The 144,179-nt window shown below is 44.3% G+C and overlaps 3 protein-coding genes across 3 annotated transcripts in view; 1 reads left to right on the top strand and 2 right to left on the bottom strand.

Moving 5' to 3' along the window:
* Nucleotides 1-15,407, bottom strand: part of LOC311242586 (polyhomeotic-like protein 3) — a gene marked incomplete at its 5' end in the record, with an annotated part of 15,556 nt that extends 149 nt beyond the window's left edge. The window contains 4 exons of the mRNA XM_084331566.1: nucleotides 1-191; nucleotides 1,055-1,280; nucleotides 9,413-9,536; nucleotides 15,319-15,407. The exon at nucleotides 1-191 is cut by the window's left edge and continues 149 nt beyond it. Coding sequence (XP_084187692.1) covers nucleotides 37-191; nucleotides 1,055-1,280; nucleotides 9,413-9,536; nucleotides 15,319-15,407 — 594 coding nt within the window. The 3' untranslated portion in view covers nucleotides 1-36. The remainder of the gene's footprint in view (nucleotides 192-1,054; nucleotides 1,281-9,412; nucleotides 9,537-15,318) is intronic.
* Nucleotides 15,408-49,770: 34,363 nt separating this feature from the next.
* LOC311242561 (uncharacterized protein) lies at nucleotides 49,771-115,765 on the top strand (the record flags this gene model as incomplete). Its single annotated transcript, XM_084331532.1, has 11 exons — nucleotides 49,771-49,797; nucleotides 79,616-79,792; nucleotides 82,128-82,273; nucleotides 85,278-85,359; nucleotides 92,842-92,977; nucleotides 99,317-99,519; nucleotides 100,502-100,638; nucleotides 101,469-101,610; nucleotides 102,215-102,496; nucleotides 104,452-111,433; nucleotides 113,128-115,765. The coding sequence occupies 11 exons, from the start codon at nucleotides 49,771-49,773 to the stop codon at nucleotides 113,136-113,138; spliced, it is 8,325 nt and encodes a 2,774-aa protein (XP_084187658.1). The 3' UTR covers nucleotides 113,139-115,765.
* A 7,844-nt stretch (nucleotides 115,766-123,609) lies between these two features.
* The window catches only part of vegfc (vascular endothelial growth factor c), a 62,223-nt gene continuing 41,653 nt past the window's right edge, over nucleotides 123,610-144,179 (bottom strand). The window contains exons 3-8 of the mRNA XM_084318507.1: nucleotides 141,762-141,952; nucleotides 139,905-140,035; nucleotides 138,249-138,346; nucleotides 134,389-134,523; nucleotides 131,688-131,889; nucleotides 123,610-125,323 (exon numbers count right to left, since the gene is read on the bottom strand). Coding sequence (XP_084174633.1) covers nucleotides 125,212-125,323; nucleotides 131,688-131,889; nucleotides 134,389-134,523; nucleotides 138,249-138,346; nucleotides 139,905-140,035; nucleotides 141,762-141,952 — 869 coding nt within the window. The 3' untranslated portion in view covers nucleotides 123,610-125,211. The remainder of the gene's footprint in view (nucleotides 125,324-131,687; nucleotides 131,890-134,388; nucleotides 134,524-138,248; nucleotides 138,347-139,904; nucleotides 140,036-141,761; nucleotides 141,953-144,179) is intronic.

Raw genomic sequence — 144,179 nt, 5'->3', positions numbered from 1 at the left:
GGCACAACGCACAGTCCAGTAGGAATGTAGAACAGCCTATGACTCCTTCAGAGAGTTGATGTAGGCGCAGAGTTTGAGGGCGGGCCCCAGTTTGAGGCTCATGGTGCTGACAAGGTGGTCCTCTGTGAGTAAGAGCAAAGCCTGTCCATCGATCTCCTGGGAGCGGAACTCCTCCGCTACCTGCTCACACCCTGGAGAGAGAGAGAGAGAGAGAGAGAGAGAGAGAGAGAGAGAGAGAGAGAGAGAGAGAGAGAGAGAGAGAGAGAGAGAGAGAGAGAGAGAGAGAGAGAGAGAGAGAGAGAATACTTTTTCAGTTATTTGTCAAATTAAAGTGAACTTTTTTCATATGGATGCCTCACACTCATACCAACCAAATTCTTCTCATTTTGAACAGTACAAAGTTAATAATTTACAATAATTTCTGTTATCTGGCTAAATTTGTAATTCTGGGTCTAGAAGTTGATCCAGGGTCCCTTATGTCTGTGCACTGTAGCAATGCATTTATGAAAGAAAGCTTATTACTGTATTCTGATGTATGTTGTCACAACTTCATCTCACCATATTGTATTTACTTAAAGGGATAGGTCTGCATTTTTTTTTTAACCATAGCCATGTTTCTTATTTACCGATGTTGATTGATATAGAGTAATTTCTCCTCATACAGTTGGCTAGTTAGCCACAAGCCAATGCAAAGTCTGTACATGCTGACTGAAATCTCCTTTGTGTGCACTCTGGAGCTCAACTCCATTGACCTTGCATTGGTTTGACCAAAAAAAAACACTAACCTTCTTACCGTCTTATACTATCATGCACTCTTCCTATTTTACTAAATATGTCTCTACTCTCTACTACTATGCACTCAACACTGCAGGATAAAAAGCATCAGCTAAATGACAAAATGTCATTTGTTTGTGGCTAACTAGCCACAGCTAGTATGAAGAACAGCATGGATTGTGCTGAGGAAGGATTCGACCGAACATCATTGGTAAGTAAGGAATAGCAATAGGGTTTCCAACCTAATGTGGTCATTTGTCTGTTGTTTCAGTGGCATTACCTCGTAGAGAGTTGATGTAGGAGTAGACTTGCTCCACGCTCCACTGCGATGGATTGGGGAGGTCTCCCTTCTCCCCGTCAGAGCTGCTGTGTGTTTCAGTCACCCTCTGCTCCTCCTCCTCGCCCTCCCTCTCTCGCCTCCGGAGCCGTGTGATCATGGGGACATGGGGTTCGTCGTCCTCCTCCAACTCCTCCCCGCCCCTCAGTGAGCCTCTCTGGTTCTCCTCCTGGACCAATGAAGAAAAAGAACACGTCTGGTATCATGTGTAAATGAGGGCTTGTTTACCTTGTGATCGACTGAAGCCTAACGGACTCGCATCGCTCCTTGTCTGAATGGTTCAGTTAAGATTCAAAGTAGTACAGTGCAGCCCGGTAAGTTGTTGGACAAAGTTTTTTTTTTTGGGTCACTTGAAATTTTTTTTTTTTTTTTAAAGAAAGTTGTTTTTTTCCCAATGAAGGTAACATTAAATTAATCAGAAATACACTCTATACATTGTTAATGTGGTAAATGACTATTCTAACTGCAAACGTCTGGTTTTTAATGTAATATCTACATGGGTGTATAGAGGCCCATTTCCAGCAACCATCACTCCAGTGTTGGTACATTGTGTTTGCTAATCGTGTTAGAAAGCTAATGGATGATTATAAAAACCTTGAAAACCCTTGTGCAATTACGTTAGCACAGCTGAAAACGGGTTTGCTGGTCTATAAAACTGCCCTTCCTTTGAGCTAGTTGAGTATCTGGAGCATCACATTTGTGAGTTCGATTATACTCTCAAAATGGCCAGAAAAAGAGGACTTTCATATGAAACTCGACAGTCTATTCTTGTTATTAGAAATGAAGGCTATCCCATGTGAGAAATTGCCAAGAAACTGAACATTTCCTACAACGGTGTACTGTGTACTACTCCCTTCAGAGAACAGCACAAACGGGCTCTAATCAGTAGAAAGAGAAGTGGGAGGCCCCAGTGCACAACTAAGCAAGAAGACAAATACATAGTTTTTAGTTTGAGAAATAGACTCCTCACAGGTCCTGAACTGGCAGCTTCATTAACCTCTAATGCCCGTGCAGTCCGGGGCCGGACCGCAAATGACATCGCGTCATAAATCAAGCTCTGCAGACTGTCTTGACATAATTATCGTTCTTTCCCCCCAAACGTATTCAAGAATAAACATAACCATGTCAGAACAGCAGTTATAATGTATATTTTCATCAATACGTTTGTTTACCATACCAATAGGTTAACGTGTTATTAGTGAGATTTTAGTTGAATGATGGAAAATGTAGTAATTTTGAGAACGAGGACATCCAGAGCTTTCAATTTTTCAAAACGACACTTCCCAAAGGCCTCTAGCTATCGGCAAGCAAATTACTTCCTGATAATTTATTTTTTATTTTTTTATTATTATTATGTTGTGGAAAATGTGTATACGAGGGTGGAGGTAGGAAAGGGGTTAGTTTTGACTAGTTTAATATAGGTCAACTAGCAGGGCTCAAAGACACTAGGGCGACAGTCTGGCTGATGTTCTTAAAACAGCCTCAAGATAGCAGATGGACATTTCAGTACATCATATCGTGTGCTCTAATCTTGTGTCTTTTCTCTCTTTCATACATACACAGCACACACACACAGACACAGCACACACACACAGACACACAGACACACACATACACAGCACACACACACAGACACAGCACACACACACAGACACACAGACACACACAGTCACACAGACACACACACACACACACACAGACACACACAGTCGCACAGACATACACACCGACACACACACACACACACACATTCCCTGTGTCACAATACACACATACAATACACACACGTCTGTACACAGACACACACACACACAGACACATACACACAATACACACATACAATACACACACGTCTGTACACAGACGCACACACACACAGACACACACACACATACACACACACACACACACAAACACACACACACACACATCTCACTCTCTCTTCGATGTTCTTAATGTTTTACATCATATCGTGTGTGTACATCATATCTTGTTTATCTCTCTTCGATGTTCTTAATGTTTTTATCTAAATCTATGTTCTTCTTAATGTCTTTATCTCTCTTCATGTTCTTAATGTTTTTATCTCTCTCCGATGTTAAATCTACGTATCATCTTAATGTACGTCATGTCAGATCTGACATGATATGATACGTCATCATATCTGTCATGGGGGGGCAGGACTGAGAGGGGATTTAGGGGACAAGCAGAGGGATTGAGAGTGAGAGTGTTTTTTGTTCAAGCTGTGGTGATCCTCTGCTCGATCCATAGCTTTTGCTGTTAAGAACTTCTTTTCCTAAATAAATTACCTACTTGTTACAATTGGAAATATCGTCTCCTGCTGTGTTAAACAACCATCAGCCACAACAATTACTCTGGATTATATACCACAAAACTGAACTTCATTGGCATATATTTGAGTGCAGTTAGTTTGTCTACCCCATTTTGATCATTTAGCAACCATACGATTTGAAATCGGTTTCAAAATGGCGGAGCTCTGGCAAGAATAAGAAACCTACTTACATACAGTAGATTTCATTCTGTTCTTATGCACGCCTGGTGATACTAAATCCAAATTGAACTCGGCCATTTGAAAGATAAGATTTGGCCCAATCCATAAATGTGCGAATTGGCTATAATAAAGTAATTTATAGGCTTGCTTGCTATTCTATAATATTATTTCAAATAGCATTGGTCCGGATGGGAGAATTCAGTACTGTATCTACAAAACCTTCTGTTTAATCATCTTCCCTTTATTCATTTCCTTAGATGTCTTGTACACGTGATCTCAAGAAGGTACTGAACGAGTTCATTGGCAGTTTTTCATGTCTGGTCATTTTTAGCATGGTGTTATTCACTGTCAAAGATGCAAAGAAAAATCATTCATATTCTCCTTTGTTTCATCACAATTTAAGCAAGCCTAGTAATAGACACAATATTTCTGACACTGGGAATACATTCACTGAGGTCCATAGATGTCCCTAGATACCAAGAACATGCAAATGGACCTTGTAGAAGTGGAGCAATATTCCATTTACATATGTATTTTAGGTGGATTTTCTGAAAATAGGGCTCCGGGCTTAACACATTGGGTGCCAGCAACGAGAAATCTCGTTGTTGGCCGCTATGCGTTGAGTGCCAATGATGAGAAATCGTTATTTAATCGTTATTTCTTTTATTAGCGATATCCATAACATTTTCATCCATCCAGCCTCACGTTATCATTGGGACTGTCTGAGCTCGAAAATGGCAAATACCGCCCCCTATCGTCTCCCGGATGGTATTGCACCCATTGGAATGGACTCAATGGAAATGCATGGGGGGAAAAAACTCTGTATTCCACATTTTACTACTCAGGCATGTAACCTGAGACTATTGCATTCATTGAGGGGACTGGAAACAGCGTGGATTATGTGTTTCTGTATTAGACATAGTTCGCAAATATCCCCGTCCTCTCATTGACTAAAGCGCTGGCACTCAAGCGATAAATAGCGCACCCCCTGCTGGCAATCAAAGTGTTAAGAGGTTAAATTGTACCCGCAAAACGCCAGTGTCAACGTCTACAGTGAAGAGGCGACTGGGATGCTGGCCTTCTAGGCAGAGTGGCAAAGAAAAAGCCATATCTGAGACTGGCCAATAAAAGGAAAAGATTAATATGGGCAAAAGAACAGACATTGGACAGAGGAAGATTGGAAAAAAGTCTTATGGACAGACAAATCGAAGTTTGAGGTGTTTGGATCACAAGAACATTTGTGAGATGCAGAACAAGTGAAAAGATGCTGGAAGAGTGCCTGACGCCATCTGTCAAGCATGGTGGATGTAATGTGATGGTCTGGGGCTGCTTTGGTGCTGGTAAAGTGGGAGATTTGTACAAGATAAAAGGGATTTTGAATAAGGAAGGTATCACTCAATTTTGCAACACCATGCCTGTGGACAGTGCTTGGTTGGAGCCAATTTCCTCCTACAACAGGACAATGACCCAAAGCACACCTCCAAATTATGCAAGAACTATTTAGGGAAGAAGCAGGCAGCTGGTGTTCTGTCTGTAATGGAGTGGCCAGCGCAGTCACCAGATCTCAACCCCATTGAGCTGTTGTGGGAGCAGCTTGACCGTATGGTATGCAAGAAGTTCCCATCAAGCCAATCCAATTTGTGGGAGGTGCTTCAGGAAGCGTGGGGTGAAATCTCTTCAGATTCCCTCAACAAATGAACAGCTAGAATGCCAAAGGTCTGCAATGCTGTAATTGCTGCAAAGGGAGCATTCTTTAACGAAAGCAAAGTTTGAAGGAAAAAACCTTTTCTAACCTTGTCAATGTCTTTTCCAAACAAATTTGATAAATAAGTGAGTTTTCATGGAAACACGAAATTGTCTGACCCCAAACTTTTGAACAGTAGTGTATATATTTGTTAATCCTCAATTAATTCTACAAAGAGCCAAAAGCAGTAGACTTGTACACCATGTACAATACACAGTACTCTCCTAGTGTACCTGATGCAACTCTTCACATTCAAAATAAAAATGTCCCTTTTGTATCAGTTATTGTATATCGGTTATTGTAGATACAATTCTAATAAAAGGTAAAACATGGGGGGGAAAGATCTACATGTTTTCTTAAATTCATAGTTGGATTAAGGAAAATGTACATAAAAACGAAGATTTTGTATCTGCACACACAAGCTATAAGATTAAAGGCTATCGTGGACTTGCCAGTTGTGATTGGAGGATCAAGACTAAAGAGGGCGGGGTTTGAGATGGGGCCATTATGTACTGCAAACAAAGCCTTTTTCTGATTTAAGATTCTATTTCATAGGCATAAAATATGTAATTTTCCCTATTTCCTTTTCTTAAATTGTAAACTAAATGCTGCATTATAGTAACATGTTGTAACCTAATCATCAAATGAAACGATGTTTAGCTGAGACACTCAGGGTAGTTTTATTTTATTAAACTTATCTGAGGAGCCTCGTATTGTGAGTTTCTTAAGTTGAGATGCTGCATCACATCTCTCAGCCAGAGTTCAGCTCGGTGGGGGAGGAGATTTCCAGTGAAGCAGCTTAAAAAAATACTAGGGCTTTCAGTTTATCGCGTTAATTAGATTAATTAATTACACAGCAGATTATCGCGTTATGAAAATTAACTCAAAATGAATTACAAAAAATTCAAATCTTTTTTAATTTTTTTTTTTTTATCTCATTCAAGAACGTAGAATACACATTTACAGACTTTTTTTTTTATATGGTCCATTTGCATGTTCTTGGTATCTGATTCTCGGGACATCTATGGATCTCAGGGAATGTATTCCCAGTGTCAGAAATACTGTGTCTGTTACTAGGCTTGAGTAAATTGTAATGAACCAAATGAGAATATCAATTACATTTCTTTTCTTTGACTGAATAACACTATGCTCAAATTGACCAGACCTGAAAAATCTAAGCAAATTAATAGATGGAAGATGATTAAACAGACGTTTTTGTAGATACAGTACTGAATTCTGCCATCTGGACACATGCAATTTGAAATATGATTATAGAATATCGGGCATAAAATGGTTATGCGATTAATTAATTACAAATCCTGTAATTAAAAAAAATCGCCTGACAGCACTAACAAATACACATGAGAAATATAGAAATGAGTAATGCGGATAAACAAAGTTAGGTTATATTGTGTTATGCAGTGTTGTATTGTATTTACTGCCGTCAAGCGACTCAGGGTTTTTCTTTTTGTACTAAGTAAAAGTACATTATATAAAGTATAATTATACTAAATGATGTTATATCAAGTCAAATTAATGGAAGAACAAATGTAAATGTAAGGGGGTAGGGATCAATTGGCTTAGCTTCCATCTACATGTCAACTAACTTAAGTACATTGCTCTTGACTTTTTGTTTATAATTTCTTTTTCATTATGATTGTTCTGTTTTACGGAGCTTGATATTGTGATTGGAGGAATGTGGAGAATACATGTTACAAAATAAACGTTTTCATTCATTCCACCGTTATTAATCTGCTCTTCACCATTTTGTTCCACTCACTAGCTTGGCAGTTATTTGCCCTTATTGTTCCCTGGTTTATTTGTTTCTGGCTGGAATCTGTTTGGTCCACGTCTATTCTTTTACCAACGGATTTCCAGTTCCGGGTTCGCGTTCTGCGATCTGATTGGCCACTGACGTACGCTAGTTCTGCCCCCCGGTAAGTTATCTACGCCAGTGCCAACTCTGCGGTAAACAGCTATGACTTTAAATTAGGGATGCTCGATATTGGCTTTTTTACCTATACCGATATTGTCCAACTCTTAATTTCCGATACTGATATATGCAGGGTTCCAACCCCCCCCCCCCCCCCCCCCCCCCCAAAAATTGAATAATTTCAGGTAATTAACATTACATATCTCTTGTTCTGGAATTAACAACATTATGCATACTTTTGACAATCAATAAAATCAGAATTTGTTCTTACTTGCTTGTCTGGGTAAATAAAGGTTATAGAAATGTAAAAAAAAAAAAAAATCATTTTAATGCCTATCGGCCGATAATATCGGTAGGCCGATAATATCGGACATCCCTACTTTAAATGCTTTGTCTAATAAACTAGATTAAATATAGCCTATAGCACAGATTTTTACAGCCTAATCTAAAACAGATTTTTTTACACATTGGTTCAAACATGATCACGGAAGCGTGACAACCCTAACATGTCATGTTGTGTCACAACAGAATGAGTAGGTGAGTGTTAGGCCTACAGAAAGTGTAATCTATTGATTGACTTGCATGACTTAGTCAATTCGGTAGAAGAGTCTGGTGGGCGAGATTATGCATGACCAGCCTGTGATCTAAAGAGCATATTACCTACATAGTTTTTAGGCTATTCTTATGCCATGCTCACTCCGGCGTTAGAAGGTAGCCTAATAACTGGCATGTTTCAACACCTGTCGTCTGATGTGGCTGCCGTTCGCGCAATAATGAGGTCGTGTTTTGAACATTTGAGCAGGCTGTTAGTAGAGTTGTGTGGAATCACGTTAATAGAGAGATGAAAACAATACGTTATTTTGATTGATATGAATTGGATAATGCAGGCGTGAGCAGGTGAACCCGGAACTGGAAATCCGTTGGTAAAAGAACAAGACGCGTTTGGTCCCTGCCACCTTAATGCCTTTCACAGCTTCACTCCATTTATTAATTGGCCTAAGCCCTAAGGGTTCAATAAATCAAGAGGAGAGGGGAAATTGGGCAGCCCCGTCTTGGTCCTCTCTTCAAAACAAAACATCCAGAAAGTTCCTCGTCACTTTCACACCTCTTTGGTCCGCTTTAAAATAGGGATGTTCGATATTGGCTTTTTTTTTTACCGATATCCGATATACCGATATTGTCCAACTCTTAATTTCCGATACCGATATCAACCGATACCGATATGCGGGGTTTCCCCCCCCAAAAAACGGAATAATTTTAGGTAATTACCATTACATATCTCTTGTCATGGAATTAACACAACATTATGCATACTTGACAATAAATAAAATAAGATGTTCTTGCTTGCCTGGGTAAATAAAGGTTAAAAAGATTTTTTTTAAACAGATACCGATAATTTCCGACATTACATTTTAATGCCAATATCGGTAGGCCGATAATATCAGACATCCCTACTTTAAAATCTATAACAAACTGATTAAACAAACACCTTGCATGCATGATTCAGGTCACAGTAGTCTAGACAGTGCCGCATAATTAAATACGGACAGTGAATTGGAAAACCTATTGTATTTCATAACATTTGTGCACATTCTTTTGTACATTTTATTTCAAACCTTTATCTATACTCTAAAGGCAACTGAGGTTTCCCTAATTTACAGTCACGTCGGGTGTACATACAGAAAATATATAATCTCTTATCTTGTGATGCAGCTGGATTCGGGAGATCATAAGATTATGTATAACAAACCACCTGGCACATCAGATTATATTATCTCCCGTTTACCAAAACGTTTTTGATTAAGTTGTAGTGACATGAATGAAATCGGGCTTTGTATGTGTTGCCAGATTAAATTGAGAGTCTTATACACTACATTTAATAATTCCTGCACATCCTGGGTTGTAAACGTACATCTACAAAAATGAAAGAAATATTCCTGAAAAATGTAAGCCCCTTTTTCACAGCCCACTAATGTCGGCAGGTATGGGATGGGATTCAAAACGATGTCCAATAAAAGGCTGACCCGTGCGATCACATGGCTTTGTTTAGAAGGTTTGGTGTGCGGCTCGACAATGTGCAGTGTGAATGCCAACTGTGGGGTGGTGCAGTCTGACCTGTCTGAGGAGGAGTTTTCTGGACGGTGGTCGACCCCTCCTGCCCACGGGTCTGTGGGCCCCGCGACCCTGTGCTCTGTCTGCCCGCAACATGCTGAGACGCTTGGTGCAGCTCACATTGAACCTGATCAGAGGGGAGGGGGGAGATTTGTTCTTCACATTTGACCCACTCACTCACATTCACACACCGACAGCAGAGGCAACCATTCAAGCTGCCAGTTAGGGGTAACAGCACGCGTCTTGCTCAAGGACACTTCGACACGCTGCCCGGGAGGAGAGGGAATCGAACCCGGGAACCTCTGGATTACCAGACGACTGCTCTCCCTCCTGATCCACTGTCGCCCCACTGATCTTGGAGCGGCAGGGTAGCTTGGTGGTTGGAGAGACTGACCGGGAAGGTGACACGTTCGATCCCCCCGTGACACCCAATGTACCCATGATCCCGACTGGAAGTGTCCTTGAGAAATGCTCCCTTCCTGCTCCAGGGGTGCCGTAAAATGGCAGACTCTGTGCTTCTGACCCATCAGGTGAAATAGATGCATAATTCTCGGGGGGGGGGGGGGGGGGGGGTGTCCTTGCCCCCCAAGGGGATTATAAAAGCACTACAAATAAAAACCTTCATCAAACCACAATAAAAACCTTTGATTTGATTTGAAATCTTTATTTGGAACATGTAAATGAATAAACAAAATAAATAACTAAACAAAATCAAAACATAACTCAAACAAAATAACAAAAAAAAAGCAAAACATAACTCAATTTACATGTTTGAAAAGGAGTAGGAAGACGTATACACTTATTTAATCCTACCCCTTTTCCACTACTCAAATGAGTACTATTTTAAAACATTAAAAAAAAAAATTATACTATACTATACTATGCAAAACAAAAAAACAAACTATATATGTAAAACATGAAAGAAATCAAATAAAAATGTAAACACCCGTGAATATCAAGTCCCTTCCTCATCCCTGTACCTCGTGAACATCATTTCCTTATACATCAGTTTGAATTGTCTCATGTTTGGACATATATGAATATGTTTGTGTGATAACCTGCAATGTGAACTATCCTTATGGCCCTTTTTTGGAGTATAAAAAGTGGTTGTGAATGAATGAATGAATGAAAACTTTATTAACAGATTGCAGAATGGGTACAGTGCAGTACAGCTCAATACATACAATTGTTAAGGGGATGCAGACCAGAGAAAGACTTTCGACTTGTTTACACCAGGGTCCCCCATTTCCAATTCATCGTAACATATATGACATACAGATAGACAGTACTGCTACATCTATACATTTATGACATACCAGATTTGCAATTACAGTACTGTTTGTGATACAAAAAGAGTCCAGAAAGAAAAGAGTATATACATTAGGCGTAGAAACTGTACATTGGATTGGGTAGGTGGGGGTGGGACTGTACATTGGAGGTGGTTGGGGGGGGGGGGGGGGGGGTATAATTCTATAATTATAGAATTATAAGTGTTTCCCCAGACTTCAGCACAGTAATTTAGTTCAAGTTTCAAGTTTCTTTAATAGTTGTCATACACAGTGGTGCAGTGGCAAATTGACAGTAGGTCAAACGCTCCACGCGCGTGCATGCACAGTTTTTTTTGGCTGCTCTCGTCCTGCAGCTGGATACTATTGCCTCACAGCGCGGCCGTCAGCGCGCGGCCCAGAGAGCGCCGCTGGCTCTGCGGCTCTGCAGCTGCATGCTTCTCCGGGAGTCCGGTTGGATAATGCCATGTAAAAAGCGATTGCGCGTACTTCAGCCTCAGTGACCGAGGTATAACGCCGTTATACCGAGTTATACCAGCACTGCACCACTGGTCATACAGAAGTACAGAATACTTTTATACAAAATGCTTCTTACTGTTACGCTCCAGAGACTGTGCAAGACAAGATAAGTATGAAATAAAATAACATAGTATAGCATGTAAATTAGAGTAAAAAAAAATGAGGTCACAGTGTTCAGTATAGACATATGTACAATGTTCGATGCAGAATAGACGTAACTGAGTTACCATATAATATACAATACTGTGTAGTGTACTAATATACAATACTATATAGTGCAAGGCAGAAATAGGATGAGGTGCAATTTAGGTACGATTTACAGTAGGTGTACGAGTTGTAGTGCAAATCCTTTATCAATAAATATAAAGTGTGTTTGTGTGATCTAAAGTGTGGAGAGTGGGTGCTGCAGTGTGTTGTTTGTTTAAGTGAGTGTGTGGGTGTGTGTGCTGTGTGCATTTGATGGTTGTTGCATAGTGTTTATTGTTCGTTTAGCAGCCTGATGGCCTGGGGATAGAAGCTTCTTCTGAGTCTTTCTGTGCTCGCCTTAAGACTCCGGTATCGCTTGCCTGACCGCAGCAGTTCAAAGAGGCAGTTGTTCGGGTGGCTCGAGTCCTTAATAATTCTCTTAGCCTTCCCCTTGCACCGCTTGTTGTAAATGTTCTGGAGGGTGGGAAGCCCCCCTCCAATTGTGCGTTCGGCTGAACGTGTCACTCTTTGTACTTTGTAGTCTGCTACGGTCTTGTGCAGTGCTATTCCCAAACCAGGAGGTGATGTTGCCAGTCAGGATGCTCTCTATTGTACATGAGTAGAAGTTCCTAAGGATCTTCTGACTGACTTGGAACTTCCTTAGGCGCCTGAGGAAGTAGAGGCGTTGTCGTGCCTTCTTCACAACACTGTCAATGTGTGTGGTCCATGTCAAATCCTCGGATATGTGGGCTCCGAGGTACTTGAAACTGTTCACTCTCTCTCTTAAATATGGTAAAACTAGTGAACAGTAGAGAATGTAGAGTGATTTTCTATCCAGAATGTGCTTTACTTTACTCATGACTGAAAGGCTTCTTGACAGTTGTCTTATGTCCTATCGTGATTGTTGATCATGACATTGACCAATAAATTATGCGAGTGTAATCTAGAAATGTGATACCAATCATCCAGTCCTGAATGAGGACAGTTGGCAGAGTATTTGCCAGTGGAGCAGTCCACTGATAGACAACATCTGGAGCTCCAAAGCCCCCATGCCTTTGATGGCATCGTGGGCAGAGGAAGGGCACCTGGGAGTGATTAGACATGTAAAGGTTCTCTTAGCGACACAAGTGACTATGGGATCCAGATGTTGTGTTCCAGGAAAAACACTCTTATTGTGCATGAAGATAAATAAATACATAAAATAAACATAAGTGTGTGTTTTGTAACAAGCAATGGAACTATAAAGCATTGCATGTAATTCAAGGGAAGGGTCAGGGGTCAAACTTGGACAGTCAATGAAAATGATGATCCACCACTATTGAATTTTTTTTTCTTTTCTTTTTTCTCAAAGATTAACTGCACAGGTCAAAGTAAAGATTTTACTCATTGGTGTAAATTATTGCAGTGCCTGTTTGGAATGTGTGCCTGTTCATAAAGGGCTGATTGCTTGGCTACCAGTATTGCCGCTTGCAGCGTTGTCAGGCATGCCCGTTTGGAGTGTGTGGCCATTTGGAATGGATTGATTGGCCCTCGGAAGTGCTTCTTGCAGCGTTGTGGAGACCTGTGGTCTGACTGCTTGCAGCGTTGTGGAGACCCGTGGTATGACTGCTTGCAGCATTGTGGAGACCCGTGGTATGACTGCTTGCAGCGTTGTGGAGACCCGTGGTATGACTGCTTGCAGCATTGTGGAGACCCGTGGTATGACTGCTTGCAGCGTTGTGGAGACCCGTGGTATGACTGCTTGCAGCGTTGTGGAGACCCGTGGTATGACTGCTTGCAGCGTTGTGGAGACCTGTGGTATGACTGCTTGCAGCGTTGTGGAGACCCGTGGTATGGCTGCTTGACCTGTGGTATGGCTGCTTGACCTGTGGTATGGCTGCTTGACCTGTGGTATGGCTGCTTGACCTGTGGTATGGCTGCTTGACCTGTGGTATGGCTGCTTGACCTGTGGTATGGCTGCTTGACCCGTGGTATGGCTGCTTGACCCGTGGTATGGCTGCTTGACCTGTGGGATGGCTGCTTGACCTGTGGTATGGCTGCTTGACCCGTGGAATGGCTGCTTGACCCGTGGTATGGCTGCTTGACCCGTGGAATGGCTGCTTGACCTGTGGTATGGCTGCTTGACCCGTGGAATGGCTGCTTGACCTGTGGTATGGCTGCTCGTAGTGTTCAAGAACACTGCACTCCCCTGGGTCCTCAGCAATACAACCACCAAGTGTGAAGTTCGAGATATGTGTAAAAGTTGTTGTAGTGTCACCGTCAACACTACCCCATATCATCCTCAGACTGATGTTTTCAGAGGTTAAACCAAACCATCATCAAACGGCTGAGCCACAGAGTGTCATTGCCTATGTTCTCCATGTGGGGGAGAAACTGGAGAAAATGGCTGCACTGGCTCAGCAGAATGTGATGGAGGAACCAAAAGTTTTTCCCTACTCAGTTGTAGTGGAGTGAGGGGGCAGCATGCTTTCAAGGACCTCTAGGATGCGCCGAGTAAGAACTCTGTTCTGTGTAGTCCTGACTTGACTATCCTAAGACTAAAGACTTCCTGTTGCCGTCCAACCTCACTGTAGTGGGAAAATAGGGACGTAAATCGATGATGATGATGTTGCAAACTGGTGCCTCAGAGCGAGGTTTGAGAGCTGTGCTTTTGCAGGGAGAGTCCAAGGATCGTCACACCAGTGGCTTACATCAGCAGGAAGTTGTTCCCAGGGGAGACTCGTTATTCCACTGTGGAGGGAGAATGCCTGGCAGCGGAATGGGCCCTGGACACCCTCGGGTATTCCCTTCTAGGAAGAGAGTTCATCCTGGAAACCGACGGAAGGGATGAAAGATGCTGACGGCCGCATCACCTGCTGGTAGGTACCCGGCGGTGCAGCCGTATCACCTCACCGTCCAGCACATTCCAGGAAGAGGCAACGCCACAGACGACTTTTTAATCACACTCTCACGGTGTGATACCAGAAGGAGGAGGAGAGTGTGTGGCGGTTGCAACTACCAGCCAACCAGGTATCAAGAAGGTGATATTTTCCCACTTCCTTTGTTAACACCAAGGAAACTATAAAAGAAGGAAGGGTTATCACGTCACCGTGTAGAGCGTGAACACACATTGGTTTCAAGTGTGGAAACTTTCAGTTTTTACGCCATTTGCTATTTCTACAACAGGCTTCAATAGAACTGGCACCAAAGTCCGACACCAAGCAGAGCATAGAGCGTGTTCTGACGCGATGACCCATCCTTCTTTTATAGTGTCCTTGGTTAACACCAGGATACAAGACGACAAACACTTTTCTAGGCCCACTTTATTTTTCTGGATTGGGTGAAAAACAATCGAGTTAGATTCAGTCAGATGTTAATATGAAGTGCTATATAAACAACTTCCCTGTCAGTGTCTTGTAGCCAAACATCCTCCTGGCAAACTGGCAAAGACTTGAGCTGCTGCATCACACCAGCCTAAGTAGATGGGGCCGGGTGATCGGACTGTGCCATTCTGCTACAGCCAGAGGGGTGTTCTCAGGAGCTGCTTCATCTACGCCACACCTTTTTAAAAAGGGGAGGAATGTCTTCTCTCCCCTGCCATTTACTATGGATTGGCCAGCATAGAAGAGATAGAGGAAGTGTCTCTTGGTCAGAGGAGCTCACGGTTACTTTAACCATGTTTTGTTCCGTTTAGTTTATCTATATTTAGACGCTAGTGCAGTTCTCCAGAATTTATATGCAGTTATACTTTCCCCCCCACTTTTGCTAGATTTTATTACCCATCTTAAATTGTGTAAATACTTGGGTGAATAAAACACTTTTCCACCTTCACCTGCTCTCCCAGTTGTATTCTTACCCTGGTCCTTCACACAAGTGTAGACTACCATCATCGATAGCCACGTGTGCTGTATACTGGGATGTAGCTGGTGAGCTTCTTACCTTCTGACGGAGGTCATAGAGCAGAAGCGTTTGGAGCCGAGGAAGGTGTGAGCGTAACCCATCTTCCCACAGAACTCACACTCCAGCATGTCTGCAACATTAGAGGCCCAGCTGTTATACACGCACAAACACAGACATTCGGCATTCGTGACACGCACAAACACACACACACACACACACACACACACACACACACACACACACACACACACACACACACACACACACACACACACACACACACACACACACACACACACACACACACACACACACACACACACACAGACACGTTGTGATCGCTATGAAAAAACATCTGATTAACCCAATACTGGTAAAATAGAGTCCTTACCTCACATCAGATGTTCTGCAAAAAGATGAATCCACTTCCTGATCGCCATTCCAAATATTGATCGCGTTTATTGATCCAACGTTATAGTCCGAAACACAGAATCGACGCTGCTCTGAGGGTCCTCAGTCAATCTGGTAACACGATACTGCTGGCCAGAGATGGAAAAACCCCGGACCGGACTTTTTTTCTGATGCACATGGCCACCCAATCCAATCCAATGATGCATTACCATCCGGGAGACGATAGGCGGCGGTATTTGCCCTTTTCAAGCTCAGACCCATTCACAATGATAACGTCAGGCTGGATGGATGAAAAATGTATGGATATCGCTAATAAAAGAAATAACGATTAAAAGACGAGAAAACTCGTCATTGGCACTCAACGCATGGCGAGTTAGCACGACTAATCTCGTCGTTGGCACTCAAAGTGTTAATGATAAAGTAAAATCAAACTCAAAAACTTTGAAATGACAACCAGTTCTTTCCCAACCCTGTGGTGTCCCTCCTGTGAGAATAATGCAGATATTGTTGCTGCCCAAACACACACACACCCAAGCACACACTGTACATACATTTGATGCCATGTTACATGGTGTGCCACAGCATGGTTGTTGTTTGTTTGGACCACCATGTTTTTTGGCTAACTTGCTGGTATCGTCAAGTACTAGTCCCCTCCTTCCCACTGGTTCTCCTGAGCCAGCCTTCGAGAAACTTCTTGTTTTGAGGTTAAATATGAAAGAACTTTGCTCAAATTGTTCTGGAGAGTCCACACACTCTCTATCTCTCTCTTTCAAAGAGACCACAGGAATAACATTTGTGGGGGACAAAGGAAATGGAATTTCCATAAACAGAGGGTTTCATTCCCCACAGGTTGTTAAAATGGCCAACAACCCATAATGGACCTGCAACAAGATGAAAACAACCAACTCTCCCTCTCCACTCTCTCTCTCTCGCACGCTCTCGCACGCTCTCTCTCTCTCTCTCGCTCGCTCGCTCGCTCGCTCGCTCGCTCGCACGCACGCACGCACGCACGCACGCACGCACGCACGCACGCACGCACACACGCACACACACACACACACACACACACACACACACACACACACACACACACACACACACACACACACACACACACACTCAGTTAAAATGTTTTCACACAATAGTCCTCTTGAGTTTCCTGGAAACTCATTTGAATTCTGAAAACACATTAATACCATGACCCCGCCCGCTTCAACTGATGAAGGTTTGTACTCAAACTTCACAGCTGCATACTTGAGTGGCAAACAAGAACATAAGGTGGTGTGTGCAAGATGCACAATCACAATTTGTGAAATTAAGAAGCATTCATCAACATATTTCGTTAGTTGGTATGCATATTAAGCATAATCTTGGACATGCCAAATTTGGCTTAGACATCCAACTTAGTTGGAGCAGTTGAACCCACTCTCCTATGCAGAGGACTGGAGAGCATTCTGTGCTCTAATAGATAGTAAACTAACCGGCACTACACATTATATACTCCTTGGGTACAAAGTTGGCCGCACTCAAAATCACCGTCCCATTTATGCTTTCTGAGATGCCCATGAGAATCACACTCACAGTTTTTTAATGATGGATTTGATGAGTGCAATCCACATGGGAGTGCTTGCGAGGGGACATCAGCCCATCTCCCTCTCTCAGTCACAGAGGACATGGAAACAAGGCTATGCCAAAATAATTATGTTACAGGTTGAAATTAGGACCTTTTCCCTTGGCAAATTTTACTAAATGACAGTAATTTCCCTTCACACAAATCCTCAGCCTAGTCATCGACTGAAGCGATGGCATTGCATCAGCCAGGAGAGATGTGGCTCTCTAAAGCCATGTTCTCATTTCCTGTTTGACCATGTCCGTATCACCCGCAAAGCAATAAGATGATGGTGAAGCAACGAGTTCTGACCTAATCCATCGGCTTGAACGCGATGCTTTCAATGTGATTTGTATGCCAGTTGCACTCACTGTACCATTTATTTGACATTGTAATGGTTTGCATTAACTCGTCATACCGGACAAATACATTAGTCATCTATGATTGTGCATTGATTGTGCTTGTGAAATGACAGTCACACATTCAAACACATAATGGAATGATGTGCCACTGAGGGAGTCAGGTGTTGTATTATGGATCGGGTGAAATATGGATCACTTTCGGATAATTTCTTTTATACAACCAGGATATGGAGAAATCACATAAAACCAAATTAAAATATATCATGATATATATATATATATATATGTTATCTCGATATAACAAAGTCCCATTTCTTGTTATAATGACTTATTATTTCATTATCTCGATATAACCAAGTCCGTTTTCTCGTGATAACGAGAAACATGGCGTTTTCACATTCGCCGAAATGCTTGCTTGTGATTGGTCAATAGCGCTCGTCAGAGGTCCGATATTACTCGATAACGGACCTCTGTGGAACAATAATGACCGCTGTGCGCAGCTGTTCGCAATCAAGCCCCACTGACACACACTGTTTCAGTGCAATTAGACACACCTGCCGGGCTGCCACCGGCGATAATAATAATCACTTTATTTGGGCTGAGAGAGCCACAGAACAACTGCGTCTGCATTTGATCTCGTCTTGTCGATTTTGTAAAATGAATTAGGTATATTGTTAGTAAGTTAGCCATGTAATAAGCGGGATAAGGTATAGCTATACTCGGTCATCATCGCAAAATAATTGACCTTCACTGACGTTTAAAACACCTGGCTGAGGCGGCTCGGTATTTTAAACTCCGCATCGGTCAATTATTTTGCGACAATGACCTCGTAGCTATACATTATCCCTTACATAACAAAGATTGTTTTCTTGTGATAACGGATTCATTTATTTCAGTAAGTTGTTTAGTACAGTACAGCAGCCAGTGGCAGCTCTTGGAGGCTCAAATCAGGACGGCGTGATCACATGAACCAGCTCGCAATCATCTCTGAGTTCTGCACATGGTTTTAGATAATTATCAAAATATAATTACAAAGGTCTTCTGTTATATCGAGATAATGAAATATATAATCTGTTATCACGAGAAAACGGACTTTGTTATATCGAGATAACTGAATAATAAGTCATTATCACGAGAAAACAAACTTTGTTATAGCGAGATAACGAAATAATAAAGTTGTTATCACGAGAAAACGGCAATAAAATAATAAATAAAGACGTGGCCGTTCTCGGCTTCCGTAGAAAGCAGATTGGATATCTGAAATGGTTTGGTTCTGTTGATATCCAGGGGGATAGAGATCAAAGGGCTTAGTCATCATCAACAAGAACAACAACAGTTCTGTTAAACCTACCTTCTGTTAAAAAATGCAATGAGATTTAATTTATTCATTTAAGTTTGCTGATTGTCAACTGTTATGTTGCTAACAGGATGTTCAACTGGAGCAACAATGATGTTACCAAGCAACTGAAAATGTAATTACTTATACAGTATTATCCACACATTGGGTTTTTATCTTTTTGGTCTTTGAGGCCAAAAGGAGACTTGTTGCTGCCACCTTTATGTCTATGATTTATGGTGATGTTATATACACATGCATGCATCTTCACAATGCCTATATGCACTGGATACTGTCTATAGAGCACTTAGGTTTATTACACATTTTAAACCCCTTACTGTTAGGGTGGTGTCTACATTAAAAAAAGAAAAAAATCGTTGGATTTACTTAAAAATGTTATGTCGCCTTTTTCCACACAACTGTGTTGAGTAAATGTAACTTATCTTTATTTCTTAATATGGACTCAATGAAATCAAATAAATTATACATGAGTGAATTGAGTAAATGTAACTGAACTTTATTTCTTAATATGGACTCAATGAAATCAAATAAATTATACATGAGTGAGCAGCTTAATTTGTCATATGAAAATGTCGGACTTAAATAAAGAATGCTAATGTTAATGAACAAAAAGGAGTCACACACTGTCTTCACAACATTAGGTGAAAGAATGATGGCTGAGGACAAGTGATTGCCATGCAATTTTTGATTTGATTTGAAGTCTTTATTTCGAACATGCAATGAATACAACAAACAATAACAAAAAAGAAAAACAACTCAATCTGCATGTTCGAAAAGGAGTAGGAAGAAGTATACACTTATTTAATCCTACCCCTTTTCCACTACTCAAATGAGTGTACTATTTTAAACATAAAAAAGAAAAAAAAAAAAAAAAAAAGAAAAATATATATATATATATATATATATATATGCAAAACAAAAAACAAAAACTATATATGTATAAAATAAAATAAAAATAGAAACAGAATAAAAATGTAAACACCCGTGAATATCAAGTCCCTTCTTCATCCCTGTACCTTGTGAACATAATTTCCTTATACATCAGTTTGAATTGTCTCATGTTTGGACATTGCTTTAGCACCACATTAAGACTGTTCCACAGTTTCACTCCACATATTGAGATGCCAGTGTTTTCTCATGGTAGTGCGTACGTTTAGCACCTTTAAATTGTGATCTCCCCTCAGATTATAACCCCTCTCCCTATCAAAGAACAATTCTTGAATGTTTCTTGGAAGTGCATGACTTTTTGCTTTATACATTAATTGTGCCGTTTTAAATTCCACAAGATCATTTAACTTCAATGTCTTTGACTCCAGAAACAATATGTTAGTGTGATCACGATAACCTGCAATGTGAACTATCCTTATGGCCCTTTTTTGGAGTATAAAAAGTGGTTGTAGTGTAGACTTATAATTGTTTCCCCAGACTTCAGCACAGTAATTTAAATATGGTAAAACTAGTGAACAGTAGAGAATGTAGAGTGATTTTCTATCCAGGATGTGCTTTACTTTACTCATGACTGAAATGCTTCGTGAGAGTTTAGATTGGACATGTTTTATGTGAGGTTTCCAACAGATTTTATGGTCTATTATTACACCTAGGAATTTATTTTCATAAACTCTTTCAATAATCACATCATTTATTTTAACTTGTACCTGAGTATCCAATCTACAGTTTCCAAACAACATAATTTTAGTTTTGCTCAAGTTCAATGATAATTTCATTCTATCAAACCATTCCTTCAATTTCTTCATTTCAGATGTGATGACCTCTAAAAGCTGCTGGACATTCTCACCAGAAAAAAAAAGATTAGTGTCATCCGCAAATAAAATACATTTAAATATATTGGATACTTTACATATCTCGTTAATGTACAAGATGAACAGTTTTGGACCCAACACTGACCCCTGGGGGACACCACAAGCAATGTCCAAACATTCAGATTTATAATCTCTCATTGTCACAAATTGTTGTCTTTTATTTAGATAGCTTCTTACCCAGTCCAATACTACCCCCCTGATCCCATATCTCTCCAATTTCCTGATTAATATATCATGATTAATAGTATCAAATGCTTTTTTTAGGTCAATGAATACTCCAGCTACATGTTTTTTTTGATCTATGGAATTTGTGATTTTTTCAATTAGTTCTATTAACGCTAGTGATGTTGACCGGTGTGTTCTGAATCCATACTGGCTATCGGTGAGTAAATTATGTTTATCAATGAATTTATCTAATCTGTTGTTGAAGAGTTTTTCTAATATTTTTGAAAACTGAGGAAGTAGAGAAACAGGCCTATAATTTGTGAAGTGGTGTTTATCTCCAGTCTTGAACAGAGGTATGACTTTTGCTATTTTCATTTTATTCGGAAATCGACCAGTTTTGAATGATAAATTGCAGATGTGCGTGAGTGGTTTTGAAATCCCAATAATGAAATTTTTTACTATTTTCATATCTATTTCATTACTGTCTGTAGATGTCTTGTTTTTACATTTATTAGTAGTTTCTATAATTTCATTTTCATCTACCGCTTCCAGAAACATTGAACTAGGATTTCTTTCAATGTAATTGTCTTTTATGTCTTCAGGAGTCACTGGATCTGGGATTTTTCCCGCTAATTCTGGTCCAATATTTACAAAAAATTTATTAAAGTTGTTAACCACATCATCCATATTGCTAATAGTTTGATCCTTTTCCATAAAATACTGAGGATAGTTTATTTGTCTTGATCCATTCCTGATAATACCATTTAATATCTTCCAAACACCTTTAATATTATATTTGTTGTTATCTAATATTCTACTATAATGATCCTTCTTACATCTTCTCATAATATTAGTCAACTTGTTTTTATATTTCTTATATTTATTTTCTGCCTCTTTAGTTCTATGTTTTATAAATTCTCTATATAGTGTATTTTTCTTTTTACATGCATTCTGTAATCCCCTTGTGATCCATGGGCTGTCTGAGTGTTTATGTTTACTGCTATATTCTTTTATTGGACAATGTTTGTGATATAGTAAGTTAAATATAGATAAGAATGTTTCATATGCTTTATCAGTGTCATCCTCTTTATATACTATCTCCCAATTTTGTAGTAGCAAATCATTTTTGAAAGCGTTCATTGATTCTTCAGTCCTTACTCGTTTAAATTGTAGTTTATTGTCCTGCTTGTTTTCTGTGTAGTTGTTGTCATAAACTGTAAAAACTGGTAAATGGTCGCTGATGTCATTTATTAGTAATCCACTCACTGTATTGTTTTCTATAATGTTCGTAAATATATTGTCTATCAGAGTGGCACAATGGGATGTGATTCGGCTGGGTCTTGTGATTTTTGGATAAAGGCTCAAACTATACAATGTGTTGATGAATTCCTCAGTCATTTTATGTTTGTTTGGATTTAAAAGATCAATGTTAAAATCCCCACAGATGAAAATAGCCTTTTGATTATTGTTTATATACATTTCTTCCATCCAGTCCTTGAAAACTTCAATATTCAATGAACCTGGAGGTAAATTATCTGTCTAGCAAACTAACGTTACCCGTGAACCTTGACAAAATAAATGTCAAGTATATCTAAATATTATATTTGATAAAACAATATTGTAACATAATTTTTTTTATTTATATATTTTCAATGGGAAAACTTTTTTCTTTCAATATTTGCCCCAAAAAGTTAGTGCGTCTTATATACCGGATTTAACTTATTTTTTTGGTCTGGGAAGACCAAAACATCATACACAGGAGAGAGACGGAGAGTTGGAGGCGGCAATCTGTAGTCAGAGTCGCAAGCGACTTGACGGAACATACAGTAAAACAGTAAACAGTTTAAAGGAGATGTTCGGTATATAGCATTATAAGCCCTGCTAATGGGCATGTCCAAAATCCTTCAAAAAACACCATAAACTCATTTTCAAAGACGGGAAACTCACCAAGTGGTTGATGACGTTGATGACGTTGACTCAGGGGATGAGAGTATATCTGTGTCCATAGAAGAAGGGGAGCTGGATTTCCCTGAGTCACAGAGAACTCTTAACACTTTGAGTGCCAGCGATGAGATTTATCGTTAGTGTAAGAGCCAAACCTTGAAAGTTTATATTTTGAATATACTTGTATTTTATATATTTAGAAAACGAGCAGTAGTTTAATTTGTAATGCTGTGGTATGCTATAAGCCATATTTATAGTTTAGTTGCGAATTATTTCGAAGAATTAACATTACATGTACGTTAGATGTGTTACTGCGCATGTGCGAGAGTCTTTATATGCAGTGAACTTGAAGTGCCTAGTTAGTAGTGAGCAGTGGTGCGTTATTGAAATCATCTGGGGTGACACGCACCACGTGCACGCGCGCTCCCTGCGCGTGCGCGCGCTCCCGCGAATGCGCATTTAATGTCCCCTCGCTTGGGCACAGACTAAAGACAGTGCCTAATTGCCTCTACGAATGGAATGTAACACGTCTTCACAACAAGGTTAGGTGTGAATGTGTCTGAGAACGTATTTAACACACCTGACGACCGGAGCTATTGATATGCAAATAGCGAGTGAGGTCCCACACCGTGGTACCCCGTGCCATGAACAACGCATGCCTGGTAGTGAGACAGTGCCCATGCAGTATGGAAGCACATAACTTTTTGACCGTAGTCCAAAACGTAGTCCACCGATCCTAATTCGATCTATATCCTGTTGAAGAATGATGTTGTATATTGTGTGACTGCCCAAAGAAAGTAAAGAACCTTCAAACGTAATCCTGGTTTGGGAATAGCACTGCAAAAGACCAAAGCAGACTACAAAGAGTGACACGTTCAGCCGAACGCACAATTGGAGGGGGGCTCCCCACTCTCCAGAACATTTACAACAAGCGTTGCAAGGGGAAGGCTAAGAGAATTATTAAGGACTCGAGCCACCCGAACAACTGCCTCTTTGAACTGCTGCCGTCAGGCAAGCGACACAGGAGTCTCAAGGCGAGCACAGAAAGACTCAGAAGTAGCTTCTATCCCCAGGCCATCAGGCTGCTAAACGAACAATGAATGAACACTACACAACAACAACCACCAAACACACATAGCACACACATCCACACGCACACACTCACTTTAAACAAACACACTGTAGCACCCACTACACACACTTTATAGCACACACCCACTTTAAACAAACACACTGTAGCACCCACTCCCCACACTTTATATTTATGGATGAAGGATTGCACTACAACTCGTACACCTTACTGTAAATTGTACCTAAAATTGTACCTCATCCCACTTCTGCTTTGCACTAGATAGTACTGTACATTAGTACACTGCATAGTATTGTGTATTGTATATTATATGGTAACTCAGAACATTGTACATATGTCTATACCGAACAACTGTGACCTCATTCTTCTTCTAAATTCATGCTATATTATGTTATTATGTTATTTGATACTATCTTGTCTAGCACAGTCTCTGGAGCGTAACAGTAAGAAGCATTTTGTATGAAAGTATTCTGTACTTCTGTATGACAACTATTAAAGAACTTGAACTTGAGTCCGTGAGTGTACATCATAACTGTGGATACAGATTTGTATTAGCCATTGGACACGAGTCTGAAACTTTTTTGCTGCACGCACTGAAAACGAAATGGTAAACGAAACTCCGAAGAAATTCTGCCATTACATTAGTCAAAAAGTTGTCTAACCAAGAGGAAATATTGCTATTGACATCGTTATCAAGAAAATAAACTGGCTATTGGAAGAGTTAGTTAAAGAAGCCCCTCGTTGATGACGAAAGCAGGAGCTAGCAACGATCAGCATGTGGACTCGTGACGTGACGTCAGCTTTAGAAACTAACGTTACTTTGCTGAGCTAAACTGGATGACGACGTTGCAAAAACGAAACAAATAAGAACATTGTGCATGTCAACTGAATAAAAGAAGTGTCTAGTGTCTCATGTGACACCTGAAGAACTCAAAGAGTTAAATCATTACTGTTCTCTTCTCACGTTGTATCTTCTCATCAATAACAACAAAGATGGACGGTGAAACTGCAACGAAACTCACGGAGCCTGAGCCAGAGGGTGCAGTTACACAGAATGTCCGCAAGAGGGAGCTAACACCCAAGGGATTAGAGGACAAGCTGACTGGGCTTATAAAAGCCAGAAGATGCAAGCTAGGACAATTAACTGCAAAGTCAAACGAAATAGAAAGTCTTCTGGCAAATGAAGAAGAACAAGCCCCTGATATAACTATTGTGCAAAGGGAAATAAGAATGTATGACACATTCTATCAAGAATTTACACACGTCAATCACTTGGTGCTGTTATATCTCAGTGATGAAGAAGAAAAGAATGCTGATCAAGACCTGTGGTTTCAGCCTAAAGCAGATAAATGTGAACAATTTATCACAAAGATACAAGAATGGATTCAGGCTGCAATATGTAACAATGAGGTGACAAGTAAGGTGTCTAATGCAGCCACAGGTGCTTCTACTACAAGTTCAGCACGCATTAAAGAAGAAGCAACCAGAGCTGCCCTCATGGCACAGAAGACAGCCCTGACAGAAATGCAGGCATTAGACAAAAAAGAAGCAAAGCTTAAAGCTGAACGGGAACAGTTAGAGATCAATACAGCTCTAGCAGTATCCAATGCAAAGATCAAAGTGTATCAGGAATGTGAGGAACAGCGGAGCAATGTGAGCAGGAACAAACGTGTGTCGACTACGCTGCGCCAGGTAAAATCGGAGTCTGGAGCTGGGTATGGCTGCACGAGTGGCTCCCAACCCGCCAAGCCACAAAAGAAAGAAATTTCCACGTTTCCAGTGAAAAGTACTTCCAAGCAAAAACATACTCATCTGAGACCTGATACAGAACAATGTGATGATCATCAACTACACGATGACAGTCCGCAACAAATGGACAGTGCTAGAGAAATGTATCGGCTCATGCAGCGACAGACAGACCTCGCTGAAATGCTCGCAAAGAACCAGGAGCTCTCTCGTTTGCCACAAAGAGACGTGCCAGTGTTCAGTGGAGAACCATTAGAGTTCAGATCCTTCATGAGAGCTTTCAATCATGCTATTGATGCACGAGCCGACAGCAGCGCTGACAAACTGTACTTCTTAGAGCAGTACACCAGAGGGGAACCACAGGACCTCGTGAAGAGCTGCCACCACATGACTGCAGTGCGTGGATATGCAGAGGCAGTGAGACTGCTTCATGAACGTTACGGAGACCCGCTGAAGATCGCAGACTCTTTGATCAACAAGGCTTGCAAGTGGACTGTCTCTACGCCTACTACACTGGCGCTGCGCTGATGGCTGCCTTTCTGATCGCTCCGTCGAGACTGTGCTTTCTTTTGTTAATTTTTATAGTATTAGGAGTTTTATTTGCACCAACTGTTGGTGCATTATATGTGTATGACCGTCAGTCAATCATTGACATTGGATTAAGGAAAACTTACCGTTTGGATTGCTCTCTGGATCGGATCGCTGAACAGCAGAAATGGCCCGCCGAGATCCTTTGTTATGCCGGCCATGGCCAAGACCAGGAGAAGCCGCCGCGAAGACGAGGAAAGAGAGCCGGGGTCCGAAACAGACTGAGGTCCAAACGACACAGAACCACATTGCCCAGCATATTGTTGGCCAATGTGCAATCGATAGGAAACAAACTGGACGACATCAGAGCACGGATCCAATTCCAGAGGGACATTCGGGATTGTAACGTCCTCTGTTTCACAGAAACTTGGCTGAGTCCAGATGTCCCGAATCACGCAATAGAACCGGCAGACCACTTCTTCGTTCTCCGCAAGGACCGGACGGCAGAAGAGTCACTAAAGAAGAACTCATTGCCTTCATGATAAACAAGGAGTGGTGCGATTTAGGCAACACAAAGGAACTGTCTAACCACTGCTCCCCAGACCTGGAGTTTATCACGATAAAATGTCGACCCTTCTTCCTCCCAAGAGAGTTAACGTCCATCATCCTCATCGGAGTGTACATTCCACCACACGCGAACACTGGGGTCGCACTTTCAAAACTTCACGACGAGGTAAACAAACTCCAAGCAGCTAATGTTGACGCTGCCATTTTGGTTCTGGGTGATTTCAACAGCGCGCGCCTTAAAAAGGTGTTGCCGAATTTCTATCAGCATGTGACCTGTCCCACCAGAGGCGAGAACATATTAGACCATGTATACTCGCAATTTAAGAAGGGGTACAAGTCACAGGCTCTTAGTCCATTCGGTAAAAGCGATCACGCCGCCATCTTTCTTTTGCCAAAGTACAAACAAAGTCTCAAGCGAACGCCGGTGGTCTCGCGAGAGGTTAAGCGTTGGGCCGTGACGTCAGAGGAGTCACTCCAAGCTGTACTGGAATGCACAGACTGGAGTGTATTCCGTGATAACACAGCCAATATTAACGAATACACCGAAACGGTGATTGACTATGTCTGTACTATGGTAGAAGAAACAATCCCCTCCACCAAAATTAAAATCTACCCAAATCAAAAGCCCTGGGTAGACAAATCCGTCCGTGAGGCTCTGAAAGTGCGCACATCAGCATACAACACCGGGCTGGTGACAGGCAACATGGAAGAACACAAGATGGCAAGATACAACGTCAGGAGAGCAGTAATAGAGGCAAAACGGCGTTACAGGGATAAAGTTGAACTTCAGTTTGAACAGGCTGACTCTAGAGGCATGTGGCAGGGCCTCAGAACAATGACAGACTACAAAGGCACCCCCCTCAAACTGAACAGTGACATCTCCTTAGCAAATTATCTCAATTCCTTCTATGCGAGGTTTGAGGCTGTGAATAACAACACCAGCCTACAAACCACGGCAATGGGGGGGGGGGGGGGGTCTGCTGATGGAGACTCAGTGTTCAGGGTAACAGAGCACGAGGTGAGACAGATCTTTAAAAAAGTGAATATCAGGAAGGCAGCAGGACCGGACGGCATCCCCGGCCGCGTCCTAAAAGTCTGTGCCGACCAACTGGCCCCGGTATTCACTGACATCTTCAACCTGTCCTTGGAACAGGCTGTCATCCCCACCTGCCTGAAGAAGTCCACCATCATCCCTGTACCCAAAAAATCTACGCCCGCTTGCCTCAACGACTACCGCCCTGTAGCCCTCACCTCCATAGCCATGAAGTGCTTTGAGAAGCTAGTGAAGGGCTACATCTGTTCCTCCCTCCCCATCAACCTGGACCCTCTGCAATTTGCATATCGCCCCAACAGGTCCACGGAGGATGCCATAGCCCATGTGCTGCACACAGCAGCATCACACCTGGACAAGAGGCAGGGGAACTATGTGAGAATGCTGTTCATCGACTACAGCTCAGCATTCAATACCATAGTCCCCTCCAAACTCATAGCCAAGCTCAGGGACCTGGGCTTGAACTATGACCTCTGCCAGTGGGTCTTGGACTTCCTGACGGGCAGACCCCAGGTGGTAAGAGCCGGCAACTGCACCTCCTCATCCATCACGCTCAACATAGGGGCCCCCCAGGGCTGTGTTCTGAGCCCCCTCCTCTACTCCCTGTACACACATGACTGCGTAGCACAGCGGAACAACAACACCATCATCAAATTTGCTGATGACACAGTAGTGGTGGGCCTGATCTCTGCCAACGACGAAAGGGCCTACCTGGAAGAGGTAGAGAACCTGTCACAGTGGTGTCAGGAGAACTGCCTCTCCCTGAATGTCAGCAAAACAAAAGAGATGATTGTGGACTTCAGGAGGTCGGGGGTCAAGGACTACAGCCCCCTCAGCATCGACGGGGCACCGGTTGAGAGAGTGAACAGTTTCAAGTACCTCGGAGCCCACATATCCGAGGACTTGACATGGACCACACACATTGACAGTGTTGTGAAGAAGGCACGACAACGCCTCTACTTCCTCAGGCGCCTAAGGAAGTTCCAAGTCAGTCAGAAGATCCTTAGGAACTTCTACTCATGTACAATAGAGAGCATCCTGACCGGCAACATCACCTCCTGGTTTGGGAATAGCACTGCACAAGACCGTAGCAGACTACAAAGAGTGACACGTTCAGCCGAACGCACAATTGGAGGGGGGCTTCCCACCCTCCAGAACATTTACAACAAGCGGTGCAAGGGGAAGGCTAAGAGAATTATTAAGGACTCGAGCCACCCGAACAACTGCCTCTTTGAACTGCTGCGGTCAGGCAAGCGATACCGGAGTCTTAAGGCGAGCACAGAAAGACTCAGAAGAAGCTTCTATCCCCAGGCCATCAGGCTGCTAAACGAACAATAATCGCTAAACGAACAATAATCACTATGCAACAACCATCAAATGCACACAGCACACACACCCACACGCACACACTCACTCAAACAAACAACACACTGCAGCACCCACTCTCCACACTTTAGATCACACAAACACACTTACACTTTATATTTATTGATAAAGGATTTGCACTACAACTCGTACACCTACTGTGAATTGTACCTAAATTGCACCTCGTCCCATTTCTCCATTTCTGCCTTGCACTATATAGTATTGTATATTAGTACACTGCACAGTATTGTATATTGTATGGTAACTACGTCTATTCTGCATCGAACATTGTACATATGTCTAAACTGAACACTGTGACCTCATTTTTTACTTCTAATTTTACTATGTTATTTTATTTCATACTTATCTTGTCTTGCACAGTCTCTGGAGCGCAACAGTAAGAAGCATTTTGTATAAAAGTATTCTGTACTTCTGTATGACAACTATTAAAGAAACTTGAAACTTGAAACTTGGCCGTTGATAAAGTCAGAGGATGGGAAAGCCCTCAGCGCCTTTTCAGTGTTTCTTGTGAGCTGTCGCAACGCTATGGAAGATGTCGATTACATGGAAGAGATGGACAATCCGACGACCATGAGGGCGGTTGTTGCTAAGCTGCCATTCAAGATGAGAGAGAGATGGAGAGTTCATGCATATGACCTTCAAGAACGCCGTCGGAGGCGAGCCAAGTTTACAGATCTGGTGAGCTTCGTAGATCGCCAAGCAAAGATCACATCTGACCCTCTCTTTGGAGATCTCGACTCTGCAACAGCGGACAAGAAAGATACAAAGAAACCTCAGCACGGAAAGAAAGATCAAAGAGAAGCTAAAAGGGGAAGCAGCTTCGCTACCAGTGCTGAACAAGTGGATGATGAAAAAGGTGAATCATCAAAATCAAAGGATGCTACATACTTCAACCGTGCCTTTACAAAGCCATGTGTGTTCTGTGAGAAAGGTCACACCCTGGAAGAATGTCGCAAGCTAAGAGACAAACCACATAAGGAAAGAGTGGAGTTTCTGAAGAGGAACAGCTTCTGTTTCGGCTGCCTGGTGAAAGGCCACCTTAGCAAGGAGTGTAAAAAGAAAATGACATGTGAACACTGTTCCATGAAGCATCCCAGCATGCTACATTTTGCAAGGCAAGACAAAGGTGCAAAGGAGAAGACAACAGAAGTTGCCTCAAAAGAAGATGAACCCGCCTCCCAAGCCAGTACAGAGGAAAACAAAGTGTTAAGTGCCTGCACTGGGGCCGGAGACAACTGCGTGCTCGCCATAGTGCCAGTCAGAGTAAAGAACAAGAAAAGCAACAAAGCTGTGGAGGTCTATGCATTCATGGACCCAGGCAGCTCTGCAACGTTTTGTACAGAGACACTGGCAGAGCGATTGAACATTCAAGGCAGAAAGACGGAGCTAGTGCTAAGCACCATCAATGCAAAGAAGCGAGTGGAGAGTTACATCCTCACTGACTTGGAAGTTAGTGGGTTAGAGGAGAATAACTTCATTGAACTGTCCAAGGTGTTCACACAGAGGAACATCCCTGTCTCCGTGAAGAACGTTCCACAACAAAAGGATGTTGACAAATGGCCGTACCTCAACGAAGTCAGGTTGCCACGCATCAACGCCGAAGTGGAGCTTCTCATTGGAACAAGAGAACACAAGCTGCTAGAGCCATGGAAAGTGATCCACAGCCAAGCAAACGGACCATATGCGGTCAAAACTGCTCTTGGGTGGATTCTGAATGGTCCACTGGAAGAGCCAACGGACACTACAGCACGTGACGGTGAACAATCAAGTGCTGCAGTGAACAGAATTGCTGTCGAGACTGATGATATAGAACGGCTTCTTCTCCAGCAATATAACCATGACTTTCCCGAACGAAACTGTGATGACAAGTTAGAGATGTCACAAGAGGACCATCGTTTCATGGACTTTGTGTCAGGCTCTGCACGCTATGTGGATGGACATTACTACATAAATCTTCCGCTGAAGAGAGCGAGTGTCCAAATGTCAAACAATCGAAGTGCTGCTATGCAGCGAGCACTAAACCTCAAGACCAAGCTGAAGAGGAATCCTGAGTTCCATGCAGAGTACACCAGCTTCATGTGTGACATGATTAACGCAGGATATGCAGTGAAAGTACCAACAAGACTGTTAAGTCGTCAGGATGGAAAAGTATGGTACCTTCCCCATCATGGAGTCTTCCACCCACAGAAGAAAAGGATTCGTGTGGTGTTTGACTGTGGCGCCAGCTACCAAGGAGTCTCATTGAACAGTGAGCTTCTACAAGGACCAGACCTAACGAACACCCTGGTCGGAGTGTTGACTTGCTTCAGACAGGAGCCGGTCGCCATGATGGCTGACATCGAAAAGATGTACTACCAAGTGCGCGTGCCTGATGAAGACACCGATCTCTTGCGCTTCCTGTGGTGGCCCGAGGGAGACATCACCCAGGACATCGCTGAGTACAAGATGGTTGTGCACCTCTTCGGTGCGACCTCCTCACCCAGCTGCGCCACATTTGCTCTACAGAGGACAGCACAAGAGAATAGGAGCAAGGCTCCACCTGAGGCTGTAGACACAGTTCTCAAGAACTTTTATGTAGACGACTGTCTAAAGTCAGTCTCCAACGAAACTCAAGCTATCGCCCTACGAGCAGACCTCACCGCATTGTGCGCCGACGGAGGTTTTCACCTGACCAAATGGACAAGTAACAGTCGTAGGCTGCTTGCGTCTGTCCCAGACAACGAAAGAGCAAACGAACTGAGAGACCTGGATCTGACCAACGATGCTCTCCCTGTGGAAAGGGTCTTAGGAGTGTTGTGGTGCATCGAGTCCGACTCATTCAAGTTCAGGATCAATCTTAAAGACAGACCCGTCACAAGACGAGGAATCCTTTCAGTAACCAGCTCTATCTACGACCCTCTGGGTTTCCTTGCCCCAGCAATCCTCCCTGCAAAGATGCTCATGCAGCAGCTGTGCAAAGAAAGGCTTGCATGGGACGACGAAATTCCTAAAAAGTTTGCCCAAAAATGGACAACGTGGCTGCAAGAGCTTCACCAACTGTCAGAAGTGGGTGTGACCAGATGTGTAAGACCAGTGGACTTCGGACCTGTTGCAGAAGCACAGCTTCATCACTTTTCTGACGCGTCTGAAAATGGATACAGGACAGTCTCCTACCTCAGACTGACAAGCGGCAATGGACAGGTTCACTGCGCCTTCATGATGGGACGAGCCCGTGTTGCTCCAACAAAGCAAACTACTATTCCACGAATGGAATTGACAGCAGCGGTAGTGGCCGTGAACACTGACAAGATGTTGAGACGAGAGCTCCAGATGGACCTTCATGACTCGACATTCTGGACTGACAGCACAACCGTGTTGAGATATATAGAGAATGAAACACTGCGTTTCAAGACCTTCGTTGCCAACCGTGTCGCCACCATCAGAGATGCAACGAAGGCGCACCAATGGAAGTATGTCAATACCTCAATCAACCCTTCCGACTGTGCTTCCAGGGGGCTTACACCTACCAAGTTCATGGAGAGCCCTAGCTGGTTTCATGGTCCAGCTTTCCTTCGAGAACCAGAGAGTCAATGGCCGGACAGACCTGCCGAGATGAAGGTCGAAGAGGACGACAGCGAGGTGAGACACGTACACCTTACACACGCAGTCGAAGACACAGACGCTGTGAACAAGCTGATCAACCACTATTCCAGCTGGTACAGATTGAAAAGAGCCGTCGCCTGGATTCTCCGACTGAAGGATATGCTGCTACAGCGCTGTAGGAAGAAGAAGACAGATCTACAAACAGATCCCGATCGTCAAACAAGAAATGACAACCAGAACGACAACAAGATGATGCCAGACGTGGGCACCTTGACAGTTGAATGTCTAACGAGAGCTGAGATGGAGATCATCAGATTCACTCAAACCCAGCATTTCCCTGAAGAAGTACTCATGCTGGAGAAAGGAAGCAACGTGAAGAAGAGCAGTCATCTAACAAAGCTTGACCCAGTGATCCAGGATGGAGTTCTGAGGGTCGGAGGCCGTCTCTGTGCATCTGCTATGCCGGAGCATGTGAAGCATCCGGTCATCATCCCAAAGGATTCGCACGTCACTACACTGATTCTGAGAGACACTCATGAGAAAATCGGACACTGTGGAAGAAACTATATGCTCTCACGTTTGCGTCAAAGGTATTGGATCCCCTCAGCGAACTCAATGGTGAGGAAGTTCTTGTCAAGATGTGTGGTCTGCAGAAAAGTCAAAGGCAAGACCCTCGGACAAAAGATGGCAAACTTGCCTCCAGACAGGCTGGAACCTGACAAGCCCCCTTTCACTAACGTAGGGGTGGATTACTTTGGTCCGTTTGACGTGAAGCAGGGCCGCAGCACTGTGAAGAGATATGGCGTCCTGTTTACCTGTCTCACTACGCGAGCAGTACACCTTGAAGTAGCGCACTCGCTTGACACCGACTCGTGTGTGAATGCAATCCGTCGTTTTCTGTGCAGGAGAGGACAAGTAGCAATTATGCGCTCAGACAATGGGACAAATTTCGTAGCCGCTGAGCGTGAGCTGCGAGAGTCGATTCAGCAGTGGAATCAAACAAAGATTCAAGATGCACTGATGCAAAGAGGAATCAAATGGGTTTTCAACCCACCTGCAGGCTCACATTTTGGAGGAGTCTGGGAGAGACAGATCCGATCTGTACGGAAAGTAATGAGATCTGTGCTGAAGGAACAAACAGTCAGTGATGAGTGTCTACACACATTGCTGTGTGAAGTGGAATACATACTAAATGACAGACCACTCACAACAACAACAGACGACCCTTCAGACCTCGAAGCATTGACCCCTAACCACTTACTACTGATGAAGAAGCAGCCAGTCATGCCGCCTGGACTGTTCAGCAAGGAGGATTCATACGCACGCAGAAGATGGAAGCAGATACAATATCTCGCCGACTTATTCTGGAAGCGATGGGTGCGTGAGTTCCTTCCCCAGTTGCAAGAGCGTCAGCGATGGACCCAGATCAAGAAGAATCTGTCAATTGGAGATGTCGTCATGATCTTGGATGAATCAGCGCCACGGAGCTCATGGTTGCTGGGAAGAGTCGCTCAGATCACTCCCGATGCAAACGGACTTGTGAGGCGTGTGCTGGTCAAGACGAAGACGAACACCCTTGAAAGACCTGTCGACAAGCTGTGTCTCATCTATGAGAAGGACAGTTAAACAAAAGAACTTTGATCTACGTATCCTTTGTACGTTCATTACATTCACGCTAGAATTTGATTAGCATATAGGATAATGCTTTATGTTTGGAAATTTACGTTGGCTCTAGTTTGTTTATTGAGTAATTGGCAGCCTGCTTGTCTTCCAATTAGAGGCCGGCAATGTAAGAGCCAAACCTTGAAAGTTTATATTTTGAATATACTTGTATTTTATATATTTAGAAAACGAGCAGTAGTTTAATTTGTAATGCTGTGGTATGCTATAAGCCATATTTATAGTTTAGTTGCGAATTATTTCTAAGAATTAACATTACATGTACGTTAGATGTGTTACTGCGCATGTGCGAGAGTCTTTATATGCAGTGAACTTGAAGTGCCTAGTTAGTAGTGAGACAGTGCCCATGCAGTATGGAAGCACATAACTTTTTGACCGTAGTCCAAAACGTAGTCCAAAACGTAGTCCACCGATCCTAATTCGATCTATATCCTGTTGAAGAATGATGTTGTATATTGTGTGACTGCCCAAAGAAAGTAAAGAACCTTCAAACGTAATCCTGGAGTCCGTGAGTGTACATCATAACTGTGGATACAGATTTGTATTAGCCATTGGACACGAGTCTGAAACTTTTTTGCTGCACGCACTGAAAATGAAATGGTAAACGAAACTCCGAAGAAATTCTGCCATTACAGTTAGTTCATGCCAACCGTTGAGTGCCAGCGACGATAAATCTTGCTTTTTTTTTCTTTTTTTTTTGAATTTATATTTCATCAATCTAGTCTCACGTTAGTGCTGCAAACTCTCTCTGAGCTCCATTGGGAAAATACCACCCCCTATCGTCTCTCCCTGTTGTACTGCACCCCATTGGATTAGACTGAATGAAACACATGGGGGGGGGGTCCAGCGTCCTCATTTTACTTCTCGGGCAAGCCACCCGAGAGGATCCAAGTCATTGCAGAGCCGCAAAACAGCGTGGAATACATATTTCCAGTACCCAGTGCTGGATCAATAAACGCGATCGATATTTGGAATGGCGATTTTTCACAGAGATATCAGCGTGTGCCATATGTGTGTGTGTGTGTGTGTGTGTGTGTGTGTGTGTGTGTGTGTGTGTCTGTGCGATCAGGAAATAAGAGATTTGATTTTTCAGCCCGCTTATATAGCGTGCATAAGTACACATATACTATCGATAATCTAGCGTTTATTTGAAAACGATTCATTATAGGCAGAAAAATTACAACGTTTTTTGTGTATTCCAGAATATTCCAGTAAAGCGCGTTTATCACAGAATCTTTATATTTTCCTGAAACGTTCAAAAAACGAGTTTTTCAAAATGGTATAAAACGGAAATGAACCGATTAAAAAACAATCCGTTTCTACAATGTTGACTGCAAACAAGTCATTGATAAGCGACGGCCAGATTAGACACATAGCCATAATTTAAGACATAGTTTATGTGTTTGCAAATATGAGAGCTCTATCATTGAAGTGGGTGGTGGCATTCAACGGGGGTAAGGCACTGAAAAAAAAGGCACTGAAAAAAAAGAGTTCGTTGGATTTACTTGATTTTAATGTGTACATTGGTTCCACATGATCAGAATATGTCCAACTGACATACTTTTCCTCGTTCTCCTTACTAACTTATTGCTTGTGAACCCAACATATTGCATTCACATTAAGATTACTTAAAATAAACATGTTGATTCAACATATTTGTCGTTACAGTAAACACAATTTAATTGTGTAATGTTAACATATTTTAATGATGTTCAACACTAACTCCAACTTGATTTCTTAATGTAAATCTAACATGATTTGTTCAAAACCCAACTTGATTTCTTAATGTAAATCTAACTTGATTTGTTCAAAACACAACTTGATTTCTTAATGTAAATCTAACTTGATTTGTTCAAAACACAACTTGATTTCTTAATGTAAATCTAACTTGATTTGTTCAAGTTAACACAACTTGATTTCTTAAAGTGAATCTAACTTGATTTGTTCAAGTTCATACAATCTTACATGTTTTGGCATTGAAAAAAAAGGCAAAGAGTCAGAGTTATGTACCAAAAATGTTTAACATTTTATTGACCATGAGGTAGGTGAACAACAGCAGTGGCTATATATAGTCAATATATAATAATAGATAGTCAATGTTTCTAAAACTGTTTGGGACAGTTGACTATCAAAGTTGAAATACAAAATACAACAAGTAAACCCTGCATCGACAGCATATAAATACTGCTGGGAATGTAACAGAAACTATCAAGTAGGTCCAAGCTTAAGAGTCAGAGTTATGTACCAAATTTTTTTAACATTTTATTGACCATGAGGTAGGTGAACAACAGCAGTGGCTATATATAGTCAATATATAATAATAGTTCTGTATCGTTAGTGGCTTAGCTTGGCTTCGCCTTCTGCACTATCTCGCGTACGTGCACGCGTACTGAATAAACCACAAATGTACCTCTAATACCAGTATTAGTCTGACCACACCCCTCATCAGCTTACCTTCATAAGCAGGTGTGTGGTCACCTGCTCTCCTCCTTCTCGCTTTCACCACAAGGAAGAGGTGCCTCGGTAGATCCCCACACTTGACACCATGATGGAAGAAATTGGATTAGGAACAGCTTGGGAAACAAGGATACGTTGACATCATATCTTTATTTTCTCTCTCACTATTTTCGAGAAAATACGGCGATATTGTCTTCGTACTGGAGTGTCTAGAAGATGATGATCATTCTACAAACCCTCCACCGGTTTTCGTATTGGGAGCACGCCGCTGCATGCTTCTCAACTGCAGTTCCTTGCTGTGTTTGTTGGGGTGAAACCTGTCAGGCCACAGCTGAACTGTCGGACATGCCGCTGTTGTGAGGAGCGGTGCGTTCCAGGTTGGGTGAGTAGTGTTTGCTGGCGGGCTCCACTTGTCTGTTAGTGCTATGGGGGCTACTAGACAAAGTTTATGGAAACCGGCCCCAGGCTAGGGTCCTTTGTTTAGCCGTCTAGGCGACAGAAGGCCTTGGTCTGGCGACCATTATAGTTTTAACTAGTGGGCCGCGACCATTGACACTGGTGATCCCTGTGTGTTCTGGACGAGTGGATTCTCTCTGTCACCGTGTTAAGACCCCATCTTTCATATCCAAATGAGAGTATTCCTTCACGAGGGGATATGTGCATGTAATGTGCGATAGCGGCAGATTCATGTTCAAAGTCGGCTATACAGGCCAGTTGGTACTGTGCTGATTCCGCCGGACGTGTTAATGTCACCGTTGTGAAGCGGTGTTGACGTCTTGTTTTCTCTTTTCTCTTAAAAAGTGAGGAGGGTTCAGAACGGCGGCCTGTCTGGGTGAGTGTTATGTCATTGTTTACATGTTCATAGCTTACGGTTAGCCGGTCGGTGGCCTGGCGCGGGGAAGCTTAGGCTTCTCGCGCGCCGCCGGGAGCTCGCTCCTGATCGCGTGCGTCGTAGATCGGCGTCTCGCGAGCGGAAGCGATAGCACCAGAACGGTTGGAGCAGCCGTTAGCTTGATGCTATTCTGTTGAACGTGCTTTGATTTTTAACATGTTTTACACTCTTGACCACGACGTCATCTTTGACAGGGGATGTTCGTCAACCCTGCCTGAGCCTAGACGGGGATTGCGTCAACAAAGAGGGCTGTGTTCTACGGTGGCTTATGACTGCACTTCGCTGATCTGCGTTCCGGGCAGGTACGGGGTTGGCCAGACCCTCATAACACGTCTTCTGGTTTTACCTTGCTAAATGTATTGTGAATGACGGTGTTTTTTCCCAAAACGTGTGTTGTTGCAATGCATTTGAGATACGTTGCGGGTTGTGTGTGAGCTGTTTTTGTCACTGGCAGTAGCTTCTCCGTGCAGGTCGTGATGTATTGATCTGGTTGTTGTGTGAGAAACATCATGGTGTTTATGTGTACCGTGTACTCACTACTAAGGCAACTAACCTATGAAGCTATGCTTGGTGACGAGTGAGTAAAAGAATGTTCTTTCTCAGACTGTAATGACAATGGACAGTGAGTTCACACATTAACAGGTTTTCCTGTTTTAACTGGCCGTGTTGAGGGTAAAATAGGAGGATTGTGTTTTTCCCCCCCCGGTTCCCTGGGGACTTTATCACCTCCTATCAGACATGTTGTGCATTAATTGTGTCTTTTGTGTGGTAGGGATACGATGTAACTCTCAGCTTGATTGCTGAGGTTGTGCTAAATCTGCTGGAGAAACTTATTTCCTAAAGGGAAATTGGTTTGGTTGCTGTCGTGTGCTTAGCAAGGCCTGTGGTCGATACTAATCAAGAATGATGTATTCTCTCATTGTGATGATGATGGGTTGTGTGTGTCATGTGACCTACAACTGGGTTGTACTGGCCACAGAAGCACATGTGTATGTTGGACCGGGGTTCTTAGAGCCCTCTCTATTCTGTGTTTTTCCTTAGTAAAAATCAGATAGCAGGTTAGCTCGTGTGCTGTGTGGAGCTGTGGAACGCTTCATAGAGCTGACTATGACTGTGTCATATTCTCTTTTTGTCGTTACGTCGTATCATGGGTGTGGGGTCGTAAAGGGGTGAACTGGTAACCTTTCCTCTCCCCATTGTTCTGTCGGTCAGGGGTACACCCCCTGTCCTTCAAGGTTCCCGTCACGTGGCGGTTCGGCACGTTACGGGGGGGGGAGGGAGTTCCTGGTCCCACGGCCTGGTATATTGGGCGTGTGCACCGCAGGAATTCCCCCGCCATAGAGTACGTCACCGTGCGCGTCTCTGTTGGTAGGACTTCCGTGTGCTGTTCAGGTCCATGTGATGGATCTGTTTTCAGGGGGGGTGGTCAGGGCTCCTCCTCACCAAGCGCCTACTCAGGCCTTCTGTGAGTTCGGACTCCTTCTTCCATGTGATCCATGTGAGGAAGCCTCCATCAGAGTACAGAGCCTTCCTCCTCAGATTGTCAAAGTGAGTGGACCCTCTAGAAGGGTCCTTTTCTATTGTATGTATATTCGATTCAATTCGTTTATTGAGTGTGTATGGGTTCGGTGCCTCTTCCCCGGAGGCCCTAAAACCAGTTTTTTACATGGCTCAAGGTGCAATATATTCTTTTCAATCTGTACAGCTCGCGTGGGAAGTCTCTCTGGGGATCCCCGTCTCTTTCCTATGGGAGGGTGGTGGGATGTAAAAATGTGAACATTTTTTACCCCGGCTGTGTAGACTGGGATACATACTGTTGATGCTTCCTTCTTTCTATTCCAGAAGTGTTGGAGTTAGGGAGTGTCACACCCCTCTTGTCGTTCCCCTGGGCGCCTTGGGGATTCAATGGCAGGTCTAAATAGCCTGTTCATTGATGGGGGTGTGTCCCGACGCACGTATAGTGCTAGCTCGCTGTAAACAGGCGATTGACTGGCACGCCTTAGTTGCTTGTGGTTGAAACAGCGTTTTTATAAAGCAACTGAGATGGGGGTTTTTCCTCTTCCGGCGACCACATCCCATGACCTGGGTGGGTTGTCGACGGATCCTCGTTCATGTCTGGGGGATGATGACGGGATGGATCTGAACATATGTAGTGGGGTCTCACGCCCTTGGGGTGGGCCACCAGGCGCGGTTCGTCCCGACGTCTGGGTGGCGCCTTCTTTTCATGTTAAGATCAACACGCATATCTGCCCTTTTCCTGGGGCATGTCGGCGTGGTTAGGGCACGGGACTGGTTCTGGTCACGCTGGTCCAGATCAGTTGAACCCGTTGTCCGCCGGGGATGCAGATCTGCTGTTCTGGTACCCTGAGGGACTTGGGCTTTTTTCAGGGGGAAAAATGCCAGGTCGGTCTGGGTGTCACAGGGTTAAGCGCTATGGAGACCCTGGTTGGGTATGTTTTTACTCAGCACTGTCGTCATGGCTTACAGCCATGCCATTCTGTACGCGCTCGATCTCGTCGGATCTCGGCCGCTACACAGGTTGGTCCTGGTTAGTACTTGGTTGGGAGACCGCCGGGGAATACCAGGTACGGTGTGCTTAGGGGCTGGTTCTCCATTGTTTTTCGCTCCTCTCTCACGCATGGCGAAGAGGGGCCTGTGGGGGTGGTTTTTTGACCTCCTCTGGTGACCCTGTGCTTCCCGTACCGCCAGGCCCGGTCCGAAGTGATGTTTGCGACCCGTAGGCCTGGGTTAACCCTTTTTGGAAACTGAAACACTTGTACTGCGGTATAGCCGGTGTATACCCGCAGGTGTGTTTTGGAGTTTTTTCTTGAGGGGTTATAGGAACAACCACCGCATTGGGTAACACCGAGGTGGTTGGTTCCCTGGTGTGTTGGAGCAGTGTCAACTCCCGGGTTCACCGGTTGAGGGTGCCCCTGCACGTTCATGACGTCTGCCAATCGTGTCAGCCTTCTCTGCCTCGACCCCTCTGGGTGGGGGTTGTTAAATGGAGGCTTGGTCATGCAACACCGCCAGCTTACGCTCCTTCCGCCGGGGCGGCTGTGTTCAGCTGTCCCCTCTGGCGCCTGTCTCGTCCGCAGTCTCCAGGCTAGGGTTAACAGCCTGTTGCCTGGTTTTTCCCCGGTGCGCTGCCTGCTTCCGTTGGTTAACCTTTTTTGTGTGCTTACGGCCATGCTGACTGCCTATTCTGCAGGGTCAGTGTGCCAGGCGGTGTACTATTGGGGGGACGGGGCCCGCTCGGCTTGCTGGCCTGGTTGGTTCCGCCTGGGAATACCAGGTGCAGTAACTGAGGGGCCTTTGTCCGAATACGCTGGCGATGTGGGGGGCGGGGCACTACGTGCCCACCTGGTGGGGTCTTGATGCTGGCATCATGGACTTCTCCGGGCCCCCATTCCAGGGAGTCCAGTCCTTTTGGTGGGTCTGGGTCTTCCTTCGTGCTCCGCTGCTACGGCCTTGCCACGGGGTTGGGTTTGCCCTTGACCCCGTGATTCTGGGGGCAGTAACGAGGTTGTTCCTCCGTTCGTTCCCGGGTGGCATGCGGGTTGTGCGTGTGTGTAGTCGTGGGTCAAGCCACGGTCTGCTCACCCTGTGCGTTGAGTTGCTTGAGTGCCTCTTCGCACGGTCGGGTCCGTCGCCCTCCCGTGACGTCCCTAATAGGGGGGCTACCCTCCATTAGGGGGGGTCGGGGGGGCTCGGCCCTCCCTGTTCTGATGGTTTTGGGGGGCTGTCAGCGGGGTGTATTTGTCAGCCAAGTGGCTCCGCTTGGCCTCCCTTGTGCAGAAGGCGAAGCCAAGCTAAGCCACTAACGATACAGAACGTTAGGTTATGACTATAACCAAGTTCTGTTAGTTAGGGGCGATGCTTGGCTTCGGACGGCCGCTGCAGCCCTTGACCTCACCTTGTGGTGAAAGCTTGGGAAGGAGGAGAGCAGGTGACCACACACCTGCTTATGAAGGTAAGCTGATGAGGGGTGTGGTCAGACTAATACTGGTATTAGAGGTACATTTGTGGTTTATTCAGTACGCGTGCACGTACGCGAGATAGTGCAGAAGGCGAAGCCAAGCATCGCCCCTAACTAACAGAACTTGGTTATAGTCATAACCTAACGATAGTCAATGTTTCTAAAACTGTTCGGGACAGTTGACTATCAAAGTTGAAATACAAAATACAACAAGTAAACCCTGCATCGACAGCATATAAATACTGCTGGGAATGTAACAGAAACTATCAAGTAGGTCCAAGCTTAAGAGTCAGAGTTATGTACCAAAAATGTTTAACATTTTATTGACCATGAGGTAGGTGAACAACAGCAGTGGCTATATATAGTCAATATATAATAATAGATAGTCAATGTTTCTAAAACTGTTCGGGACAGTTGACTATCAAAGTTGAAATACAAAATACAACAAGTAAACCCTGCATCGACAGCATATAAATACTGCTGGGAATGTAACAGAAACTATCAAGTAGGTCCAAGCTTTTGCATCACTACGATTAAGGCATCACAACACATTAAAACACATTTTGCTGGTTAGTGTTTGTCCTTGTATTTAAAGATATATCCATTAATTATGAATTGATAGCACTAGTACATTTCCATAATGTTTTGAATTGTTAGTGTTTTAATTCTCTTTTAATTTAGTTGTTTAAGAACTCCTGGTAAGTTAGTGTGATAGAAATGTGTTTGTATTTTGCGTGTATGTGTCTTGGTGTGATCAAAATGTGTGCGTATGTTGCATGTATGTGTCTTGGTGTTATACAAATGTGTGTGTATGTTATGTGTCTTGGTGTGTTTGAAGCTCTGCAATGTAGTTTTGGGAACAAAAACATGACCTGTAGTATAATGTTTCAGTGGTTCTCTATAAAGTGCATATGCTCACTGTAAAAGGCAAATACAAAATACTGTGAACTGTTACCACAAACAAATGAAAATAAGGGAAAAGAAACTACTGTTGATATACATCTGGTGTAAGATTAAGTAATGGATGAAGAGAAATACAAAATACAACAAGTAAACCCTGCATCGACAGCATATAGTCAATGTTTCTAAAACTGTTCGGGACAGTTGACTATCAAAGTTGAAATACAAAATACAACAACTAAACCCTGCATCGACAGCATATAAATACTGCTGGGAATGTAACAGAAACTATCAAGTAGGTCCAAGCTTTTGCATCATTACGATTAAGGCATCATAACACATTAAAACACATTTTGCTGGTTAGTGTTTGTCCTTGTATTTAAAGATATATCCATTAATTATGAATTGATAGCACTAGTACATTTCCATAATGTTTTGAATTGGTTAGTGCAGTAGATATTTCTATTATAATTATAGATCAGAGCTTTAATAATGTAACTAATGGACTTGATTTGTCACTCATGTGCTCAGTGATGCACAGTGATCAGACTATATATGCATCACTGTGCCTCACTGCATCACTGAGCACAGAGTGACGGTTACCATCTTCCTGGACTTTTACTTTTAAAACAACATTGTCAATATTACACTTATAAACTTAATGTAGATCTCTATTTTTTACTGTATTTATATTAGCATGTACATACATTACATAGGAAATGTGAATCCCGAACCGTATTTTATTTTATTCTTTATTCTTAGGCAATTTTTTGTTCTTATTTGTGATTTGCTTTGTCTACCTAAATGTTTACTGTGAACAATTTGTAGTGCCAAATTTCCCTCGGGATGATTAAAGTATTTCTATTCTATTCTATTTATCTTACAGGGTTAGGTGCTGGGAATGTAACAGAAACTATCAAGTAGGTCCAAGCTTTTGCATCACTACAGATTAAGGCATTCTTTAACAGCATAAACAGGATTTAAACGGCAAATACAAAATACTGTGAACTGTTACCACAAACAAATGAAAATAAGGAAAAAAAACTACTGTTGATACACATCTGGTGTAAGATTAAGTAATGGATGAAGAGAAATACAAAATACAACAAGTAACTTGAACTTACTTGAACAACAAGTAAACCCTGCATCGACAGCATAGGTAAATACTTCACCTACAAACATAATACTGTTCTGACAGCACAACAGTATTGGTGTAATGAAGAGATTTGCTGAAAAATAGAAAAACTTTAAGTGCGTATGTTTATAAAAAGCAATGAAATAAATTATGTAATAACAACAGACGGCGAGGTGGTGCAGGTTTGATTGAGACATTTTGATAGCAGGTGATCTTAAAGGAAAACTCAAACATTTTGGGAAATTAGCTTATTTAACATCTTCCCTCGAGTTAGACAAGAAGATATATACTTTTTTCGTCTCTCTGCATGCATTGGGCTTAGGGAACGCCTGGACCGTTAGCCTAGCTTAGCTTCATCACTGGAAGTGGGGCAGACATCTAGCCTAGTTCACTACAGTCAGGAAATATACTCCAAATACAATCAAAATACAACTCCCAAACGTTCCTGTAAACATGTTGTGACCTGTGTATTTACCACGTCTCCCAGTCACACAAGTCTCCCAGTCACACAAGTCTCCCAGTCACACAAGTCTCCCAGTCACACAAGTCTCCAAGTCACACAAGTCACACGAGTCTCCCAGTCACACAAGTCTCCAAGTCGCACAAGTCACACGAGTCTCCAAGTCACACAAGTCACACAAGTCTCCAAGTCGCACAAGTCACATGAGTCTCCAAGTCACACAAGTTTCCAAGTCACACAAGTCTCCAAGTCACACAAGTCTCCCAGTCACACAAGTCTCCAAGTCACACAAGTCACATGAGTCTCCCAGTCACACAAGTCTCCAAGTCGCACAAGTCACATGAGTCTCCAAGTCACACAAGTCTCCAAGTCACACAAGTCTCCCAGTCACACAAGTCTCCAAGTCACACAAGTCACACGAGTCTCCCAGTTACACAAGTCTCCAAGTCACACAAGTCACACGAGTCTCCAAGTCACACAAGTCACACAAGTCTCCTATTCACACAAGTCTCCAAGTCACACAAGTCTCCCAGTCACACAAGTCTCCAAGTCACACAAGTCACACGAGTCTCCTATTCACACAAGTCTCCAAGTCACACAAGTCTCCCAGTCACACGAGTCTCCAAGTCACACAAGTCACACGAGTCTCCCAGTCACACAAGTCTTCAAGTCACACAAGTCTCCCAGTCACACGAGTCTCCAAGTCACACAAGTCTCCCAGTCACACGAGTCTCCAAGTCACACAAGTCACACGAGTCTCCAAGTCACACAAGTCACACAAGTCTCCAATCACACAAGTCTCCCAGTCACACAAGTGACTGGGAGACTTGTGTGACTGGGAGACTCGTGTGACTGGGAGACGTGGTAAATACACAGGTCACAACATGTTTACAGGAACATTTGGGAGTTGTATTTGGAGTATATTTCCTGACTGTAGTGAACTAGGCTATGTCTGCCCCACTTCCAGTGATGAAGCTAAGCTAGGCTAACGGTCCAGGCGTTCTCTAAGCCCAATGCATGCAGAGAGACGAAAAAGGTATGTATCTTCTTGTCCAACTCCAGGGAAGATGTTGGAGTTTTACTTTAAGATGCCTCGGCGGCGCATAGAATAAGTGGGCCCAATGTCTATCACTGTCTGTCTGTCTCTGTTTGTTTCTCTCCGTCGGTCAACACGTTTTTAGCTAATTAACATTTTCAACATGCTTTCACTGAAAGAGCCTGTTTTTTAGAGCGAGTGCCTTGTTTGAAAGTTTACCTCCATCCAGTTCCATGAAAATCTTTTGGATTACCTCAAAGGTGTAGCGGAGCTGCGAAGGGTAGCTGAGGTTTAAGACATACATCAGTCCGAACAGCATTGCAACAGCTAATGCGCCATTATCCAGACCTTCCAATATCTTGGTGCCTTCGAGGATAATTCCTATGTTCTCTGGTTCGTCACTTGAAGCATGATCTTTAAGAACATAAATCCCCACAGTGGTGTCTTCAATGGCCTTGTTGATGACGTCTTCTTCCATGCCCTGTAGAAAACAGACAAAGGTTAAACAAAGGCAAACACCTTATATTGATTGATTGAAAACCTTTATTTATCCCTGAGGGGAGATTCAGATGTCCATTACAGCATAACAGCAATTTAAAAACAGTAAAAACAGTAAATACATAACATACACTTATTAGTATGTGTTAAAAACAAGATGGACAAATACATAGGGATAAAAAGAGCTAAAATAGGGCTAAAATAGAGCTATAAGTGGTGAAAAGAAAAATAAACAAGTCCAATCATGATGTTAAATAATTAAATTAAATTAATTGGTTACAGTCCACAACCCAGCTCCTCCAGTCCACAGCAGTTAGCCCGTGGTATGTCGGGGGGGGGGGGGGGGGGGGGGGGTAAGTCTGTGGCTAAATATGTCTCAGCCCTGACAAACAGACAGTGGCATCAATATAAACATAAAAGCTGCTGATGGAGACTCAGTGTTCAGGGTAACAGAGCATGAGGTGAGGCGGACCTTTAAAAAAGTGAATATCAGGAAGGCAGCAGGTCCGGACGGCATCCCCGGCCGCGTCCTAAAAGTCTGTGCCGACCAACTAGCCCCGGTATTCACTGACATATTTAACCTGTCCTTAGAACAGGCTGTCATCCCCACCTGCCTGAAGAAGTCCACTATTATCCCTGTACCCAAAAAATCCAAGCCTGCTTGCCTCAACGACTACCGCCCTGTAGCTCTCACCTCCATAGCCATGAAGTGCTTTGAGAAGCTAGTAAAGGGCTACATCTGCTCCTCCCTCCCCATCAACATGGACCCCCTGCAATTTGCATACCGCCCCAACAGGTCCACGGAGGACGCCATAGCCCATGTGCTGCACACAGCAGCATCACACCTGGACAAGAGGCAGGGGAACTATGTGAGAATGCTATTCATCGACTACAGCTCGGCATTCAATACCATAGTCCCCTCCATACTCATAGCCAAGCTCAGGGACCTGGGCTTGAACTATGACCTCTGCCAGTGGGTCTTGGACTTCCTGACTGGCAGACCCCAGGTGGTGAGAGCAGGCAACTGCACCTCCTCATCCATCACCCTCAACATAGGGGCCCCCCAGGGCTGTGTTCTGAGTCCCCTCCTCTACTCCCTGTACACACACGACTGTGTGGCTCAGCGGAGTAGCAATACAATCATCAAATTTGCTGACGACACAGTGGTGGTGGGCCTGATCTCTGCCAACGACGAGAGGGCCTACCTGGAAGAGGTCAAGGTCCTGGCGGGATGGTGCCAGGATAACAGCCTCTCCCTGAACGTCAGCAAAACAAAGGAGATGATTGTGGACTTCAGGAGGTCGGGGGTCAAGGACTACAGCCCCCTCAGCATCGACGGGGCACCGGTTGAGAGAGTCAACAGCTTTAAGTACCTCGGAGCCTACATATCCGAGGACTTGACATGGACCACACACATTGACAGTGTTGTGAAGAAGGCACGACAACGCCTCTACTTCCTCAGGCGCCTAAGGAAGTTCCAAGTCAGTCAGAAGATCCTTAAGAACTTCTACTCATGTACAATAGAGAGCATCTTGACTGGCAACATCACCTCCTGGTTTGGGAATAGCACTGCACAAGACCGAAGCAGACTACAAAGAGTGACACGTTCAGCCGAACGCACAATTGGAGGGGGGCTCCCCACCCTCCAGAACATTTACAACAAGCGTTGCAAGGGCAAGGCTAAGAGAATCATTAAAGACTCCAGTCACCCGAACAACTGCCTCTTTGAACTGCTGCGGTCAGGCAAGCGATACCGGAGTCTCAAGGCGAGCACAGAAAGACTCAGAAGAAGCTTCTATCCCCAGGCCATCAGACTGCTAAACGAACAATGAACACTACACAACAACAACCACCAAACGCACATAGCACACACATCCACACGCACACACTCACTTTAAACAGACACACTGTAGCACCCACTCCACACACTTTATAGCACACACCCACTTTAAACAAACACACTGTAGCACCCACTCCCCACACTTTATATTTATTGATGAAGGATTGCACTACAACTCGTACACCTTACTGTAAATTGTACCTAAATTGTACCTCATCCCATTTCTGCTTTGCACTATATAGTACTGTACATTAGTACACTGCATAGTATTGTATATTATATGGTAACTCAGAACATTGTACATATGTCTATACCGAACACTGTGACCTCATTTTCTTCTTCTAAATTACATGCTATACTATGTTATTTGATACTATCTTGTCTAGCACAGTCTCTGGAGCGTAACAGTAAGAAGCATTTCGTATGAAAGTATTCTGTACTTCTGTATGACAACTATTAAAGAAACTTGAAACTTGAAACTTGAAAGTGAAGATACTTTCTGTTACAATTAGTCATGGGTCAGACCTTACTCTGCATGGACTACAAGGCCAAATGAGAAAAGAAATAAGCACCGATTCATGTAGGCCTACATACCACATATTCTCGCACAAGGCTTTCTGGATCTTCACCCATGTAGATACACAGTCCCTTCAGGATACACTCACGTCCAGCATCCACGTCATCACACTGAAAGGAACATTTCTTGATTAGTGTCTTAATTCAGCCATTGTGCTTTATTTTAAAGTCAACTACTGGTTCAAACTGTTATATGACTACATATTTCTCTGAGAATATAACAGTAGGATTCCTACGATGGCACAAGCCTTGCTGTGAGTAGTGTTGCACGGTATACCAGTATTGAAAAATGTACTCGGGACTAGAGGTTTGAAAGCGGTACTATACCTAATTTTAGAGGAAAGGTTCAAACTGAGACAAAAAGATGCAAATAGTGAAATAGAAAAAGATGAAAAATAAAGCACTCATGGCCCCCTGTACAATTGTATTGCCCTCTTTACCAATCATTTGTGGTAACTAAATAATTCATTTCCATAGCCTTTCCTCCAATAAAAAAAATCTTAATTGCCCCAAAACAGCCATAATTCAAAACTTTGTAGGTTTTTCATAACAGTGGGACCAGTTAGCACTTACGTCAGCCATTTGTGCCATTTGCCTTTTGAGCTTTTCCCCTAGCTGTCCTCCCCTCTTTTGGAACAGCTTCGTCAGGTTGTCAGAGTGGAAATCAAGCTGAGACAGGAACTTGGACTGAAGTGGCATGGTGGTGATTCTCTTGAATTCAGCATTGATCTGAAGACAGGTAAAAAGCACAGGAATCGGAATAAAATGGTTAGAGGGTAGTTATATATACAGCCGATCAGGAAGGGGGAGATATAGCACAACGAAATATAAAATCATATTAGCAGTTTGACAATGGACCCAACACTTCCCTTGTAACGTTATCAACAGCAAATCCAAGATGAGATAAGCCATACATACCTCACTGACTTCAAAGAGAGCTGGCCACCTTGCCATGAAAGGCTCCACCATTGGTGCATCACGGACGACTTCAAGTCTTCTATGTGCGAAAGTCTTCTCCATCTTCAGTTTCACAACATCTCTGTTGTTCCTCTTCTTCACATCCAAGAGTAGATCTTTCTGCATGGCCTCCAGACTTTCCTCCGTTTCTGCTGATGGGTATGGTGGGCAGAAGTTAACCTCTGCTCTCTTGGCCTTTTTGACACCGAAGGCTGCACGCTTTCCTGTTGGTTTGTTTCTTAAAGAGTTCACCGTCACCTCTGGGCAGCCCAGATGTCTCAGCTCTCTGCGGTAGTTACCCAATTTATATTTTAAACTCATCTTCCATGCGCCATATCCAGTGCTGGACCCCTTCTCAGTTAAACATGGATGTGCCTTGATAAGACTCTTGGCTGTTTGTTCCATCTCCGTATCACTGACATCGACTTTATACAGAACAATTTCCTGCACTAAACCATCAAGGATGGCTGACTTCAACTTGGGATCAGGGGTAAGTACAGTGCCATTTTGACTATAAGCTAAATTTGCCTGCTCAAGTTTTATTTCAGCATCATAGGGGAACTTAGGCACGTGGAAAACAGCAGGCCAAGAGGACCGTGAGCTCCTAAACTCAATTGATGGCAGTACATCTGGATCCACAGATTCAGGCACTTGAGAAGAAGTAGGCCAAGAGGACGTTGTAGACCCACTCGATGACAGTATATCTGTATCCATAGATCCATCCGACGAGAGCAGAGAAGTATTTCCAGAGAAAGGATCGAGAGCTTGGGGGTTTAGGACTGGATAGAGAATAATGGGCCTTGACATATCAACAACTTTAAGAGTACCTTTGTCTTCTAGTTCTGAAATGGAGGTAAGGTTAAGGAAATCATTTCCAAACAAGGAGTCCTTAAATTGAAGTCTGAAGCTGCCCTGAAGTCCACACTGTTTCATCACTTCAATAAGAAGGCCATCAACGGATGCAGGGAATCCATGGGAGAGAGTCAATCTCTGAGAGCTGCCATCAGTCAAGATGATCTTAAGGATCACAGGAGTCGCCATCTTCAAAGTCTTTTACTCTGTAGAGACACAAAAAAAGTTATTAGACATCAGACATCCATACATTTCAGATTTCAAATTAAGTGGTAAAAGCCTACTTTTCAAGTATTGAGTACAGTAAGTTTGTGAATGGAAACCAGACCTCTCTCCACTAACGTGAGACTACCTTTTCCCCAATAACCCCCATTCCCCCCTGATAGCACACCTTTTATGACAGACAGTGAGTGACAAACAGACAGAGATAGACCGTGACAGAGAGTGAGTGACAGTGACAGAGAGTGAGTGACAGACAGACAGTGACGGTGACAGACAGACAGACCTTTTATTTCAATATGCCTTTTCAATGTCACCATGCGGGCTGATCCAATCTTGTAGTCAACCAGTGGATAAGTATCCAGGAGTTCACAGAGTGCCACAAAAGTGAATGTTCTTGTGGGTGCTGGGCTGAGTTCGAAGGCTCTATAATGCTCTCTGTACCAACCACAAAGCTCTTGGACAATGTAGAATACACTCTCTTGTAAAATGCAGATTTGATCAATTTCACTAAATTCAGGCAATCCCCCTTCTGCTCTGTGGGCCACTATCATTCCCTTCCTATAGGTTATGCCATTGGTTGTCACACACTGTGCAAGTTGAACCTCAGTCGTGTCAGGGAACTTTTGCCTGATGACTTGTGCTATTTCCTCTTTGAGTAAGTCTACTGGTAGAGTGGATACAGCTGAGACCTCTAGCTTAGGCTTGCTCAGACATGGAGAGCTCAGATGGTAAGCGATCATCATCTGATGCTTTGAGGCTAAAGAGAGGGGCACATTCTTGAAACAGCTTGTGTGTCTGATAACCTGTTTAAAAAAGCTATGCTTAGCCTCAAATCGCATTGTCCACTGTCCGACAAGTGGACCAAACAGCCTAAACATCTGGGGGTATTGCTCCAGATAATGGTGTTTTGGTAGCAGCCTGATGGCAGGGAACAACTCCTGGTATCTCTGCCTGTGCTCTAGGATTTTACTTTCTAAAAAAGCCAGCGAGTCATCACTATGTACAGGGGCAACTACAAGCTCAGTGATGTCCTTCAGATCCATAAGAACAAGCCATGCAGGCTCATCTTCAGGTACAAGTGAACCAACCAAAAAAGGTAAGAACCGGAGCAAACTCCAATTTTCATGAGCGTTTCCTCCCACTGTTTTTCAGCTGGAGAAACTTTGTGACACTACATGAGGTTTGTTTGTCCTGTCGGCCCATTTGTAGGGACACTTCAGAATGGCGCTGTTCAGATCAGCCAATGTGAAAAGCTTTCTGGATATAAGCACTCTTAAGCAATGAGCTAGCTCTGCAGGGATTATACCCTCCAAAAGGTCATGGGGCAAGATCAGGTGGATAGCCAAAGATGACGTGAAAATGAGAGACATTATTTGTGAAGACGCATTACCTTTTCACTCCACAACAAAATGTCCCTGTATCTTGGGCTTGTTTGACATGGGCCTGATGGAGCTCCTTGGTTCTCAGACTGAAAGCACCAGATGCAACGGAATGTTGCTGAATATCACTGCTCTTTCCTGTGCAAAATCTGCAGTAGTATTCCCCTGAAAAACTCTCCAAACATCCAGCGACACTGTGTGCTCCTAGGTTGTCAGCCACTACACTGAATATTGTACCTTTAACTGACTCACCCAACAGTGGGACATAAACACCCAGCTCCTCCAAAGTTTTCAGATCTTGTAGAAGCGGTTCAAAGATTTTGGCATAACCATAGATTTTAACATCATCGGTTTTGCACGAAACTGACAAGTAGATCGATGTTAACGAGGAATGAGAACCCGGAGGCAAGTTAGCCAACACCCAATAAACACCACAAAGCTTATGCTTCTTTCGCGAGGTGCCAAGGGGGTTACAGGTTTCAAAGTCATCCACATACAAATTTAGGATGATAGTTGGCTTTTCTCCAGTAAGGAAACTATTACCCTTAAATAGGGAACCATCTCTTGAGGACTTGTACTGATATGTGCCTTCCTGTCTTTGATGGCACTCAACAACGTTATCAATGATATCCCTTCGACCCAACAGTTGCTGCAGGGACTTCAATAATGGGACATATTGGAAACTGCGCTTGTTTTTACTATCTAGAATGTATTCCACTGGCTCTACAACACTGAAGTTCTCCTTGTAATACTGCTTACGCAGATGTGCTGTACTTAGGGGGCCACCTTTTTGTATGGACCTTTGCACAGGATTACCGGAATAAATTGCATTAACAGTTTCTCTAATTGTACATTCATCAACAGTGAGGTTTTTCTGATGAAAGATGTCACTCACAATGTCACAAGATAATGGAACAGGTGCAGAAGAAATCAAATGATGGAGTTCCCCTAAAAACACATCAAGAGCAGTGCTTGGTACATGGACCAAATGCTCCAACTTCAGCAAAGCAGCTGCAAATCCTTGCTCTATGACCTCCTGCAAGTCATCAGTATGAGAATGACTACTTGAAGGAATGGCAGTATCTGACTGCTCTACACACTCCTGACTATTTGCCTCCAATTCATTCAGAGATGCTATCGTAGTTACAATCACTCCAGGTTTAAAATCAACCAATGTGTGATGGCAGTGTTTTCTGTTTTTGTGTGACTTAAATGTGCCAGAAATGTTTGTTTTAAAGTCACAGCCTAAAAACATACAATCAACCGTCTCCCTTCTTTTGAGATGTGCATTTATATGACAAAAATAATCCTTCTCTGATGCTAAATCCCTGCAAGCACAAAGGCTGCAACTGAATATTGCCTTCTCTTTCCGAGTGACCCCAGTGGAATGGGTTTTATTGTGGTGGACAATAAGGGCATTCCACGTCTTAAATGTACATGGGCAGTGCAGGTACGTACATGGAAAGGGATAACTACTTCCAAATCGTGGATGCCTTAACCTGTAGTGATGCAAAAGCTTGAACCTACTTGATACAGTTTCTGTGCACCCCTTACATCTCCACATTCCCAGCACCTAACCCTGTAACATAAATCAAGGCCATCATTAGTTACATTATTAAAGCTCTGATCACTAGGCCTAATTATAATAAAAAGGTCTACTGCACTAACAATTCAAAACATTATGGAAATGTACTAATGCTATCAATTCATAAATAATGGAAATATCTTTAAATACAAGGACAAACACTAACCAGCTAAATGTGTTTTAATGTGTTATGATGCTGTTAAAGAATGCCTTAATAGTGATGCAAAAGCTTGGGACTTACTTGATAATTTCTGTTACGTTCCCAGCACCTGTAACATAAATCAAGACCATCATTAGTTACATTATTAAAGCTCTGGTCACTAGGCTTAATTATAATAAAAAGGTCTACTGCACTAACAATTCAAAACATTATGGAAATGTACTAGTGCTATCAATTCATAAATAATGGATATATCTTTAAATACAAGGACAAACACTAACCAGCTAAATGTGTTTTAATGTGTTATGATGCTGTTAAAGAATGCCTTAATAGTGATGCAAAAGCTTGGGACTTACTTGATAATTTCTGTTACATTCCCAGCACCTGTAACATAAATCAAGACCATCATTAGTTACATTATTAAAGCTCTGATCTCTAGGCCTAATTATAATAAAAAGGTCTACTGCACTAACAATTCAAAACATTATGGAAATGTACTAGTACTATCAATTCATAAATAATGGATATATCTTTAAATACAAGGACACACACTAACCAGCTAAATGTGTTTTAATGTGTTATGATGCTGTTAAAGAATGCCTTAATAGTGATGCAAAAGCTTGGGACCTACTTGATAATTTCTGTTACATTCCCAGCACCTGTAACATAAATCAAGACCATCATTAGTTACATTATTAAAGCTCTGATCTCTAGGCCTAATTATAATAAAAAGGTCTACTGCACTAACAATTCAAAACATTATGGAAATGTACTAGTGCTATCAATTCATAAATAATGGATATATCTTTAAATACAAGGACAAACACTAACCAGCTAAATGTGTTTTAATGTGTTATGATGCTGTTAAAGAATGCCTTAATAGTGATGCAAAAGCTTGGGACCTACTTGATAATTTCTGTTACATTCCCAGCACCTGTAACATAAATCAATACCATCATTAGTTACATTATTAAAGCTCTGATCTCTAGGCCTAATTATAATAAAAAGGTCTACTGCACTAACAATTCAAAACATTATGGAAATGTTCTAGTGCTATCAATTCATAAATAATGGATATAACTTTAAATACAAGGAGACAATTTGACCGTAGACACCATGAACCTGAAACAAACAATAATTTCACTGATCACTGCAGTGTTGAGCTTATTTCTATTCATCAATGGGACTTCATTTAGCTAGCTAGTAGTTAGACAATATAACACAGCTAAGTAACGTTAGGGCCCAGTCACACATTCACAAAATTATTGTGACCGGGCCCCTAATTAACCATAGCTAACGTTAGCTAGCTTAGAGCACTAACTAACATTAGCTAGCTTGTCTATAGCTAACGTTAGCTAGCTACCCAGCTATAAGCATACCTTAGGCTTAGAGGGACTAACTAACGTTAGCTAGCTTGTCTATAGCTAACGTTAGCTAGCTACCCAGCTATAAGCATACCTTAGACTTAGAGGGACTAACTAACGTTAGCTAGCTTGTCTATAGCTAACGTTAGCTAGCTACCCAGCTATAAGCATACCTTAGGCTTAGAGGGACTAACTAACGTTAGCTAGCTTGTCTATAGCTAACGTTAGCTAGCTTGTCTATTCTAGCTAACACAAGCTGTACGTTAGACAATATAACACAGTGAGCAAGTAACGTTAGGACCCCAGGTAGTCACACATTCACAAAATTATTGCGGGAAGAAATGCGCCTCCCATTCTATTTTTCGCACATGTGTGACCGGGCCCTAATTAACCATAGCTAACGTTAGCTAGCTACCCAGCTATAAGCATATAGAGGCACTAACTAACGTTAGCTAGCTTGTCTATAGCTAACGTTAGCTAGCTACCAAGCTATAATCATACCTTAGAGGTAGCTAACGTTAGCTAGCTTGTCTATAGCTAACGCGAGCTGCACATTTTATGCTGTGTAGCTAGCCAGTGGCTAACCCAACGCTTGTCTGATAGACAGACTAATAGAAGAAATGTCGCCCAGTGCCCACTTGAACACCAACATAAATCAATTTGATGAACTTACTTTCTTTTTTTTAAACTTAAATTTTTATTAACAATTTTTAGACAGACAGCACTTGCAAAAAATAAATAATAAAAAATAAAGAAACTAGCATCACAATAAAAACAAAAAGAAAAAACAGTGCACATAAATATTTGCATGGGTATCATGGTTAGTTGTCTGGTTCCCCTACTGTTGTTTTCTAGGTATTTGATACAAAGGCTGATTGTGTATCTCCCTTAAACAGGCATAAACAGGTAATTCCTACTCAAAGATGATAAATGCTGACTAAGGCTTGTATGTGTGATCTGGGTCCAGAGACCCTCCTTGAGCTTCTTTCTTCCTTTATCCTTCGTCCTTTTTTTTTTTTCCTCTTGTTTATTAACTTTCACTTTGCCTTTTGGTTCACCCATACACAAACCACATCATCCCTGAATATTTAATATCACACCGTTAAACAGACATAAATAATAAGGTATAAAAACATTCAGCAATTGTAATATCCCAAAAAACAAAATAGAAAATACTAACTAAAGCACAGGTGTGTGACATGGGTTCATAGACCCTCCTTGAACATCTTTCCTCCTTTACCCTTCGCCCTCTTGTGTTGCATTTGGTTCTTCCTCTGTGATGTCGTTCTCGTTCCTTTTATAATCCTCCCACTTTCCCCATCTTTCCCCAAATTTCTCTTCCTGTAACCTCAGCATGTGTGTTATCCTTTCCATATCCTGTATTTCTTCCACTATTCCTACCAATTTTGCTATTGTCGGTGGGTCTTCCTTGTACCACAGTCTCGTTATTGCTTTTCTGGCCGCTATCAACATTATCTTTATTAAATATTTGTCCCCCCCTTGTATTCCCTCGTGTGTCAGGTCTCCTAAGTAAAGCACCAGTCCTGTTTGTGGTAGCCCGTATCCTAATATTCTGATCATTGCTTCCCCTATCTCCTCCCAATACCCCTTCAGCTTCTGACATCCCCAGAATATGTGCGTGTGATTTGCCCCCTCCTTCCCACACATCCTCCAGCATGCTTTTTGTGTTGGTGCATATTTTCCCTTCAGCTCTGGGGTTATAAAGAATCTGATTATGTTTTTCCATCCAAATTCTTTCCATATTCTCGATCCTGTTGTTGAATGTTGTACCTCGCATATGTTCCCCCATTCCTTCCCTGTTATTCCTATCTCTAGTTCTCTCTCCCATTTCTCCCTTATATAATCGGTCGTGTGTCCCTTGCTGGTCATTATAGCCCGGTATATTGCTGATATTACTCTTCCTTGCCCCCCTTCGTATGCCCATACTATCATCTTTATTATTCCATTCTGTTCCTCGTCTTTGGCCCCCCTTATTTCTTTGTTGTAGTAGTCTCTAACCTGTAGATATCTGAAGTGGTCCCTGTTTTCTAGTCCAAATTTCTCCTTTAATTTTTGTAGTGTCTGCATTTCTCCCTTCTCTATCATTTTGCATATTGCTGTTGCCCCCCCCCCTCTCCCACCTTCTGAATCCATGGTCTAACCTCCCTGGTTTGAATCTCTTGTCATGTGCTACCCATCTCAGGACCCCTGACTGCTTCTCCAATTTGTGTGTTTTTACTACTCTGTTCCATATGGTCAAGGTGCATTTGGTGATTGGATCTAATAGTCCCTCTTTTTCTTTAAATAGTTCCCTATCCCCCACCAGAGCTTGTACCTTGTATCCCTCCCCTTCTTTTTCAATGTCTTTCCATCTTGCCTCATATCTGTCGTTACACCAGCACGTCACTGCTCTCAGTTGTGCTGCATAGTAATAATCTTGTAGGCTGGGTACTGCCATCCCTCCCTCTTCCTTTGGTAGTTGTAGTGTTTTATATCTGACCCGTGGTCTTCTCCCCACCCATATGAACCTCGATATCAGTCTGTCCCACTCCCTGAATTGATTCTGTGGTATTTGTATCGGTAGTGACTGGAATAGGTACAGTAACCTTGATAGTATGTTCATTTTAATGACCTCTATTCTTGAATTGAAGTCCAAGGGCATTACTGTCCATCTCTCTAGGTCTCTCTTTATGTTCTGATTTATCTGTGTATAATTCGCCTCAAACAGTTTCTCCACCCCTCTCGTGATGTTCACCCCTAAGTATTTAATCTTGTCCATGTCCCATCTTATCCCGTACTGTTCTCTAATTTCCGTCGTTGGAGAATAGTTCCATGCTAAGGTCTGTGTCTTTGTCACGTTTAGTTTGTATCCTGAGTAGTGGCCATATTCCTTCAGTAGATCCATCAGTGCCGGAAAGCTCTTTTCTGGTTGCCTCATGTATACTATCACGTCGTCTGCAAATAGGCCTAGTTTATATTCCGTTCCCTTTATCCTTACTCCCTTGATGTCCTCGGTCTGTCTGATCAGTTGTGCCAGTGGTTCTATGAAAACGGCGAAGAGCGTCGGTGAGAGACAACATCCCTGTCTGGTAGCCCTCTCTAATCTGATTCTATCCGTCAAGCTGCCATTCACCTTAACCCTCGCTGTCGGTTCTTGATATAGTGCCTTGATCATCTTCATCGCCCTCTCGTTCAGTCCAAACCTCATCAATGTTTTATATAAAAATGTCCAGCTCACACTGTCGAACGCTTTTTCTGCATCTAGGCTAATCAGTACCGCGCTACCCCCTTGTTTTTGTATCTCCTCTACTATGTGTAATGTCTTTCTCACGTTGTCCTGTGTCTGTCTCCCTTTAATAAATCCAGTTTGATCTTCATCTATAATGTCTGGCATAAACGTCTCAAATCTTTTTGATATTATCGATGTATACATCTTGTAATCTACGTTGAGTATGGACACAGGTCTGAAACTACTACATAATTCCCTATCCTTCCCTTCCTTCGGTATCGTGGTGATTATGGCTTCCTTCCACGAGGGGGGCATTTTCCCCTCTTCCATCGTGTGTCTGAACGCCGCCCCTAACATGGGTGCTAATTCAGTTCTAAATGTCTTGTAGAATTCCGATGGGAATCCGTCGCTCCCCGGAGACTTGTTGTTTTTAGCTCTACTAATTGCATCTTCCAGTTCTTGTTCCGTAATTATTTTATTTAATTCTTCATTCTGTTCTTTCCCTATCGATGGTAACTCTAGCTTCTCCAGATATGTTTCTATTTCCTCTTCTCCCGCTGCTTTTGGCTGTGTGTATAATTTCTCATAGTATTCTCTAAATGTCCTCTCTATTTCAGCTGGGTCCCTCAATATTTCATTAGTCTTTGTATCCCTTATTGTGTGTATCGTGTTCAACTTCTGTTGCGTTCTAATTCTCCTAGCCAACAGTCTGGTCGCTTTTGGTCCCCCTTCATAGTACGTTTGTTTCATGAACCTCGCTTTCTTTTCTATTTCCGTCAATAATTCCCTATTTATCCTGGCCTTTATTTCTTTGATTTCTCCGAGCGTTTCCTGTTCTTTTGATATCTGGTGTCTCCCCTCTAGCTTCTTCAGCTTCCCTATCAGATTGTGATATGTCACCGTTCGGGCCTTCTTCAGCATTGCTGTTTTTTCCATCAATTTCCCCCTTATCACTACCTTCAGTGTGTCCCATAGAATGTTCGGGTCTACCGCCCCGTTGTCATTTTCTTCCTTATATCTGGCTATCTCCTCCTTGATCTGACTCACCACCCCTTTGTTATTTAATATTCCTACATTTAGTCTCCAAATCGTGTTCCTCCGTCTCCCTTCTAGATCTACTGTCAGATATATGGCACTGTGATCCGATATGTCCGCTACTCCTATACTGCTCTCCCGTGCCCTGTAACTGTCCCCCGTCGTCATCAAAAAGTAGTCTATTCTCGCATATGTCACGTGTGGGTGTGAGTAATGTGTGTATTCCCTGTCCATGGCGTGCATCTCCCTCCAAACGTCTGTAATTCCCATTTCCGTCATCTGAATATTCATATATCTACTGATGGGCGCCCGTCCTTTTCTAGTACTCGTGGTGTCTAGGTCGTGATTCAGTACTACGTTAAAATCCCACGTACATATCAATATCCCTTCTAGTTCCAACACTATCATGTCAAAAATGGTCTCATATAAATCCCTCTCACTCTCTGGGGGTGCATAAACATTTACTAACGTAACCATTTGGCCCTCCATTTTCCCCTTCACCAGAACAAACCTTCCCTCCTTGTCTCTTACTTCCTTGATCAATTCAAATTTGACTGTGTTTTTGATTAACGTGATTACTCCTCTCCTCGGGTTTTGTTCAAAGGAACTATAGTATGCATTTTCATATCCAAATCTCTTCAGTTTCTCATGACCCTGTGCTACCAAATGTGTCTCCTGCAGAAAAATCACTTCCATCTCACTTTTTTTACATTTCAACATCACTTTGCCCCTTTTTATCGCATTATTCATTCCATTAACGTTTAACGACATCATTTTTATACCTTTAACCCTTGTCATCTTTCTTCTTCTTTCGTCTGTCAGTCCCCCCCATGTCACACTCATTCCCCCCTCCGGTTGGAGCCTCCGCTCTCTTCACCGAATACATATAGTGATTAACATAAATAAAAAACATAAACTTTACATAAAGTGCTCCCAAGGCGTTCGGGGGGTCCCTGTGTCCCCCCCTGTCCCCTGCTGGTGGGTGAGGGGTAATTGCCCTCCTAACGAGGGGCCCCCTCCTGATGGCTTGGGGGTTTGAAACCCTTGCCCCCAATCGCTCGTCATATTTGTCCAGCTTTCTTACTGTTTTTTTTTTGCTTTCGAGCTCCTGGTCAAAAGCGCTCTGTCCTTCCTTTTGATCAAAGACCCTCTTTTCTTGGTCCCTCTCAATGTGACTCATATGTTTCATTGTCCCTCCTTCCTCCCATATCCGTGTGCGGTGTCTCCCGTGTACCCCTTATTATTTTCTTTTCCTCTCCTCTATTTTCTATGTGATGTCCATTTATCCCCTTAATCCCTCCCAACTGTGTTACTCACAGCATGTGTCTATGTATCTGTTTCAGTATGTTCTGTGTCTCGCCTATCAAACCTAGTTATATTTCCATTTATTTCCTCCATCAGCTTGTGTATTATGTGTCCATGTATACGTTACGTTCATTTCTATATCCTGCCTCTACCTGGGAATGTGTGCTTATGCATATGTTATTTCAGTTTCTATACTTTGTCTCTATTTGAATAGTTTTTTCAATCTCTTGTGCGTGTACTCATCCGTTCGCCTCCTCCCGCCTCCTCTCCGTCTGGCCTCCTCATCCGTCTCCGTCCTCGCTCCGTCACGTTTCACCTCCGCCTTCTCCTCTCTCCTCCCTCCTGTTTCGGTCTCCCACTCTGATCCACCTGCGGGCTCCCTCCAATCTCTGATGCAGGCTCCGCGTCTGTTCCTCCCGCCTCCTTCCTTCTCCGTCCTCCGACATCCTCATCCCTCGCCGTCTCATCTCTCGCTCCGCTTCTCGTGCCGTCGCGTACATCGCCGCCCCTTCCTCCCAGTGAATCCTTAGCGAGGTCATGGGTGACTGGAATCTCATTCCGTTTTCTTTCAGGGTTTTCTTCAGTCCCGCGTAGGACCTGCGTGTTATCGCTACCGCTGTCGAGTAGTCGTGATCAAATGATAGTCTTTTCCCTTCGATTTCAATCTTCTTGGTCCACGCGGTTCTGAGTACCAATTCCTTAACCTCGAATCTCAGAAAGTTAATAATCACCGCCCTCGGAGGTCTGTCCGGTTGTGGTCTCGGAGCCAACGCCCTGTGGGCCCTCTGTATCTCCATTTTTTCCAGTCCCGTTTCCTTCATTTGTTCTTTGATAAGCTTTTCCACATATAGGGTCACCGATTCCCCTTCGACTCCTTCTTTCAGTCCCCATATTCTGATGTTATTTCTCCGTGACCTCCCCTCCATGTCCGACATCTTTGTCTCCATCTGTTCTTGTTTCTGAATCACACATGTTAATACCTCGTGTATCTCCGTGTTCCATTCCTCCGCGTGTGACGTCCTAGTCTGTAACTCGGTCACGTTTCTGTCCTGTTCCGCCATCTTCTCCTCCACCCTTTTGATTTCTGTATTCATTTCACCTCTGAAGTCCTCCTGTTCCTTCTTCAATTCCTCCCGTAGCTTCCCAATATCATTCCTTATCGTGTCCGTGTTCAGTTTTATCGCCGCTGTTATGTTCTCCAGTATCCCGGCCTGCATGATCACGGCCCCTCCTGGCATTCCCGTGTCTGCCTCAGCGGTACCTCCCCCTTCTTTCGCCTGGCTTTTCTCGGCTTCGCTTCGGGGATTCTGTTTCTTCAAATTCTCTCCTTCTCGTATGTTCTCCATTTCTATTTCCTTCACAATCGTTGTCTCTTCCTTACTTCTCGTGAGCATTTTCCTTTTTAATTACTTTTCGGGTCTTTTTTTATCCGTTTTTTCACTCATTTGACCAGGAGCTCTATCGCACGTGTGTTACCCGTCTGCTCTCATACCGGAAGTCTTGACGGTATTTATTATAAAAAAGTGAACAAGCAAAGTATTATAAAAAGTGAATAAGCAAAGTATTATAAAAAGTGAATATAGCAAGGTACAATTGAAATCTAGTTGCTACAACCGGCCGGTCGTGTATAAAAGAAAATGCAGTCAAGTCATTGTCCCGTCAGTCCAGTCCGTCCGTCCAGTCAGTGTCCAGCAGAAGTCAAAGCAGAGAAGTCCCCCCTCCTCCCTTATCCTAGTGTTTTATTAGTCCCCCAATAGTCCAGTGTGTATGTGGTCTTTGTCCTGAGTGCACGTCATGTGTCTTGTGTATTTGCCAAGCTGTATGTCTGCCGTGCATGAGTGTGTGGTACGCACATTTCCGTGCACATATGTGCGTGTGTGTGTCTCTGTGTCTCTATCGATAACGATCTGTGATTAATTGAGACTTTGGTAGGTTGACCAGTACCCGACCGGGGTCTTATAATCCCTTGGGCGGTCGTATATTAGTGATTTGTGGAATTTTTTGACAATGAGTTGAATTATTTGATCTGGCTAATCTGGTGAGATCTCTCACCAAATGACTTAAGTGGATGCAAATGGATGGATCTGGTCTGGAACTCTTGCCAGATGTAGCAGTGTCGTGGAGTCAATGTGTGTGTGTGTGTGTGTGTGTGTGTGTGTGTGTGTGTGTGTGTGTGTGTGTGTGTGTGTGTGTGTGTGTGTGTGTGTGTGTGTGTGTGTGTGTGTGTGTGTCTGTGTGTGTGTGTGTGTGTGTGTGTGTGTGTTAAGAGAGCGAGAGTGAGGGGGGGGGGTGTGCTGTGTAGAGGAATGTAGACCTATTTATGTGTCTCCTGGAGTGTTATGGAGTATTGCTGTGTCTTAATTTAGTAATTATTTAACACTTACCGTTGAAATGCCATCGCCTTTTAACATGGGGATACGTGGCTGTGTTTGCAGGCCTAAAGCTATATTATATATTATAGCCAGGGGCGGACCTAGCCCATTTGGCATTTTTGTAATTTTTATTTTTTTTTGTAATTTTTCTTCATAGTTCTCTAACGTTAGTCTTTCTTTCCTCAACGTTCAATTCTATAAACACTTGACCGATACCCATCAATGCACAGCGCTCTAGCATGTTCTGACTGTGAAAACCTAAAGCTGAGGCTCAGACCGACCGACCGTTTTAGATTTTTGGCTCATTCTCCCTTATGTTAGAATTTTTTTAATGTAAAAATAATGGTTGCAGATATAGAGGTGGGCGCCAAAACTGCACAGAATTTTTTTTTTTTTTTTTTTTTTTTTTTTTTTTTTTTTTACGCCCCCCTCTGAGTGGCGCTCTAGGCGACCGCCTATATCGCCTGTAGGAAGGTCCGCCCCTGATTATAGCTATGGATCTAATAATATAGTCGATTGTCATTGAGTTTCTTCCGGTCAAGATGCAAAAAAATAGATAATTTTCCCATCCATACATTTTCGTTTTATACCGTCGTGAATATGAGTATAGTTTCAGGGCGGTCTGGTGTAATTTCCAAAATGCTTCGTAATGGCCGACAACGTGTATTCTAGTAAAAACTTTATCTTTTCTTCCCTGGACTAGCTACTGTTCTCAAATCAAATTTAGATTATCGGTATTATGTTTCATCATGGATGCATGAAAGGGGGGGGGGGGGGGGGGGGGGGGGGGGCGCCCCTCCGTGCTTTGATCGCTACCAACGGAACACGCCACACACACGCTTCCGATCGCATGAAGGAATTTTTGGATCAACGCAATATTGATACCATTTAGCCCTTACCTTGACCAGGATCTGTCCCGAAAAGAATATTCCAATTATCTGATTGCCATTCCAAGTACTGATCGCGATCGTGTTTCCAACGTAATCCAGCATTGAACATGAACGGGGGGGGGCCGACCCTCGTCGATGCATCCGTTATAAGCGCTTGCCTTGCCCGAGTAGTTAGACCACGCCCACTGGCCACAGATCGGCCCAGACACCAAGCCACATCGTTTCAAATGGAGTGCAATAGCGGCCGCAAGGCGGCGGTATTGGACTTTTGCGATCTCAGACCCATCCTCAGTGATAACACATAAACTGCATGTTTATGAATGGAAATAGCGAATAAAAGAAATAACGATCCAATAACGAGTATACCTGTTGTTGGCAGTATTCGATTGGCGGGCTATAACGAGTATACTCGTCGTTGGCAATTAAAGAGTTAAGGGGATGCAGGGTCCCCATTTGCAATTCATCATGAACATTTATGACATACAAGACATGTCATATACACAATATACAGTACTGTTTAAGAGAAAGATCTTAAAAGAAAAATATATACATTTTATACAATATATACAAACTGTACATTGTAGGTGTGGGGGGGGGGTTTGGACATTTTACCGGGGCCAGTTTCTAATTGCAGCCACCCGTATAGGTGCTCTTTGAGAGCGGTTTTGAAGGAGGGTAGGGATTCAAAAAAAAATTGTATGGCTGTGGGAGGGCGTTCCACATTGTTAAATAGTTCTACATTCCAACAGCCATCACTGATATAGTGTCTGGTCAGTAACATGGGTCTCCCAGTCCCTCCACTCTGCAGTGAACAGAAAATACATTTTCTCATATCCCTTCCCACTTAATTCAATCAGGATAAACAGAACCGTATATCTGGATACAGTGGGAACAGGATACCAGGAAATGTATTGTCTGTTCACTGCAGAGTGGAGGGACTGGGAGACCCATGTTACTGACCAGACACTATATCAGTGTCGGAGTGTAGGGCTATTATTTTAACATGTAGACCATTTATTTTAACAAACAAAATAATACCACTTACAGCACCTTAAGGTCATGAGGAAAAGCTAGCTAATAAATCTCTGAGTTATTTAAATATGTAAATGGTGTCCCTTAGTGGCTACTTGAGTAATGATGTTGGGCTGTGTAGCCAATAATTAGAGCAGCTGTGTTTTTGAACCGGGAAGACACTGCTGATGTACAGTTTTCTAACGCTACACAGGGAGGGCGTGGTTTACCTTTGATATATTGAAAGAAATACTAGCCTAAAACCTTTTGATGCATTTTACTTTGATTTGGGCTTCATTTGCCTTTGGTACGTTTCTTTGTTTTGATGCATGAATCATAGTCTTTTGAGTTGAATTGAAGGCCATTGCACTACAGACTGCATGCACAAAAATTCATGCAAACAAGAACCTGCTTCGTGGAACCTCCAATCAACTACTGTATCAAAAGTTTCAAAACCATCGCAAAAGTGAGTACAAGGCAAAACAAATAAGTTATTTGCAAACGGAAAGCTATTACAGGTTACTTTAACAACTCAATTATTTAAGTGTCATGATGTAGTTTGCTTGACATGCAAATCTATAAAAGGCACAAGTTATGATTTGTAAGTTTTAGGGCTGTCCCCGACTAAGGATTTGGATGGTTGACTAGGATTGGCCAAAATTTGCCGTTAGTCGACTATTGGTTGACTTTAAAAAAAAAGTATAATATAATTTTTTTTTTTTTTTTATCATTCCATTTGGGCTGTGGGGGGTGCTTAATGTCTGAAGGAGTCGACTGAAGGCTTCTTGTCCTCTGCAAAAGCATGCAATTGGTCCACTGATGGATACATCTTGATATTTGTCTAGTATAGTGTGTTCATTAGATGGGTGAAATCCTCTTTCAGTGCCTCTGTGCCTGTTTTCGTAGGCAGTTAGCCTCTGGTATGCGTGCCATTAGCGTTAGCCACGCTTCTATGCCTCTTTTCTTTTGAAAAAAATGATAAAAAAAAATATTAAAAAAAAAAAGAATTAATATATATATATTTTTTTATTATATTCGACTAAGAGGTTGGCCAGTCGACTACGGCCCCTTTCGACCGATTAGTCGACTAATCGATTAATAGGGGTCAGCCCTAAAATAACCTTGACCTCCACAGAAATCTTGTAAAGCTGGCAAAGTATATTTTGGATAGGACCGAGGATAAGATATGTTGGGCCAACCTTGCATTGCATTTTACCCGTTCTCTGGACGACACCGTTCATCCACAGGCCTCCCCGGTAGATCCGAGCAGTCACAATGTTGCCAATGAATGCCGTAACTTTCCATAGAGGCAGATAACAGGATACAATGGTCCCCCACCCAGCCAATAATCCCCAAGGCCATGCCCACATACCCAGGACCCATGTCTCAACAAGTCAAGCTTGTCCATCCACAAGCGTGGCTCCAATCCTAAAAGCACAGACAGGTTATTGATTAGCTGTAAATTGAGATTGGTAAAGAAAGTAAATTATGCTAGTATTTCCTCATCGCCTTTTGAAACATGGAAGTTGCAACTTAAAATGTGATGGTTTGCAATGAAAAGTATCGTCAAACATATGCCATGATTGCATTTATCTTAATGTTGAATTAATGACATGTATTTGTTTTGCTAGTCCTCCCTGAAATGCTGGTAGTGTGTAGCATGAAAACAATTGATTTGAAAACGTGAGTATTACTATGTAAGAACGAGAGAGAACGGGTATATGTTCTAAAATTACCTGCAGCTCACACTGTTGAATTGTTACAGAAAATAAGCAACAAAGAAATAACGCAAACTCTTGCTCATTAAAGCTGTTTCTGGTCGTTGTAATTAACCGCTGTACAGCCCTACCAGCTGTCACTAATAATAGGACAGCCAACCAATCAGAATGAGCTATCAATTAAGACGGATCTATCGCGGGCTACTCTCAAGTTACTAACACAAATTCCGCCCCGATAACTTGGATCAGATGTGGATTTAACACAGCATTTTGTAGCGCAGATACATTCTGACATGGACAAATTAGCCTCGGGTTATCATAGCTCTAACAATACCATTAACTGGTAACGAGAAAATGCATATCGCTTATATCGCAGCTCAGAATCAGAAAGGTCTTTATTGCCAAGTAGTTTTCACATACCAGGAATTTCATTGATTGATTGAAAATTGTATTAACAGATTGCAGAATGGGTACAATACAGTGCCGCTCAATACATACAATTGTTAAGGGGATGCAGAACAGATAAATACTTTTGTCTTGTTTACATCAGGGTCCCCCATTTTCAATTCATAACATTTATGACATACGTGACATACAGATAGACAGTACTGTTACATCCATACATTTATGACACATTTATGATTTGGTCGTTTTTGGTGCAACATTAATAACGGATAGACGATTACAGTAGAATAAAATAAAAAGGTGGGATAAAATGGAATATAAACTCAAATTAAAAAGCACAATAAATATAATTATAACATTTAAAAATAGGCCAGCCAGGTTACCCCCGTCGGTAGTGTGATAGTAAAGGGTTAACCTTCTGTAGTGCGGCAGTGAAAGAGTTAACCTGATGTTGTGTGGCAGTGAAAGGGTTAACCTGCTGTCGTGTGGCAGTGAAAGGGTTAACCCACACGACAGCAGGTTAACCCTTTCACCGCCACACGACAGCAGGTTAACCCTTTCACTGCCACACAACAGAAGGTTAACCCTTTCACTGCCGGACTATAGAAGGTTAACCCTTCCACTGCCACACTACAGCAGGTTAACCCTTTCACTGCCGCATGACAGCAGGTTAACCCTTTCACCGCCGCACAACAGCATGTTAACCCTTTCACTGCCACACTACAGAAGGTTAACCCTTTCACTGCCACACTACATAAGGTTAACCATTTCACTGCCACAGGACAGCAGGTTAACCCTTTTACTGCCACACAGCAGCATGTTAACGTTAGGTTATGACTATAACCAAGTTCTGTTAGTTAGGGGCGATGCTTGGCATCACTACTGCACTATCTCGCGTACGTGCACGCGTACTGAATAAACCACAAATGTACCTCTAATACCAGTATTAGTCTGACCACACCCCTCATCAGCTTACCTTCATAAGCAGGTGTGTGGTCACCTGCTCTCCTCCTTCCCAAGCTTTCACCACAAGGTGAGGACAAGGGCTGCAGCGGCCGTCTGATGCCAAGCATCGCCCCTAACTAACAGAACTTGGTTATAGTCATAACCTAACGTTCTGTATCGTTAGTGGCTTAGCTTGGCATCACTACTGCACAAGGGAGGCCAAGCGGAGCCACTTGGCTGACAAATACACCCCGCTGACAGCCCCCCAAAACCATCAGAACAGGGAGGGCCGAGCCCCCCCGACCCCCCCTAATGGAGGGTAGCCCCCCTATTAGGGACGTCACGGGAGGGCGACGGACCCGACCGTGCGAAGAGGCACTCAAGCAACTCAACGCACAGGGTGAGCAGACCGTGGCTTGACCCCACGACTACACACACGCACAACCCGCATGCCACCCGGGAACGAACGGAGGAACAACCTCGTTACCGCCCCCAGAATCACGGGGTCAAGGGCAAACCCAACCCCGTGGCAAGGCCGTAGCAGCGGAGCACGAAGGAAGACCCAGACCCACCAAAAGGACTGGACTCCCTAGAATGGGGGCCCGGAGAAGTCCATGATGCCAGCATCAAGACCCCACCAGGTGGGCACGCAGTGCCCCGCCCCCCACATCGCCAGCGTATTCGGACAAAGGCCCCTCAGTTACTGCACCTGGTATTCCCAGGCGGAACCAACCAGGCCAGAACCTGCCCAGCTTCCGAGATCGGACGAGATCGGGCGTGTTCAGGTCGGTATGGCCGTAAGCCGAGCGGGCCCCGTCCCCCCAATAGTACACCGCCTGGCACACTGACCCTGCAGAACAGGCAGTCAGCATGGCCGTAAGCACACAAAAAAGGTTAACCAACGGAAGCAGGCAGCGCACCGGGGAAAAACCAGGCAACAGGCTGTTAACCCTAGCCTGGAGACTGTGGACGAGACAGGCGCCAGAGGGGACAGCTGAACACAGCCGCCCCGGCGGAAGGAGCGTAAGCTGGCGGTGTTGCATGACCAAGCCTCCATTTAACAACCCCCACCCAGAGGGGTCGAGGCAGAGAAGGCTGACACGATTGGCAGACGTCATGAACGTGCAGGGGCACCCTCAAACGGTGAACCCGGGAGTTGACACTGCTCCAACACACCAGGGAATCAACCACCTCGGTGTTACCCAATGCGGTGGTTGTTCCTATAACCCCTCAAGAAAAAACTCCAAAACACACCTGCGGGTATACACCGGCTATACCGCAGTACAAGTGTTTCAGTTTCCAAAAAGGGTTAACCCAGGCCTACGGGTCGCAAACATCACGGACCGGGCCTGGCGGTACGGGAAGCACAGGGTCACCAGAGGAGGTCAAAAAACCACCCCCACAGGCCCCTCTTCGCCATGCGTGAGAGAGGAGCGAAAAATAATGGAGAACCAGCCCCTAAGCACACCGTACCTGGTATTCCCCGGCGGTCTCCCAACCAAGTACTAACCAGGACCAACCCGTGTAGCGGCCGAGATCCGACGAGATCGAGCGCGTACAGAATGGCATGGCTGTAAGCCATGACGACAGTGCTGAGTAAAAACATACCCAACCAGGGTCTCCATAGCGCTTAACCCTGTGACACCCAGACCGACCTGGCATTTTTCCCCCTGAAAAAAGCCCAAGTCCCTCAGGGTACCAGAACAGCAGATCTGCATCCCCGGCGGACAACGGGTTCAACTGATCTGGACCAGCGTGACCAGAACCAGTCCCGTGCCCTAACCACGCCGACATGCCTACTCCAGGAGAAGGGCAGATATGCGTGTTGATCTTAACATGAAAAGAAGGCGCCACCCAGACGTTCGGACGAACCGCGCCTGGTGGCCCACCCCAAGGGCGTGAGACCCCACTACATATGTTCAGATCCATCCCGTCATCATCCCCCAGACATGAACGAGAATCCGTCGACAACCCACCCAGGTCATGGGATGTGGTCGTCGGAAGAGGAAAAACCCCCATCTCAGTTGCTTTATAAAAACGCTGTTTCAACCACAAGCAACCAAGGCGTGCCAGTCAATCGCCTGTTTACAGCGAGCTAGCACTATACGTGCGTCGGGACACACCCCCATCAATGAACAGGCTATTTAGACCTGTCATTGAATCCCCAAGGCGCCCAGGGGAACGACAAGAGGGGTGTGACACTCCCTAACTCCAACACTTCTGGAATAGAAAGAAGGAAGCATCAACAGTATGTATCCCAGTCTACACAGCCGGGGTAAAAAATGTTCACATTTTTACATCACACCACCCTCCCATAGGAAAGAGACGGGGATCCCCAGAGAGACTTCCCACGCGAGCTGTACAGATTGAAAAGAATATATTGCACCTTGAGCCATGTAAAAAACTGGTTTTAGGGCCTCCGGGGAAGAGGCACCGAACCCATACACACTCAATAAACTAATTGAATCGAATATACATACAATAGAAAAGGACCCTTCTAGAGGGTCCACTCACTTTGACAATCTGAGGAGGAAGGCTCTGTACTCTGATGGAGGCTTCCTCACATGGAAGAAGGAGTCCGAACTCACAGAAGGCCTGAATAGGCGCTTGGTGAGGAGGAGCCCTGACCACCCCCCCTGAAAACAGATCCATCACATGGACCTGAACAGCACACGGAAGTCCTACCAACAGAGACGCGCACGGTGACATACTCTATGGCGGGGGAATTCCTGCGGTGCACACGCCCAATATACCAGGCCGTGGGACCAGGAACTCCCTCCCCCTCCCCCCCCCCCCCCCCCCCGTAACGTGCCGAACCGCCACGTGACGGGAACCTTGAAGGACAGGGGGTGTACCCCTGACCGACAGAACAATGGGGAGAGGAAAGGTTACCAGCTCACCCCTTTACGACCCCACACCCATGATACGACGTAACGACAAAAAGAGAATATGACACAGTCATAGTCAGCTCTATGAAGCGTTTCACAGCTCCACACAGCGCACGAGCTAACCTGCTATCTGATTTTTACTAAGGAAAAACACAGAATAGAGAGGGCTCTAAGAACCCCGGTCCAACATACACATGTGCTTCTGTGGCCAGTACAACCCAGTTGTAGGTCACATGACACACACAACCCATCATCACCTACAAAAAATGGCAAAAACACTCAACAGAGGAACGCCGTTTTTTTCACAATGAGAGAATACATCATTCTTGATTAGTATCGACCACAGGCCTTGCTAAGCACACATGACAGCAACCAAACCAATTTCCCTTTAGGAAATAAGTTTCTCCAGCAGATTTAGCACAACCTCAGCAATCAAGCTAAGAGGTACATCGTATCCCTACCACACAAAAGACACAATTAATGCACAACATGTCTGATAGGAGGTGATAAAGTCCCCAGGGAACCGGGGGGGAAAACACAATCCTCCTATTTTACCCTCAATACGGCCAGTTAAAACAGGAAAACCTGTTAATGTGTGAACACACTGTTCATTGTCATTACAGTCTGAGAAAGAACATTCTTTTACTCACTTGTCACCAAGCATAGCTTCATAGGTTAGTTGCCTTAGTAGTGAGTACACGGTACACATAAACACCATGATGTTTCTCACACAACAACCAGATCAATACATCACGATCTGCACGGAGAAGCTAACTGCCAGTGACAAAAACAGCTCACACATAACCCGCAACGTATCCCAAATGCATTGCAACAACACACGTTTTGGGAAAAAACACCGTTATTCACAATACATTTAGCAAAGTAAAACCAGAAGACGTGTTATGAGGTCTGGCCAACCCCGTACCTACCCGGAACGCAGATCAGCGAAGTGCAGTCACAAGACACCGTAGAACACAGCCGTCCTGTGTTGTTCGATCCGGGCAGCGTCGCCGCTCCAACCAGTCGCTACAGTCCTCTTTGTTGACGCAATCCCCGTCCAGGCTCAGGGCAGGGTCGACGAACATCCCCTGTCAAGGATGACGTCGTGGTCAAGAGTGTAAAACATGTTAAAATCAAAGCACGTTCAACAGAATAGCATCAAGCTAACGGCTGCTCCAACCGTTCGGGTGCTATTGCTTCCGCTCGCGAGACGCCGATCTAACGACGCACGCGATCAGAAGCGAGCTCCCGGCGGCGCGCGAGAAGCTAAGCTACCCCGCGCCAGGCCACTGACCGGCTAACCGTAAGCTATGAACATGTAAACAATGACATAACACTCACCCAGACAGGCCGCCGTTCTGAACCTCCCCTCACTTTTTAAGAGAAAAGAGGAACAAGATGTCCACACCGCTTCACAACGGTGACATTACCACATCCGACGGATCAGCACAGTACCAACTGGCCTGTGTAGCTGACATTGAACATGAATCTGCCGCTATCGCACATTACATGCACATATCCCCTCGTGAAGGAATACTCTCATTTGGATATGAAAGATGGGGTCTTAACACGGTGACAGAGAGAATCCACTCGTCCAGAACACACAGGGATCACCAGTGTCAATGGTCGCGGCCCACTAGTTAAAACTATAATGGTCTCCAGACCAAGGCCTTCTGTCGCCTAGGTGGCTGAACAAAGGACCCTAGTCTGGGGCCGGTTTCCATAAACTTTGTCAAGTAGCCCCCATAGCACTAACAGACAAGTGGAGCCCGCCAGCAAACACTACTCACCCAACCTGGAACGCACCGCTCCTCACAACAGCGGCATGTCCGACAGTTCAGCTGTGGCCTGACAGGTTTCACCCCAACAAACACAGCAAGGAACTGCAGTTGAGAAGCATGCAGCGGCGTGCTCCCAATACGAAAACCGGTGGAGGGTTTTTAGAATGATCATCATCTTCCAGACACTCCAGTACGAAGACAATATCGCCGTATTTTCTCGAAAATAGTGAGAGAGAAAATAAAGATATGATGTCAACGTATCCTTGTTTCCCAAGCTGTTCCTAATCCAATTTCTTCCATCATGGTGTCAAGTGTGGGGATCTACCGAGGCACTTCTTCCTTGTGGTGAAAGCGAGAAGGAGGAGAGCAGGTGACCACACACCTGCTTATGAAGGTAAGCTGATGAGGGGTGTGGTCAGACTAATACTGGTATTAGAGGTACATTTGTGGTTTATTCAGTACGCGTGCACGTACGCGAGATAGTGCAGTAGTGATGCCAAGCTAAGCCACTAACGATACAGAACCCTTTCACTGCCGCACTACAGCAGGTTAACCCTTTCACTGCCGCACGACAGTAGGTTAGCCCTTTCATTGCTGCACGACAGCAGGTTAACCCTTTCACTGCCGCACGACAGCAGGTTAACCATTGCACTGCCACACGACAGCAGGTTAACCCTTTCACTGTCACACGACAGCAGGTTAACCCTTTCACTGCTGCACTACATAAGGTTAACCCTTTCACTGCCACACTACAGAATGTTAACCTTCTGTAGTGTGGCAGTGAAAGGGTTAACCTGCTGTCGTGTGGCAGTGAAAGGGTTAACCTGCAGTCGTGTGGCAGTGAAAGCGTTAACATTCTGTAGTGTGGCAGTGAAAGGGTTAACCTTATGTAGTGCGGCAGTGAAAGGGTTAACCTGCTGTCCTGTGGCAGTGAAAGCGTTAACATTCTGTAGTGTGGCAGTGAAAGCTGTAAAGGAATGTGAATCACTACCCACTTTCAAAAACACTCTCAAAGAACACCTACGGGAGACTGCAATTCGAAACTGGCCCCTACAAATGTCCTAACCCAGTTGTACAGTAAATGACCAAGTATGGCTTTGTCAGTATTCCAATGTACAGTGTACAGTGATGATGATACAGAGAATTACAGAAAAATGAGAAATGCATGGCAAATATAGCATTTATTGTCAGTATTTTAGAGACCCCCCAAAAATTCACAAATCATGTTTTCAGGGGAGCTGATGTCTCATCTAGGGGAGCCATGGTCTGCATCTGCATTTCTCTGGTTTGCAACCCCTTAACAATTGTATGTATTGAGCTGTACTGTACTGTAGTACTGTACCCATTCTGCAATCTGTTAATAAACTTGTCAATCAATCAATCAATCAAAGGGTTAACCTTATGTAGAGTGGCAGTGAAAGGGTTAACCTTCTGTAGTAGTGTGGCAGTGAAAAGGGTTAACCTTCTGTAGTGCGGCAGTGAAAGGGTTAACCTTCTGTATTGTGACAGTGAAGGGTTAACCTGCTGTAGTGTGGCAGTGAAAGGGTTAACCCGCTGTCGTGTGGCAGTGAAAGGGTTAACCTGCTGTCGTGTGGCAGTGAAAGGGTTAACCCGCTGTCGTGTGGCAGTGAAAGGGTTCTGTATCGTTAGTGGCTTAGCTTGGCATCGCCTTCTGCACTATCTCGCGTACGTGCACGCGTACTGAATAAACCACAAATGTACCTCTAATACCAGTATTAGTCTGACCACACCCCTCATCAGCTTACCTTCATAAGCAGGTGTGTGGTCACCTGCTCTCCTCCTTCTCGCTTTCACCACAAGGAAGAGGTGCCTCGGTAGATCCCCACACTTGACACCATGATGGAAGAAATTGGATTAGGAACAGCTTGGGAAACAAGGATACGTTGACATCATATCTTTATTTTCTCTCTCACTATTTTCGAGAAAATACGGCGATATTGTCTTCGTACTGGAGTGTCTAGAAGATGATGATCATTCTACAAACCCTCCACCGGTTTTCGTATTGGGAGCACGCCGCTGCATGCTTCTCAACTGCAGTTCCTTGCTGTGTTTGTTGGGGTGAAACCTGTCAGGCCACAGCTGAACTGTCGGACATGCCGCTGTTGTGAGGAGCGGTGCGTTCCAGGTTGGGTGAGTAGTGTTTGCTGGCGGGCTCCACTTGTCTGTTAGTGCTATGGGGGCTACTTGACAAAGTTTATGGAAACCGGCCCCAGGCTAGGGTCCTTTGTTTAGCCGTCTAGGCGACAGAAGGCCTTGGTCTGGCGACCATTTTAGTTTTAACTAGTGGGCCGCGACCATTGACACTGGTGATCCCTGTGTGTTCTGGACGAGTGGATTCTCTCTGTCACCGTGTTAAGACCCCATCTTTCATATCCAAATGAGAGTATTCCTTCACGAGGGGATATGTGCATGTAATGTGCGATAGCGGCAGATTCATGTTCAAAGTCAGCTATACAGGCCAGTTGGTACTGTGCTGATTCCGCCGGACGTGTTAATGTCACCGTTGTGAAGCGGTGTTGACGTCTTGTTTTCTCTTTTCTCTTAAAAAGTGAGGAGGGTTCAGAACGGCGGCCTGTCTGGGTGAGTGTTATGTCATTGTTTACATGTTCATAGCTTACGGTTAGCCGGTCGGTGGCCTGGCGCGGGGTAGCTTGGCTTCTCGCGCGCCGCCGGGAGCTCGCTCCTGATCGCGTGCGTCGTAGATCGGCGTCTCGCGAGCGGAAGCAATAGCACCCGAACGGTTGGAGCAGCCGTTAGCTTGATGCTTTTCTGTTGAACGTGCTTTGATTTTTAACATGTTTTACACTCTTGACCACGACGTCATCCTTGACAGGGGATGTTCGTCGACCCTGCCTGAGCCTAGACGGGGATTGCGTCAACAAAGAGGACTGTAGCGACTGGTGGAGCGGCGACGCTGCCCGGATCGAACAACACGGGACGGTTGTGTTCTACGGTGGCTTGTGACTGCACTTCGCTGATCTGCGTTCCGGGCAGGTACGGGGTTGGCCAGACCTCATAACACGTCTTCTGGTTTTACCTTGCTAAATGTATTGTGAATAACGGTGTTTTTTCCCAAAACGTGTGTTGTTGCAATGCATTTGAGATACGTTGCGGGTTGTGTGTGAGCTGTTTTTGTCACTGGCAGTTAGCTTCTCCGTGCAGATCGTGATGTATTGATCTGGTTGTTGTGTGAGAAACATCATGGTGTTTATGTGTACCGTGTACTCACTACTAAGGCAACTAACCTATGAAGCTATGCTTGGTGACGAGTGAGTAAAAGAATGTTCTTTCTCAGACTGTAATGACAATGAACAGTGAGTTCACACATTAACAGGTTTTCCTGTTTTAACTGGCCGTATTGAGGGTAAAATAGGAGGATTGTGTTTCCCCCCCCGGTTCCCTGGGGACTTTATCACCTCCTATCAGACATGTTGTGCATTAATTGTGTCTTTTGTGTGGTAGGGATACGATGTAACTCTCAGCTTGATTGCTGAGGTTGTGCTAAATCTGCTGGAGAAACTTATTTCCTAAAAGGAAATTGGTTTGGTTGCTGTCATGTGTGCTTAGCAAGGCCTGTGGTCGATACTAATCAAGAATGATGTATTCTCTCATTGTGAAAAAAACGGCGTTCCTCTGTTGAGTGTTTTTGCCATTTTTTGTAGGTGATGATGGGTTGTGTGTGTCATGTGACCTACAACTGGGTTGTACTGGCCACAGAAGCACATGTGTATGTTGGACCGGGGTTCTTAGAGCCCTCTCTATTCTGTGTTTTTCCTTAGTAAAAATCAGATAGCAGGTTAGCTCGTGCGCTGTGTGGAGCTGTGAAACGCTTCATAGAGCTGACTATGACTGTGTCATATTCTCTTTTTGTCGTTACGTCGTATCATGGGTGTGGGGTCGTAAAGGGGTGAACTGGTAACCTTTCCTCTCCCCATTGTTCTGTCGGTCAGGGGTACACCCCCTGTCCTTCAAGGTTCCCGTCACGTGGCGGTTCGGCACGTTACGGGGGGGGGGGGGGGGGGGGGGGGGAGGGAGTTCCTGGTCCCACGGCCTGGTATATTGGGCGTGTGCACCGCAGGAATTCCCCCGCCATAGAGTACGTCACCGTGCGCGTCTCTGTTGGTAGGACTTCCGTGTGCTGTTCAGGTCCATGTGATGGATCTGTTTTCAGGGGGGGTGGTCAGGGCTCCTCCTCACCAAGCGCCTACTCAGGCCTTCTGTGAGTTCGGACTCCTTCTTCCATGTGAGGAAGCCTCCATCAGAGTACAGAGCCTTCCTCCTCAGATTGTCAAAGTGAGTGGACCCTCTAGAAGGGTCCTTTTCTATTGTATGTATATTCGATTCAATTCGTTTATTGAGTGTGTATGGGTTCGGTGCCTCTTCCCCGGAGGCCCTAAAACCAGTTTTTTACATGGCTCAAGGTGCAATATATTCTTTTCAATCTGTACAGCTCGCGTGGGAAGTCTCTCTGGGGATCCCCGTCTCTTTCCTATGGGAGGGTGGTGGGATGTAAAAATGTGAACATTTTTTACCCCGGCTGTGTAGACTGGGATACATACTGTTGATGCTTCCTTCTTTCTATTCCAGAAGTGTTGGAGTTAGGGAGTGTCACACCCCTCTTGTCGTTCCCCTGGGCGCCTTGGGGATTCAATGACAGGTCTAAATAGCCTGTTCATTGATGGGGGTGTGTCCCGACGCACGTATAGTGCTAGCTCGCTGTAAACAGGCGATTGACTGGCACGCCTTAGTTGCTTGTGGTTGAAACAGCGTTTTTATAAAGCAACTGAGATGGGGGTTTTTCCTCTTCCGGCGACCACATCCCATGACCTGGGTGGGTTGTCGACGGATTCTCGTTCATGTCTGGGGGATGATGACGGGATGGATCTGAACATATGTAGTGGGGTCTCACGCCCTTGGGGTGGGCCACCAGGCGCGGTTCGTCCCGACGTCTGGGTGGCGCCTTCTTTTCATGTTAAGATCAACACGCATATCTGCCCTTCTCCTGGAGTAGGCATGTCGGCGTGGTTAGGGCACGGGACTGGTTCTGGTCACGCTGGTCCAGATCAGTTGAACCCGTTGTCCGCCGGGGATGCAGATCTGCTGTTCTGGTACCCTGAGGGACTTGGGCTTTTTTCAGGGGGAAAAATGCCAGGTCGGTCTGGGTGTCACAGGGTTAAGCGCTATGGAGACCCTGGTTGGGTATGTTTTTACTCAGCACTGTCGTCATGGCTTACAGCCATGCCATTCTGTACGCGCTCGATCTCGTCGGATCTCGGCCGCTACACAGGTTGGTCCTGGTTAGTACTTGGTTGGGAGACCGCCGGGGAATACCAGGTACGGTGTGCTTAGGGGCTGGTTCTCCATTATTTTTCGCTCCTCTCTCACGCATGGCGAAGAGGGGCCTGTGGGGGTGGTTTTTTGACCTCCTCTGGTGACCCTGTGCTTCCCGTACCGCCAGGCCCGGTCCGAAGTGATGTTTGCGACCCGTAGGCCTGGGTTAACCCTTTTTGGAAACTGAAACACTTGTACTGCGGTATAGCCGGTGTATACCCGCAGGTGTGTTTTGGAGTTTTTTCTTGAGGGTTATAGGAACAACCACCGCATTGGGTAACACCGAGGTGGTTGATTCCCTGGTGTGTTGGAGCAGTGTCAACTCCCGGATTCACCGGTTGAGGGTGCCCCTGCACGTTCATGACGTCTGCCAATCGTGTCAGCCTTCTCTGCCTCGACCCCTCTGGGTGGGGGTTGTTAAATGGAGGCTTGGTCATGCAACACCGCCAGCTTACGCTCCTTCCGCCGGGGCGGCTGTGTTCAGCTGTCCCCTCTGGCGCCTGTCTCGTCCGCAGTCTCCAGGCTAGGGTTAACAGCCTGTTGCCTGGTTTTTCCCCGGTGCGCTGCCTGCTTCCGTTGGTTAACCTTTTTTGTGTGCTTACGGCCATGCTGACTGCCTATTCTGCAGGGTCAGTGTGCCAGGCGGTGTACTATTGGGGGGACGGGGCCCGCTCGGCTTACGGCCATACCGACCTGAACACGCCCGGTCTCGTCCGATCTCGGAAGCTGGGCAGGTTCTGGCCTGGTTGGTTCCGCCTGGGAATACCAGGTGCAGTAACTGAGGGGCCTTTGTCCGAATACGCTGGCGATGTGGGGGGCGGGGCACTACGTGCCCACCTGGTGGGGTCTTGATGCTGGCATCATGGACTTCTCCGGGCCCCCATTCCAGGGAGTCCAGTCCTTTTGGTGGGTCTGGGTCTTCCTTCGTGCTCCGCTGCTACGGCCTTGCCACGGGGTTGGGTTTGCCCTTGACCCCGTGATTCTGGGGGCAGTAACGAGGTTGTTCCTCCGTTCGTTCCCGGGTGGCATGCGGGTTGTGCGTGTGTGTAGTCGTGGGGTCAAGCCACGGTCTGCTCACCCTGTGCGTTGAGTTGCTTGAGTGCCTCTTCGCACGGTCGGGTCCGTCGCCCTCCCGTGACGTCCCTAATAGGGGGGCTACCCTCCATTAGGGGGGGTCGGGGGGGCTCGGCCCTCCCTGTTCTGATGGTTTTGGGGGGCTGTCAGCGGGGTGTATTTGTCAGCCAAGTGGCTCCGCTTGGCCTCCCTTGTGCAGAAGGCGATGCCAAGCTAAGCCACTAACGATACAGAACGTTAGGTTATGACTATAACCAAGTTCTGTTAGTTAGGGGCGATGCTTGGCATCGGACGCCGCTGCAGCCCTTGTCCTCACCTTGTGGTGAAAGCTTGGGAAGGAGGAGAGCAGGTGACCACACACCTGCTTATGAAGGTAAGCTGATGAGGGGTGTGGTCAGACTAATACTGGTATTAGAGGTACATTTGTGGTTTATTCAGTACGCGTGCACGTACGCGAGATAGTGCAGAAGGCGATGCCAAGCATCGCCCCTAACTAACAGAACTTGGTTATAGTCATAACCTAACGTTAATAACAACACCGTTGACGGGTAAAGAAAGAAAGAGAAACAATGCCGGACTAGTAAACAGTTCAGTGTCCTGCTGGAGAGGCAGAAGGTACACACAGCTGACACGTTGAACCAATCACAAGTAACGGCTCGCCATATTGACACCGACGCCGTCCAATCGGGGCTCCTCCCGACGCGCTCACGTCACACCTAACGTCACACCCACCACCGCCAGCCGGACGGACCGGAGCGTCAGCGTCGCTACGCGCAGGGACAGAGGAGCAGTATGGCGGAGGAGTGCAGCGTCTACGAGTTAGAGGGCTTCAAACGCGAACTGGAGACACTGTTGAGCCGCTACTCCAGTGACGAACTGCAGCGCGATAGCGACACGTTCTGTTCGGAGTTCTGTACGGTAAGCGATATCAAAGTTTTTAAAAAACTTCGCTTTTTAACTGGCTTGTTTGTGTTTCCCCGAGACTTCTTCTTCCTGGCTTCCATGTAATAATTCCCCTCCCCCAGAACGGGCTAACGTTAGCTGTGTAGCTGGTCCTCCTCCAGCAGCGACGACATCTCTCCCCCTCTCTCTCTCTCTTTGTACATAAACTACAGGGCTGCTGGCGACAAGAATGCTGCCGTGAAGTGTCACCAATGTGGCTTTACATACATAAGCCCCGTCGTTACCCCCTTTAACGTCAATGACGCAGATTAAACCCCCCAAAAAACTAACCAACAACGGCGACATTACAGACGGGTTCCTGTTTAAGCTAGCTGCCGTTATTATAACACCCAGTGGCTGCAGCTAAGCTGTCTCTGCTGTTAGCCTGACGTTAGCTGGTCAGCTAGCAACCAACCTGCTACCACAACAACTACTCCCTTGACTCTGATTGATTGATTGAACATTTTATTAACAGATTGCAGAATGGGTACAGTACAGTACAGCTCAATACACACAATTGTTAAGGGGATGCAGACCAGAGAAATATTTTCGTCTTGTTTACATCAGGGTCCCCCATTTTCAATGCATCATTTAACATATAATGACATACACGACATATTACAGATGGACAATAGTACTGTTGCATCTAGACATTTATGACATACCAGATCTACAAATATACAGTACTGTTTGTGATACAAAAAGAGTGCAGAACAGAGAGTATATATTGACGTGATCCAGCATCTTGTAAACATTTGGTGGCCTTACATGTATTACAGTAGCTAAGTAAGTACCCCATACATGAGGTTGAGGTTAGTTGGCTAGATATCGTTAGTGGTAAATTGGGGTAATCATCCACCGCAAACCATTTAACAACAACAACAACGAGACTCTTTGATCGAATCTAGCTGTGAAAACTACTAGTCGACGGCATCAACACAACAGTAGTCTGCCACCACATATGTTTCCCAACAGATGTTTCCCAGGCCCTGATCAACTATTTAAAATCACTTTAATTTGTGCATTTCAATGCCACCCATTATGATTTTTTTTGCAACTTAGGTCATTGTTGCAGTTTAGTCAAGCCATGGGGACATTGGATCCTTGTGTTTGTGTTAATTACAGCACTGTGAAATTATGATGTAGATGAAAAAATAGCAATACCTTGTCTTATATGGACTGCTACCGTATCATTGCATTGCGCTGTACTACTTAACACAACACACTTCCACCGATTACATCACTGGTGACCATATTCAAACGCATTTACTCTCAGTAACTGTCAACTCAATTGTAGAGTTTTTGCATGAGTGAGATTATGTGCAAAACAATATCTGCATTGTTCTTTGACGATGTTCCCCCTTTTTTTTAAAGGTGGAATCTGTAATGTTGCCAAACAGCGACCTCTAGGCAAAAAAATGACAACATGGTACTGCGCTTTGTGTTGAGTTTTTGTTTTGGTCTGATGTTTGAACTCCAACCCACATGTTGGACCAAACCAAAAAATTAAACAACGTACAATACCAAGCGCAGCAGGGCTCTTTTGCCTAAAGCTAGCTGTTTGACAGCATTACAGATTATTAGATTAGATTCAAATGTATTGTCATTATACACAATTACAGTACAATGAAAAGGAGTTTGGCATCCAACCAGAGTGCAGATGTAACAGTTATTATGCTTTTAAACAGGTACTTCGCTGAAAAACGATGCTGATTTGTTTAGAATATGGCCACCATTGATGTCTTCACACTAGGGATGCGCGATATTGGCTTTTTTACCGATACCGATATTGTCCAACTCTTAATTTCCGATACCGATATCAACCGATACCGATATATGCAGGGTTCCCCCCCCCCCCCCCCCAACAAATGGAATAATTTCAGGTAATTAACATTACATATCTCTTGTTGTGGAATAGCAATCCATATCTTAATTTGTTCCCTTCTACATAATTTAATCTAGCTTTAATTAACATGACGCAAGGATTCAGTGTTATGATCTGATGACATCACTGGTGGCCGTTATTCACACTCATTAACTCGGTTTAGAGACTTTTGATATGTGTGAGATCATAAATCAGCGTTGTTTTGCTGAAGTGCCCCTTTAAACTACTCAAAGCTGAATTGTTGCAGGCAGCTAGGACTCTGAATTGGTATTAGCAGTGGAGAAAGGTACTGGTGTCTACAGGGAATGGTTCTAGCCAGGCTAACTTCCAATCGGCATACCAGCTATAAACCTTGCAGTCAATTAATTGTTTCTCTCATTTAGTTTTTTTTTCTCTGACAAGCCTTGTCCTCCTTCTTCTCTCTAGCTGGTGGAGGGCTATACCTGTCGCTGGCAGGTACCATTGCCTCAGATCAGGGTCCTTCAGATTGCGCTCTGTTATTTCGTCCAAGCGTCCTCCTTCTTCACGTCAACCTGTGACCACGTACACTACACACTCAGTAGTGTGGCCTTGTAAGTATGCATGACAGCTGCCGTTTCCCCATTCTGCATCCAGAGATATATTGGGGTGTATGTGGTTCACTGTCTGTGTCCCTTCACCAGGGGAGTATTTCACAAAGAAGGATTAGCAGGTTACAGGGCTCCAGACTAACCTTTTACATTGGTTGCACCAGTGCGCCTAACTTTTTCATTTAGGTGCACCAGCACATAATTTAGGTGCACCCAAAGATTTTCACTGCACCTTTTGCCGCTGTAATAATACATTTTAAGCATTACCTTTATCGTTGCCTTTTTTGTCAGTTCCCTTCCCATACACATTAGTAATTTCTTAAGATGTTATGTAAATTATTGTAAAAAATAACATTGTATTACAGTTAGCCCACAAAGTCCAATCCTTCACTTTTTTTATGTCTATTTTAACACATTCAGCTCGGCTCCAGTTAGAGCTGTCCCCAAGCCTGTTTTTGGGATTCGAACATTCGCCAGGGTTTTTCGAACGGATGTTCGAACTATCGTTTTTAATCATGCAAACAATTTGCTCCTAAATAGGGAGGTGTAGTCTGACGTCACTTTGTGTACAGTCTCCTAATGTACAGTCTCCTCCCCATCATATGTATATATTCTCTGTTAGGATCTCTGGGTAACAGTACTGTATATTTGCATATCGTATATGTCACAAATGTAACAGTACTATATACCTGTATATGCCATAAATGTCATGTATGTTGTGTATGTCATAAATGTCACTATGAATTGAAAATGGGGGACCCTGATGTAAAGACAAACGTCTTTCTCTGGTCTGCATCCCCTTAACAACTTTATTTAACACATTGCAGAATGGGTACAATACAGTACGGCTCAATACACACAATTGTTAAGGGGATGCAGACCAGAGAAAGACGTTTGTCTTGTTTACATCAGGGTCCCCCATTTTCAATTCATAGTGAACATTGCTGCGGTTGAGTAGTAGTACCTACTTAGTACTTACTGGTCACGGGAGGCTTGAATATCGTTTTTCTTTAAAAACAAATGTTTATCCTCTTTTTCTCCGCCTGATTTTTTTCAATTTTTTTCTCCCCATCCCAATTTAGTCGTTATGCCAATTCCCCCCCTCCCCTACCTGGTTGTTGTGCGTATGTTCCTCCTACTGGTCAATACAAGGGAACCCTGAAGTCCACCACATGCTTCCTCCGACACATGTGGAGACAGCCAGTGGCTCTTTTTTCACCTGGCAGCGAGGACTCTCATTGGTGAAGCGTAATGCGTGGGAGGTCACGCTGCCTTCACCATTTCCTGCCTTTCGCTGAGCAGGCGCCCAGACCTGACCTGTAGGCGTCGCTGTCCACAATGCCAGATTACCACCCACGACTTCCCTCCCCCTAACTCAGCCAAACAAGTTAGTATGACGACCGGCCTAAGCCGCAGGGCAATGCTGACTCCGGGAGTCGAGACCGCAGCCTCTTGCTTTGGTGACGAGCGCAATCTCCGCTACGCCACCTGACCGCCCGGCTTGAATAACGTTTGAATGATAATCCATTTTGTGAATACATTTGTTGAAACAACTTTGTTGGCCGACGGCTCCTGCTATCTTAACGTTAGCTGCGCTCTAACGTTACATAGCTTAATTAACGTGCATGGTGATGACACATACCTGTGTAGCGTTAAGCAGCTTGTGTTCCGCTGGGAAGGCATCACTGCATACACTTTGTTTAATCCAAACGTCCATTTGGAAACGTTGTATTATGAAACCAGTATGAGACGATGTGCTTATTTATCGTTTCAATTCGAAAAGTTGATGCTCACATGCTATTTTGTTTATTTGTCATTCAGCCAATACGAATTTTAGGGTGATGATCAGAGGCAGATCTGGGCTGGTCTTTGCAGAATGCACGTGTTAGGGCCAATCAAAGGCAGAGATTCTTTTTTTGAGAACGCACATGGCCACGGGGGAGGGGGGGGGGAGAAGACGCTACACACACACAGACAGACAGACCTGCTGGGAGCACCAGTGCGACAAGGGAAAACATTAAGTCGCACTGAACTGAATTTCGGTCGCACAGTGCGCCTAAAATGGTCGCACTCTGGAGCCCTGGGTTAGCTAGGCTAGGTAACTAACTTGAACTAAAGATATGCCTAACTATATAACTAACCTTGAATATTACTTTTACCAATGTGATTCATTCATCCATATTGATCCATTCTGTTCCTCATACAAGCTCCAGCTAGTTAGCCACAAACTAATGCAATTTACTCCACAATGCACACAAAGTAGATTTCAGTTGGCTTCAGTCAGCTTGTACAGACAGGAGCTCGACCCCATAAACATTGCATAGGTTTGTGGCTAACTATGCAGAGCTAGTATGAGAGGAACAGCATGGAATGTGCTGAGAAAGGACTACCAATCAACATCATCATTGCCAAGTAGGACTTGGCGTTCCAAAAAGTCAGAACTAGGCTGTCCCTCTTTAAGTGTGTCATCTTGCTTTATAACCCCCCCCGTGATGTCTTGGCAGCAGTTTAAGATGGAACCATGTAACGAAAACCAGAATGCATAGTGGTGCTGTGGGACAAAAATTAATCTGTGACCTTACCCCAGCTCCACTGGCCTGAAAGGGAAACCATAAATACATAATTTGTAACAGATTCTAGGCGTAAGGCCGTATTTCACAGTAACCCCCAACAATTTGTATCATTGGAAAAGGTGACTTGACTCTCTGCAGAACTTGATGAAGAAGCTGATGATTCAAATCAAGTTCTATTCCGGCGTAAAATATTAAAAACTTGAGTTTTTTTCTCAGATAACCTTCAAAGAAGCTTACTATCGATCACTTACCAAAAAACTGTCAATCATGTAATGTCCCAACAGTTTCAGCAAGAATGGCACTTGTGTAGAATGGCAAGTATACTGTTAAATAGATTTCCACTAATTAGCCTCATGATCAAAAGGGTGTAGATCGAGGAGTATGCCAATAAGACCTCGACGAGAAGATGACACGTTTATTTCTATCTCCCACAGGAGTGTTTTTGAGCTCTTGCTGTTCTTCGACCAGAATGACTTCCAACGGGATCCACTGAAACTCTTCTCCGAAACATTCCAGGTGAGGTTCCTTTTCCTTTTACCGTTTGCACTATTGGGTGTCGTCTCGCGTAGCCAGGCCCCTCTCTCCACACCATGTTGGCACTCTGCCAGCGTAGCCAGGCCCCTCTCTCCACACCATGTTGGCACTCTGCCAGCGTAGCCAGGCCCCTCTCTCCACACCATGTTGGCACTCTGCCAGCGTAGCCAGGCCCCTCTCTCCACACCATGTTGGCACTCTGCCAGCGTAGCCAGGCCCCTCTCTCCACACCATGTTGGCACTCTGCCAGCGTAGCCAGGCCCCTCTCTCCACACCATGTTGGCACTCTGCCAGCGCCGGAGACGGGTCTGTCTGAAACTATTATCATTCCGGTATAGGGGGAAAAAACATTCTGGCTTGTTTGTTTTTCTTTAAACCAATCGCAACCATGCAGCGACGGTACCGATTAGGGGTGTAAAGAAAGGTACACGTATCCGTACCGAACCGAACAAGTTTCAGTGTGTACCGTACCGTACCGAACGGCTGTGTAGTGTACTGAACGAATACAACGGTATGTTAACCACTAATGACCGCCCACCGGGGGCTGTTTTTTTCACAATCTAATATAATAATAATACATTTTTTTTTTACAAGCCGATTATTAATTTCAATATAGAATATTCGTTGACAGCCCTACATGTACAACTAGTTACTGCACACTACATCACCCCTGAGTGGAACATGGAAAGCCAAACATTCCCCCACTGTACCGAAAACCGTACCGAACCTTGACTTCAAAACCGAGGTACGTACCGTACCGTGGTTTTTGTGTGCCGTTACACCCCTAGTACCGATGCAAAATAGTGTCGAAGATGGTGTAAGGGGAGGAGAATTCCCACTGAAATAGTCGCCCAATGGCAGCTTATACCCACAGTATCATGGCACCAATCAAGACTACTAGGGGTTCACGAAACTTCCGGTTTGGTTCATATCACGGTTTTGTGGGTTTCAGTTTTTGTGCGGCTCAGCAGGGAGGGGGGGGGGGGGGTATTAGCTGAGAGCATTGCCTATACCCCTAGGCTTTGCTGCCCATACTGAACGAACTCTGAACTCTTTTGTCTATACTCAATTTAAACCTGCCTTCTGCTTTCACTGTCTATACTACACTGTAATCATAACTACCTATAGTCTACCCATTTAACTTTGTATGATGGCATGTAAATAATGCTGTATATGCCGTGTATATATATGTATCCACATCTGTCTAAATACCTGCATATAATCCTTTTTACACACCTGTATCTGATTAGCACTATACTCTGTAGTACTTTATATATTTTATACCCAGTTTAATCACCTGTACATCGTATATTACTAGGGCTAGGTATCTCCACTGATTTCCCCAAATGATTCGATTCCAATTCACAAGGTTTGATTTGATCCGATTCAATGATATAAATGGTTCAAGGAACCCTCTTAACATGTTGCATTGTTAAAAATATCAATGTTTACATTAAGAATTTACTCTCAAGCAGTTGCATGAATGTACTTTTTATTGGGACATTGTATTTGGCATATGTCACGTCTAGGTGCGGTCTCAGTAAGTGGTTTTGTAGATTTGTTGTATTTCCACAATATTTCACCTCTATTTTGCACAGCTTACATATGGCTTTGCTTTTGTCCAGCTCTTCTCTGTCGTCATGTTTTTTAAATCCAAAATGCAACCAAACATCTGCCTTTGCACCTGGCGGTGACTTGCTTTCACTTGATCAATTTTTTTTAGATTCAAACACGTTGCGTGACATCTGGACACGACCAGGAAGGGAATTGGCATAACGACTAAATTGGGGAATGGGAGAAAAAATATGTAAAAAGTAAAACTAATATTGATCTCTGGATTATGAATCGATAATCGCTCATTCAAATGAAGATCTATTCAGAATCGGGAAATCGATTCTTTTTTAACCCAGCCCCATATATTACTATTACACTTTACGGTCACATTTGCACTCTGGTTTGATGCCAAACTTATTTTCATTGTACTGTACTTGTGCTGTATAATGACAATACATTTAAGTCTAATCTAATAAAGAACACATATCTATTATCAATTATTTGTTAAATCTCGCCGGTGGCTATCTGCAATACCTTTTTTTTGTTTTGTATTTGTTATTACTATATATATCTTTTTTAATCTCTCATTCCACTGTCGTGGGCGGTCACTGTTTGGTAACATCTCTCTAGGCCCAGGGAGTGTGTAGTGGGAGTGTTGGATAGATATCTTTCTTAGGGATGCAGCAGAGTCCATCGCCTCCGGCTTATCGGTCAAGGACAGTTTCCCTATGATCTCAAACAAGCCAGAGTCGTTCCGCTTTACAAAAAAAGGCAATAAACTAGACCCAGGGAACTATAGGCCTGTGTCGATTCTTAGTGCGATATCCAAAGTCATAGAAAGGATCATTAATGATCAAATAAACGAATACCTCTCTACAAACAACCTGTTGTACGAGCTCCAGTCTGGATTTAGAACATCATAGTCCACAGACGCATGTTTATTATATCTGACAGACCAAATTAGAACAGAGGTGGACAAAGGTCAATTCTGTGGGATGGTTTTAATAGACTTACAAAAAGCCTTCGACACCGTTAACCACAACATACTTTTATATAAACTGAAGGCTATGGGTTTTAACAGTATATCCTTAAGGTGGATGGAGTCTTATCTGAGAGGCAGGAAACAAGTAGTGGAAATTAATGCGACCATATCCTCCTCACTTCAACAGACGTGCGTGGTGCCGCAAGGAAGTATTTTAGGACCACTTTTATTTCTTTTATATGTCAATGACATGAAAACTGCATGTGATTGTAAACTGTTTTTATTTGCGGACGATGCTGCACTTGTGGTCTCCCATCAGGACAAAAGAGAAGTAGAGAGGTCACTCAGTCTAGAGCTTGTCAAGATCGGTCATTGGCTGGTCGAAAACAGGTTATCCCTCCACCTGGGTAAAACCGAAGCTATCCTTTTTGGCTCGGCCATACGACTTAAGAGGTCTCCTGGGTTCAAGGTAGTGGTAGGAGATATCGAGGTAACAGCAAAGGAGGAAGTCACATACTTAGGATGTGTTTTGGACAACACCTTATCAGGGGTGAGCATGGCACAAAAGGTGGTCACAAAGATCAATCGGAGAATTAAATTTCTCGGTAGAGTGTCCACCTATATTAACAGGTCAGCAATGGAAGTCCTGGCAGGGGCACTGATCCAATGTCATTATGACTACGCATTAGGGATGGCTACCTTTCACATTTGAACCGGTACCTGTGAATCGATACCGGTACCCAACGGTACCTTTTTTCTGTACTTTAGTCTCTAAAAATTGTATCTACATACCTCAGTTGTAAAAAATAAAAATAAAAAAAATCCAAACTTAATATTTAATAAATAAATAATGTATTATTATTACTTTATTATTATTTACATCTTACTGATGTAAAAGTATTTTACAACTGATTCAACAAACAAACAATCTAGCAGCAATGAACTACTCTGCTGCTGATTGAGTATTCTAGCAGTTATTTTTGCTCCACCCCCGCTTTGGAGAAGACCCGCTCTGCTGTGTGTGTGTGGCTTGTTTCCCAAATGAACTGGAACTGAACCCAAGTTGTTAAAAGACCTGGAGCTTTGAGTCTTAACATATTGTCTCGTGAAATAATATGTCCTGCTCTCCTTTCTATAACTCCCCTCAACCTTTCAGTATTAAGTTATTTATCATTTTGATGTGTTATTTTACAATCCTCTACTCTTCTGTCCTGAGTTGTGCCGGCTTGCACTGTAGCCCTAGGAGATAACGTTATGTCCGACGGTTATCTTAGCTAACGTCAGCTTAAGAACGTCAAACTGGTTACAAATATGTCAAACTATGGAAGGAGTAAGCCGACCGCTAAAAATATAACCCACCGCGGCAGCGCGAGCACATAGCAAAAGAACGTTTCGAGAAGAGTGGAAGTTTGGAGATAGTGGTGTTTCAAGAGACTGGCTACAGTAATGATGCTGGGCTTTAGTGATCAGTTGTTCCGTGTGGCGCAAGTATGTCAAAAAGAAAAACGGAAACAACACGTTTGTCATCTGTAGTAAATAAATGAAGCTGGAATCCATTCGTGACCATGAACAGGGCCAGTGTCCCATTGTGTCCCGGATTCAATCTCCTCTCCTCTAAAACAACCTTCCCACTACCAAGATAGATATCAGAGACATATACTCCCCAGTCCCCATGAATTGCAAACACCCAAAGAGAGTTTGAAAACATGTATTGTGCCTTAACGTGCGGTTTCGTTTTTGCGGTCAACAAAAAGTGACGTCATCGGATTTTTTTTTTGCGCATTGTACCGAAAGTTGGCACCGGCGGATCTCACGTGAATAAAGTACCGAATTCGGTACCTATCCCTACTACGCATGCTCCTCCTGGTACACTGGCATCACAGTAGCACTGAAAGGTAGGCTACAGACAGCTCAGAACAAATTAGTTAGAATGATTTTAAAACTCCATCCCAGGACTCACCTTACACAGACACATTTTAACAGCCTCAAATGGCTCAGGGTTGAGGAGAGGGTCTCTCAATTAAAACTCAACATGACACACAGGATACTCGGGAATACTGTCCCTCAATATCTCAGTGGATATTTTAACATGGTAAGGGATGTACACGGACACGCCACCAGGGGGAGTCCTACAGACATCGTCCCAGTGAGATGCAATAGAAAAATAGGCCAGAACTCATTCCTATATTCAGCAGCAGTACATAAACCCCTTCTCCACTTTTAAATTAGCTATAAAGAGGTGGATCATAAGTAGCAGAAGCTGGGAGTAGTGACCAAAGGGTTTTTAATGTGTTATTCCCTTTTTATTCTTTTATAGTCTATAAAATGGAATATTATTGTATGTATTTTTCTTTTTATACCACACATCCGGACATACAGACACTACAAACACCCACGTCCACACACACGTACATAAATCCACTGACACCAATGATGAAGGACCACAATGGAAACAAGCCTATGGCTTTATTGTGTTTTATTTGAATCCTATTGGTAAATGGAGAGAAATGTATACCTGTTCATATTGTGATCAAATGTATGTGTGATTATTTCCATTCTAAATCAATAAACTATTGTACTAGAGATTTGTTCCCTCGTCTATTCAAAGAGTGGGAGTTGCCTTGTTGCTGAACTGACGAGTAGGAACGGCACAGTTGATCAACCACTTCCACCCTGAAATGAACCATCCCGGCCTGCGTTGGGCTGCACATGGTTCTGGCTGAAATGAACCATCCCGGCCTGCGTTGGGCTGCACATGGTTCTGGCTGAAATGAACCATCCCGGCCTGCGTTGGGCTGCACATGGTTCTGGCTGAAATGAACCATCCCGGCCTGCGTTGGGCTGCACATGGTTCTGGCTGAAATGAACCATCCCGGCCTGCGTTGGGCTGCACATGGTTCTGGCTGAAATGAACCATCCCGGCCTGCGTTGGGCTGCACATGGTTCTGGCTTTGATTATTCATTTTAGGCTTATCAAAATAAATGGTTTGCTTCCGGTTGCCGACCGACCGACCCTGCCGATTTAGGTGCGACCCAATTTTTTTTTTCTTTTACAATAAAGTTTCATACAAATCTTAGTCAAACCTTTAGTATTATGGATATTAAACATGCTGGCAGAGTACATGCATCCATGTTGTTGTGAACATTTTAATTAAAAAAAGAAATTCCCTATCCATAGTCGCTGTGAGGAAAAAATTAAATACCTACCCATGGCCTTAACTGACAACCAACAGGAACCAAACAATTTATTTTGTTAGGCCTTACCCCGTCTGGATCTGCATGGAGAGGTTGTTTTTTTAGTGTAAATGTTTGGGAGGGCTCGGTTGATGCTGGCCCATCATGATAAACATGCGATGCTCAACACTCGCACACAGTCACTGTTATATCAGTCGCCATCATTGACGCAACTAGATCTGTAATATACCCAAACAGCTAAAACCAACTTTAATGTTAATGCCCACACACACACACACACACACACACGTCACACAGTGGGTGACGGCTCGCCACCTCACACGGCTGCTAATTACTACCCATTTTGCACTTTAGTTTTGTATATTTTGTAGTGTTTGGTCTTTTATTCTTAACCTTTTTTTTTTTTTTTTTTTTTTACTGTATATGAAGCACATACAGGAGGCTCATAAAGAACCAAGCATTTCACTGTAATGTACATGTACCTTATATGTGACAAATAAAACAACTTGAACTACTAACATTAACTGAACTAAATGAGCATTCCTTTTTATCAGTGTTGTATGATGGAAATGGTCAATGTCTACAAGGCAGTGTTGCCACTTCCACAACCAACCATGGCTCAAAAGTATATCTAGCAGCTCTGTAGCTCGTTTTATTGGTCGCTCCTACAAAAATGCCCTCACCCTCTTAGCGGCCACAGGTTTCGGCCTAGGGGGCTGAAATTTGCCATGAAGGTCATGCTGTGTTCATACCAAATATCTAAAGGGGCGTGGCAATGGGAGTGGCCTATCGCATAAAGGTTGCAGCTATAGCACATTTTTACTAGTTTTACCTCCCCAACACGTGTGTGTAAATGTAAATAATACATTATAAAAAGTTAACATTTTCTTTGCTAAAAAGTTAACATTTTCTCTGTTTTCTGGAGTGTGATTTGGTATTTTTTATAGTGATTGTGTCACTGCAGGTAGGTCTAACTCCAGTCAAGTTGTTGCCCTGCTGTGTAGAAATGTGTTACTAAGCGAGCGCCTGTTCCCCTCATTTCACACTACGAGGAAGCTGCGTTTGTCTCGCTCTGTTCGCCTCTCTCTGTTCGCCTCTCTCTGTTCGCCTCTCTCTGTTCGCCTCCTTCCACTGCATACGTTCTCACTGCCTCTAAATGTCTCTCCAGAGTTACATGGCATTGTTCTAACTTTCTGAGCGTTCACGGATCGCTTTAACATTTTGGCTTCACCCTCTCATTGGATTATTGACAGACAAGCCCTCGTGAAGGTTACATGCGATTAGCGCGAACATATCCACAGACGTAGGCACACCAAATACACACCGCATTCCACCAAGACAGCTCTGAAACTCTGGATGACTAGTGCAAACACCGTTTTCTCAATGATTTCTTAAAACTTCGATGAGGCAGAGTTCTCGAGACACATGTTGTTGGTTACGTTTTATGTCTGATTTTCACATGCCCCCTCCTCGCAACAGATCGACAGGATTAAGGTTGAAAATCGGCCAAGTTTAGGAGTCATCATTATCGTGGGTTAAAAGGTTGTAGCGCATATCCAGTCTGTATGATGTCATAAATAAGACAAACCCTAATGCTACTTCATTGAAGGCGAATCAAGTTTTTAATTGTTTTTGTTGTTGTCAACTTTGATATTTTTATTATATTTTTTTATTTATTAAACGTGCTGTATAAATAAAAGATTCTCTTATTTTTCTTTTCATTTATCTTCCAGGAATGTCATTTGTCCCTGGCAAGGCACCAGAATGTCCACATGCTCCAGATCACTCATGTGGTCCAGTGTGAGGGACCGTGGGGGAACTCCACTCTGCAGGCCATCCTCTCAGACTCACACATACCTCAGAGCCAAGGTTGGTGCCGGTGAAACCAGGGCTTTTAAAAGTATCGACATGTATCAGGACGGGGCAGAATCTGTACTTTGTATTGCTTTCTTGGAGTATACTGCTAGCAAGGATTGTGAATATGACCAGGGAGATCGTTAGGAAAATCGTGGGGGGAATTCCTAGACACGACTGATGTGTGCTCTGCAACGGGACGAAAGCTCCAAAAAAATCTTGGGTGATTCCCACACACATCCCTTTGAATGAATTTATCAAATGCCCCTGTGGGAGGCGCTATAGGCAAAGCAAAACAAACTTCTTTCATTCCACGTGATATTTCCCAAATGAACTGGAACTGGACCCAAGTTGTTAAAAGACCTGGAGCTTTGAGTCTTAACATATTGTCTCGTGAAATAATATTTCCTGCTCTCCTTTCTATAACTCCCCTCAACCTTTCAGTATTAAGTTATTTATATTATATTTTGATGTGTTATTTTACAATATTGCTGAAAGCATAAGAGTGCAGTAAAAGCAGCAATTTTTTTTTACATAAAGGGATTTGGTAAGCAGATTCAATACTGGATTCGGATTCGATTTTAAAATGCTTTCAAAACCCCAACCCTGGTGGACAATGAGGTATAAATAGTATAAGGGCCTAACTTGATTAAACAAAACAATAAATCTATAAAGCCCTGAGGAGGCTGAAGCCGGCTAGAACATACGTTGATGCGTCTGGGGCTCGTGAAGGCTACTCGTCTGATCCAAAAATAGAATGTCCACAAGGTCCGTTGCAATAATACCCCCAACTGGGTTTATTTACACGAAAACAATAATCGATGCACAATTTGCATGTGATATGAAGTAACGCCAACGGTACTACCTTGCACAACATAACATTCCTATACTACAAACAAAACGATTCACCAAACAATGATAACGTGCCGTGTCGACGTGACGTGACGGTCAAAAACTGTTAGGCTCTGCCGGTAACCAAACACACCTGCTGTCATCAGTCCCGTTACCCATTAAGTAGCCAAGTATGTCACCTACTGGTGAGCAACGGGAACTGATGCCACAAGCCAAGTATGTCACCTACTGGTGAGCAACGGGAACTGATGCCACAAACCCAATTTGGCAGGCTGGCAGGCACAATGTATACAGGCAGAACTCAACATAAATACATAAATCCAAACAAATACATTAAATATAACATATGGCAATACAACCTCTAATAATGCCAGTTTTGGCTTCTACAAATAGCATTTAATTGCAGGCGTCTTGGTCGCAAACAACGGGTGATTATAATCAAATTGCGTGTGACAACCATCAAATGACAACCATGGCCAATGAGCTGTGGCATTGCACCATATTGTATGGCAAAAACCACATCACGTGAACACTTATGAATTAATATTCTGTTCTCGTATTGTTTGATCTGTCACAATCAGCTCTGAGTTAATATCCTGTGCTCTCGTATTATTTAATCCGTCACAGTGGCAGGTACATCATCTCTGAGTTAATATTCTATTCTCTCGTACTAGTTAATCCATCACAATGGACGGGTATATCAGCTTGGAGTTAATATTCTGTTCTCTCTGTATTATTTGCTCCGTCACAGTGGACAGCTACATCAGCTCTGAGTTAATATTCTGTTCTCTCTGTATTATTTGCTCCGTCACAGTGGACAGCTACATCAGCTCTGAGTTAATATTCTGTTCTCTCTGTATTATTTGCTCCGTCACAGTAGGGCTGGGCGATATGGCCTCTAAATGATATCGCGATATATTTTGGCTATATCACGATACACGATATATATCGCGATATTTTTACATTTCCTCTAAAGCACTTAAAAAAATTAAATAAAATACAGTCACGCATGATGATTCTAGTAGTCCCTGCAACATATGTCTGCATTAAACCATTCTTTATTTATACTGTACTGTAGTCATTAGTGGTTTCTATTAGAACATTTTATTTTGCAAAAGGGGTAAATCACAACAAACAACAAAGTTAAATTTAACAAAACAGTTTTTATTCAAGGAAATTGCAAAATGCACATAAGCTTTTAGCAGCTGATAAATGAAAATAAATAATGCCACATGATGTAGGCCTACATACTGTAGCTTATTTCTGTAGAGTTCAAACTCAATGAGCCGTAAAAAAAAACGGAGCTCAATGAAAAAGTGCAGAAACCCCATTACATTTTAAAATAACATAAATTAAAGTGCACTCTTTGTGCATAATGTCAAACAACAGGTCTGGTCAAAAACGGTAAACAAAAAATTGCTGCATTTTGTGCATGCCGGTTGTGTCCTGTGTGTTTCTGACAACCAGTCAGTACCAACAGGTATCTAGAGGTTTTGTGCCAAAAAGTACACAAGCCTATCAACGGCATCTGGCTTGAGGGCTGCCCGGTGGCATGCAACTATGTTCCCACAGGTACTAAATAATCGTTCCAACGGGGAACTGGTGGCGGGCATACACAGATATTTTTCTGCCACATTCTTCAGGGATGGGAACATTTCCTCATGGGTCTTCCACCACTGTAGGGGATCTGATTCACTGTCAGCATCGACAGACTGCACGTAGGCAGACAACTCTGTTTCAACCTGCTCTCTCTGTGATGTGGCAGCAGAGGGCGCCGTTGCCCTTTTGAAGAAGCTTCCGAGGGTTTTCTTCTTTGGTGGCTCTGTTGGTGCTTGATGAGGCTGTGAAGCAGACAGCTCGGATGTGGCCTGGTCAGACAGCATCGCCTCCATCTCTGATATGGCTCTGCACTTGATTTCCTCGACTTTGGCTTCTGCTACGTACCTCATTTTGAACCTGGGATCCACTAAGCCAGCCATGTCCAGCAGGTAGTTGGTGGCAGGGTCATCATATTTATCACTCAGGTAATCCAGGATGGAGACTTTGATGGACTGGGTCAGTGCAGTGTCATCCTCCTCAATTGCCAAGATTCTGGAGTGGAAGAGATGAAGGACCGGCTTCACACAGGACACTGTGACGTAGTCCTCACTCAATAATGCATCGGTGAATTCCAGGAGGGGGTTTAGGGCCTTGTGCACTGACTCGAGGACTTCCAGGTCTTGCCAGGTCAGAACAAGATGCCTTGTTTTCTTGTCTGAGGCCAACACTTGCGAAATAGCTTGCTGCTGCTCCAGCACCCGCTCAATCATTTTGGCTCTGGAACCCCACCTGGTAGGAGACTCACTGATCAGCTGGTGTGCAGGTATGTTCAGCTCTTGCTGCGCTGTGGCCAGGTCTCTCCTCCTCTTCCAACTGAATGAGAAGCTGCTCACAACCTTCTTACAGACAGCAACAGCACGATCAATGCGGGGGTCTCTCATGCTTCTCTCTGAGAATATAAAAACAAACACGAAGAAATCCAATAATTCAGCTTAACACCAAAAATCATTTTGGTATTTTTTTTTTTTAAATACAGCAGCACTCACTGTGCAAAAGTCAGTAATTGTAAAAGAAAATAAATAAAAAAAAGTTAAGTGAATGGAAGATGCTTTCAAAGAATATTAAATTAATTAAAAATCAAAAAGATGTACTTAAGAGTAGTCTACTCACTGACATACAGAAAAAGATGAATTAACATCTAAGACAATTTATATAAAAACTCTTGGGTGTAAGACTTTTGTACAGTACTGTGTTTTCTACAAATCAGTCTCAAATCTGTCCGATTTTAAATCCACTTTAGCCAAAAATACACACACACATATAGGCCTACACACTACTGTGAGAAAATAATAATAATTTGTTATAACATCCTACTGGTAAACATAACACTGTAAAAGTGTGTGCGCATCATGTGTATTCAATTAATATATATTTTAAACTTTTTAATTGCATGAAACATTATGAAGTATTCTCTTAGATGTTTACCAGGTCGTTAAAAACGTTGCTGATAATAATCATTTTAAAAAGGAGACAAACTCACCAATCGCGAGGTGCAACCGATGGCCAAAACATTGCAGTCTTTTCCACTTATTGAGGCCCGCAGCTTTGATGATGTTACTGCCATTATCAGTGGTGATACACACTTGACGAGCTTCTCGTAAATTCCATGACAAGAGAGCCTCTTGTAAACCTTGCGCAATGATCTCGCCTGTGTGGTCTTCCGGGAAAAAGCACATTTGGAGGCATGCACTCTTCAACTCCCAGTTGTGAATGTAATCTACCGTTAAACTGAGATATGGCTCACAGGTTCTGCTGGACCACAAATCTGTAGTTGTAGAGAAGTGGGTCACATTTGTTAGCTGGTGGGTCACCTTTTCTCTCACTTTGATGTATAACTCTGGCAGAGTTTAAAAAAAAATATATATATATACATAAAAAAAAAAAAACTCTTGCAGAGCTTTCGTCGCAAAATATTTGCGTCCAGGCAGGTTATACTGTGCGTCAAGTGTCTTTTATAAGTCTTTGAAATCCGGGTTTTTCTACCACACTCACTGGGGTCATGTCTTTGGCGATGTAGTGTGTTACTGCTGCCGTGATTTCTCTCCGTTGTTTGCTTTTTTTGTCATACGGGATCGCTTTTGAAAATGAAGAAGCCAGAGTCATTTGCATCTGGGCTGGTTGCTTTGACTTTAGTGTGGGACGAGGAGATGTGGACATGCAGAGTTTCAGGCACTCTTCATTTTGTAGTGGGTGTATTTTTAAATGGTGGAACAAATTTGTGGTACTGCTACCTTTTGTGGCAACGGGTTTGCTGCATATTTTGCAGGTAACCGTTGTTTGTTCAACATCTTCCTTGCGGTAACCAAACCACCGCCAGACGACGGATCCAGTACTGTTCTTTTTTGGAACCAGTTCATCCGCCTCGGCACCAGTGGCACCTCCATCTTCCATTGCCGTTTCGGAATAAATCAAATAAATAACTCGCTAAACTCTTCTTTCACGCTCTCGACTTTCCTCATTCCCCGTCTCCTCCAAACAACATGTGCGCTGAGCCGCTGACTTGGCACCGCCTCTCTGTCTCTGTGTGTGTGGGTGTGGGTGTGTGTGTGACGTAGAGTGGGCGGGCCGCGGGTGTGTGAGAGAGAGGAAAGCAGGAGTCAGCACTCTGCAGCGCTTCTGGAGGAAAGCACTGCGAGCGTCTCTTGGCCGCGGGCGGCGCCATATAAACTGACGCGACAATACTCTATTATGTTCGCGATCTAGTACAGTACTACATCTCGGGTAGAACAATCCGCGATACATCGAGTATACCGCCCACCCCTACGTCACAGTGGACGGGTACATCAGCTCTGAGTTAATATTCTGTTCTCTCTGTATTATTTGCTCCGTCACAGTGGACGGGTGCATCAGCTCTGAGTTAATATTCTGTTCTCTCTGTATTATTTGCTCCGTCACAGTGGACGGGTGCATCAGCTCTGAGTTAATATTCTGTTCTCTCTGTATTATTTGCTCCGTCACAGTGGACGGGTGCATCAGCTCAGAGTTAGTATACATTTTTTTTGATCCACTTTTTCTCCTTATTTTTCAATTTTTCTCCCATCCCAATTTCGTATCGCCAATTCCTCCCTCCCCTGTCTTGAACGTTGCTAGACTATGCCTCCCACTGGTCGGCTGTAGTGAGGATACAAGCCTTGCATCACGTGTCCCCTCCGGTACACGAGGAGGCAGCCTGTCGCATCTTTTCACCGCAGCAGCTCGAACTCTCAGTGACGAGGAGTAACGCGCCGTGGGAGGCTCACGCTGCCCCCGATACTTCCTGTCTCTGCTGTACAGGCGTCACCCGACCGACCTGTAGGAGTCGCTGTCCACAACGTCCAATCCCCAGCCATCGACTTTCCACCCGCTACCTCTGCCAATTGAGATAGTGTGACGACTGGCCCAAGCCGGAGGCAACGCTGACTCGGGGGGTCGAGACCGGAGTCTCTTGTATTGGTGACGAGCGCAATCTCCGCTACGCCACCCAGCCCCCCCCCCCCCCCCCCCCGAGTTAATATTCTGTTCTCTCTGTATTATTTGCTCCGTCACAGTGGACAGCTACATCAGCTCTGAGTTAATATTCTGTTCTCTCTGTATTATTTGCTCCGTCACAGTGGACAGCTACATCAGCTCTGAGTTAATATTCTGTTCTCTCTGTATTATTTGCTCCGTCACAGTGGACAGCTACATCAGCTCTGAGTTAATATTCTGTTCTCTCTGTATTATTTGCTCCGTCACAGTGGACAGCTACATCAGCTCAGAGTTAATATTCTGTTCTCTCTGTATTATTTGCTCCGTCACAGTGGACGGGTACATCAGCTCTGAGTTAATATTCTGTTCTCTCTGTATTATTTGCTCCGTCACAGTGGACAGGTACATCAGCTCCGAGTTAATATTCTGTTCTCTGTATTATTTGCTCCGTCACAGTGGACAGCTACATCAGCTCTGAGTTGCCGGTGTTCTTCGAGCTGCGGGTCCACTACCTGTTGGCGTGCAACAGGGTCAGCGAGGCCGCGGCCCTGGCCAAGTGCTGCGCCCGACACCCTACAGCAGGCCAGCATCTGTTCTTCCATCAGGTCCACCTCACGTGGCTCTGCAAGACCTCCCAGTATGAGCACTTACACAAAGAGGTGAGCGGCATGCACGTTGTATTCCATCACATCATTATGATTTATTCTGTCACATCGTCAGTTTATTTCATCACATAAGTCGGTTTATTCCATCTAGGGCTGTCCCCGACTAAGGATTTGGATAGTCGACTATGATTGGCCGAAATTAGCCGATAGTCGACTATTAGTAGACTATGAAAAAAAAAAATGTGAAAAAAAGAAAGTATAATTTTTTTTGTTTTTTTTATCATTCCATCAATCCATCCAGAGATTAATGTCTGAAGGAGGCGACGGAAGGCGTCTTGTCCTCTCCAAAAGCATGCAATTGGTCCACTGATGGATACATCTTGATATTTGTCTAGTCTAGTGTGTTCATTAGATGGGTGAAATCCTCTTTCAGTGCCTCTGTGCCGGTTTTCTTAGGCAGTTAGCCTCTGGTATGCGTGCCATTAGCGTTAGCCAAGCTTCTAGGCCTCTTTTATTTTTGGAAAGAATGATAAAAAAAATATGATTTTTTTTCCGACTAAGGTTGGCAGTCGACTACGGCTCCTTTCGATCGATTAGTCGACTATTCGACTAATAGGGGTCAGCCCTAATTCCATCACATCATCAGTTTATTCCATCATATAGTCGGTTTATTCAATCACATAGTCTGTACTCTGTTTATTCCATCATATAGTCGGTTTATTCAATCACATAGTCGGTTTATTCCATCACAACATGTTTATTCCGTTACCTCATCATAGTGGCAGGGACTGGTTGAGCGTAATCAAATAAGAGCTGATTATGATTAAATGAACTTCGTTATGTATATATATATATATTATATAATTTCTTTTAACTTTTACTTGTTTTTCACATTTTGCTAAAATATGCCTTTACTAATTATGTTGTGTTAAGGACGGTTCAGAGAAATGTATGCAAAGGTGTACATTTAAAAAATAACAGTAAAAAAATTAATTTAAATCTTGTAAAACAATGCCATCCCCTTGTTTCCCCTCAGGTGGCCGACCTCAGTGGGAAGGATGCAGTGCATATCATCTGTAGTATAGAAACCAAGGAGGAGGATGAGGTCCTACTAGCCCTGAGCAAAGCCTTCCTCTCCCAGCAGCTCTGCAGGGGTGATATGTACTATTTGTGGTGGGTTAACATTACACTGCACTCGCCGATGCCACCATCTGTATTTTTGGCTCTGTAAATCACTTTCTTATTACTAGTAATTAAACTTTTTAATATAAGAGTTATTATTATCTCTTGACGGGTGGAGCCATCTAGGAGATGATGTGTTTGGTAGTGTCTGTGGATCTGCCCGCAGCGCACCTAATCTTGCATACTACTAGGCCGATCAGCCTAATGTTTTCTGTGCACACAGTCACACCCGCCCAAGGTGGTTAGCCTAGGCATTGTCCAACTAACATCTCTCCCGAAGGCTAACCGGCCATGTCTGCTTCCCCATCCAGCTGAGGGCTCCACAGAGCCTGGACTCTTTTAAAGCAGGCCTGAAAACCTACCTGTTCAAAAAGGCCTTTGACTGTTAGCTTTTTATTTTCTTGTGCTTTTATGTTTTAACCCTGTAGTGTAGTACTTTGCGATCCCAGCGAACAAAAAGTGCATTACAAATTCAATCTATTATTATTATTATTATTATTATTATTATTATTATTATTATTATTATTATTATTATTATTTATTGTGCTAAGCTAGGCTAACGTGCAGCCAGATAACTGAACGCACAGAGAGGAAACTGGTATTCATCTTCTTGTCTCTGGAGAAGACGGTAAGCTAATTTCCCAAAATGTTAGCGTGTTCCTTTTTTTAAAGTCTGGGGCACAAAGTCGGAGCCCCGTTTAATTGTCTATGCAACAGCCCCAGATTTTACATCTAGGTGACATCACAGATCGGAAGGGTTATCTCTCTCGGTTTATTTAGCAGAGTGGACTGACGTGGCGAATGTACGTTGCTCTCAACAGGGACCTTGTGTTTGTATGGAGTAAACTTCACCGGCGCGTGAATCCATCCAAACAGACGCTGCTGGAGGAGAGTCACCAGCTGATGCTCTCTGCCACCAACGTCCAGTCCATCTTCCCCTTCATCAGAGTCGTCTTGGCAGAGGTGAGACCTTTTTGTTTTATCGTAAGAAATATATATTTTTTTATTATCGGGCATTAAACTACTGACACCAGTTTTATTTAATAAAAACGTTTGTTTTTAAATTAAACATGGTTCTGAATTTACAGCACATCTCTTTAAATAAAAAAATATATAATAAAAAAACATTGGATTTTTTTCTGCAGCAAAAACGTATTGTATGAGTTGACACAGACACGCACACACCACATGCACACACGCACATACGCATTAGAAGTCTGCACGGCCCTGATATTTCGGCCTCGGCATTCAGGCCGGCCCTACCCCTAGCCCGACAAGTTAAGCAATTACTAAGCCCTAGCCCGACTAAAAGCCAGAGGCCAATATTACATTGTGATGAAAGCAGCGCAAGCGCAATGAGAAAAAAAATGAAGAAAAAAAGAGGGAGCTGCCAGGCCCGGCCGAGCCCGAATTGTTTATTTAAAAACAAAGTCCTACCCAGCCCGAACCCGTCGGGCTCGGGCAGGGATGCAGTCCACTAATACGCACACACACACACACACACGATAAAGACTAGTTTTCCTGTGTATTTAAAAATTCACATTCACCTTTTGTGTGTGTTTTCCAGTTGGGTGATGCGGGACTGCAGTTCTGTGTGGAGCTCTGTGCCAATGCCCTGCGGTCCTGCCTGGCCTGCGATGTCGCCACCAAGTCCCTCATCTACAAGACTGTCGCCAACCTGCTGCCCAACGACCTGGAGGTGTGCCGGGCGTGCGCCCTCCTCGTCTTCTTCCTGGAGCGCACGGTGGAGGCCTACAAGATGGTGTTCCTCCTGTACACGCACCCCGATCAGGAGTATCCCTCGGAGGCCAGCCCTATTGGCAACCATGTCCGCTTTGAGATCCTCCAGGTACAGCACTTATAGCAAAGTTGTCAGTCATGATTTTGACTAGATTCTAGGGGTGGAACAGTTCACAAAATCCACGGTTCGGGTTGTATCGCGGTTTTGCGGTCACGGTTTTCGGTTTGGTATACGTTGTTTAACTTGTTTTTAATTAAACAAAAATGTAACACTCCAATACCATAATAATCAAACTTTTCAGTTATTCTCAAGGACGTAGTCATGCAAAAACTGAAAGAATGAGGCAGTTTGACATCAGGCACATCATTTTGACAGTGACCGGTTAGAGCTAGGAGAGATTTTGGTACAGCAAGAGGGGATGCATTGTTGATTTAAACATGCTGCTCATTTATTTGGTTAAAAAAAAGGTTTACAGCGGTTTGCCACATTATAGACAAAGGCCATCAACATAAAGTATGCATATGCTCAACCAGCACTAGACTTTCCTTTCTTTAAAATAAACACAAATAAACAGTCAACAATGTTTAAATTTCCTGATTGTCAGTTCTTAATGGAAAGATTAGGTTTCCACTTGAAATGAAAGTCTAGTATTTGAAATACTACGAAAGCAATATGGCTGGATTTCTTATCAAAAGTGTTATTTAAAATAGTAGTATAGAAGTATTCTCTTATGCCGCTTTTCCACTACATGGTACCTACTCGACTCGCTTTAAATGTGAAGTTATCTTTGAACCTCTGTTGTCAAGCCTCGTCAATATACCCCTCCCTTCCCCACTAATGGAACTGGTCGTGGAGTCACTTCGCTCTGAGCGTTTCACATCGATCACAACGATCAACGTATGTAGTATTCAAAACGTGTGCCATTGCTGACGATCAGAGCATCACAGAACGACCCCCCCCCCCCTTTGATGCCTTCATGATGAAACATAATGCCTAGCTATTATACCTTTTGATTTGGAAATAGTATCGTGTCCAGGCGAGCAACGCGAACAACTTTCGCAAAATGCACATAGCACACATAACTCAGCTTCCAGGAATATGCCCGGATCACTCTGAAACTATACAATATTCACCACGGGATAACACGCAAACGTAAAATTAACAATTTTTTTTAACATGTTGGACGAGAGATAGTGACTGTCAAATGAGCCATAGTATTGTCTCCATAGCTATAATATAGAATAGAATAGATATAGCTCTGCAAACATCGTGAAACACAGTGAAAATTACGATCTTTTTAAGCGTGGCCACAGGCAGCGCAGATGGGGATTAACTCATTCAGCGTCCAGCCATTATCTCCATCCTTGTAGTCAATGGGCCACGCTTTAAAAGATAGGCATTTTCATTGTCCGTCATGATGTTTGCAGAGCTATATCTATATTCTATATTATAGCTATGGAGACAATACTATGGCTCATTTGACATTCACTATCTCTCGTCCAACATGTAAAAAAGAGTAAATTTGTTCATGTATACGTTTGTGTTATCCCGTGGTGAATATTGTTGCGATCGATGTGAAATCATTGTAGGATAAAAGTAGGGTTGATGTCATATAGTTCTTACCTTTGCTAGGAGGTATTGCAAAAAGAATATTCCAATTGTCTGATTGTGATTTCCAGTATTGATGTCCATCGGGTCCCTGACATGAAATGGGACAAACTATGCATCAAGTGTGCTGGACGTGTTCCAAGGGCCTCGACTGAAGCCTTTCACTTGCCCGGGTACCATTTCTCCGCCCGGACCATATATAATGTAACACACAGTGTGAAATAAGGTTTCAAAGGGTAGGCGATACTGCCACCTAGCAGGATTCGCCCGGCATTGCAATCTCGTGTCTCAGAATGAGTCCCAATGATACACCGAGGTCTGTGAGACTGTATAGAATAAAAAAATGGTTTGCCATGAATGAGTTAAGTGTGGCGCTAAAAGTGTTAAAGGATCAAGTGGTTACACGGAAGGCCTTTTTTTAACTATTTGAACATTTTGCCCTTTTGTTTACCCAGATCCTGAAGAAGGGTCTGTACTTTGACCCGGAGTTCTGGAACCTCATCGCCCTGCGGACCAACTGCTTGAAGCTGATGAGCGAGAAGGTGCTCAGCCCTGCCCTGGAGGAAATCATGGAGGAAGAGTGGATCCCCAACTATTGCACCAAAGAGTCCGCTCTCCGCTTCAACACCGACCCAACCAACTGTCAGCAGGGAACAAAAGGGGCCAAGAAACGCCACCAAAAAGAGGACGGGACCCATGTGGCGGGGAAAAGAGTCCAGATGCGCTCGGTCAAGGCCCAGGCAAACGCTGAGCATGTGGCAAAGAGGAAAGGGAAGCAGGGCCCGCAGACCGCCAAGGAGACGTCGTCCGAGTCCTTCAGACGTTCGTTTTGGCAGCCGGAAGAGAACTTCGCCCAGCAGTTTGGCTACAAAGAATGTAGGCGGATTACGCGGCTCTCGGAACAGAAGCTCCCGAAACGGAAGATTAGGAAACCGAGGTGGCTTCTCGAAGACTCGGGAGCCCTCGAGAATAACGTTCCTCCGAAAGTCCGAAAGCATAGGATGAAAGCTCAACACCAGAGGCAGCATCGGTCGTCGATGGTCAAGGGTTCTGCGTCCGGGGCCGCCAAGAACAATGGAAAACATACGACTTCAATTAACTCTCATTTAACGGCGAGGGAAAATGAAACCAAGTGTCAGAAAGAACTTTCTATAGACTCCGATCTCAGATCGGCCTCCCCTACAGAGATAATTCTGGAGTTCTCCCAACCAGACAATGAAGTGATGGGTGCTTTTAATGAGGACAATTCCAGTAGGCCGAGAGGGCACACTCGGCCACACTACAGACCAACGGTGAAGCCTCTAGTTCACCCACAGCCAGTGAAAGCTGTACATCGTAATGAGGTGATTCTTAGGGCTCGGGATGCTAGTTCGTTTGTACAGCAGTTGCACTGTTATTCCCGACGTCAGAAGGGGAAAGGTGTCGTGTCGAATATGCAAGTCTCTTTCTCGACTATCACTCGTTCCTCTGTGCAGGGCAGTCCACCCAAGGTTCCACCAGGAATACTCTGTGAAAAGCCTGTTGTAGAGATGAAAGTTACATTCGCATCACAAACCCCAACAGCATCTAAGGTCACCCAGTCCCCGGTTAAAGATGTGGTCTCACAAACTCCAACCACAGCCAAGATCTTTCAAGTACCAACCGAAGATCGGGTCTCAGAAAGCACATGCCCAGCTACGGTCTCGCCGAATCCAAACACAGCTAAAATCTCTCAACCTCCAGATGCTAGTATCTCACAAATCACAACTTCAGCCAAGGTCTCACTCTCCCCGAGCGAAGATGAGACATCAAATGCCCCAGCTAAAGTTGAGATGACCCCCCAATCACAGGATGTTGTTACAAGCAAAGCTGCTCCTATAACTGACAAATCTCTCTCTGACGGAGACGTTCAGCAAACGTGCAAATCTCTCCCGTCTGTTTCTGAAAACAACAAATCGCCTACAGTCACAAGTATTGCGGACACGACTGTCGTCATGGCAAAAGAGCCTATGGATTCTGATGTTCCGAATGTTACCGAAGACTTTGAGAGCACCATCTGCAGCATTCCAGAGTCTACTCTCTGCGAGGTCTCTGCAGAAGATTCGGAGCGTGTGCCCTCTACCGGCGAGGTCGAGGAGAACCCGGCGGATATAAATTCCGAAACGAACGCTGGAGAAGAGGCGGCGCCTGGTGAGACCGTGGTTACCAGCGAGACCGTGGTTACCAGCGAGAAGACCTCAGAAGCAGAAGCTACTTGTGTACCTAAGGAGAACGTCGAAGAAGACTTGTGTGCTCACGCGCCCCCGATGGAGCTAGTCATCGGACTAACACCGGATCTCAAAGTACCTTTAAAAGAGGACGGCATGTCCGTGGGGGTCACTCGAGTGCGGGACGGCACCTGTGGTGAGCCGACTCCAGTGATTGAAAATATGTCCACTGCTCCTAGCAAAGTAATGCCTTGTAGTACCCCTTCGACCGGACAGGACGCCTCTGCCGTGTCTGTGCCTCGAGGGAAGCGAAGGGTCGAGACGATGCCACGGGCGGCTACTCTGGATACACCTGTGATGACCCCGGAGAACAGTGACACTGTGGGCATTCTTCAGAAATCTGGATATACCCAGAATACAGCTGTGACGACTCCCGAGATCCGTGAGCCTGGAGGCACTCCGCAGGAATCTGGATATACCCAGAATAGAGCTGTGACGACTCCTGAGAACCGTGGCCCCGGAGGCACTCCGCAGGAATCTGGATATACCCAGAATAGAGCTGTGACGACTCCTGAGAACCGTGGCCCCGGAGGCGCTCCTCAGGAATCCGAGGAATCGAAGTTAAAGTACTGCTGCACCATCTGTAACAAGCTGTTTAGGGGCAAGTGTGTTATAGCACATGCAATGTTCCACTACAGCAGAGATGAGTGCATGTTCTGTGGGACATTGTTCAAGAATAACCTCCTGGCCATGATGCATCTATCTGAGCATATAGAGAAGCTAAAGAAAAGCAACGCGAAAAGGGAAGAGTCACCAGGCTCGAGAAATAAACCCCCAGTGTCTGAAAGCCAGGAGAAATGTTCAAATCAAACTTCTGCCAAGACTATAACTTTGAGTTCACCTCCTTCACGTCGCGGAAGACCAAGGAAATCTGTGAACACTCCAGAGTCTAGCCCACGTGATGACAAGAGACAGTTACGATCTAACCCTCTGGAGTCGAGCCCATGCGACGACAACAGGAAGTTACGATCTAACCCTCCGGAGTCGAGCCCACGTGACAACAGAAAGTTACGATCTAACTCTTCAGAGTCTAGTCGATCTAACCCTCCGGAGTCGAGCCCACGTGACAACAGAAAGTTACGATCTAACTCTTCAGAGTCTAGTCGATCTAGCCCTCCAGAGTCGAGTACACCTGATGACAACAGGAGGTTACGATCTAACAGTACACCAGTGGAGAATCAGATTTTACATGAAAATAGATTGAATGCGTCACAGCCCTGTTGTAGTAGAACACCTGTTCACAAGGTGAATGGGCATATTGGCAGAAGACATTTGAGCCTCGAGAAAGCCAGACAGGACACCTTGAATATAGAAGAAAAGCAGGTAACTAAACGAGTGGAGGAGATCTCGTATCCAGCAAGTGCAAGTGATGGGGCTGAGGAGATTTCATTGGCAGAAACCAGTGCTCTACAGGCAGTGTCGCCTATGACACAGATTCGGGGAAATAAAATGGGGAAGACGCAGCCTGAAGAATCTCCGCTCCCGAAGGCGGTCGCAAAACAAGAGCAACCAGCCACTATTGAGAATACTGTCGAGACACAGGAGAATGTTTGCTGTCCCGTGGACGGGTGTTTATGGAACGCAGACCTATCCAAAAGCCGAATTTCTCTCTTGTACCACGCTCTGGAAGATCACCGTGATGACGTTAAGCCTTTAGAATTGTTATTTCGTGTCAGTAACAGCAGATGCGGCGTTTGCATGAGAGTCCTGTGGAGCTTCCAGCACTACCAGGACCATGTGGTGAGGCACAGGCTCACGCCCAGGCATCCCTGTCTTCACCAGGGCTGCGATGCCAGATTCAGGACGGGAAACGAAATGAGACGCCACACCAGGAAGCACACTCCCCTGCAGGCGCCGTGCTGCCGCCCCGGATGTTCGAAGCTGTTCATCTGCCTCTGGGCGCTGAACCTTCACGAACGAGAGCATTACACGGCCACGCCCACCAAGGCGAAGGTGGTTAAGATAAAGCACGAACCACCTGTCGTCTGGGAAGAAGGCCGCAAGCCAACCGGTTCGGTGTCCGACGTTACTGTAAATAAAAGTTCAAAGGCCGTGGAGAAGTTGAGAGGGAAGCAGACGACGGACAACCTATCCATAGGAAGAGATATCGAGGCGCCTCTTGTGACCGCCGCCACGCGGCTAGTGAAAAAGAGGTTAAAGGATAAATATAATTTGAAGGACTCGAACGGCACAAAGAATGTTTCCATTGTGCCAGAGAAGGATACCTGTACGCCGGCCACCACCATTATCGATAGATTAAGGCAGATGTTGAAAGGAAAGACGGCGAAGACCAAACACCTGTCCGTCCCCACCGCCACGCTGGCTGTAGTCGATGACGATACGAGGAATAGGTTGAACAACGCCGGGGACAACGAGACGGTGCAAATTCCTAGAAAAAGGGGTCGTCCCCTGGGATCTACCAAGTTGAAGAAAATGATGGACCGGAAAGCTGCTCTGAGAGATAAACTTGTTGTCTTGGAAGAGAAAGCGGATGGGTCTGGAGGAAGTCTTAGCCCACTACCTCCTAGCCCACTACCTCTTAGCCCACTACTTCCCAGCCCCTTAGAGAAAACACAGGCATCACTGGTGAGCACTGACATTTATACGATGGGAAAAGATACTCGACAGAGTGGGAAAGTTACTAACACTAGTAGTACAGCAAAATTAATCGACGAGTCAAAGACGCCCATCAGGAAGCAGGTTAAATGTGATAAGGAAGAAACGGATGCCATGGATGATCCCCCTAAGCCACCTGTAGAAGCAGCTAGCAGATTAACTGAAACATCTCTTCCGCCTACCTCCACCGCAGAGAAAACACTTAAGATAACGGACGGGGAACATTCTAAGAAATCGCATGTTCCAAAGGAACTGCGCGTTTCTAAAGACAAAGGGACTCCAGCTTTTCCCACGAACTCCAGCAAGGTAAAGGAGAAAGTAGAGGCTACAAACACACCAGAGAGAAAAAAGGCAAAGAGAGGACGTCCACGCAAAGACACATGCCCCTCGAAACCCTCAGGAAAACCTGCAGAGTCAGAAACTCTGGCTAAAGTCCAATTAGTTGCTGAGGACAAAGAAGCGGCAGAGAGCCATGTAGGCGATATGAGAAAATCAAATCCAGTGGAGGAAACTATTGATTCTATAATTGGAAGTCCTGCTCCCTCAGACTCCAGCAAGGCAAATGACAAACAAAAGGCTATAAAGACACTAGAGAAGCAAAAGGTTGTGAAGAAAGGTCGTCCGATCAAAAACCCAGGTGTCTCAAAATCCTCAGGAAAGCCTGCAAAGTCAAAAACTCCTGATAAAATCCAACCAGTCACTGAGAGCCATGTAGGCGATATGAGAAAATCAAATCCAGTGGAGGAAACTATTGATTCTATAATTGGAAGTCCTGCTCCCTCAGACTCCAGCAAGGCAAATGACAAACAAAAGGCTATAAAGACACTAGAGAAGCAAAAGGTTGTGAAGAAAGGTCGTCCGATCAAAAACCCAGGTGTCTCAAAATCCTCAGGAAAGCCTGCAAAGTCAAAAACTCCTGATAAAATCCAACCAGTCACTGAGAGCCATGTAGCTGATGTGAAGAAAGAAAAAACAACGGAGGGAACATTGGACTCTATGATTGGAAGTCCTACTCCCTCAAACTCCAGCAAGGTGAAGAAGAGTCTGAAGGCCACACGCATACCAGGGAACAAAAAAGTGTTAAAGAAAATCTGTCCAAGCACAAACCCAGGAGGAACGGCTGTAACGTCAGAAACTCCAGCCGAAGTCCAACCAGTTTCTGAGGACGGAAAGGTGAATGAGAGCCATGTAGCCCATATGGGGAAAGAAAAACCAGCACAGGAAACGCTAGTTTCTACGGTTGCTAGTCCTGCTCCCTCAGGCTTCACCAAGTTAAAAAAGAAGCGAAAGGTCACAAACACACTAGAGAACAAAACGGTTAAGAAAGTACGTTTGAGTAAAAACACAGGCCTCACCGAACCCCCAGGAAAGCCTGGTAAGTCAAATATTCCTGCTAAAGTCCAACCAGTTACCGAGGACGGGCAGGTGAGCCAAGTAGGCAATACTGTAACAACAAAACCAGTGCAGGAAACGCTAGTTTCTACGGTTGCTAGTCCTGCTCCCTCAGGCTTCACCAAGTTAAAAAAGAAGCGAAAGGTCACAAACACACTAGAGAACAAAACGGTTAAAGTACGTCGGAGTAAAAACACAGGCCTCTCCGAACCTTCAGGAAAGCCTGGTAAGTCAAAGATTCCTGCTAAAGTCCAACCAGTTACCGAGGATGGGCAGGTGAGCCAAGTAGGCAATACTGTAACAACAAAACCAGTGCAGGAAACGCTAGTTTCTACGGTTGCTAGTCCTGCTCCCTCAGGCTCCACCAAGTTAAAAAAGAAGCGAAATGTCACAAACACACTAGAGAACAAAACGGTTAAAGTACGTCGGAGTAAAAACACAGGCCTCTCCGAACCTTCAGGAAAGCCTGGTAAGTCAAAGATTCCTGCTAAAGTCCAACCAGTTACAGAGGACGGGCAGGTGAGCCAAGTAGGCAATACTGTAACAACAAAACCAGTGCATGAAGCGCTAGTTTCTACGGTTGGATGTCCTGCTCCCTCAAACTCCACCACGTTAAATATGGAAATGGCCACAAACACACTAGAGAAGGAAACGGTTGAAAAAGTATGTCAGAGCGAAGAAACGGGCCTCTCCAAACCTTCGGAAACTCCAGCCAACGTCCAAGAGAGCCATGTGGGTGCTGATGTGGGAAAACCAATTGAAGTGAAATTGAACTCTGCAGTTGGAAGCCCTGGCTACTACCTGTTGGTGAACGGACACGTGAATGCTAACAACGTACCGCAGAAAGACAATGTCTCGGCAGGCGACACGGCGGAGAAGGCAAAAGCAATACCCGCGGCGGCGACTTCTCCCGCCTACGGGAAGAGGCCGTTCGTCCGGCCCCCGCCCACAGCCTATCTGGACGAGCGCTACACCAACATGCCAAAGCGGAGGAAAGAGGTGTCAATGTTCCACCAGTTCGTTAACCCGAGGTGTCCGGTGGATCAGGTCTTCGCTGCCACTGCTCTTCAGAGGCAACGATGTGCCAACTGTTTCATTTCCTTCGGCAGCGCGGAGGAACTCCAGACTCACCTCTCGCTTAAGAAGTGCTCCAACCTCTTTGGCTTCGACTCGGATGATGAAAGTGAGTAATGCAGCTACAGCGAATATGCATTTGTTTTGTTTTTTGATTAGGGCAAAGTTTTCTCCATGTCTAGTAGAAAATCCCTATTGGGCTATTTTATTACTTTGTGTAATTTTGTACCTAGGAATAATAAGATCGTATTGCACCACATTATTCAATATTTTATTGTTGCCTGGTAATATTATTATTATTATTATTATTAACCCAATAGGGGCATTGTGACATCTCATGGGCACCTATTTAAAATGCTGCTCTCTTTTCTTGGTGGGTGGAGTTTGGAACTGAATGGCATAGTCGCTAAAAACAAAATTACAAACATCTCAAAACAAACTGGTCAGACTACTGCTTGACCTTACTCCTAGAACCCACCTCACCCCTGCCCACTTCGACAACCTAGGATGGCTTAGAGTAGACGACAGAGTACAACAACTTGCAATGGGCCTGGTCTACAAGATACACTACACGACCAAGGTACCCATGTACATGTCAAAATACTTCCCAAAGGTCAGTGAATACCACGATCACAACACCAGAGGGAGCTCCACAAATCATGTCAAACCCAGATTCGGCTCAAATAAGGGACTAAACACGTTTCGCAATTATGCCACATCAATGTGGAACGCCCTACCCAAAGCTGTAAAGGAATGTGGATCACTACCCACTTTCAAAACCTCTCTCAAGGGACACCTACGGGAGACTGCAATTCAACACTGGCCCCTGTAAATATCCTAACCCAATCATTCCAACCCCCTCCAATGTACAGTCATTTACCTAGTATGGTTTTGTCAATAGTTCAATGTACAATTGTGTTTGTTTGTACAGTGTCTCCTCCCCCCCCCCCCCCAATGTACAGTGTTACTTGTTTATACAGTATGCCCCCCGCCCCCCCCCCCCAACCACCTCCAATGTAAATTACCCAGTATGGTTGTCAATATCCCAATGTACCCAACCCCCCCCACCCAACCTCCAATGTACAGTTTCTACGTCAAATGTATATACTCCCTTTTCTTGACTCCTTCTGTATCACAAACAGTACTGTATTTGCAAATCTGGTATGTCATAAATGTATAGATGTAGCAGTACTGACTATCTGTATGTCATGTATGTCATATATGTCTATATGAATTGAAAATGGGGGACCCTGATGGAAACAAGACAAACGTCTTTCTCAGGTCTGCATCCCCTTAACAATTGTATGTATTGAGCCGTACTGTATTGTACCCATTCTGCAATCTGTTAAATAAAGTTTTCATTCATTCATTCATAGAAGGGGCACATAATGACCACTAACCAAGAGTACCAGTATTCCAACTACAGGTGGCGCTGTCGGATAAAGATAGGGCTGATTCTTTATGTACAAGTTTGTGGCCATAGTTTGACTTATATGAGCAGATTTTAGTTTGTTTTGTTTTATTAACTTGTACTTATTTATTATAAAGCCTTCCTTGAGCCTTTATGGTCAAGTAGTTTTGTTGTTTCCTAAGATGATAGAAATAATATGAAGGGATCATGCTTTTATTGGTCTGAACATGGTGCTTACTGTAACCCACGTGCCTACAGGTGGCAGCGTAGGTTAGAAACAGTCAACGACTTGTCTTATTTATTTTCTTGGGTGTAATATTGTACCTAGGAATATAAAATTGTATTGCACCACATTATTCAATATTGTTATTTTTTCTGCTTCCTACATTCAGGTAACTTTTGATGAATACCACAACAATAACCAGTAACAACTGACGACATGGATGCGGGAATACGCCGTGTAACTGTATAAAGCCTCCTCACTCGACTGTACCGTGACAGAGGAGATCAGTGCTGCCTCCCGCTCACCTCTTCACCGTTGTTGGAAAAGGCTTGTTTTGCACCGGGAACTGTCTCAATGAAAGGACCGGGGAACCGAAGCGGTCCCCTGACTTTCACTACAGCCGCTGCCTCTTAATGCAAAGCCCTGGACGACGTGGTAATGGCACAAGACTTTGTTTCTCAATACAATTCTACTGGACTGACTCGCAGTCAGGCAGGTACAAGGACACCGGTGTTATTGAAGTGCCTGGACCCAAATTGCCGTTTTCCAGTGGACGTGACCTGGTCCAGGGGTCAAAACATTCTGACTGGACTCTTGAAAAGCTGTGAACACTGATTTTACAAAAGACAAAGAGGACTGCATCTCCATTAGGATACACGTTAACATAATTATTTAATTTTATTGCATAAGTAAGCCACACATTTTAGATCACATTTTGCTTTTTGCACTCTATCCATAATAATTATAACAACTTTCCCTCTTTTTTTCCTGCTCATTTTTGGACAATTTGTGAAACGATTGTAATGTACAATTTAAGTATCAAAAAGGTCACTATGCTATTGTTTTAAATGTGCTCAATGTCACTCTTATCACAACGGACAAAAACACCTGGAAGTTGAACAGAAGGATTTTAATCACTTTTTTTTGTTTTTAAATGTTTTAAGCCTACTTTTTATTTCTTGTGAAGATGTTGGCACTTGTTCTTTTCCATTTGACATATCAAATGGGTTTGATCATTAATCCCATACGGCTGTCTACAGTATCCTAGGGGTACCACACTGTCTACACAGGCCTGTTATGACAACTCCTGTTCCTCTTGATAAATATACATTTGATAAACGTATATACGGCGTGTGCTTTGTCTACAGCAAAGAGGATGTACCGACCGTAAAGAAATACGTGACTATGAAATACGTGACTAATCTTAACGCAAAAGGCCATCCTAAAACAAAATTTAGGCTATTATGGTCATAGAATCAACATATAATATATTAACCAGATAATATCGGCCGATATCGGCATTAAAATGTGATATCGGAAAATATCGGTATGTTTAAAAAAAATAAATTACATTTCTATAACCTTTATTTACCCAGGCAAGCAAGTAAGAACAAATTCTGATTTTATTTATTGTCAAAAGTATGCATAATGTTGTGTTAATTCCACAACACGAGATATGTAATGTTAATTACCTGAAATTATAAAAAAAATTGGGGGGGGGGGGGGGGGAACCCTGCATATATCGGTATCGGAAATTAAGAGTTGGACTATATCGGTATCGGTAAAAAAGCCAATATCGAGCATCCCTAATATTAACACAATAAACGTGAAACTGATGTTAACCAAGGGTATTTAAAATAAAAAGGTATGGAACGTTAGTGATCAACGTCGTTGACTGAAGAATGTATGTTTTTGAGGTTTCACATCAAACAGGCTTTGTTTCCATCCAGTAGTTACAAGTATGAACCAGAAAAATGTGCCAATGTCCCCATAAAGTCACATGGGGTGCCGTCTCCCAATCAATCGCTGTCTCAAAATGTTCATATCGTCACTTCACGTCACTTATGTAAACGGAACCTAATGTCAGCATCGCGTGTCAATGTCACACTCTGTATGGGGGAGTTATCCTTGTAAATTGCCAAATGATTATTCATTCTGTCGTAGTGATTTGTAAAATCAATCGATACATCTAAGCCTTATTTTTATTTACTGAACAGCTGCTGAAACGAAGACGTGGTTCTGTTTACAGCAGAACGTGAGAAAAATAATGGAAAGCCATTCGTTTTCACTTTTTTTAATATTTCACTAAATGAAGCTTATTAATTTCATTCCTCGTTTTTTCACAGAATTGTGGGCGAATATCTTGTTTAAATGTGTATTTCTTTACGTGAGCAAAGCGCCTGCAGCAGAGAAGCAAATGCATTGCTCTTAACAACATTCACTTGTACAAAGACTGAAAGGGGATACGTCTCTTCGGAGGGTCTCGACGACACGGGCAGCAGTTTTGAGTCTTCCTTCAACAACCTTATGGCGTATCTGCACTAATATCCATAATCACGTTTAGCTAGTCCAACACGCCGTCTTCGGGGACAGAGGCTCGTTCCGGCCAGGAGCGCGGACAGGTGACTCAGTGGGGGAAGGTGGATGAACCCACAACGCCCGTCCATGTCACCGGGTCTGAGCAGAAGGATAGTCTTGGCGCTCTCGTTTCTAGCCTTCAGAGACACCTTTTCATGTTAACACCCTGAATTGTCCCAAGACCTAAAAGAACACAGCTTGACTCCTAATTTAGGGTGGATTTTTCCTTTAAGGATTTTTTTAAAATTTCTTAAGGTGGAGATGGTTGAAGCGACTTAACGTGTCATTGGACGGGCAACATCAAACTGACACCTCCATGAGCAGTGGCTAGTTTAATTTATTTATGCTCTGTTTTCCCCCATATTTCCTTATGTAAATATTTGAATTATATATGGGTGTCGGAATTGGGTTTATATGATGTTCAAGTTGAAAAAAATAAATAAAACTTATTTGAAATTACATATGCCTGCCTGGTAATATATTAACCCAATAGGGGCATTGTGACATCGCATGGACGCGTAAAGATTTTTCCCAACCCACTTTCAGTTCCGCAATCTGATTGGCCACTGACGTTTCTCTCGGCGCCAATCGCTGCCTAGATCACTGGTTAAGCTTGGCGACTCTTTCGAAGTTGGTTACGGTTAGAGTTTGTCGGTGGTCTATCGCCCTGCTCTAAAGACAAACTCTAACCTTAACCGACTTCGAAAGAGTCGCCAAGCTTAACCAGTATACTAGCAGGCTGTTAGAGGCAGAACTAGGCGTAACGCGATTGGCGCTGAGAGAAACGTCAGTGGCCAACCCGAACGCGGAACTGAAAGTGTTGGGAAAAAACACTTACGCCTCATCTCATGGACACCTGGCTATTTCAAACTCCGTTCTCTTTTCTTGATCCTCCAATCACAAGGAAAGCAACTGTTGGGATTGGAGGGAAAAGAAGGGCTGAGTTTGAAACTGAATATGGCAGAGAAGGGGACACAATGACCACGACGACACCCCACTATGTGTAGTACCGGTATTCCAACTACAGGTGGCGCTGTAGGATACAATATAGGGCTGATCCTTTATATACATGGACGTTTTGTTTTATTAACTGTTAATGTCATTATAAAGCTTTCCTTGAGCTTTTATTGCCAAATGGTTTGTTATTCTCTAGCTTTTCCTAAGATGATAGAAATAATATGAATGGATCATGCTTTTCTCGCTCTGCTTACTGTTACCCACGTGTTTAAAGGTCTTAGTTTACCTCTATAGCTGCATCCTGGCAGAAAGCTTACAGGTGGCACCCAGGGTTTCCCATTAATTACCTAAACTTTAAATTTTTTAAATATAAAGTTTGCCAATAGGGATGTATCAGTAGTATTGGCAGTGGTAGTAGTCGTAATAGTAATCCACTATATTCTTTTATTTTCTAAAAGATAAACCAGTTCAACACAGGTAACCACCTTTGCTTCATTTCTTTGATGTCTCAAATGTATGCTCTAGTCTAGTCCAGTGGTTCCCAAACCTCTCCTCGAGACACCCCAGCCGTTCCATGTATTTGTTAAATTCCACCACCAGCACACCTGATTAAACTAATAAAGGGCTAGTTAAGTTGAATCAGGTGTGCTGGTGGTGGAATCTAACAAATACATGGAACGGCTGGGGTGCTTCGAGGAGAGGCTTGGGAAGCACTAGTCTAGTCGATTTTGTGTTTTGAGCACAAAGTTCATCATAGATCTAGCCTCTTTATTTTGCTCTCAAAGTGCACCAGATTGATGCATTTGACTTTAAAATTTACCCCAAAAAATTCCGGGGGGGCAATGCCCCCGGAGCCCCCTAGAGGGTCGGAGGTTCACCGCCCATATAGTCTCTGAAAATCCTGTGGGAAACACTGGGCACTGTAGGTTAGAAACACTCGGTCAATTACCTCATTTACACCTGGTATTAACATCCGTATCTGGATATAACAAGAAACGCATGTTAACACAAGGTGTGATCAGATCTGCTGCCAGATCACTTTCAGAGGTAGTCTGGCTCACATTGTGACTCTGGACACGCAACGGCGTGTTCTTCACGTCAGGGGAAGTTTGGACGTTTTCATATCGCAATGCGAGAAATGAGATCGGATCAGAATGCAGACAACGAGAATGCATATATAAATAACAGGTGTAAAAACGCAAAGCCGATCTGATGGTTTCCTTCTCCCGATAGGATCCAGATACGATACAGATTGCATGTTATTAATATCAGGTGTAAATGGGGTCAAACAGACGGAACCGGCACAGACAGACTTGAGGGCCAGACAGAAATCGGATCTCGCTGTTTTCCACACATGTATCAACTTTGTTTATTGACCTAAATAACAGACGGAGAGAGGAAGATATCTGAGGGAAAAGAGAACGGGACACTACAGAAAACAGTCAAGCGCAGGTGTTCATGAGCGGGTGGGTAATGGATCGGTGTGTTTTCTTCCCGAAGGGTTCCGCTTTGTGACGGTATTTATGTGCAACACACATAGGTATATTCAGTTCATTAAAGTCTAATATTTTATATCCAGCTCCTCTCATGAGTACATAGGTCCCTGGAATGTGCCAGGAGGCACCCAGAATACTTTGACCTGATGACCTGTGTGACCTAACGCATGGCTGTATCCGGCCACAGGCCACTGAGGAGGAGCAAAGATGGACATCAGATTCAGCAACAGCTCACATATATGACCATATACGACCAAGCCTGTCTGATCATCCCATTTTAACCAGTGGCTCGCTAAATGTGGAACTCGCAAGAGTATTTAAGCCATGATGTGTTTGTCATTCTGGAGCCTTGCAGCCCCCATGGAGGGCTGTGGTCTCCAGGACTGTTCCTCGTTCTCCGTGTGTTCCTGTCAATAAATACCATCGATTGACTTCACCATCGTCTCCTGAATATCTGTCCAAAGAACTCAGTTTTTATACTATCAGTTCTTACACGGCTTATTCCGCAACAGTGTTGGACCCTGTTTCAAGTCAGTATTTCTCCATCATGATTGATGACCCATCTCGGAAAAAAATATTTTACTACCAAATATTCACCATTATAAAACTTTTATTTCCAAACAATTTGGAAAACCCTAACAATACCTCACACAAACGAAGTGACCATTTTCAAGAATTCACATCATGTTCTTCCTGACCCGTGTCTTGGGACATATATATATATTGTTTACTCTCCTAAAGCTAGAAATCAGAGCGAGAGAGAACCCTCCAATCGGTGATGTCACTGGGGTGTAAAATCTGGGGCTCTGACTTTATGGGCCGTACCATGTTTATGTGAGCTCTTACACACACACCCACATGTGGTTTATATTGTGCCTGCCATGTTTATGTGAGCTCTCACACCCACATGTGGTTTATATTGTGCCTGCCATGTTTATGTGAGCTCTCACACCCACATGTGGTTTATATTGTAGCATCGCTAGAAGGTCTTCTGAACCAGAATTAAACCCTAATTTGTGTGTAAGAGCTCACGCAAAAAACACGTTAGGGCCTCATCCATGGAGCAGCACCAGCTTTTTACATGATCCCAGTGACATCACCGATTGGAGGGTTCTCTCGGATTTCCAGCTTCAGGAGAAGTGGTGCGTGTTCACAAAGAACTGACTGAAATTGGCTTTATTCCCCTTGCAGTGCTACAATGGACCTGTCTCAAAACCCTGCCCTCTTTTCTTGATCCTCCAATCACAGCTGTCGCTTACCTCTGACTTCCTCGTACAAACAAAGTTTGTACGAGGAAGTCCGAGGTAAGCGACAGCTGTGATTGGAGGATCAAGAAAAGGGGCAGGGTTTGTCATTTTGAGGGCAGCTGCATGGGGTCAGCGGCCCTATGTTCCCACAGCCTAATGGTCCCACAGCCCTATGTTTGGGTGTAATTGGAAATTGGCTACCAAATTAAGAGAAAAGGGGGGTAAAATCAGTTACAAATGTATGAAAAAAAGTAAATGTGGGAACATAGGGCAAGTGAAGAAAAATTCTTAGAAATGTGGGACCATGGGGCGGTTAGGTGGCCGAGCGGAGATTGTGTTCGTCACCAGCCCCGGAGCTGAGCTGGATTTGCCTGTTCGAATCCAGCTCACAGCTCCGGGGTTGTCACCAGCTTGGCTGGCCGTCTGCACTGATACAATTGGCTGTATCAGAGGGTGGGAGAAGCTGGCGGGGTGGGTCCGGGTCGTTGTAAACAGCGACTCCTACAGTTCAGTCGGGGCGCCTGCTAAGCGCGGATTGGACGTGAGGGGGATAGTGTGGTCCTCCCACACGCTACGCCCTCTCAATGAGAATCCGCGCTGCCAGGTGAAAAGAAGCGGTGATTGGCTGGACGTGTGTCGGAGGAAGCACGTGGTAGCCTCCACTCTCCCAGATGATCTGACTGTGGGGGGTAAGTGCGCAGCGACCAGGAAGGGACTGGGAATTGGCATACGACTAACATTGGGATGGGAGAAAATCGGCGGAAAAATGGAGGGGGAAAAAGACCAATAAAAAAAAATAAAAAAATGTGGGACCATTGGGCTGTGGGAACATAGGGCCTAATTTTGAGTGAAAAATAAATGTGGGAACATATGCATGCTACCAGCTGCATAATGCAGCCGGCACTGTTCCAAGCAAATGCAGCTAGCAATCAGCCTCTTCTGATCAGTGGCTGTGATCATTGGATTTCTGACGCGTGTAGTTTGATAATGAACGGCAAAATGGGTCCACTCATGGCTCCTTCCACGGAAAAGCTATCCTGTTAGTCTTCTCCAGAATCAGACAAGAAGATATATACCAGTTTCCTCTCTGTGCGTTCAGTATAGAAACCTATCCGGCTGAAAGTTAGCCTATAGCTTAGCACAGATGAATGGAAGCCAATACAGACCACTAGCTAGCCTATCTTAAAACGTTGTGCTAAGCTATGCTAGCTAGCACCCGGTTAACTTTCTACTGAACGCACAGAGAGGAAATTGGTATCCACCTTCTTGTCTGACTCTGGAGAAGACTAAGTGCATGCCATAGTCTCCCTCCCCCAGTCCATCAGAGACTCCCCTACACTCTCCACCTTCAAAGCTCGCCTCAAAACCCACCTGTTCTCCCTTGCCTTCAACCCCCCCCCACCCACAAACCCCCCTCCAACCTGATTGATGTCTGTCTCCAGTCTTTTTGTGCTATCATCCTGTCTTCCCTGTTCCCCCCATGGTCTCATGTTCCTTTTGTTTTGTTTCTTTGTTTTTGTTTCTTTGCTTTTGTTTCTTTTTTTCTTACTTTGCTCCCGACTATTGTCAGCGACTTCGGGTTATTGAGAAGCGCTATATACATTAAATGAATTATTATTATTATTATAATGTGGCGTCTTTTCTGATAGCATAGCATTAGCACATGCATGTTCAGACCAGTGTCATATTTGGTTATTAATAAATATTGATGCATGCAATTCAAAGTTATTGCCACATTTGTCTCTGAAGAATTAGGAAACCTTTTTATTTGAACAATTTCATGCAACAAGGCACTTGGAGTAAAGCTCTTCCTGTGTTGACAGAGCTGTGTAGGAGACCGGAAGGAGGCGATGGCGTACACTTCAATGATTATTCTATTTCCCATATTTTCTCTAACAGTAATATCTTTGTTCTGACCTGAGGCAGCGCATCACTGCATGGGTAGGGGAGTAGCTGGGGGGGGGGGGGGGTTAGGATGATTCTTTGTTCTGACCTGAAGCAGCGCATCACTGCATGGGCAGGGGAGTAGCTGGGGGAGGGGGGGGGGGGGAGGTTAGGATGATTCCAAGGGCCCAGCACTGGGGGGGGGGGGCCCAGAGAACACTATTATTATCTTTTTATTAATATGGTTTTATTATTATTCATTGAAGGTGAACGCAATGCGACATCCTTTACTAGGCTCACCCACCAACAGTTCAGGTGCTGAACTGCTGATCCGAATGTATAGGTAAAAACCATATTATGCGTTTTCATCAATAAATAAATGCCCTACATTTTTTAAGCTTGCACGCTAACGCGCACTCGCATGGATTGGGGGCCCACAAATAGATTCTTTCATGGGGCCCAGAATCTCCAGCTACGCCCCTGGATATGGGGGGAAACAGTGGTACACTACTACTCTCGTATGTGTTGAAATAACACAAGATCCACCGGTTCAATTCCCGGCAGCGGTACCTCCGGCTTGGTCAGTCATCCCTACGGACACAGTTAACACAGTGTTCGTGGGTGGGGAAGTCCTGGTCATTGCGACGTAAGACTCCTACTGGCCTGTTCAGCAGGGAGGGGATCTGGGGGGGATACTGTGCATGTTGTTACGCTCTCCCAGTGAAACTCCTCGCCGTCTGGTCTCCTCCAAACTACGCGCCTCGCTTCAACTTTAGCCACGGAGTGCGAACATCTTATACGTTTCAGACCCCGTTAGTCAAGTTGAACTATCGCTCTGACTGGGGACGCTGAGGGCATGCTGAATGTGATTTGATCAAAGCAGAGTATACACACAGACAGTGGAGCTGTTTGCAGATAGCGAGCATTTTGACTTGTTGCGTGGTGGCGATGTCTCGCAGATAATACAACTACAAGTATAATTATATAATATATATATTTTATAAAAATAAAAAAATTATATATTTAATTTTCTTTCTTTATTTATAAAACCAAAAACGATCGGTATTGGCAGTGTATCGGCCGATATGGCTCATAGACGATCGGTGATCGGTATCGGTGGCAAAAAACGTGATCGGGGCATCCCTATATGTAATTTATGTAACGTTAGCTGAGGTAACGGTATTCACTGGTATCACTCCTTGCACACTTTCGATTCTCTACGTACACCGCGCCACGCCACGCGCTTGAGCGCAAGAAAAAGGTGTCCAATCTGATCACAGCCTTATAGGTCGTGACCTCTGGGAATCTGGGAAACACCTATTGGCGACCCCTCAAAAACAGTGAAGCATAAAAAGAACGAGCACTTTTGACACCAAAGATCTTTTATTTTCACTTGATCAGTAATCGGAGGAGGGCCAATCAACCCATCTCAAGCCCAACCCTCTCTTCCTCTCTTCCAATCACAATGGTCGCCACTTCCCTCAGTGACCCCCCCCCCCGTGGTTTAAACGACAGTTGCGATCGGAGGATCAAGAAATAGATTGAGATAGGTCGATTGGATTTCAAATGATGATCATTATTATTTATTTTTTTAAAAGGGCGCCCCAGTGGCGCACCGCATAGTGCCTCACACACCTACACGGCCGTCCCAGGTTCGCCTCCCGCTCCCGGGCTGATTTGTTGCATGTCCTCCCCACATCTCCTCCCGTTCTCCCTCTCCTCTGTCGGTCTTGTATGGCCAGTAAAAGTTGTAAAAATGCTAAAATAAATCTAAAAAAAAAAAAAAAAGCATCTGTACCAAAGATTATAAATATGCGCATCTGTACCAAAGATTATAAATATGCGAATGTATTGTATATCTTTTCACCCACACCCCGCCCCCCCCCTCCCCTCCCACCCCGCACCACAAACAACAAGCTGCAAGGCAGTGCAGAGCATCAACAGCACACAGGCGCTAGTGTTTCTCGACAGGGAGGAAGGCGTTTGAAGAGACGCTGTGACGCCTCTCCCTTGAAATCAATAACTAATGAAAGTCTCATAGATGGCAACTGCTCCAGAGAGAGTGGGTCCACACCCAGGCATGCTCAGTGACGTGCAGCGGTCCTCTGTCTGTCTTTTTCTTCCATTTGTCTGTCTGTCTGTCCTTTTCTTCCGTTTGTCTGTCTGTCTTTTTCTTCTGTTTGTCTGTCTGTCTTTTTCTTCCGTTTGTCTGTCTGTCTTTTTCTTCTGTTTGTCTGTCTGTCTTTTTCTTCCGTTTGTCTGTTTGTCTGTGTCTTTTTCTTCCGTTTGTCTGTCTGTCTTTTTCTTCTGTTTGTCTGTCTGTCTTTTTCTTCCGTTTGTCTGTCTGTCTTTTTCTTCGGTCTGTTTGTCTGTGTCTTTTTATTCTGTTTGTCTGTCTGTCTTTTTCTTCTGTTTGTCTGTCTGTCTTTTTCTTCTGTTTGTCTGTCTGTCTTTTTCTTCCGTTTGTCTGTCTGTCTTTTTCTTCTGTCTGTTTGTCTGTGTATTTTTCTTCTGTTTGTCTGTGTCTTTTTATTCTGTTTTTGTCTGTCTGTCTTTTTATTCTGTTTGTCTGTGTCTTTTTCTTTTGTTTGTCTGTCTGTCTTTTTCTTCTTCTGTTTGTCTGTCTGTCTTTTTCTTCTGTTTGTCTGTGTCTTTTTCTTCTGTTTGTCTGTCTGTCTTTTTCTTCTGTTTGTCTTTTTCTTCTGTTTGTCTGTCTGTCTTTTTCTTCTGTTTGTCTGTCTGTCTTTTTCTTCTGTTTGTCTGTCTGTCTTTTTCCTCTGTCTGTCTGTGTCTTTTTCTTCTGTTTGTCTGTATCTTTTTCATACGTTTGTCCGTCTGTCTGCCTGTATCTTTTTCTTCTGTCTGTCTGTCTATCTCTTTTTCTTCCGTTTGTCTGTCTGTCTGTCTATCTCTTTTTCTTCCGTTTGTCTGTCTGTATCTTTTTCTTCTGTTTGTCTGTCTGTGTATGTATATTTTTCTTCTGTCTGTATCTTTTTCTTCTGTTTGTATCTTTTTCTTGGACAGAAGAAAACAGAAGATATAGATTTCTCTCTCTCTCTCTCTTTGCTGTTACTGACAACATGTGAGATAGGGTGTCACCCAACAATGACATCACCCTATTATGAACAATTACCAGTGGCATCAGATAACGTCACATGCTGTGACCTCTGGTTTATTGCCGCTGTCTGAAAACCACTATAACTTTAGTTCTTTCTCTCAAATCTGAGAGTTTATACGTTTTTTTCTACGAGTCTCAGGGACCCTTTATTTCACAAAACCCTAATTCTAATTCCATATTTACATTTTGAAAAGTGCATCGGAGATCAATGGTCGGTTGTTATCGAACACATTTTAGTGGAGATCAGGTCGTTGGGGACTAGTGATTACTGAAGACATTGAGGGGAAGGGGGTGTGTTGAGTATCATATCAATTATGTACAGTATGAACAATGTAGTACACACAAAGAGCTTTAAAGTCACTTGAGCTTTAAATATGACTGTTTTCAGACGGTGTGCTTTTGAAATGAACCAAATTCCTTACGCTTTCAGGAAGAAGAACGAGGAGGGGAAAAAACGAACACAAAGCAAAAACGAAAAAGGAGTCCATATGCGTGAACATAGTCTCCCCTCTGGGACGCTTCGCCGTCACGTGGATCGAGCAGTAACCCTAACCGTGATTGGCTAGTCTCTCTGGTCAGGTTTTCATGTCACGCACCCCGTTCTTCTCACTGTAGGCCGCGTTCATTGTAGTCTCTGAAATTCAGCGACGAGGCCCCTGGTCTCTCGCTCTCCTCCCTCGTTCTGTCCCTCCATCTAGACTCTAGGAAGTCAGAGACAGAAAGACATCGCTTTCGAAAGTCAACATATATATATGTATATATATATATATATATCTTTAATCATGGCTCTACTCCACTCTCCTGGCTGTCCTGTCATTGGACAGATTCCATTTTGGCTACTTCTGGTGGTTGGTCCAATCATGCGCCGACGTCAGAAAGGGCCAATGTCTACCTACACGTCGTCGGTGAAAGTCTATTCCCAGCCTCGTATGAGTTGCCGAAGCCTTTGGTTTCTTGGGGGCGGGTCCAGTCTCCTGCTCGTGTGTGATTGGGCCAAAGAGCAAAAAAGAGGGTCGAGAAAAACACACACCCATTCTCCTTTTAACCCCCGGAGTGCCGTTTGTAGTTTTGTTGACATTCAGTTCCTCCTCCTCCTCCTCCTCCCTCGTGTTATGGGGCCAGTGCCACTCTCCGTCCCCTCATATTACTGGTGGGGGTCGCACACACACACACCCCCCTGACCTCCTGATTGGTCAATTCCATTCCGGTCTCATGTAGTTGGGGATACACTGGCAGACCTGCTGGCTGTAGTAGAAGCCCGCCTGGCACAGCCGCCTCGCCTTCCTGCATGGCAACCTGTAACAGCTGTGGGAGAGAGAGAGAGGTGGGTAAGGTAGAGAGAGAGGGGGTGATAGAAGGTAGAGAGAGAGGGAGAGAGAGAGAGGTGGGTATAAAGGTAGAGAGAGAGAGGGAGAGAGAGAGAGAGAGAGGTGGGTATAAAGGTAGAGAGAGAGGGGGGGGTGATAGAAGGTAGAGAGAGAGAGAGGGGTGATAAAAGGTAGAGGGGGTGATAAAAAGGTAGAGGTGGGTATAAAGGGAGAGAGAGAGGGGTGATAAAAGGGAGAGAGGTGGGTATAAAGGGAGAGAGAGAGATGGAGTAGGGGGAGAGGGACAGAGATGAAGGAGGAGAGAGATAGCGAGAGGGTGGTGAGAGAGAGAGAGATAGGTTAGATTAATTTCCATGAATGCATTTGATAATTCAATTCCCCACATCCCCTCTTGGATAAGCTTCCGATTTGCTGCCGCGTCCGACTGGAACACCTTACAAAAAACACCCTTAAACTCACTGCCCTCACATCGCTCACTGCCTTCAAACGAAATCTGCAACAGATCATAACCGACTGTTGCACCTGCTGACTGCCTCCCGATCGCACGCATAGCCCTCAGACTCTTTTCTCCTCCCCCTATAGGCCCCCTCACCTACCTCCCTCCCTCCTTCTCCCCCTTTCTTCTCTCTCTCTCTCCCTCTGGTTCTCACTCTCCCTTTCTTTCCCCCCCCCTCTCTTTCCTTATCTCTATCTTATTTAGTGTAATTGTCCTTGTAGTAGTGTATTGCTACTGTAATTTTGTATTGTATTTACTTGTATGCATGTACATGACCTTGTTTTTGTTACAGCCCCCCCCCCCCCCCTTCCCTCAAAAGGCCTTTGCTTTTTGGTCAGGCTGCTTTTGTATATAATAATTTGTTCTTACTCGCTTTGCCTGGGTAAATAAAAGGTTAAATAAAAAATATATATAAAAAATAAAAAAAACTTGATGAAAGCTTGTGCGTGTGTGCGTGCGTGTTCATAATACATTATTATGTATTAATACATTATTCTCAGCTCATTTGGCTGGTTATCTTTCACACAGAGAGCTCCCCAGACTCAGAACACACCACCTATCGCTCCTTCATACATAATCTTAAAACATGTCTCGAAAGCAACCAGGTGTGTCATCATACCTAGCCTCTACACGCCTGCTTAGTCTGTCCTCATCCGTCTGACTTGCCTATCTGTGTGTGTGTGTCACGATGATTCTCTTCACTCTAATCCCTCCGTCTGTATGGATTACAATTGTTGAAATAGCTGGCTGTGTCTTGTCTGATAATGCTTATGTCTTGCTGTGCATAACTATCTTGTCTGATAATGCTTATGTCTTGCTGTGCATAACAGTGTCTTGTCTGATAATGCTTATGTCTTGTTGTGCATAGTGTCTTGTATGATAATGCCTGACCATAATAATACTCATATAGCTGCTGCAAATTTATCTACTATTGAGAGTTTTATGGAGTATAAATATCTTGGCATCTGGCTTGATGATATCTTGTGAGTAAACTATGTCAGAAAAGTGTCTTCTTGGGCGCCCCAGTGGCGAACCACATAGCGCGCTCAGCCGCGACACGGCCGACCCGGGTTCGACTCCCGAACCCGTCGTTATTTGCCGAATGTCTTCCCCCCACTCTGTCTCCCATTCCTCCTCTGTCTCTCCCTACTGGACTGCCCAGTAGAAATAAAGCGATAAAACGCCAAAAAATAAATCTTTAAAAAAGAAAAGTGTCTTCTTGTACAAAACCAGCTTTCCAATGTTTAGTAGAAAGAGGATTGTTGAAGCAGTCTTCTCATCGGTTTTGGACAATGGGGATGTCGTCTACAGACATGCTGCTGCTTCTTCTACTCTTAAGTCTTTAGACACAGTCTACCGTTCTGCTCTCAGGTCTATTGCTGCTGATGGCTATGACACTCACCATTGTTTTCTGTATGGTTGGTTGGCCCTCGCGGCTCGCAGAGAGGCATAATGCACGTTGGTATTTGTTTATGTACAAAGCTCTCGTTGGTAAGCAACTCTTACATTACCAGGATTGGAATTCTGGATTCTATCAAAGTTCGCTCAAGTGATCTGCATTATATGCTTAAGGTTCCCCCGAGCTTGTTCTAATTTAGTAAAAACTGCTCTTTTAGTGCTCTGTGTGTACTCTTGGAACGCCCTTCAATGCACTTTTTAAAGCTTGATGTTCTTCCAACCTTTGGACAATCTTTAGCTGTGATTAATAACCATTGTAAGTGCTTTCAGTCTGCTATTCCTGTTTCTTGTTTCCTGCTTATTATAATTAGATTGTATCGTGCAGATTACTTGTTTTTATCTTTGTTTTGTGTTATTCCATCTCTTTTAGTTGTATACCTGACGTCACTGTAAATGCCTCGGTGTCACTCGAGTTTAAATAAAGGTTGAATGAATTGGCTTTTAATTGTCTGCGTGCTTTTATGTCTCCCTGCTATGTAAAGTAAACATCTGGCAACGGTTGAGAATTAGCCATTTGGCTAACTGACACATTTCTGATGAACACACTGTTGATTAACGTGCACTGTCCCTGTTAAGATATGTGTGTAAGAATACAGTATGTGTGTGTGTGGATATGGTGCGTCTGTCTATGTCTGGGTCTCTTAATATGTCATGATGTGCTCTGTCCTTGTGTCCATGACTGTATTGTGACCTGTATCCCTACTATGTCTATGTGCTTTTGTTGTGTTTTTATTCTAATGTTATTTATCTTGATTTTATTCTGATTTGATTTGATTCTGTTTTTATTGCTAACCCTTTTTTTACACAGGATTTTAGCCTGTACCTTCTGGCAGGGGGACTGCCAATGGAAATTTGCCTTTTGGCTAAAATTGGGTTTAAAAATGTTTTATTAATGTACACTGTCTCCCTTGAACAAATAAAGTAAACCTAACCTAAACCTAATACAGTATGTGTGTAAGAATACAGTATGTGTGTAAGAATACAGTATGTGTGTATATGAATATAGTATGTGTGTATAAATACAGTATGTGTGTATAAATACAGTATGTGTGTATATGAATATAGTACGTGTGTATAAATACAGTATGTGTGTATAAGAATACAGTGCGTGTGAGTGTGTGTGTGTGTAAGAACACAGTGCGTGTGAGTGCGTGTGTGTGTAAGAATACAGTGCGTGTGAGTGCGTGTGTGTGTACGAATACAGTGTGTGTGTGTGTGTGCGTGTGTGTGTAAGAATACAGTGCGTGTGTGTGTGTGTGTAAGAATACAGTGCGTGTGAGTGCGTGTGTGTGTAAGAATACAGTGCGTGTGTGTGTGTGTGTAAGAATACAGTGCGTGTGAGTGCGTGTGTGTGTGTAAGAATACAGTGCGTGTGAGTGCGTGTGTGTGTGTAAGAATACAGTGCGTGTGAGTGTGTGTGTGTGTGTGTGTGTGTGTAAAAACACAGTGCGCGTGTGTGTAAGAATACAGTGCGTGTGCCTCCTCCTGTGACCAGATGTTAAATCAAACTGAAAAATGGCCGAACAACAGAGCAGGAAAGAGAAGGAGGAGGAGGAGAGGCAGAAGAAGAAAGGAGGACTGGATCAAGGAGCGGAGGAGGGAAGAGAGGAGGTAGTGGTGCCTCCTCAGCTGCTACAATAATAAACGTCCCCTGGCCGGCCTCCTCATTACATTACATTACATTAGATTCATTTAGCAGATGCTTCCCCGTTCAAACTGGATTAGTCTTACTGTGTGTGTGTGTGTGTGGGGGGGGGGGGCAACAATGTCATTGTTATAATAATATGAGAAGTGTGTAATTCCAACTCAAGGCAGGGATAAAGGATCTCTTGTCAATTCCCCCAGATTCCTTCTCCTGCACTTTTGTCAGCAGCCAGAAAATGTATTATTGTTGTGTCGTTACGGAGATGCCAGTTCAAACCGGATTGCTCTCGCCTGCTGCTGTGTGGCCTATGAATTTGCTGGTAAACGGTAGGTGATTTGCTCCTGAATTTGTTTTTATTATAGGGAAAAAAAATAAATAATGCAACTTAAACTTTTCTTTTTGATTCGTAAAAGTCGGCGGTCGTGACGGGAGTCACGCCGGATTAAAATGACGCGTGCTCAAGGTTGTAATAAAATAACAGGAGGGGACACAAGCAATCAGCTTTAATTAATCAATTAGCTGTGCTCCTTGGAGCCAGGAACGCGGGCAGCAGTGGTGTGCTCAGGATTAGGAGATGCAGACGGCCTTAGGTGGGAGCAGTACTACTTAGTCTACTTAGTGTTAGCAGTAGTGTACTTAGTGTTAGCAGTAGTGTACTTAGTGTTAGCAGTAGTGTACTGAGGGTCAGGGTTAGGAGGGTAAAGCTGACCTCAGATCAGCGATGTGCTCAGGGTCAGGAGACTAAAGCTGACCTCAGACCAGTGGCGTGGGCTCTGGACGAGGGCGCGGGGGTCTCTGGTATCGGGAGTGTTCTTTCTCAGGTCGAGATGAATCTAAATAAAATGCCACGCTTCACATTGCTGGCGTCTGTCCCCTGGCTGAAGGGGGGTCCCCTGGCTGAAGGGGGGTCCCCTGGCTGAAGGGGGGTCCCCTGGCTGAAGGGGGGTGCCCTGGCTGAAGGGGGGTGCCCTGGCTGAAGGGGGGTGCCCTGGCTGAAGGGGGGTCCCCTGGCTGAAGGGGGGTGCCCTGGCTGAAGGGGGGTGCCCTGGCTGAAGGGGGGTCTCCTGGCTGAAGGGGGGTCCCCTGGCTGAAGGGGGGTGCCCTGGCTGAAGGGGGGTCCCCTGGCTGAAGGGGGGTGCCCTGGCTGAAGGGGGGTGCCCTGGCTGAAGGGGGGGGTGCCCTAAAAAGTTTGAAAAAAATGCACTCTCTGAAAGGTCACGTCAGAGGAACTCAGGGGGCCGGGGGTTCTGTATTTAACGGCACTCCTAGGGACCACCAGAAGACCGTTCCCAGGCCCCCTGTCCTCCCCCAGGCCCCCTGTCCCCCCCCCAGGCCCCCTGTCCTCCCCCAGGCCCCCTGTCCCCCAGGCCACCCCCCCCCCCTATGTATTACGGAACTCCTTTTTAAAGAAAGTGCCCTTTTTATAAAAAACGTTTGACCTATTTTCTTGCTTCTGCCCTTGGGAACGTCAGTGCATGCCAGTGGACGGGAGGCTTTTTGGTATTTCACGTAGTGGAGATGTTTTGTGTGACCTCGTCGTTCAAGAGGAAATGCCCACTCTCTGTGCCAAAATAAATCAAACTCTGCGCTCACGAGCCAGGGTCGAGACAAGCTCTAGTAATAGGTGATACTGATCCAAGATCAGTGGTTTGCGTCACATGGCCATATAAAATACATTAAGAACTTGGCTCAGATCTATAGGCCTACGCTATAGAACACTCTTATCTGTCCGTCTGTCTGCGTTTGTTTGCCCGTCTGCCTGCTAGCTATGTGCACTTGTACAGTTCCCAAGCTCTCTCCCTCCCTCCCTCCCTCCTCCCCCGATCTCTGTCGCTCTCCTTTTCTCTACAGGGTCAGAGGAAGCATGATCTCTCACAGGCAGGCTCTGGAAACATGCACCCCCCCCCCCCCCCACCACCACCACAACCTCCAACACACACACACAACACACAGCTGAGAACAGACTGGGCCGATGTTGTCCATAGAAGGTCATGGGAACGGCCTCTGACACAGACAGACAGACAGACAGACAGACAGACAGACAGACAGACAGACAGACAGACAGACAGACAGACAGACAGACAGACAGACAGACAGACAGACAGACAGACAGACAGACAGGAAATAAAGGTGGAAATTATGGAGGACTTTAACAAGGCAGCGTGCAAATGCGAAGCAGGAATGCAAGAATGTGCAATCCACAGGCATAATAATGAACAGCAGCGTGCTGTAACATAATCTGGTTGCAGGCAGAACAAAGTAAGTAAGTAAGTAAGTAAGTAAGTAAGTAAGTAAGTAAGTAAGTAAGTAAGTAATTTAGCGCAATAAATACATATGTATGGAGACACAGATGATGAGGATGACCTGCTTTATAATGCGCTGCTGTAATCACACAACATGTCGCTCCAGGTGTCTTCTGTGGACTCGGAAAGGTGCTTTTATTTAGCGCCTCCCAACCGTGATCTGGATGCGTGTCATTTCTGCTGGGGTCATATTACGCGGGGCGACCCTTTTAACACTGACAGACAGTCGACCCGCGGATTTCACAGGTCACTGCTCTGGTGTGAAATGGGTACTGCCTGCCAGGGGACTTGAATCTCTTATAGTGCAGGTACCAGGGTTAAATATCTTACCAGAGGGCACTAGGGTTAAATCTCTTACCAGAGGGCACTAGGTTTGAATCTCTTACCAGACACTAGGGTTGAATCTCTTACCAGAGGGCACTAGGGTTGAATCTCTTACCTGCAGGTGTTTTGGTTGAATCTCTTGCCTTGGCGCAGACAGCTCTGCGGACTCTCCCTGCACTGGCATAGACAGGTGTCTGGGTTGAGGGGCTGGCTGCCGGGACACTGAGCCTCACACACACAGCCACACAGCTCCACGTCCCAACGCTGGCCAGACGGGCACCACGTCCCCTCACCCTGACCCTCACACTGGCATTCACCTAGGAGAGGAGAGGAGAGGAGAGGAGAGGAGAGGAGAGGAGAGGAGAGGAGACGAGGAGAAGAGAGGAGAGGAGAGGAGAGGAGAGGAGAGGAGAGGAGAGGAGAGGAGAGGAGAGGAGAGGAGAGGAGAGGAGAGGAGAGGAGAGGAGAGGAGGAGAGAGGAGAGGCGAGGAGAGAGGAGAGGAGGAGAGGGGAGAGGAGAGAGTAGAGGAGAGGAGAGGAGATGAGAGGAGATAGAGGAGAGAGGAGAGGAGAAGAGAAGAGAGGAGGAGAGGAGACGAGGAGATGAGAGGAGATAGAGGAGAGAGGAGAGGAGAGAAGAGGAGAAGAGAAGAGAGGAGGAGAGGAGACGAGAGAAGAGAGAGGAGAGGAGGAGAGAGGAGGGGATATAGGAGAGAGGAGGAGAGGGGGAGAGGGGAAGAGAAGAGAGGAGGAGAGAGGAGAGGAGGGGAGAGGAGAATAGAAGGAGAGGAGAAGAGAGGAGAGGAGAGAAGCGGAGGTGAGGGGAGAGGAGAAGAGAGGGAAGGAGAGGACAGGAGAGGAGAAGAGAGACAGGTATTTAGCTGAGTTTTTCCGGAGTGACTCACAATAATGTGCAACAGTAGATTAAGTCATTCTTTGTGGATCTAATAATCACACATGACCTAGTGATAAACACAAAGAGGAAATGGAGAGAAGAATGAAAGAGAAGAAAGGAGAGGAGAGAAGAAAGATGAGCAGGAGGAGGTGAGCTCAACAGAATCCACGTTAGTTTATATTACAGGCGTATGAATATTAACTCAATCAGCGCCAGGGGTCGGGGCGCCATGGGGTGCTAGAACGCCATCGATTTAATCAATGGGGAGACTGCGAAATTTGTGAGTGCTTAAAATATATCTTATATTATAGCTATGGGTCTAATACACCCGTCGATTGTCAGTGAGTTGCTTCCAGTCAACATGCACAAAATAGATAGTTTTTTCATCCGTACATTTCCGTTTTATACCGTTTTGAATATGAGTATAGTTTTGGTGATTCTTAGTAATCCCAGGAAAAGACGCGATAATAGCGTTTTAGTGGAATACACTTATCACGTTGTAATTTTTCGCCTGATTATCTAATCTTCCTGAAATCAATGCTAGATTATCATTATTATGTCTCCTTGTGCATACATGAAATGGCCCTCATAGCGGGGCGCTCGCCCCCACCCCCACCGCAGCCAATGGTGAAAAGCACAACACATTCCACACACACAGCTTCGATCGCGGTAGAAAGAAATATCAGATCAACGCAAGATTGGATATATAGAGTCCTTACCTGGTCTCTGATGTAATGCAAAAAAGAAAAATCCAATTATCTAATCGCCATTCCAAATACTGCTCGTGGAGGTCCGTCCCCATTGTCCAGCATTGTATATGAAGGGGGGGGGGGGGGGGGTGGGGGGGGGCAGCATCGCAGATGTATAGTTGTAAACGCTACTCCTGCCGGAGTATTTAAACCCCGCCCGCACGGCTCAGATCGGCCCAGAAAATAAACTACACCATTTCTAATGGAGTGCAATACCGGCTGGAAGGCGTAGGCGGCGGTATTTGCCCTTTTGCGAGCTCAGACCCATTCCCAATGATAACATCAGGCTGGATGGATGAAAAATGTATGGATATAACTAATAAAAGAAATAACGATTAAAACCCGAGTTTTCTCGTGATTGGCGCTGACCGTTTGGCGAGTTAACCCGACTTTTCTCGTGACTGGCGCTGAATGAGTTAATTGTTACCATATACAGTATATTATGTTATTAATAAACACTAAATATTACACCTACATTATGTCAAATCATTAATAAACAAATGTATATATATATTATGCAATTAAAAGATATCCCAGTGTGATGGCCCAAATTATACTGTAATATATAAATAAAATATGATATGCAAATTCGTCTGGGTTATTATTATGAATATTATTATTATTATGATAATAATAATAATGGATTGGATTTATATAGCGCTCTTCATGACACCAGAGCGCTTACAGAGTCCATTCTTCATTCATACACAGTGATACCGGTGGTGGTAAGCTACAATTGCAGCCAGAGCTGCCCTGAGGCAGACTCACGGAAGCGTGGCGAATAATCATCGCCTACGGCCCCTCCGACCACCACCAACATTCATTCACATGCATACACATTCATACGAGGCAAGTAGGTTAAGTGTCTTGCCCAAGGACACAACGGCAGTGGGATGGACATGGGCTTGAGCGGGATTCGAACCACCAACCCTTCGATCATTGGACGACCCGCTCTACCCCTGAGCCACGCCGCCCCACAAATGATCAAAGCAACTAACACTCTCCAGCCTATATTCTTTTCACATTTTCATTTAGACAACTACATTATACATAATACTGATTATACATGCTTAATATAATTATGTTCTTGATTTTCAATAATAATAATACACAATATAATATTGAAATACACGTTGAAATGATTTTTGCAACAGGTTTAACAAAGTGCTCACAGGTGTCGTGGTCCAGCCTCCAGCCGGGGTCACAGCTAGCCTCCGTCAGCCCGTTGCGACACACACACTCACAGCTGGACTCGTCCAGAACCCTGTTGGGCCCACACAGCGCCAGCAGGCCCGACTCCAGGGGCTCTGAGAGACACACAGACAGACTCATTTAATCAGCTTTTTGGAAGCCTCGTCATTATTTTTTTTTATGTATTTCCCTTCTTATTTTTCCAAACTTCTTGCATTACTGTTTTGAATAGGGGTGCACCGATATATCAGTCGAGTATCGGTATCGGCCGATTATTTGCCTTGTTGACTGCAATCGGCTTATCGGCCGATAAGATCAAATTTACCGATGGCAGTGGCCGATAATTATCCGTCAATTTGTGTTGCGTCAATCTGGTCCACGCACTGGAACAGTACTTTTTATACCCTGGAAAGCCTTCTAGAACAGAAGCGCACAGTCGCTGCATATTCCATAGATTATGACCTCCCCGCAACTCTCAATGCGCACCAGTGGGGATTAGTTGAAAATGTCCTCACACTTCTCTATCCATTTGAACAATTGACTAGAGAAATTAGCGCATCTGAGGCATCGGCTGCCGACATGATTCCCTCTGTAAAATTCCCAGAAATGAGAGTGCACTTGGATATTGGAGCAATAATCAGTGGCCCTGTCGCTGTACTGGCACAGACGGCACGCAGATACCCATCTGTCCCATGCACCTGCAACATGTTATAGATGAGAAGAGAAACAGACTGAGCTGCGACAAAGCCGAGATGCTTCTCTTTATAAAGAAAAACATGCCGCTTTTTCTTATTAAGAAGTAGGCTAAAATGACATGAGAAGGAAACGCTATGTATTCTATTCATTTCTCAGTTCTTGAATACAGGTGTATTCTACAACCTTTTCTTCCTTTGTTGCAATGTTAAATATATAGGCTATATATCTGTGCTGTGCTTGATTGAGAAGTGATGCACTATTATTATAAAAAAAAAAATTTATTGATCTTTTCCCCCTCCTTTTTTCTCCCATCCCAATGTTAGTCGTTATGCCAATTCCCAATCCCCTTCCTGGTCGTTGCGCACTCTACCCCCTACAGTCGGTCTGGGAGAGTGGAGACTATCACATGCTTCCTCCGACACAAGTGTAGCCAATCAACTGCTTCTGTTCACCTGGCAGCGCGGACTCTCACCCGGGAGAGTGTAACGTGTGGAAGGATCACACTACCCCCCTTAGATCCTATCCTCGCTGAGCAGGCGCCCCGACCGAACTGTAGGAGTCGCTGTTTACAATGACCAGGACCCACCCACCGGCTTTCCCACCCTCTAACACTGCCAATTGTGTTAGTACGACGGCCGGCCAAGCCGGAAGCAACGCCGAGAGCTGGGCTCGATACCAGTATCTCCTGCGTTGGTGACGAGCGCCTTGCCCGCTGCGCCACCCAGCCGCCCCCCGATGCACTATTATTCTGAAATTCCTCACTCGGTTTAAAATGGCCGTGCTGTAGCGAAGCCACTCTAAAATGTTGTATGCACTTAAAAAACGTTCACGTGCCAAATTATGCTGTGCCTATTTGTCGATTTTTGAAGACATAGCGTAGTCCGAACGCTCGAAATGCGCCACCGAAGGTTTCAGCACCACGGAGAGCACCATAGTGCACTTACAGGCTGTTAGTGCTTGAGGAATCTATTTTATTACTGGACCGTGCAGCTTCAAGTCGAGCCTTATTAAAGGGGACATTCCTTGCACTATTTGGGCAACTTTACACAATTCCTGTGAGTCTATTGAACACATCTGTAAGGTTTATTTAAAAAAAAAAAAAAACGTCATTGTTTTATATTTCTAATGGAGTACTCAAAAGCATAATTTTCCATCCTCAGGATTTCAGGCTGTTATTGGATGGGCTCCGCCCATAAGCGCTTTCAGTGACAGTCACCCACACAGCGTGATACATACGAGAGAGAGCGAGAGAGAGAATGAGCAAGCGAGAGAGAGAGAGAGGGAGAGAGAGAGAGATAGAGAGAGAGAGAGAGAGAGAGAGAGAGAGGGGAGAGATGCGTCCCAGACGCACACGCAGTCAAGTTTGTGTGTAATGCTCCGACGAGGGAGAGAGAGAGGAGAGATGCGTCCCCGACACACACGCAGTCAAGTTTGTGTGTGTGTGTCCCCGACGAGGGAGTGAGATGGCGCACACACATTTACACACACTTCAGCACGGTCCCCGCGACTCCCGCCGGTCCCTCTCTCTCTCTCCCTCTCTATCTCTCTCTCTCCCTCTCGCTCGTTCTCTGCCTGTCAAAACCTGTTTGAGGAAGTGTCGGGTTACACTATGCACTACAACCATAGAGGGGGCGGATCAGTACCCTATTCACGTCAGGAATACCGTCAAATCAGAACGGCTTAGTTGAGTGAGGGAAGATCTCGTGAACTCGAGACTAGACTGATGAGTCAATGTGATAATTAGAGACACAGACCACATTGATACCAACCCCTATTGCTATAAAACAATGGTAAATACTGAAAAAAAGCCATTTATAATGCATGTCCCCTTTAAGTTCTGCAAGAGCATATTTATAAAATAATAAAATAATTGAATTTCACTCTTCACAGGTCATGAGGGAGAACAACCTCTCGACAAACAGCTTGCACAACAACATAAACAGCTCGCGCTGGTTAGACTAGGCAATGTATCATACAGTACTTGCAGTGCATTAGTGCAAATACTGCGCTACGGCACTAAACCGATGCTACAAGCCACCAATATGGCAATAAGTAGGATACTGTACGTGTTATGAGCGAAAGACACTCTAATCGCCCGTTTGAGATTGGCTATACTCCTTGCGCTTGCCACACCCGTTACATACTGTAAGCAAGGCAAGGTATGTTATGTTGTTGAGCGCTGAATCTCATGTTACAGAATATTAATTACATTTTTTTTGTGAACAATTTCTTTTTAATTTAAATTTTTGACATGACATACAAACATTTACAGTAGAAATCCACTATAAATCACAGGGCTATTACCGACATAATACTAACAATCATGACAGCCCGTTTTTTTTTATTAAAATAGATGTAGATTAAAGATTAAAGATATACACAGATTAATTACAATACAATACAACACATAAATGCTCTTGCTCGTTCTTCCCTCCCCCACCGGACCCCCCTTGAATACATCCATTATTTCGCTTGATACCAAGGATTAAAAGTTCATATAATGCTTTATCCTCTCCACCACTTCTAACCAGATTGCTATGCTGGCTTCATTAACACCTAGAATTCGTGCGGCAGAATATTCATGTTATGGAATACCATAAACATGTTTCTTGATGTTTCCTTTTTTTAAGAACAAGTAAAGAGGCCTATGTTCATATCCGTGAGCACAATTTGTAACACAAAGAGACGTGTAGCCTATTTATTTATTTAATATTTTATTTATTCATTTTATTATTATTATTATTTTATTTGTTGTGCCATGCCTAAAATAATAGTCAAGCATAGGGCTAGAGCATTTTCTTAAACAATGATATATATTTTTTTGTTATGAAAGAATGTTATAAAAGCTTTTCTATACATTTGTCTGATTGATTGAAAACTTTATTAACAGATTGCAGAATGGGTACAATACAGTACGGCTCAATACAACAACAACTGCTAAGAGGATGAAGACCAGAAAAAGACTTTCGGCTTGTTTACACAAGGGTCCTCCATTTTCAATTCATCAAAACATTTAGGGACATACAAATATACAGTACTACGTAAGAGAGAGAGAACAGGGCAAACATTTTTACAAAATATCGGTATCGGTCGATTGTGTTATTTGAACAATCGGTATCGGTCAAGAATTTTCATATCGGCTCACCCAGCTCAGAGTCGTTGCTGCTGTCAATAGGGACACACAGACAATTGGCTGCATCCCATAATAGTCCTGGAGAACAGGGAACGCCGGGGAGAGGGCACCTGCAAAACCACACACACATAGGCATACAGTAAATACATGGCAAATGTATCACACACATGCATGTATGGACACACATCAATACATTTGTAATGCACACACACACACACACACACACACACACAACTGTCGTTACACCTAAGCCACGCCCACCACTGTCGTTACACCTAAGCCACGCCCACAGCACACCACTGTCATTACACATAAGCCACGCCCACAACTGTCATTACACCTAAGCCACGCCCACGGCACACCACTGTCGTTACACCTAAGCCACGCCCACCACTGTCGTTACACCTAAGCCACGCCCACCACTGTCGTTACACCTAAGCCACGCCCACCACTGTTGTTACACCTAAGCCACACCCACCACTGTCGTTACACCTAAGCCACGCCCACGGCACCACTGTTGTTACACCTAAGCCACGCCCACCACTGTCATTACACCTAAGCCACGCCCACCACTGCTGTTACAGCTAAGCCACGCCCACAGCACACCAGTTGTTACACCTAAGCCACGCCCACCACTGTCGTTACACCTAAGCCACGCCCACCACTGTCATTACACCTAAGCCACGCCCACGGCACACCACTGTTGTTACACCTAAGCCACGCCCACCACTGTCGTTACACCTAAGCCACGCCCACCACTGTCGTTACACCTAAGCCACGCCCACGGCACACCACTGTCGTTACACCTAAGCCACGCCCACCACTGTCGTTACACCTAAGCCACGCCCACCACTGGCGTTACACCTAAGCCACGCCCACAGCACACCACTGTCGTTACACCTAAGCCACGCCCACCACTGTTGTTACACCTAAGCCACACCCACCACTGTTGTTACAGCTAAGCCACGCCCACCACTGTCGTTACACCTAAGCCACGCCCACCACTGTCATTACACCTAAGCCACGCCCACGGCACACCACTGTTGTTACACCTAAGCCACGCCCACCACTGCCGTTACACCTAAGCCACGCCCACCACTGTCGTTACACCTAAGCCACGCCCACAGCACACCACTGCCGTTACACCTAAGCCACGCCCACCACTGTCGTTACACCTAAGCCACGCCCACCACTGTTGTTACACCTAAGCCACGCCCACCACTGTTGTTACACCTAAGCCACGCCCACCACTGTTGTTACACCTAAGCCACGCCCACCACTGTAGTTACACCTAAGCCACGCCCATGGCACACCACTGTAGTTACACCTAAGCCACGCCCACGGCACACCACTGTTGTTACACCTAAGCAACACCCACCACTGTCGTTACACCTAAGCCACGCCCATGGCACCACTGTCGTTACACCTAAGCCACACCCACCACTGTTGTTACACCTAAGCCATGCCCACCACTGTCGTTACACCTAAGCCACGCCCACAGCAGTTCCTCAAAGGACACGACTTGTGTGGTTCAGGCACAAGTGCAGATCTTGAAGCCTGACGAGATGGATTCTCGCCTGATTGTGTGGTCTGGTTACACACACACACACACACACACACACACACACACACACACACACACACACACACACACACACACACACTCACGGGTGTTCTGCTGTGGCTCTTCGTATGATTGAGTGCAACGGTCTCTTGGACAGGCACTCGCAGGAGGTGTGGTTAACGAACGTCACCATGACAACGGAACGATCCATTCTGACCCGGGACACTTCCACCAACTGACGGAGAGAGATGGAGAGGGATGTGTGTGAGTGTGAGTGTGAGTGTGAGTGTGAGTGTGAGTGTGAGTGTGAGTGTGTGAGTGTGAGTGTGTGAGTGTGTGTGTGTGTGTGTGTGTGTGTGTGTGTGTGTGTGTGTGTGTGTGTGTGTGTGTGTGGTTGTACTCAACCATATCATTTTGCGGTCCGGCCGACGCGCCGTCGTCATCGCCAGCTCGACACATTACACGCTTACTTCATGTAATAATCATACAAAGTTATGTCTACAGCTGTGTCTTAGTGCATCTATAAAAGGCAGAATCTGTGATGCCATTGTTGTGGAAATATTTTAAATAACAGTGAACTGTAGAAATTCAGATGAGTCAAATTGTATAAAAAGAACATCGTTGTATTTCTGTGGCCGCAGAAAAGTATCCTCAGTTTACAATCAGAGACAAGTGTAACACAAGCGTCTGACCAGACAGTGACAGCGAGCTCTGGTCAGACTTACAATTAAATACCAGCTGGGAATGACAAATGAAAACAAAGATGAACAAAGTTAAACAAATGGTGGGTTTAGGGGTTTTGTCGTGTCTGACACAAGACTGGAGACGAGGCCAGATGTCATATCTAAGTCACGCCGTCCTGGGCCTTGGCTGTTGTTTTAAGAACACTGTTGCCCTAGTGTCTGAGCTGTATACTAGTTAACTATATTAACTAGTCAAGGCTGTACAGAGAATATGTATTTAAACAGAGCTATGAACTAATAGGTCCAGTAAGCTGTACAAATGATGTAATAGGATAAAAACGTATAATAATTTCCATAACCTCATCAAACAGCGACCTCTAGGCGAAGGAGCCCTGATTGGTATTGCACTTTGTTTAAATCTTTTTTGTTTTGGTCGGAGTGTTTGTGGGCTGGTGTTCAGTGGGTATAGGGGCGAGAGTTTGTTACTGCATGCTGGCCACACCTCAGGTTCTACCAAGAGAGGTCTGGAGAAACTCACAGTATAATAAGTTACTAAACTCCAACGCAGATATATTTGACGGCATTACAGGTTCTGCCTTTAATGAAAACAACCGTTTAAGTTATTAGATGTTAAAGGTGCTATAGATAAAATGTTTATGTGTAGAGTAATCATTTATTTATTTTTTAAATACATTCACAGAACTTTTAGAAAGGTGCAGAATACAAGTATTGCCCCCCCCCCCCAAATAATTATTGATTAAAGAATTTATCATTTAAATGTTGGCAGGTCCAAAATGAACGTTGTCCTTTACATGTTGTGTGCATGTAACCCCTCCCTACTTCCCATTTCCCCACGTGGAAGGCACCTGATTGGATAAATGACACGCTAATGAGGCTAACTGCCTACGAAAACAGGCACAGAGGCACTGAAAGAGGATTTCACCCGTCTAATGAACACACAGACCAATTGCATGCTTTTGCAGAGAGGACAAGAAGCCTTCAGTCGACTCCTTCAGACATTAAGCGCCCCCCCACAGCCCAAATGGAATGATAATTTTTTTTTATATATTATATATATATATATATATATATATATATATATATATATATATATATATATATATATATATATATATATATATATATATATATATATATATATATATATATATATATTTATTTATTTTTTGTCGATCAATAGTCGACTAACGTCAAATTCTGGCCAATCATAGTCGACCATCCAAATCCTTAGTCGGGGACAGCGCGTGCGACACTCACCGTCTTGTTGGTGAGCGTGTGGCTGGTGTTGGTGCAGTAGAGAGCCTCGTTGTTGCAGCAGCCCCCGCAGCGGTGCAGCGCCACACACTGGGGCAGGTAGAACTGACTGGTGGACACCTGGTACTCCTTAGACACCTCCACACACACCTCCCTGGGCCGACACATGGTCCGCTGGATCTCCTCCAGGACCACTGCGCACGCGCACGCACGCACGCACGCACGCACACACGCACACACACACACACACACACACACACACACACACACACACACACACACACACACACACACACACACACACACACACACACACACACACACACACACACACACACACACACACACACACACACACACACACACACACACACACACACACACACACACACACACACACACACACACACACACACACACACACACACGTCAGGGTCAGTGGTTGTGACACAGATCCTGATAAGGTTACATAATAGTCACCTATTCTTTAACATGCCACACATATGGCCAGTGTGCACACACACACACACATATATATGGCCAGTGTGTGCACCCACACACACATTTAGAATCTTTATTTATGTCCACATAAAGACAATGTTTAAAGGACACACATATTATCAGTGCACTTGTACATTGTTGTTTATTCTGATACATTCGTGCCCAAATTGACAATGGCAACCAAAGTTACACTCATGGATGATGAACCTGACAATCTACACACAGCTCATGGGTACAGATAGCAGCGTCTTCTCCAAATTGCGTGGCTGCGAATAATAGCTGACACTGAGCAATATCTTGCTAACTGTTTGGCTCTTCTCTTCGGAAGACCGGCCATCTGAAGGCCTCTAACACCCAACTTATGAACATGACCCAGGCTTCCAAATATGAAGACCAAAAGTTTACAGTTGTAGCCCAGTTGTGATATGGTATGCTCTAACAGTTGATACTTCAACATTTTGGTTGTAAAGGCTTCCTCTAGACTCTAGTCAAACGTACAGCCAACTTCTAGGATGAGAACCTCTCTGTTATTCTCATTAACAATAACAACATCGGGGGTGTTTGCTGAAATATCAGAGAACAGTGAATTGTCACTACACAGATTGAACATATATGGCTTTACACTGGTGTGCTTATACAGCACTGTTGCAGGTGACCCGAGTGTGGAACTAACATTGTCTGCAATCAGATCCACAATCCTATCATGCCTACAAATGTAGAGCCCTTTGTATGCATGACAACCATTGACAACACACACACATATACATACTCTAATTAGAATGCTTCGTAGCTTTGTATGATATTGTCTGACCTGCGTTGATATTTTGCATTGAGAGTGTGTGTGTGTGTGTGCGTGTGCATGCTTTTGCAGAGGACAAGAAGCCTTCAGTCGACTCCTTCAGACATTAAGCACCCGCCACAGCCCAAATGGAATGATAAAAAAGAAATAATAAATAAAAAAAATTGTCGACCAATAGTCGACTAACGGCACATTTTGGCCAATCATAGTCGACCATCCAAATCCCTAGTCGGGGACAGCCCGACAAAAGTATCACCACCAATATGACCGTGATATATTTTGTTGAAAATTCTCTCTGTAAGCTGCTTTAACGATACAATCCCAACATAAAATGATACCGTTTATTTGTCGAGCCGTTTGAAAGATACTCTCTTGAAAGTCAATTGACACCATGGAGATGGGTGGGTGGGGGGGGGGTGGGGGGTGAGGTCATGAAACCACCCGGAACCATGGGCTGAGAGCCGCCAGGTTATGGAGAAAGAGGCAGAATGGTAGAAGCCTTTAAATCAACATGGTTTGTGCTGTTGAATAGTTGAGGGGTTAGAGGTCAAGCGCCTTATCGCTGCACTCCATTGAGGCCCCAGGAGGCCGTAGACTGGGTGGTACGAGAATAGTTCACATCTTTCACATAATACATGGCTTCCATGCTCACGATAATTCATGTGAAAATACTTTAACAAATGTTGACTTTAACTCAATTACAAGCAGTCTAGAGATGGAGTGTGGTTAATGTTTCCCATTTACCTCTCTGCCAGATCACATTCATCAATAAAAGTGCTATTTGTTTTGTTATGATTGTTTGATGCCTGTAAATGCCTGTACATAAAAACAATCCATTATAATCAAGACATGAATGGAATAAATCGTGTTTATCGTGCAACATAAATAAAACAAGGTGGAGGCAGACGGTGAAGGAACACGTGAACCTTTTTGTTTAGTTTTTACCATATTTACTTGTTTTCACCTACAATTTCCACACTTTCTACTCTAGTGGACCCGGACACCACATAATGTAATATAAATGCAGTCAATGAAAATGGGTTCTTTACTTCTTTTACATGTTCTTCGCAGAAAATGAGTCTCATCATTTCTCTTTTTAGTAAACATTGAAATCGCCTCAC

Source organism: Notolepis coatsorum, assembly GCF_963971535.1.
Source record: "Notolepis coatsorum genome assembly, chromosome: 1".
In the NCBI taxonomy this organism is placed as follows: domain Eukaryota; kingdom Metazoa; phylum Chordata; class Actinopteri; order Aulopiformes; family Paralepididae; genus Notolepis; species Notolepis coatsorum.
Note: the sequence above shows the minus strand (reverse complement) of the source record. Positions and strands in the feature narration are given on the sequence as shown.